The sequence below is a fragment of the Lissotriton vulgaris genome, chromosome 12, assembly GCF_964263255.1.
Source record: "Lissotriton vulgaris chromosome 12, aLisVul1.2, whole genome shotgun sequence".
NCBI classification, from domain to species: Eukaryota; Metazoa; Chordata; class Amphibia; order Caudata; family Salamandridae; genus Lissotriton; species Lissotriton vulgaris.
In genome coordinates, this window is record NC_141700.1 from 786,269,093 (window position 1) to 786,413,271 (window position 144,179).

The window sequence follows — 144,179 nt, forward strand, 5'->3', positions numbered from 1 at the left end:
TAGCTGAACATCTTTAACCGTTAGGTGACTACATATAAAATAACGGGCAGCTTCAATGAATAATAAATACATTTCTAAAAGTTGTTACTCAGTGAGAAATGCACTATAATACATTTGGAAACCTCTATTAGTTCAGATTCAGAAAGATTCAGAAATCTTTATTCGATTTTCAACAAATTCATAAAAGCAATCTCATATACATAATCACGAAAATTCCAATTAAAACTTCCAAATACATTTATAAAATAAGTTCAGGTAACAAATTATTATAGCAGCTACAATACAATACATCGCTTTAAGTGCATAAGAAATAAGTCTCAAAAAGTGCTAGTGCGGAAGACCAATTTATCAGTGTCCAGAGAAAGCAGCATCAGGTAGGACTGCCCCAAAGACAGGGGTCTTCGTTTCCTAAAATATGGTGCTAAAAACCATTTAATATATTTTAGATAAAATTTACACGAGAAGAAAAAATGCAGATCACTTTGTGTGCTCACTCCATCACAGGGACAAAACTTATCATGAGATTTTGAAAAGTAGCCCAGTGGGAAAGATAATAGAAATCATACAGTTCCTACCCTTAAACGGAACAGGAGTGATCTTTCCCAGTTGGTCATTGGAAGAGTAAGATAAAGTGGAATCGGTTGCCTACACAAATCGTTATTCACGTATGCCCCAACTGATGATTTAGTACGTTCCTTTTCCAGCCTATCTATGCTATAAAGTGCATACAGTGCATGTTTTAACTCATTCTATCTTTAGGCTCAATTCTGGAGGGGTCCGTGAAAAGGTAACCTTTATCCACTCTACATAAATTGTTATAAACTCCTGAGAGCCAGGGGATGGTCATTCCTTTTTCACAGTTAAGACAAGCTCCTATAATTTCATGTGTCAGAGTAGCCAATTGACTCCTCCAGATTGCTAGCCAGAATAGCGCTGGTCTGGTTGCAATAAAATCACATATAAAGTGCAAGTTTAATTCCCTGTGGCAAATGTACTCTGAAGTAGAGATTGGTGCACCCAATATTTTCCTGCAGAAGCGATTTTCTTCTGTTTGGATACTAAGCGTTTTACCCAGGCCCCATATCTCTGCCCCATATGTTGCTACTGGGGCACACTGTAATTAAAACAAGCACTGGCGTTGCCAATAGGTCTCGCAGTAGGAAAGTTTGAGCTATTGGTTGTGTAAATGACAAAGCCCTTTATGTATTCTAAATGATAACAACAGTGAAAGGCATTGTTATTTGCCATTGTAATAGTTCCACCTGTCGTACTGCGCGATCTATTGGCAACGTGAGTGTTGTTCGTGTGTGAGTGGCGTTGTGTGTGTGAGTGGCGTTGCGTGTGTGAGTGGCGTTGCGTGTGTGGCGTTGCGTGTGTGAGTGGCGTTGCGTGTGTGAGTGGCGTTGCGTGTGTAAGTGGCATTGCGTGTGTGAGTGGCGTTGCGTGTGTGAGAGGTGTTGCCTGTGTGTGAGACGTTGGCTGTGTGATTTGTGTTGCCTGTGTGAGTGGCGTTGCCTGTGTGAGTGGCGTTGGCAGTGTGAGTGGCGTTGCATGTGTGAGTGGCGTTGCATGTGTGAGTGGCGTTGCATGTGTGAGTGGCGTTGCATGTGGCAGTGGCGTTGCATGTGTGCGTAGTTGAGTGGCGTTGCGTAGTTGAGTGGTGTTGCGTTGTTTAGTGGCGTTGCATGTGTGAGTGGTGTTGCATGTGTGAGTGGCGTTGCATGTGTGAGTGTCGTTGCGTAGTTGAGTGTCGTTGCGTAGTTGAGTGGTGTTGCGTTGTTTAGTGGCGTTGCATGTGTGAGTGGTGTTGCATGTGTGAGTGGCGTTGCATGTGTGAGTGTCGTTGCGTAGTTGAGTGTCGTTGCGTAGTTGAGTGGCGTTGCATAGTTGAGTGGCATTGCGTAGTTGAGTGGCGTTGCGTAGTTGAGTGTCTTTTAGTAGATGAGTGGCGTTGCGTAGATGAGGGTGAGGTGTTGAGGGTGAGTAAGGATGAGTGAGAGTGAGGGTGAGTGAGGTGTTGAGGGTGAGTGAGGAGTTGAGGGTGAGTGAGGTGTTGAGGGTGAGTTATGGTGAGGTGTTGAGGGTGAGGTGTTGAGGGTGATTGAGGTGTTGAGGGTGAGTGCGGGTGAGGAGTTGAGGTGGAGGCGTTGAGGGTGAGTGAGGGTGAGTGTGAGGTATTGTCATTGAGTGTGAGTGAGTGTGAGTGAGGGGGTGTGAGGGTGATGGGGTGTGATGGTGAGGGTGTGTGAGCGTGAGGGTGTGTGAGTCTGAGTGTGAGTTATTGTCATTGAGTGTGTGTGAGTGTGAGTGAGGGGGTGTGAGTGTGTGAGTGTGAGGGTGAGGAGTTGAGGGTGAGTGCGTGTGAGGGTGACTGTGGAGTTGAGGGTGAGTGAGGTGTTTGAGGGTGAGTGAGGTGTTGAGGGTGAGTGAGGTGTTGAGGGTGATTGAGGGGTTGAGGGTGAGTGAGAGTGAGTGAGCGTGTGGGTGAGTGAGGGTGAGTGTGAGTTTGGGTGAGGTGTTGAGGGTGGGTGAGGGTGAGGCGTTGAGGGTGAGTGAGGATGAGTGAGGGTGAGTGAGGAGTGAGTGTGAGTTAGGGTGAGGGGTTGAGGGTGGGTGAGGGGTTGAGGGTGAGTGAGGATGAGTGAGGATGAGTGAGGGTGAGTGAGGGTGAGTGAGGGTGAGTGAGGGTGAGTGAGGGTGAGTGAGGGTGAGTGAGGGGTTGAGGGTGAGTGAGGGTGAGTGAGGGTGAGTGAGTGAAATGTTCTTAATTGCTTGTTTCTTTGCTCATTTTTTGAGAGCAGAACTAGAGCACAGCTTGTGGCTACTCCTTTCAGTCTTTCGTCATATTTCAGTTACTGGGGCGGGTCCTGCATCACTGAGACACACGGCCCTGATGCTGGGTGTGCAGCGGCGATTTTTACATTGACACAATCATTGGAAATAACTGATGTAAATTGAAGTTATACTGCTTTTGTGCATGCTATTTAGAAAACAAAAATATGCTATTCCCTCAAAGTTATTACTAGCAAAATACTGGTAGTACGTGTGAGTGAAAACCGCAAGTGTAGTTTGCACAAAGCAATAAAATAGCACTGGAAACAAAGAAAACAAGTGAAAGCAAGTTACGGTACCATAAAGTGGGTTTGAACTTTCATTTAATGTTCTTCCCGAAATGTGCTCCAGGCAACACGTTAATCTCTTTGTACGCCGTGTTTGTGCTGCACATTTGGAGGCTTAACAAAAACATGCTAGTTGGGGCAGAGCAACTCCATCGCTGCCGTACCAAAATGGTTAAAGGAACTGTAAGAAGGGGCGGTGCAAGGAAAACAAACTGCGACGGGCTGAAGGAAGGAGACTGTAAATAAAAAAAATTCTAATGAAAAGAAGCGGGACAGGTATAAATTACAACAAACTGTTGTCCAGCACCACAGCATTTATATTGGAAATACTGTGCTTCTGTCAGACGGTGGTCAGAGGGCGGAAACAGCAGGGGTCCCGGACAAAAAAACAAGCGTTAAGAGCGGCCGGGAAACTGAAAGCACGGCCGGCCAGCCATGATTAATTAGGGGAGGAGAAGCCGCTGAGCGCACGCTGGGCGAAGCCCTTTGATGTGCTGGTGGCAAGAAAGTGCATCATTTTCGAAGAACTGCCGCTTTAAATATGTGACTACATAAAGGATGAAGGCGGAAAAGAAAGTTCTCTCTTTCTGACTTCGGCTCCAGGTGGCGTTAGAGTCTTACACTTGTATATGCAACTGTTAAACTAAATGGCAGAAATAAAACAATTATCTCGCATCTATACAGAGCTGAACTTTCTAATTTGCGAAAAGTCTCCTAGAAGCCAGACGTGCCGTGTAGTACAGATACTTGGAGAGGTCGCTGCCATTGGGAGATAAGAAAAGCTGACTGTATTTATAGACTACAGTGCAGATGATAGCTAGTGCTTAGCTCAAAATAAATGTTTTATTTTTCAAAAAGATCTTTTAAAACTTAGAATGTCGGGATTTACATGGTAATTACGCATGCTTGAAGTTCAAAATGTATTACGGAAAAGTCACGATTTTTATTGTTTATTGAATCAAAAGTTCCACTTTATGCGCCGTGGCCTGAATGATAAAAGGCACGAGACGAGTCGACCTCGCAAGCGTTTTACGCTCTGTGAACTCCAGGTTATATAAAAGTTACCAGCATACACTGCGGTTTCTCAGGATAAACAAACACCAAAACTGTTGTCTGAACATCCAGACACTGTAGAACTCATGAATAAACCTCCCCTCGAAAGCCGCATATCTCAGACATACAACTATTCCAGACCTTTCCGTTAAAATGGAGGGGATTTGTTGAGACAAATATATCAGTAAACAACCTGGGAAGCCAAAACGAGCACTCGGACAGGAGAAACGCGACGTGCACCAGAAACAAACAAAAAAAAAATGAAACGCCGGATGAGGGCGGGAAAGCCTGGTGGGAGGCGTGAATGCGCGAGGGGAGGCAGGCGGATTGGGAGAGAAGCCTGATGGGGGCGGGAGAGCCTGGTGGGTGGGCGTGAATGAGGGGAGGACTGGGCTGGGCTTGCATGCGGATTGGGAGAGAAGCCTGATGGGGGCGGGAGAGCCTGGTGGGTGGGCGTGAATGAGGGGAGGACTGGGCTGGGCTTGCATGCGGATTGGGAGAGAAGCCTGATGGGGGCGGGAGAGCCTGGTGGGTGGGCGTGAATGAGGGGAGGACTGGGCTGGGCTTGCATGCGATGCGCGTGCATGTTGACGGGCACTGCATGAAAACCGCGGGCTGAAAGCCCTTTGGTTTGAAGAGAAAATAGCCGACTTGAATTCTCCCCATTTCCCATTCCTGCGGAATGGTAAAGGCTCGACCTAAAAAAAAATTTATTGCTTTAGTTGCGCCTATTTTCTTAGGGCGCGGAAGGCTAAGGATGGAATTGATGGCCTTTGAGAACTTGCTCGTGGAGTGGACCAAATGTCCTCTCCATGAGCCGTTCGCTGCAAAGACCATCCCTAAATATGGGAATGAATTTGTGGAGTATAATTTATCAGTACCTACCGAAATAGTATTAGGTTATCTTTTCCCTGGCCCGCAAGATATAATAATTAATTTTTTTACATTCACTCGCAGATCTAAATCTCTTGTAGTTAATACACTGCAAAAGTCTGTGAAACCAGAGAGCCACAAAATTAAATTGTGGTTGGTGCAGTGGAGAATAGTGACTTGTGTATTTTTAGTGCTATGAGGTCACAGCCTGTGACAGCAAGCACTGTGAATATGTAAGTCTTTATTTTTTACTTGTATTACACACAGTATAAGATAGACCACTTCAAAATGCGCAAAACGTTTTACGATAAAATGGTGCCAAAATATAGGTGATGCTTCCAAAATATAGGAGCTTATTTATAAGCCCCTTGCGCTGCCGATGCATCATTTTTTGTGCCACTCTGGTTGCACATAGAGCAGACCCATTTCTACGAGGCCACGCAAAGTCACTTTGTGTGGGTTTTCATGGCCTCCTAGATATGATGAAAGGCAACGCAGTGCAAGTCGGTGCGTTGCCTCACACTGTGTCAGGGGAGCATTCCATGGGCGTTGCGGTGGGTTTTCCAATGGGTTTTGACACATTCCTAGATTTACAAGGATCTGAAATCCTGAGGATGCATCAAAACTAAACACTGCCCCAAGGGATGCGTAATGAGGAGAAATATCTTTATTTCTCCTCAATTGTTTCCTCTTTCTATGTGTAGCAAACATAGAAAGAGGCAAAAGCATACGTGGGTTTTTTTTGTGCAGGAAGGTGTGCCTTCTTGCACAAAAACAATCCTGCCAACAATGCAGACACCCGTGCACCATGGTGCAAGGGTGCCTGCGTTGGCACTTGGCACCAAATGGTGTGCTGGCAGAAAGGACATACGTGTACCGTATATTATAAATACAGTCGATTCCTGCCCTTTTGAATTGGCATGGGACAGTGCAGAAACAATGTCCTTGTAAATGTGACCCATAGATTTTAGTAATATTCAGACCCTATGTAATGGAATTCACACATTCTCAGTGATAGTACGTGCTTTGTAAATACAATTTCAATTAAAAGCCAGCGCTTAACAGCTCAGTAAACTCTGTGCACGCCCACTCAAAAAGCTTCAAGTGATTTGATCAATTAACTGCAACAGCTAAACACACTTTCTGCCAGTGTGCTGCTGGCCTGAAAGAAATACAAATGTGCACAACAAGTTAATCTGCAAATCCTTTACATTTAGAGATAAACTCATTGTGCACATTTGTATTTCTTTCAGGACAGCAACACACTGGTAGAAAGGTGTGTTTTCAGATGTCAGTCTGGCTTCGATTTCCCAGCACAGGAGGGTCCCTGAATAACACTCCAGGGAAAGCCTTTTGACAACCGGAATCAACCGTCTGGGATGTTTTCTTTTAGCAAATGAAGAGGGCGACCCCTTCCCATGCCTCCAGGGCCCCCTGGGGGCGCGCCCCACAGATTGAAGACCTCTGGCCTCAAATATAACAACCACTGGCAGAGCCAATAGGTCTCTCTTTTGGGGCCTCTTGGTTTTGCCAATGGTTTTAGTCATGCTATGCTGCTCAGCGTCAAAAATGCTGTGCAGCAAAGCTTTTACAAAAGGAAAAAAAGCCATATGCGGTCAGCCGCGCTATATAGTAGGCGAGCACACCACATATGCACACGCTTACAAAACTACGCAACCGCTTTTATTTTGCTTTGCCAATTGAGTTGGATTGGTAAACAAAAAGAGAGTGGAAGATAGCACCATGGGGGAGGGGAAGCAACCTGCTGGAGGGCAAAACATCAGGTGGGATGGGGAAGCAACATGAGGAGCCAACAAGGAATGGTGAGGAGTGAGAGAGAGAGATAGGTTGAGAGAGCAAATGGACAAGAGAGAGCAAACCGTCAAGGTGGGGCAGAAGCACACTGGGTAAAAGCAGAGCCGGGGTTGGATTAACACGAGGGAAGGAGGAACCACATGGGCAGCGAAAGCAGAAGGGAGATCCACATGAGGGAGACAGCTGGAAAACACATTCTCTCTCTTAAAGTTCCTGGGGATAGATCAACAGAGATGAAAGGCCTGGTTATCCCTTCACACCACATCTACAAATACACAGGAGGGTACTTTACCACACTTTAAACTCAACAAAAGGTGAGAATGCAAGATTCCAACAGAATGGATTTTGGAAAAAAAACGTATTTTTGTTCCATGCCACTTCACACTTGTGTTAATATCACTACCATCATCATCATTTGTAGCGTGAACTGTGCCAGTGCTCGCAATATCGGTTTTCCTGAGACAGCTATTTACAGTCTTCAAGATGTTCAGATTATGACAGTATGACTTGTGGTGAATTTACAGGAAATTTGATAGGTTCTCCGAAGCTCACTTTTGGCTGCACTGGTTGACAGTTTCTAGAAAGATCCATTATATGACACTTTGCTTTGCCTACAGAGTCTATTAAGAAACAGGCACCATACTACTTATGTCTTTGCGTTCAAGTTTAGGCCATTGGCACTTCCCTCCTACTACCGGTCCCCCATTTTAGAAAGCATTGATGGGTCGGTAGAGGTGGACGTTCTCTCTCCTTTAACTCTTCCTGTGTTTGAAATGCACACAGTCTTTTGCCGGAGCAGAAGAGGACCCGTCTATGTTTAGGAAAGCTCCTAAAAACCATTGGTTTTATTGGTTACCTCCATATCATCTCTGATATTGTTAGTCAGTTCACCACCGAGATGCCATAGGGCATGTGTTGCATTTTATGAGTAACAACTCAACTCACATCACAGCACATCTGAAATGAAGAGGTTTTAACTGTAGTTTGTGGGTGCAGACATCAAGCACAGGGCTATTGGAAGAAGAAATTGAAACATCACAATATAAAATGATGGACAAAGTATTAAAACTTTTCAAACACTCATCCTAGTCACAGATCTGGATTTAATCCATAATTATTTTGCTCTCCCTGTCACCCCAATTTGCAAATCATGTTTGACATTGTTCAGCATTCTGTCCATCAATAGTTCTTTTTGCATTTGTCAACCCGTGCTCTCCATACCACTGGAGTCAAGCTATCCTGGCTGATGAGGGGTGATACCCCAGAACCGGTTCCAGGCAGCTTGTTTCTGGTTCAGGAGGAACTGATCTGACAGTTCGGGCTGGACTGTTCCCATGGGGAGCAGGGTAAAGACTGATTTGCACATGGCTGGGTTTAAACTAGAGTGCCACGAGGAGCAAAAAAAATATGTATTTAGGCCCAGATCTTTGCATTAGTGTGAATGTTTGACATTGTTCTGCTTTCTGTCAATCAATAGTTCTTTTTGCATTTGTCACCCCGATACGTGACGGGTATTTTCAGACTTGGGTTCCATGATCTCCATGCCACTGGAGTCAAGCTAGCTTGGCTGATGAGGGGTGTTACCCCAGAACCGGTTCCAGGTCGCTTGGTTCTGGTTCAGGAGGAACTGGCCTGGCAGTTCGGGCTGAACTGTTCCCATGAGGCACAGGTCAAGACTGATTTGCAAATGGCTGAGTCTGGACTGGAATGGCATGGTGAGTAAAAAACGATGGATTTAGGCCCAGATCCCTGTACTGGGGTGAATGTGTGACATTGTTCTGCATTCTGTGCATCAAGTTGTTCTTTTTTGCATTTGTCACCCAGAGTGGGATGGGTATGCCCAAATGTGGGTCCCATGCTCTCCTTGCCACTGGAGTCAAGCTAGCCTGGCTGATGAAGGGTGAAATCGGTCCTAGGACCCTTGTTTCTAGTCTAGGGAGGACCTGGCCTGGCAGTTCGGGCTGGACTGTTCCAATGGGCAACAGGGTGAAGACTGATTTGCTTGCGGCTGGGTCCAAACTGGGGTGGCATGGTGAGCAAAAGAACAATGGATTTAGGCCCAGATCTCTGTACTGGGGTGAATGTTTGATATTGTTCAGCATTATTCCCATCAACCTTTCTTTTTGAAGAACACATTGAGCAGAACTCGTGTTTTTTTTTTCTTTGGAGTTGGAGCATTGCCATTTGAGGGATAGCTCAGGTGCCTGAAGCCTAACCAATGTGTGGTCTAATAGACAGCTCAAATACATGAAGCCTGAACAAATAATTGATATCTAACCATAGGCATATCTCTGACACCTAGAGCAAATGTCTCTATGGTCAGGTTCTCATTGTCTGCATTGTAAGACAAGTGTAGAATGTGCTTCAACTTATGCCTTGTGTTGTTTCTCCGGTATGTTGTAAACGCAGAGGCAGAAACCAAGCACTCCCATTGTGTAGGCTTTGCATCACCTCCTTCCTCATCAAGCTTGTGCAGATTGGCAACAAAGGGCGTGTCAAACATCATTCTGCTGCCAAACTAAGCCGACATCTGTTGAAAGCAAAGTTCTGATGTTGGGTATATTAGGTTACCTACACAAAAAGATTGTACATTAAAAACACTACTTTGTGCACAGCTTGTTCCAGTGTTATAATAACAAACTGGTCACCATGTTGTCTGTGTTGTGACTCGTTTGTGGTTTATTTAAGGTTGTCCCTTCCCTTACCCAGGCCAGGCTAATTAATATACCAATATCAGACATTTAGGTACAACAAGTGTTCCAAAAGCAATAGGAGTTTATGAGCAAGCGGTGATGTCATCATTGACACAACTAGAAAAACGGTCGAAATACCTTAAAAGGAATCTAACAACAGGACAACAAAAAGCACTTGTCGCTTTGAAAAATGACAGCTCTGTCGTGATAAAACAATTCAGAAAAGGGGGTGGTGATGAACAGAGTGTCTGAATTAAGCAGACCACACTTACCCAGTCCAAAGATCAGGGCTTGATCCATCACCGTTATTTATCACACTGCCCCATCCCAGCTCAGAACCTGGCTATATGCAAATCAGTCTGTCCCTGGCCCAGTGCATCATGGGAACAGGGCAGATTAAACTACCAAGCCAATTCTTCACCAGAAAGGAGACAAGCTACCGGGGACCGGTTTCTGGCATTTCAGCCTTCTTCGGCCCGGCTTGCTTGAATCCTGATGGAGCAGTGAGAAAGGGACTCATGTCTGAGTATACCCTGCCACACCTATAGTGGCCAAAAACGATTCAGAAAAGGGGGTGGTGACAGCTCTGTCGTGATAAAACAGGCAGATAAAGGGGGAGCCCTAGTTTTATGGCCCAAAGAGATGAACATAAAGTAAGGGATGTCACATGTGGACAACAAAGAATGTTACCGTCAAATAGCAAATGACCCAGCTCGAGGTCTACAAGAACAAATCTCGTTGATTGTTAAACAGGGTTTAGAAGAGAAGAGGGTGGGCCCTAAAGAAGCTGATTTCTTGCAAAAAAAGTTTCCTAGGGTACCAATAATGTATTTCCTCCCGAAGATATATAAGAGACTAGATGACCCACCAGGTCGCCCGATTGTCTCGGGGGTAGAATCAGTACTAGAACCACTCTCCAAGTATGTGGACGTTTTTTTTTAAACCCTTCCTTACAGGTGTCCGTTCCTACCTAAGGGACACAACTGAGTTCATACAGAAGGTGGAAACTATGGAGTTCAATGACCAGGAACAGTGGATGGTGTCTTTTGACGTCACCTCTTTATATACTCAAATACCTCAGGAAGGTTATAGAATTGTACCTTGAACGAAGAGAACGACTTAACCGCGTTCCAACTGAGTTCATCTTCAGTTTGGCAACTCTTGCCCTTAAAAAGAATGATTTCAAATTCAATGGTTCATTTTACGTGCAAGTGAAGGGAACCGCAATGGGTTGTCCTTTTGCCCCGGAGATGGCGGTCCTTTACATGGCAGAATTTGAAGAGAGATTTATTTTTGCCAACGATCCTTTTTCACAAAATATCACACAATGGCTTCGGTTTATTGACGACGTCTGGTGTCTATGGAGGGGAACAAGTGTTGAATTGGATCAGTTTTTTGTATGGCTAAATAATAGACACAGTGACATTAAGGTGTGCTGTGTCAAAAGCCAAACAAGATTAACCTTTTTAGATGTTGATGTGGCCCCAAAAGAATGGCACCTAACAGTTTCTCTACACCACAAGCCCACAGACAAGAATACTATCCTCCACTTCGGGAGTTCACACCCCAGAAGTTTGAAGGAGAACCTTCCTTACGGCCAGCAACTGCGGATTTGCAGGAATTGTTCCTCGAGAGACGATTTTGATTATCATGCAGAGGTTTTTAATGAACAGATGCGAATGAGGGGCTACCCCAAAAAAATGCTTAAGCATGCCAAAAAACGTGCATGGAGTACTCCACGAGAGACATTACTGGAGAAAAAGGAGAAGCCAATACTAGACAAATTACTTTGTGTGACCACATTCGGGCCGCAAACCAACAAATTCAAACAAATTATATCTCGGAATTGGCACCTTCTAGAAAATCTGGGGTTCGAATTACCGCACCCTCTGTTCGCCATGCACAAAAACAAAAGCATTGGTCAAGAACTAGTCAGGGCTGACATTAGCCCCAGAGAGGCTAAAAGGTATCTGCTAGCACAATGGGGCATGAAACCGGCAGAGGGGCATCATAAATGTGGAACATGTGTGGCTTGCGCTAGCACAATAGAAGGAACTGAATTTATCCATGAAAACAAGAAGTGGAAGCATTTGACATTTTCTAACTGCCAGACAAAAAATGTCATATATGCTGTGGTTTGCCCGTGCCAAAAAATATACATTGGCAAAACCAATCAACAAGTAAATCATAGGATCACCCAACACCGCTCACGAATTAAGAAGAAAGTCCACACGGCTCCCATGGTTGAGCATTTTGTGGCGGAAAATCATTCTGAACATGATTTTAAATGGACTGTATTGATGGTTGTGAGCACATCCAGACTTAATACTGACATCGACTCAACACTATTGCCTAAAGAGGCGTACCTTATCGTGAAGTTTGATAGCACTCTAACGGGCCTTAACAAAATGTCTGAGCTGTCTACAGTTGATTAATACAAGTGGATTTTGCATAATCCAGCAGCATTTCATTGGATCAGATCATACTACCCCGTGTGGGTCTTATCAATAATCGGACTTTTATGCCTTCTTAAAGCCTCATGCTGTTGCAATAAACAATTGGGAAATTTTTTGGAAGTTGTGCCAGAGACTTTCAGGACAATACGGGCAAAAGCGAGTGAAGTACGACCAAGCACGGGACTACATGTCCCAGCATGCTTAGCGGCATAGAGACCTACGTAGTTAGTGATTACTTCCGGGTTCTTCACAAACTGGTGGAGGACCGCGGAGAGGAAGGCTGGAAGCGCTCAGGTATGGGGAGATTCTAAACGGACACACAAAAGCCTGCTTTGCGTGCGTGAGCCGCTTATTAATTATGGCGCTGATGTATTTCAGAACGGCAATTATGGATCGCGGAGAAGCGCTGCATTAAGTGCACACAGCGGATTAGAAGTACGGGGAGGGGCGCCAGGAGCGTCTTACACTATTCAAAGGTAAGGGTACACCAGGTATACGAATGGAAGGATGGCGGCAAGTGAAGGGAGATTTAATACTAATATGAATACCCCACATCTCCATTTGTATTAGGACCGATCGCATGAGGATGGCAGTCGGGTCCACGAACTTTGATTAAACAAGTGAAGGTAGGACATTGTCTTCATCATTGTGTAAATGAGAAATGAAGCCCATTGGGAGTAGATCCACAACGATTTGGTTTGGCTTGTGTTTTTACAGTGCCCCCCCATTGGTCATAGAAGTTTTTGGGAATTCTACCGCTGGTTGCAACAAGCTGCCGTTCAAGGTAGGCTCTACCACCTAGTCCACAGATAGCGGATTTACTCGCCGTACAGTGGATATGATAAGTCATTTTAGGATTTGTCATTTTTCAGATTGTCGCTGACATGGTCAACCGTCCAGAATGTCCCATAGATTAAGACGCTCCAAGAAGGTATGAGCTTTTACATACTTGTTGGTGGCTGAGAAGGGTAATAAAGTGTGTGCAGAATAGTTATTTTAAATTTCATTTGCTTCATAGATCACCAAGTTTGCCATTAGTAAGAAGCCCTGAGGAAAGCCCGTGAAGAGGTTATACGGTGCTGGAAACGCGTCGGCTGGTTCTGACATGTTGAAGTGTAGGAATAAATTAAATCATGTATATTGACTCAAATAGTTGTATACTCACAACAAATCGGGTTGTTTTAGTACCTTACAAATAGGCAGATTGTAGGTATACTTTTCATTGAGAGACAATATGTTGAGTAGCGCTCGTGTCTTGCACATTGAAATTTGGAGCAATTGAACAATTGACGTACACTGTATATGTTTGATGTCTAATTTATTTTGGCTTGAATGTATGTATTTGTTTTGAATTTATATTGAGTTTGTATAAATTGTATGTGGTTCTGAGAATTGATGAGTTTTTTCCTATTCAAAAAACATTGAAAAAATAAAAAGTAAAAGGCTGATAAATATAGCCTAACCAACAAAAGAATATAGTGTGGTTATCGTTATATTGAAAAGAGGGATTCCGGGTCTTCTTGTATATATTTTGTAAACGCAGAGGCAGCACACAAGCACTCCCATTGTGTAGGCTTTGTATCACCTCCTGCCTCTTCAAGCTTGTGCAGATTGGCAACAAAGGGCGCGTCAAACATTATTCTGTTGCCAAACTAAGCCGACGTCTGTTGAAGCAAAGTTCTGATGTTGGGTATATTAGGTTACCAACACAGAAGGATTGTACGTTGAAAACACTACTTTGTGCACAGCTTGTTCCAGTGTTATAATAACAAACTGGTCACCATGTTGTCTGTGTTGTGTCTCGTTTGTGGTTTATTTAAGGTTGTCCCTTCCCTTACCCAGGCGAGGCTAATTAGCATACTAGTTTCAGACATTTAGGTACAACAAGTATAGAGAATATTTTGCAATTTTTCTCAAAGAAAGTTTGTAAAAAATTGTAAAAATATTTGCATTTCATAATGCACGTTGCCCTGCAGGATGTGAAAATAAACATTTATATTTCAGTGGATTTCAAGTTCAAGTTCAAGTTCAGGAATTTGTATAGCGCACTACTCACCCAGAGGGTCTCAAGGCGCTTGATGGGCTAGAGTTGTTATAAAAACATATGCCATTAATTGCCTCTATTTCTGTTTCTGTTGGAGTGGCCGCTTGCAGGATACTGTACATCAGCCACACATTGACAGGCCACAGCGTAACAACCAGTAAAGTTTTAAGTGCAAACAGAACTTCATTTTACTAAAAGTGCACAATGAGCGCAACTCGTCTGAGTTGTAGACATACATTACAAACCAGTTGTGGCTTTAATCAAAGCCCTGTTGCCAAAATATTTGAGAAAAGCTCAAGTGTATCCGTACAATACAAAATTTACCTGTGGATTTCTGTGCACATGCTGACATTAAAGAGGTATCTTGTTGTGTTAACAAAAAGTTCCCCAAAAACTGGAGATTTATAAGGTGCATATACCTATTTCCAGAAGTTCAGTAAAAATTTGGAGCCATTATACATTGCTGAAACATATATAATGTATGGGTGACTAACTTACCAAGGGTTCAAATTGCAATATAGTTGTAGGCGTTGTTCTAATAGTGTACGCTGGTCTATTCATTAAAAAAATATGTGTTTGGTATTTCAGAGGCTATGGAGGGGTGTGAAATGGAGCTGGTGGTGCATGCCTTATCAGTGATTAATCCTTAGACGTGAAGCATTGGTGTCAATTCTAAGCAGAGGACGTACTTAACAGGTGCATCACATGAAGGTAAATAATGACCACACACTTTTTGAATGGTATTTAACCCCTTCGCTGCGGAGGGTATTTTCCCGCTGTGCTGGGGGGGAGGAAGGCGCGCACGGCGCCCGCATGCTCTGAGCTCGTCATGAGGCACAACGCTCCTGTGCTCATGACGAGCTCAGCTCGTCATGACCACACCCGTTCCATTGGAACGCTCAGCACAGCAGGGGAATTATCCCCGCATGCGAGCGTTCCACGGCACCGGAGCGCCGTGGCTAGCATGGAAAGAGTTAAGGTTCAATAAATTGCTGATTGCATTAATGTCTACAGAGACAGTATGTTTCTTACCCAACTAAATACAATTTAAAAAAGAGCATAATGTCTGCTAAATGTGTCTGTTTTCACAGATATGCCGTTTGTCCTGCATGTCACAAAAACCTACACCCATTAGCACAAAAGAGATGGTACAAAATTGGGTGCACAGGTAGCTCTCTGCTGCCCTCCATTATGGAAAACGTATAGCACACTGTCCCATTCATTGGATGATGCCAATAGTAAAGTCAACAGTGGTGTCATCAATTATATCATTTGAGATTCCATCAATGACGTAATTTGAGATTTTATCAGTGATGTTATTTGAGATGTCATGAGTGATGTCATTTAACACGTCATGGGTGATGTAACATAGGAATACATAAGCATTGCATGTCAGGGTGGCACTACATAGCTCACTTTACTACGATTGACAAGTTTTAGTGTTTTTTTTGTTTTTTAAACAAAACCAAACTATAACATTACTTTAACCATTGCTGCTTTCATTGAATATCCAGGGATTTTTGTCATAAGCTAAGATTTTAATACTATACCTAACTATAGCGTCACTTTAACCTTTGTTTTTGTCAGTGAAGTTCTCTTTTGTAATGTAAGGATGTCTTTTTAAAATGTGTGTTTCAGTGAATTTCTGGGATTTTTTGATCATATTCAGCCAACACCCCCACTACGTATGGCCTTACCCCCACTACGTATGGCCTTCGGCTATGCGCAGCAGGAGCTTGGCCCAGACACATCTCTGTGGGTAGCCAACCAACCACAGTCTGCCCTCCACAGTCAGTTGGCTGCCCTTGCACCTGTTCCTCCCGCCCTCCATTCTCTATCTGTCTGTGCCCTTGTCCCCTTCCTACTGCTGTACGTGGCGAGGTTACTACCCTGGCCCTGCCCACCTACACCTGACTGTGAGAAGTTGGCCCGATATGCAGCGTTCGCTATTCTAGCGACCACTATGCATCGGTCCAAACGACCCTTATGGTGATTGGTTGTAAGTCAACCTTAGACCAGCTATCCTAGTAGCGTGGATACGAGCAGTCTTCGGGCTAAACTCTAGAGGCCGTGTTAAGCCAGCTGTAATACCATCACATACCCCTTGAACACCAAGTGAAAGGACACCACACAAGTGTTATGAAAATAAACAGTGTATTTATTAGAATCACAACAGCCCTGGACTCTTTATGAGGACAGGGTACTAAGCACAGAACAAAACTCTTAGGAAAACACTTCAAGTGCACAATTAAAACAAGTGCCCGAGGGCACGGAAAGTTCTAGTTGTCTCGGGCGGACCCGATAAGGCAAGTCGGAAGCGAGGGACTCAGGACCCTTAAGTAAGGAGGCTATGCAGACACCGTAGTGTCGAAGTTACCTAGCCACAAGGGCTGCGGCTGCACAAGTCTTACAGGCGTCGGGGGTCTTCGCTGACGAGCCAGGAGCCGGAAGGAAGGAGTTGCTGGCCGGCGACCAGTGATGAATAGTTCGTAGAGATCCAAGCCTGGATCAGTGATCGATGATACCTGAAAGCAGAGGGGACCAAGTTCGTACTACTAGCCAGTAGTCAGAGGGTACCAGGAAGGCACCGGATGGCCGTCACCTCGACTAGGTGAGTGGGCGACGCTAGGCTCTGCAGTCTCACGGACCAGGAGGCGTTGTCGGCGACCAGGATGGAGGTGTGAGTTGTCCCACGAAGATTGATGCTGTCGGCGTCGCTGGGCCCAGGATTGGGGCAACAAGCCTCGGCAGATTTCAGGGCCACGTGGTGGGCCTAAAATGGCGTCTTGAGTGGACCAGGAGGGTCCGCGGTGCTCCTCTCGTAAAAAGGAGCAGAAGGCTAGTCTGGAGCAACCAGACCAGCAGCGTTGGTTGTCGTTCGTCGTCAAAGGGTCACAAGCCAGCGGCTAGTGATCGGACAACGTGCTGAGCAGCGGCAGAAGGGCCCCACGCAGATCGTGGAGATGCTGGGAGACTGCACTTCGGTGCTGGAGCTGCTCAGGGTCGGGGCTTCTCGGACCCCAGAGCACTCACCAGAGAATTCCTTCGGTGGTCGTGCTGGTTAAGAAAGCGTGCAGGTTTTGATGATGGCCGGTCCCTCGAGGTCTCGTCGCACCCACAGATCTCAGCTGAGCTGGCGATGTGGGTAGAGGTCAGAGGTGCCAGGGAGTTGGTTCTCGTTGAGCTGGGTCGTCGGATTCTTGAGGAAGGACTTGCAGCAAACCGCAGAATTCTTAGATGGTGCCTGCTGGTGCAGGGTGACTACTCCTTAGCCACAAGGGAGAAATCTTGAGAAGAGTCTCGAAGTCCTTTCGTAGAAAGTATTCTTGATTCAAAGATGATCTAATTTGGAAGGGTCCCGCTCCGGCCTTTATCCTAAAGAAAGGGGTGGGTACATGACTAGGTCCTGCCCTAGGGGTGGGACCAGGAAGGGGGGTAGTTACACCCCTCTCCCCTGCCGGACTTTCCCCAGGTCAGGGGCTGCGCGCCCCTGGAACTGGTTCTAACCGGCAGATGCGTAGTGAGCACCGGGGTGCCACTCCGCAGTCACCTTCCTGTAAAGCCCTACCTACCCAGAATACACAAACCCTGTCTGGGACGGTGCGAACACCGCCCCTGACAGGAAACCCTTTGTCCAAGCTCTCCTCGCTGGAAGGACTCCCAGCAGCAGGAGGTCAGACTCGTGTCTGTGGTGGCAGCATCCATTTTGTGGAGCTGAGGCTTCAGTTAACTTTAACCGGGGTTCACAGTTACGTACATGTCGTGTCCCTCTAGAAGGGTGGAATGCTAACCTCGTCGCCAGAATTGGTGAGGGGGCAGCATCCCGATTCGTATGACACCTTACTCGACATGTCTTGATAACGCTATACCGAAGTTACCAATATGATACGCGTTATCATGGAACAGCCATTGGGTCTTGGTTCCGCAAGCTGCAACCGGGCTCGGCTCGTGCCAGAGCCCAGCTCACACGATTCCACGCACTCTGCCTTCAGGATTGTTAAGGCCTGCCATAGGAGTGACTGATAGGAACTCAGGTGTCCATTTTGAGTTTAGATATAGGGATACTATACCTACAGCAACGGGCGAGTACGCCACGTTGCCCCAGCTGTCGTGCAGCCAGTTGTGTCAGATTTAGATGGCCAGCCAGGGGTGGCATAATACATGCTTCAGCCCCTGGTAGGCCCTGGGTACACCGATGCCCTGAGTTACAGGGTCTGACAGGGTGGCCCAGTTCCAATTGGGTAATGCACCTAAGGTACACGCATCAATTTAGTGAGAGAACAGCTAGGCTGTGGGTCTGATTGGCAGGCCCACAGCCCGAGAAAGTCGTAAACCAGTGAAACAAAAGCAAAAAGTCCGGGTGATCATAGGATTGCAGACCCTACTCTCCTACACTGACCACCTACCCCTGCCTCCAATCCAATCCAACTTGTTCCTTCTCGCTCCCTGGTCCATTGTGCTGCTACTGCCCTTGTGCTTTCAGTGCCCTCTGTTGCTGCCCCACCCCTCCTGCCCCTGTTCTTCATGTGCATGCCCCTGCCCCCTCCCTCTCTCCCTCCCTCCCTCCCTAGTCTGTTGTTCTGCCCATGTGCTGCCACTGGCCTCTGTTGCTATCCCTGGTGTCTATTGCCCCCTGTTCTCCATGTGTGTGCCCCTGCCCCTTCTCTCCCTGGTCTGTTGTGTTGCCAAAGCGCCTGTGCTGCAGCTGGCCTCTGCGTTTGCTCCTCCCCTTCTCTTCTGCCCCCTGTTCTCCGTGCGCATGCTCCTACACCCTCCCTCTCTGATCCGCTGTGATGCCACTACCCCAGTGCTGGTACTGTCCTCTATTGCTACCCCTGCCCCCTCATTCTCTGTGTACAAGCGTCTACCTTTCCCTCCTTGCTCTGTTGTGCCTACACTGTCCCTGCCCTCCGTTCCTGCACTTCCCCCGTTGCCCTGTTCTCTCTGTTCACACCCCTGCCCCCTCTTTCCTTGGTCCATTGTGTTGTTGCCACTGCCATCTGTTTTTGCACCTACCTCTCCTTCCAACTCCCTGCCCCCTTGGTCTCTGTGCGCATACAGAAAGTCTTAGGAGAATCCCTGGAAAAGGTAATTCACTCACTCGCACTAAATTTTCTGAGCATTATTTGTAATCACTGCTGGTCACAAACTAATTTATACCGTTCACAGACTTTTTATTAAAAGAACACACATATAGATAAAACGGAATTCATTACATAATAAACTTCGAAATTCATGAAAAAGACAAATGCTTAATACAATAAATAAAAACAATGTTAAAAATAATTCATCAGTGTATACAGATAAAACAGAGAAGGAAAATACACATTTTAAAGTGTCAACAGATCCTATCAAGGTTCATCACAACTTAATCTAAGGCAAAACACACAACATCTATAATCAGAAGCAAGACCCCAAAGAATAAAGAACATCTATTGATGATACTGATTTCAAGATTCAAAAGCCCTTACAGTATTTCTGAAACAAATCCCATTTCACAATAAACCTAATTACAGAGATTTCCTGGGCTTGAATTCTAAAAAACAAAAAAAAGCGTCGACGCGTTTCAGTGTAACTGCCCTTGGATATTGGCACACCTTCCTCAGGACAATTTCAAAGTCGTTTGGGGTTAACCTCATGTATCCTTCCTGTGAGTTATAAAAGGATTGGTTCAATACATGTTTGCCTTAGATTAAGTTGTGATGAACCTTGATAGGATCTGTTGACACTTTTGCTGCTCCTGCCCCTTCACTCACAACCCCAATTCTCTGTGTGCGTGACTCTACCATGTCCCTTCCTGGTCTGTGATGCTGCCACTGACCCTGTGCTGCCACTGCCTCTGTGATGGCACTGCCCTCCATTGCTGCTCTTGACCCTCACCCATGACCCCCATTCTCTATGTGCGTGACCCTGTCCTGTCCCTCCCTGGTCCATCGTGCTGGCACTGCCCCTGTGAAGTCATCGCCCTCCGTTACTGCCCTTGTGCTGTCACTGCCCTCTGTTGCTACCCCTGTGCCACCACCTCCCTCTGTTGCTGCTCCTGTCTCTCACCATGACCCTCATACTCTATGTCCAGATCCTGCCTCCCTGGTCTGTCGTGCTTAGGCTTGGGCGGTGTTCGCGCTGCTGCATTATGCTGAGTTTCACATGCGGTGGAGTGTGTTAAATCGCATTGTTCACACTGATTTTTAGCACTGGGTGTTTGTTCCGTGTTGGAAAATCAGCACAAACAGAATTATGCCCAGCGCAAAAGGGCACTGCTTCTTTCTGCCGCTGGAGTAGATTTTCTACTTGAGCGGCAGCTTCCTCATTGAGAAGGGATGGTTTCTCCACGCGAGCAGTCGCGACCATACGAGACCGCCAGCGTTGAGAAATATTGCTGTGAGGTGGTCTAGCATTGGAATTTCCTCACTCTTGCTCGCCAACTTAATACTGGCAAGCGCAAATGAGGAAAAAACTCTGTGCTCCTTGGCACGAAGAGTGGGGAAAACCCTGCAAACTCTGCAAACTGAGTCAAGCTCACCACCGAGGCCTAATCGTGCTTCCACTGCCCCTGTGCTGTCATTGCCCTCCGTTGCTGGCCCTGTGCTGTCACTACCCTCCGTAGCTTCCCCTGTTTTGCCTTCATCAAGTACAAGAATGTATGGTTGTTGTCGCATTTTCAGAAGTCGAGCTTCAGCTGGTGCTCCTGCTGAGTTCATCAGTGCCTCCCGTTTAAGTTTCATTTCTGTGAACTGAGCATCCCTGCCACCGTACCTTGGCTGTTCATCTATCAAAGAAGAGTCCACAGCATTGTTCTTTTGTCCACCCAACTGGACTTCTTTCTATTCTGTTTTTTTATCTTTTAGGTGTTGTGGTACCTCAGTGCCGCAAGGGTCGCTCTCCCAGGTACCTGGAGGATTTTTGGACAGTGTGTGGCAAATAATTAAAGAGCTAGCACAGGTCTTGATATTGGTGCCGGAGGCCAACGGTCATTCCTACCTTTGCAGAGAACACTATCTGCTAGACCGAATATGTGGCCTTACCCATGGGCTTCAAGGTGCTAAATTCATTAAACACTAACATGAACGAGGACCCCGTCCGAGGGCATCAACCTCTCCTTCTCAAGGAAAGCATATGTCTGGAAAGAAACGTCATGTTTGAACCTTTTGGCGAGTGTAGCTGTCTCATGTTCATATTACTCTTTCTTATGGAGGCCCACAGCCATTTCCTGTCCTTCCCCTGCCTGGATCTACGCACATACAATTCAATAAAACATTATAATTAAAGCTCTCAGTTTTCTGTTTTTACTGATTTTTACAGATAATGAAATGATGTGTGTAGACAGCTTCAGTAAAAGTGATGTAGGGTCAACATGTTTCATGCCTCAATGCCCAGCAGAGTTTATGTCATTTCTACAGTGCCAGGTATATATACCTACCCTGCAACTGATTGGGAACAGAGATATCTTTGTGAAAGTGTCCAATCACGCCAGGTCTACTGCACCTGCTGCGGTACAGGACAATCAAGTTCCGACCCTATAAGTAAGGTAACAATGCCCATTATGTAGGGCCGAGGGCTGTGCCTAGCTGAAGGGGAAAAAGTGGACCACGCGATTATTGACCCATGACTTTCCCTCCACTGCCGACCTACAGGTTCTGGGTCAAAAAACCACGTAGAACTATCTCTGCTTCCAATCAGTTGTAGCTGAAGCTATCTAGGCACAACATTTCCTATGACAGTTCCCTTGTTTTCACTTTGTCAGGAGGACCATTTTATTAAATATTCTCTTTGGTACCCTTTAGGCTATTTTAAATCACCTACACGCCACCCTACACTCACATCCTCACTTGTCCTCCTAGTTATTGCTAAGATCAGGCTATCTCCAATAAAGAGTCATCAATGAGGGGCCCGTCGGGCATTGCAGTGCCGGCCTGACAAGTAGCATGCCCTATGATGAAGCATGACACTCTTCTCAGTGTATGAGGGAACTCCCTTCCCATCACTTGGACCCCTCTAATCTACGCTAAGGTCCTGACTGACAGGTCTATCCTCTTCCCCCTGAGGAACAGCACCCTTCTTTCGTGTTAAATTTGAATAAACTTATTGGGGTCGGGATCAATCTTTTCTTGTCTGAATTTCCAAAGCATTATTCTCTTCGATGCTATTTGCTTCTTCCAAACTTCTCTACCACTCCTAGACCAAAACCACCCATGCTAGGCTGGACAGAGGCCTGCAGCGCCCTCTAGCGGTGCTCCAGTTATTTTGGCGACTAGTACCCTTCCAAAGAGTTCCACTCAGACTTCCGCTCCCATGCAGCCACAGCCAATGAGAGAGCCATAGTCGAGCCAAAGAACGTTTACAGCACCACTTCCTGCATCCCCCTTCCTGGAAGACATACAATGTAGCTTCCAGAGACTGGGGCTTTCAGCATGACCTGTGTGCAGCCAACACTCTCTGCACACAATCACCTGATTTCCATAAACAGTCATCGCTACACTGTACCGCTTGCACCATATTCCCCTGCCCTGTTGCACTTGAGCAGTCAGAAGATGCTTTAATAATTCTCGTGACGTATTACAACATAGTGGAGTGTGCTCCTATTACACGTAGTGCACACCACGGGGATCACATAGTGTCCTGGAATGCTCAAATGTTTCCCTGTCAGCGCATAACTAGATGTAATCTTTGTTACATCCCCTGCCAGACCTGATTTCTCTTTCGATACCCATGGCCTGGAGCTAAGATTCCTTTCAAATACCAGGAAATAGAAGAGGTGCCATTGAAGTGCCGTGCGGCACTTATGTCTTCTTCAACCAGTACTATGTAATAGGACAGAGCCACCCAATAATCCCACAAGGACTGGGTATAATCAATAACACAATTACAAGTTGTCCCCGTAGGAATTATTTTCACAATATTCTTCACCTAATATCAGTCACAATAGTGATCATGTATTTATAAAGCAGCAAGGAAATTACAGTTTAAGAACTGTTATTTTATTTTGTCTTTATCAAAAAGTTTTTTATGGCAACAAAAAATACTACACAATATATACACTTTTTCTTGTAGTATTGGACACCTTATGTTTTTTTTACATGGGGGGACACACTACCATGTGAAAAGAGAGTAGTTATAACATAATTCATTCATTGTAACATATATTCAAACAATGAAACAAATAAGATGGTGCCGTGCGTCGACGTTTCGGTCCCTCGTTGGTTAAAGCAAATCCATGGGACCATCATCAGGACTAGTTGCACATATATATCAACAACCTCCAGCCGGAGGTGAAGAAGACTAGGATGAATCGAGTTGTTTAACCAATATTGACAACTCTCAGATATGTCTTCACTCCGCGTTTCAAATGCGATAATTAAACCAACAGCGACTAGATCACTGGTAGCAGTATGGACGACTTCCCAATAAATTGCAAGTTGGCATCTCAATAATGATCGAACAGCAGCGGCTTAGTCACTGGTCGGGGGAAGGTGGCGTTCCTATCTCTCTCTCAATCTATTGAGATGCCAACTTGCAATTTATTGGGAAGTCGTCCATACTTCTAACTGGAATCGGAGATACTCACTCCTCTTTCTGCTACCAGTGATCTAGTCGCTGTTGGTTTAATTATCACATTTGAAACGCGGTAGTGTGTCCCCCATGCAAAAAAACATAAGGTGTCCAATACTACAAGAAAAAGTGTATATATTGTGTAGTATTTTTTGTTGCCATAAAAAACTTTTTGATAAAGACAAAATAAAATAACAGTTTTTAAACTGTAATTTCCTTGCTGCTTTATAAATACATGATCACTATTGTGACTGATATTAAGTGAAAAATATTGTGAAAATAATTCCTACGGGGACAACTTGTAATTGTGTTATTCTTCAACCAGTGGCAGGTGCACTGATGCGTCAGCTTCGCACAGGTTACGCACGAGCAGACACACAATTCCCAAAGGGCTAAAGGAGCTTCATCCCCACCCCCCAGCACCACCTAGCCCCCGTTGTGTGTCTCAGCCCGGGCTGCTGTGGGCTCAGCTAGGCAGTGCCTGGAGTCTTATCTTTCACAGATCTTTAAAGACCATTTGCATATTTACATACCTTTGTAAACTGGTTACCAAGGCTTATTTTTTTCTGGTTCCAGTACCCCCTGGGCCCCCACTCTGCCTATTCCTTACATTTGTATTTTACATTTACTGCCGTAGAGTGAGAATGCATTTCATGAAAATGAATGTAAAGCAGGGTTGCCAAAAGAAAAATGCCAGCCAAGTGTTCTTTAAAGAGCCTGCAAAGACCTCCTCTTAACACTAAATAGGACTATAAATAAAAAAAGTATCTATTCATTTGTAATGTGACTTTTCTGTCTTTAATTATCAGTCATGGATCATCCAGGCAGCCCTGGACAATTAAAAGTGCTTTCTATTTATATTTGCTGTTCAAAATATGCACAGATAAGTGCTGAAAATACGGCTTTAGGTGACTGCCTATTTTTGTACCATCTAGGACATCAATATAATGAATTGGCAACTCTAATCACAAGACTGGAAGCTTGTTGCAGGATCAGCACATTATTTATTTCCTCCATCCTCAATGCCTGCACCCTGAATAATGTCATAAAAGCAGGGCACAAGTCGGGGGTACACGCGGGTACATGGCATCGACCAACTCTTTTCACAGGGTGGACAAGAAGTTGAGCCCCACAGAAACATGCTGAACGTGTCCCGGTGTATTTTTCAGACACTGGGACACGTTCACTTTCGATTCCCAGCAGCCACGTGCAGGCGGGGAGGGGACTTTTTTCACCTCCAACTGGGCGGAAGTTAAGGGGCCATCAAGCCTCCTTTTGTTTGAATATCATGACTGGAGGCCGCCTGAAATCGCACACAGTAATGTAAATGCCACAGAGGGGAAACAAAGGCACACAGCTTGTTATCTCTTCACATGTATTTTAGAGAGGCAGCTTTTGTTTGTTCAGTCACTATATATAAGAGAGGCATGCACTGTAAGAATGTCAGGTGTGTTGGTCTCTCCCACAATTTACACAAATAACATTTTCAATACCACTATTTTTTGTTTCTTTTATAGCGCTACGCACCGCAATGCAGGGTGTCAGAGCTCTTTACGTAACATACACATTTAGCATTGACAACAAATATACATGTTTAAATCAATGTATAAGGTTAATTACATGAGACAGTGAGGTTTACAAGCTGTAGGAGTCACATGTCCTTCATACCTCACTGTGGTCTTTTAGAAAGATTACAATTTATGAACTGCAGGTAACAAAAGGATCTTCCTGTTAAATGCAGTAACCCACTTTACTTCCTGCATAAAATAAAAATCTGTCATCTGCGTGTTAGATGATGTGCTTTGCACAGGACACATTTACCTTTTCTACTATTTTGACTCAAATATGGAACTTTACAAAACACATCTCTCCAGCAAATGTATTAACCACCAGAGTTATCTCACCATTATCCAGAGTTATCCCACCATGATTACTATTCCTTGAGATTTACTGGGCATCTTCACCTTCACATCAGATACTTTAGCCCAATCAAAAAAAATTAAATGTAGACTTTGTAACCAATTAAGCATAACAGGTCTACTACCATGTTTCTCCGTGTTGCCAATTTCTTTGTGGCAGGGTTTAAAAAAAAGAAATGTATTAGTTGAGGCCCAGATTTTGCGTCAGGATTGCACCACTTTATTGGCCCAACCCCAGCGTCAAATCTCATTTGTTAAATCTCATAATGTACCTACATGTACTCATGATATACTTGACAAACATGTGTGAGGTCTTAATATCGGATGTCACTTCTTGTGATGTCACTTCCAGTGAGACCACTTCCTGTGATGTCACGTGCAATGTCACGCATCGTGACATCATGGACTTGTGCCCTGCATAAAAGCATTAGTTTAACTTATATCTGAAAACCGATGCCAGCCCTCAATAACATGCTGAGTTACTTCGAATATCTGGGAATGCACCTTGCATTCAGACAACTCACTTCTCATTCTAGCCCTTCACTTTAACACTCACCCTGTACTCACAGCGATCACAATGTACTCACACTGATCACCCGCTCACCCGGCACTGACAGTGACCACACTGCACTTATTCCACTTGCTGCGAGCTCACACCGTTCTCCCTCCACTTACCTTGCGGTCACATGAGCACACCTCTCACTCTGCACTCACAGTGATCAGTCTGCACTCACATTACACTTGCGCTGTTCACTCTGTACCTCACAGTGCAGTCACACTTGCACACTACTCACCCTTCAATAATGTGACACTTCACTCACCGCTCCCCGTCACTACTAATTCTGCATATCACTCAAACAACCCCATCGCTAACCATACATTCATTCGTCCACTCTGCACTTACATCCGCACCCAAATTCATATGGTCACCTCACTCACCCGGCAGTCACGCCTCTCACCCTACTCTCACACTGTTGCAACGCCCACCGTACACTCACATGGGCACTCCTGCCACCCACACAGCACGGAGGGTTAATGTGCCTGCTATAAAGAACGTTTCCCATGCAGATCACAGGACTGAGTGTGAGTAAACTACGAGTAGCCTTATAAAAAAAAGAAATGTTTGTTAGAAAGGTGCTATAGAGGGATGCATTGTTGGTGAGTGGTAGTGAGTGACTTCATAAGAAGGAGGAATCGGGGGGGGGGGGGGGGGGGTGACTCCAAAAAAGACAGTTGCACCATGCGCGACCAGTGTTAGGGCCAGCCCTGCCTGGGACTCTTATCCCCCCTGAATTCGGTTCTGGTTGCATCCCTGTGCACGAGCCCACGTGAACAAACTCTGCGATCCGGATGGACTGGGCCTGAATCCAAGTCTTACAGAAAGCCATCTTTGCTACCAGCTACTGGGTTCGAGCTACAGCCCAAAAAACAATTATAGCGCCTACATGGTGAAGTGCCATGGTGCAAATGGAAAGGTCCCCTATAGCTCATGTTATCCTTGGGGATAGTTTGAGTGTTCTGTTCTCAGCAGTCTGTGCAAACTCTCAGATGTCTACAGATATTCAGGGGGGCAGGTCAGTGACGGGCGCTACTGTGCGGAGCTTCAGGTGACCTGGCAGGTTTTTCATCCCGGTTTCTCGATAGCTTTTGGTTGAAGACTGGTCAGCTCAGTGGGTTTGATCCCAGCTGGTCATGAACCTGACACAAATAGTCCAAACACCCAAATAATCTCTTAACTGATCACTGCATGGAGGTGTTTCACCCACGTCCAATGTGAGAATTCAGGGCACCAAACAGCCAGCTCCCAGAGTCTCTGTGCCCAGATATTGGCGCTAAGAGGGACCTAATATTCAGTTTCTAGTAATGGGACACAGTAGGAAGAGACCTTTGGGGGGCCCGACCTGGGCTCAGAGTCTTAGTTTATAGGAGGCTACAGGTGCTGGAGGTGGCCTAGCGCTCAAAATATGTCACCCATAGGCACCTGGACCTCTAGGGGTTATATCTAAAAATAAACAATTGCTGAGAGAGGTTTGTTTGGCAGAGCTCCCCACTGTACCTACTGGTTCACCAGCTGGGAAGAGGTAACCTGGATTTAGTGTTGGGGACAAAACACAACTTCAAACTAGACAACTACTGCAATGTGCATAGTAGGAAAGTCGTATGATTTTCGATTTACTGATTGGGGGCCATATTATCAAGCAAGGGCGATACATTATCGCCGCTTTTATCGGCAGGAATCTGCAGCTAAAGCAGCGATAATGGGCTTGATAATATGTCTTTGAGAATTCTAATAGAAGCCCAGGTTCTGGTGTTAACCTGGGCTGCTATGGGAATTTACAAGGGCATATTATCAAGCCCATTATCGCCGCTTTATCGGCAGTTTCCTGCCGATAAATGTGACGATAATGAGTCGCCCTTGCATGATAACATGGCCCAACGTGACCAGAATTTTAAAACTCAAAAACTTGGATAGACATAGTAGTAGGACTATAACATGGCAGTAGTAGCCTAGGACTACCCTGGCCACACTCATGGTAGCAGGGCATTACTTCCCAGACTACACTCTTAATGCTAACAAAAAACTCGCCCTGCTTATAGATAATAAATATTTGTATTGTCTGGGAAACTATGTTTAAGGGGGCTGAAATTGTTATGGTATAAGTACAGTGGTCAAAGTTGGGATAAAAAAAGTCGCTGTGGGCAGAGAATCAGAGGGCGGTATTAACCGGAGGATTGGGTCAGTGGGCAGAGTCAGGTGTGGCCAATAAGAGCAAAACATCCTATTTTTTAGCATTTGTATGGCATTTCACTGACCAGTTACATCTTATTAGGTCATTTAATTCAACCAACGGATGCACATGTTTATTTAAGGTTTAATATGAGTTATTGGCATTAAAATACATTCACAAAGTGGAATATGTTTCCAATCACAAAATGTCCCAAATACGTATAAAAGTGGAATCACAAGCTATTTTTCAAAATATCCTAGTTTGCAAATACTTTATACATAATTATGGCTCTGCCATATGTGCTGCATAATACATCATCAGCTACATAATTTGACGATTTTAACTAGAAAATTGTTTGTAGCTTTGTGGTGGACAAGCCTTCAAGGTTAATACACACTTGCCACCACTAGGGTCCACCTGCTGGTGCAAAGACACCAGGGCTTCTGAGGTCTTGCATGGGAATGTACTCCCTTGAGAGAGTGGTCTGGTGGCCAGGGCATGAAGGCTGAACCTGGTTCTCCAGTTCCAAATTCAGCAGCTCTGGCTATAATGGCACACCCTCTTCCCCACTGAACACCATGATGACCCACTGAGAGAAACTGACACTAACTTCAGCTACAACCCAACTGTGCCCCGCTATAAACACCTGGATGAGGTTCGATTCAAATTATGCACTAGACAAGAGTAATATGCTACCTAAGAAAAAAAGTAAGAACATCCTAGAAAAAGCAAACACTCATAAGAAATGCAAGATTAGGTAAAGCATGTGAAATATAAGCATGAACAACATGGTTACCGAAACGCTTTCACACTCCTTATTCAGAAATCAATGAGTGTTTTTTGCCTGGGAAGTTAAGGACATGACTACAGGGCCCGGAAACAAAATGTAGGCAGTATGGTTCATAAAGACCACACCCCTGAACACAAAGCTGCTGCACACATTTCGTAAACTAAAACAAGGAAAGCAACGGATACGGATCACATTGTTTTCCACTCCACGCATCAGCCACGTATTGCAGTACCTCCAGGAATGGTGCACGTCCCCACACAGCGAAAACAATGATGCTCAAAGAAAGACGAGAAAACAAAAGTAGCTCTTCACTGGCAAACTCTGTAAAGTGGTGCTAATGAGTTTGGGTCTGAACAAAAACAATCTGGCCACTTTGTGACCACTCTGTATTGCTTTATTTAGTTATTTTGTCATACTTTTAAGCAGGGGCGGCTCCTCAGCTATGGCGGAGGAGCGTCGCCACACTGCTTTTAAGCAGTGCATTGTAAAGGAAACATAAAATGATAACAACTTTGAGTTATCGTCATTTTTTGTTTCCTGCTGCTTTGCGGGTGGGCAAGTGTGCAGGGCTGCTGTTTTCTCGGGGCAGGGCAGAGGAGGAGTGGTTTGCCCACTCCTAAGTGAGGAATGACTGTTTGGTCAACCCTCTAGGGCCGTCCAAACCCGTCATGCGCACTTTACCCATTCTCCATGCAGGCTGCATTACAACCTGTGTGGAAAACAAGCCCAGGCGCTATTCCCTGGTTGAGCTTCGAACCAGGACGCCCAAAACCAATCGCAACGCTGCATCTTTTTATTTTTTTATTGTTTATTGTTCCTCTCATTAGTGCCCCCTGCACGCCTGCACCTGCCCGTCACCCTCGACCCATGTGGGCCCCCACTGCTTTGAACCTTTTCTTCTCTCCGTCCCGGGGCTGCACTTTGAAATAGAAAAATTTCAGAAAAAGTAGACATTTCCAGCAAAGTGTTTCTTTCTCTTTTGGATTCATTTCACAGGTGAATGAATGAAGGTAAGAAAAGGAAAGAGACGGTAAGAGCCATTTTCCTTCAGCAAGTGAGGGGAGCAAGAAAGAGAAGGTAGAAGAGGAAGAGGAAGAAGGAGATGGGGGCAGCTGGCAGAGCAGGAGAAGTGGAAACCGTCCTAGTCTTCCCTGGGCAAGAAGGAAGAGATGGAGTCCTTTTGCTTCTCTGACCGACCCGCCCGCCCCCAAACAGCAGAAGCTTATCTATAGGCCTTGGCTACTTCAGCCATCCTGGGACGCATTTCGAAAACAAAAAAGTAGTGGAGTGGATTCCAAAAAACTTTGAAAAGTAGGGGCATGCCGATCTCGCCCGCTTCGACCACTGTATAAGGACTATGAGCAAGATTTGATGGGGCAAATCTGGGACATCTGGTCACCCTCTCTGTGGAGCACACCTATTAGGGTCACCAGATTTTGAGAAGCAAAATAAGGGACAGGCCAGACATAAAAGCATACATACATGTACAGATCCTCTCTTGCTCCCCTGTGCTGCAGCATGCATGCAGCTGACGTGAACCCGTGCTGCCATGCCTTTTAATCCTCCTTTGCAGGATGGCTTGACCTGTGTCCCAAAACCACATCGGGATAGTCCTCTGAAAAACGGGACTGTCCTGGAAAATCCAGGGCATCTGGTCACCCTAAAAGCTGTTGCTTCTCTTCCTCCATTGACATTAATATTCTCCACAGAATCTGTTAAATATGAGGAGCCTCCTGGAAGCTGAGACTCCATGGACGAAGAGGGAGGCAGCAGAGGTCTCCTACCTTCCAAGTCAGACATTAGTTATGTGTGCTTCTTGCATGCTGTGTACCGACTGCTGATGTAAATTCTTGCAGCTCGCAGAACATGCCACGTGCTCTGTTACATCGACTTTCGTGCTTGACACCTTGTTATCCCCATTTGCCCGCCTGCGGGAAAAGCATCCTTGCGGTATGTGCCCCTCGGGTGTTGGTTTGAGTCCCACCGTGTGTGTGTTGGTGGCGCGTGGGTCATAGGCAGTCGTTGGATTGCGCAGGCATCTGCGGGTATGAGGGCTTCGGGAGGGTGGAGTGTAGGAGGAGGGCCGGCGAGACTCATTGTCATTGAGTTAGCCTTTGGTTGCGGGGTGGCTGCAGCTCACGCAGGACGGGTTCAAGGGCTTGCAGACCTGACCTCCGTTGACACACAGGATGCGCATGAGCAGTGCTTAATTTGTAAATAAATAACTGCTAGGGCACTTGTGAGTAGACCACAGCAACATGCACCGCCCATTTCGCTACTACTGATAATTCATACTTTTTATACATTATAAATGAGTAATACCTGCCGCCCAAGCTATCGTTGAGTGGCAGATATTAATCCATTTAATCTATTTAGAATTATTTAAAAAAAACGTTCTTGTGTTAATCACAAAACTGAAAAACAGCACCACCATGTGGCTGGCTGGCCTGCGTGAGTCCTGGTGTTGACAATTAAGTGCCGGTGCCGAGCACCAGAAACCACTAGCTCAAATTAAGCACTGCGGACGAGGCGTTGGGTAGGGGCAGAGAGAAGGTGGGGCGGCGTGTGAGTGAAGACTTGAGAGTGACGAGTTACTACACATTGGCCTTGGACACACAGGCGTTTGCGGCACCAAGTAATGTCCAAGTGCTTTGCTTGGGTGGTCTTGTTTGACGTAGAATACCTGTTTATTGTGCATGCACACACACTGCACGCACGCACTCACACACACACTTCCCGAACACGCACACAGGATGACTCACACACTCAGTTCGCTCGCAACACACACTGGGCGAAACCAACACACACAGACAAACACACCTCGCTCTGTGGCCTCTGCACAGGCTTGACTCAGTTCTCAGAACACCAACGGCAGCAATCGCTGGTAAAGGGTTCATTCACGTCTATTGGTGACAGAGAAGTGAAAACTTATCTTGGCTTGAAACGCCCTCACCCTAAATTGTATGAGAGGAGATCCATAGTCCGATTAACAGCGCCTTGAGGGAAGGAGTACCGCGTGGAGCACTTCTTTGAAAAGATGAGTTAGCATAGTTTAGAAATTATGGCCCAATCAGGGTGTGAAGCAAACTTGAACATGATAGGCCGACCTGAAGCCATAATTCATAAATCGTTCAAAAGTCCTTGAAAACCTGACTCTTCCATAAAGCAGATTAAGTTGTTGGTCCCCTTAAAGGCCAAGAAACCCTGATGAACAAACCATTTTAGCATAAAATAACCTGTATCAACTTAATTGTATGTACATGTATTTGATGTTGGTAGTCTGAAGCCTGGAATGGACCTGGCCCTTCTACACATACCTCAGTTGGCCGACCCTGCCATGGTTAAGTCTCCTCCCCAACATAGGTCCTTAAGCAGGGCCGGCTTTAGCGCTGGTGGCGCCCAGTCCGACAATCACTTTTGGTGCCCCCCCGTCCTGTGACCACCTCCTTGGATTCTCTCACTACCACCTGCAAAAGTGCCCCTCATCTCTCCTATCATAATATATTGCTAAGCACAGCACCCCTCTGCGGTCACAGTGCCCCCTCCACAGGTCTGCGCCCAGTGCGGCCCCACCAGTCGCACTGCCCTAAAGCCGGCCCCTGTCTTTAAGCCTCGCCCTCCTCTGTCTAGGGAGACGTACCTCAAGATCCTTTTCTCCATCTCCTTATCTATATACCTGAAAAGTCCGTCCTGACCCTGAATAATCATTTCCAAGGACCTCGTCCCCCATAGACTTGTACTTGTTCTTCCTAAGACAAAAAAGACATAATCTCTATCCCCAGCATGAAAGTTTAACTCAAGTGTCCGTGTCTAACTTCAAATACGAAAGCTTCGTTTAACTCCAAAAGCCTAGCTCCAATTCCCCTGCCTAATCAGAATCTTAATCCCGATTGCTGAGGCTAAACCCCAATGTCTGAACCAAAACTTAAGAATTTTAGACATGTCTCTAAACATCAAAATTGGTCTATCATCCCACACCTCTTCTGGAGTGCTTATATTGCAATCCATTGGGGACTCGTTACATTGATTGTCATTGATGCACTAAATACAGAGAGCAACTAACAGTGTGCTGTGTGTTTTTTGGTTGTGGTTTTAAACGATGCAGCAGGCTTTGTTAAATGATTTACTCTGAAATATAGCACAAATTGGTCCAGCACACTAATTTAGTCACAATTATTCAACAGTAACCATAGTTTTTAAGTACAAATATAAATCATTCATAGCAGAATCAGTGGTGTTGTTTGTAGTTCATTCTTTATTTATTCTTCAGTAAAAAGACTGTAGCCAACGCGTTTCGTCCTTCATGGACTTATTCAGGGCTACTAATAACATATATACATATGGTAATTATTGTACATGAATATACACTATTTACAATTAAAATGACTTTACATTTAACACATTACCACACACTTAATTACATTTTATATGTTTTAAGTGTGTGGTAATGTGTTAAATGCATGACTACAGTCTTTTTACTGAAGAATAAATAAAGAATGAACTACAAACAACACCACTGATTCTGCTATGAATGATTTATATTTGTACTTAAAAATTATGGTTACTGTTGAATAATTGTGACTAAATTAGTGTGCTGGACCAATTTGTGCAATATTTGAGAGTACAACAGTTTCTGTTTTAGGATATTTAGGGGATTTTTGAATCTCCGGTCCGTGGCACCTAAAGGATTATATAAAGCAGCACTCAGAATAGGTGCAATTGTGCTTAACCCCATTTCCCGGTCTCTTTTTTCAAATGATTTACTCTCGGCTCAAAATGCAAGCCAGACAGACCTGTTGGCTTTGACAGTGTTTGTTAGGTACAGCTTTACCCCACCAGATAGAGATAGTGCGATTAAAGGGACCCTGGCATTCCGGCCTTTGCAACTGGAAGTATGAGAGTGGCATGCTTCCACGTGGAAGGCAGTCAGTGCACATTCTGATGTTCAGCTGATGCAGCCTTCATTGGTGGTGCTGAGGGAAAGCACTAGATTGTGTCTCACACGCGTATTTCAGGTACACTGTCCGTGCACTGCTTGATGTTCAGGCACCGACACCACCTAGGCATTGCCCATTACCCAGATGTATTACAAGCGACCCTCAAAATCGCTGCTGAAATAGATGCCTGAAGTTTCAAAGGCCAGAAGAGTAAAACAAAAGTAAAACATTGTTTTTCGTTGTAAGATGCTGAAAAATGTCACGCCGAAATGAATCCCTTCTTGAAAAGGAAAACTAAATTAATTTAAATGGTAAACACTAAGGGCCTCATTTATGAGGCCGTGCGTCACTTTTACGCTGTCGGTGCGTCACTTTTGTGACGCACCAGCAGCGTAAAAAATGTGCCTTGTTGCACCAAATTTACAAAGTGACGCATCTAGGTAGATGCGTCACTTTGTAAACCCCTGCGCTACATTATACCTGCGTCAGGTATAATGTATGCAGGGGGGCGTATTTACGCAAGGAAGGGTCGTAGAAGTGACGCAGTGAAATCTATGAGATTTCACTGCGCCACATCTAGGACGCAAATTCTTCAATTTCTTACGCCTGCCTCACAGCAGGCGTCAGACTGACGCAGGCCCTTTCACATGGGGCTTGCCCCATGTGAAAGGACACAATGCTGGAGTCGCGTCACTTTTCTGACACACTCCAGCAATGAGTCACTTTTGCGCCATACAGATACGTCAGAAACACTGACGTATCTGTAACTCCTTGCGCAATGATGATTCATACTGTAAATATGACGCATCATTGGTGTCGCAAGGATGGCGCAATGAAAAGTGACGCATCGCTGTGTTCACGCAGAGATGCGTCACTTTTCATAAATAAGGCCTAATTATTTTGATCTACAAAATACCGTTTGGCCCAGTTAATGAATTCAAGCTGCACTGTGCAATTAAGTTTGCAAGGTCGCTGCTCGTAGGCTAAGAACCCTCGCTGTTTCTTGGCTACCATATTTAGAAGCAGCGCATTGCTGGAGTTGCAGCTTGTTTACGCCATTGGGTTTAGTTGGACCCTCACACAAAGACAATGCTTTGAAAGCGAAAGCCCAGGTTTTGTATAATCTCATGTATCCAAAGGGGCCATAGTGTACATAGCAGTGCAGCTTCCGTAAAGGAAGCGGAGATACAGAGTATTAATGTTAATACTTTGGTGTATATCAATGCATTACTACTCTCAAGTGATCAGACCATGATGTGTGCATTAAAGTTCTACCTCTGTAAGCAGGGAGTGCCAATACCTCTCGCTAAACACTTATAACATCCCAAAGGCGAGACCTATTGGCTATGCCAATGCTTGTTAACAGTTTTCCTTGATGTGCCACCTTGCTTATTTACTAGAAATCTTCATTACTCCAGGTCCTGTTCTATTCTGACAGGGACCCTGCTCCTGCTCCCTCCCGGAGGTTGCATTGATTATATTTTGCTCTCTGTTGTGTTTTTACTATGCTTGGTGTTTCGACAGGAAGTGATGTTACGATTTCCCATCTATGGGATGGCTGGGTAAATGGCGGCCATCTTAGGGGAATTCTTTTCTTTGTTGAGGAATATGTTCTGCCGTTTGGAGTTAACATATCAGGTGTAAGGACTGTGTCAGGGAAAACCAGGACACGGAGTAATGAAGATTACTTGAAGGTAAACGGGGAATTCCTCTTCAACTATTATTGGACCCTTAGTGCATAAAAAAACACAGAACCTTTAAAAACATCATCAAGGGCAGCAATCGGTATCTTCTGTGAACTTTGAGAGCAAACAAATATATTTACACCCCCTGGATTTCTGGTGGGTTACTCCAGTTGGTTACATTTAAGAGAGCCAAGAATATATATCCCAGAATGCATTACATTCTCAGATCTGAGTGCCATCAGTCTGCCATAATTGTCAATGAATGGGATGTCTCCTCTCTGAGAGGCCCTGACAGGGCTCTCAGTGGGAATGCTCGAGCTCTGGGAATCTCTGGCAGTGGAAAGATTTGGGATGTTTGAGTCTTGAACAGAGGAGCCTGAACACAGAGAAACTCAAGTACTGCAGAGAAGTGGAACGTCTGATCTCTGATGGACCCTGAGTGGGGTGCTTTTGCAGAGAGTGCAGAGTACAGCAGCTATGTTAGATGAGTGAAGCAGGTGCTGATAGGGGTCTCTGTTCTGTGACAAAGGAGGAACTGAAACCCAGCTCTGTCTATTGGTGAGTTTAATCTGCACACGTAGAACCAGGCTGGCCATCCGTTCATCTTGAAGACACATCGCGAGTTTCTTTTAGAAGTGGGTACGGTGCTTGCACACATGTTATAGGTGAAACTCTCAGAAAAGAAGTATAGTTGGGAAGAACCTCTGAAAGCAGTATTTATTTATTTATTTAGTTAGAAAGTTTTGTATAGCGCGAACGTGACCCTCGAGGTATCAGAGCGCTTTACATGGAGATAACATGATTAGCACTTGGTCTGATCAACTTGCAAACATATGCGTGAAAGACAAACAAATCAACAATTAAGAATAGGCTAACTGTGATTGGAATATATTGCAGCCAGTGCCTGGCAGGATAGTCTACGTAAATTGCGTTCTGAATCTATTCAATGACATTGATAAGTTGATTTAGGGTAAGAACTTAGACAGTAGATATGATTTGGCTTCTCTTTTGAAGGCGTCGGTGGAGGACAGTAGTCGAAGGTCCGGCGGTAAAGAGTTCCAAATCTTGGGAGCAACAGTCAAGCATGCTCCAGCCCCAGTTTTCTTTTTGATGGTTCGTTGGGGTTTCAGCTACAAGGTGAGGGCACTACGTGAGGATCTGCTGCCCCCTGATTTTTCTAGTTTTTGGGCCAGGTAACTGGGCGTATTGAACTGTAACGATTTGTGCGTCATGCAGGCAATTTTCAGTTGGATTCTTTCTTCATATGCTAGCCAAATTAAAGTTTTTAGGGCTGGTGAGATGTTTGCATTTCTTTTAGTTCTGATGACAAGTCTTGCTGCTGCATTGAAAGAGTTTCTAAGTGGTGCTAGTTTGTATCTAGGTAGGCCACATAGTGTGGCACAACCGTAATCCAATCTGGGTAAGAATAGGGCTTGGATCGCTAGCTTTAGATCTTCATGTGGCAAGTATGGTTTCAGTTTCTGCAGAATGTTCATTGGTTATTTGCTCCTTTAGTAGCAGCATTAATGTGACCCTGCATATTTAGGTGTTTGTCTTACGTAATACCTAAGATTCTGGCAGAGTCTATGATGTGGGGCGAGCATTTGAGGGCTGTAAGAGGATTCAGCCACAGGTCCATCATGATGCTGGCATTTGGTGGAGAGATGAGAAGAAATTCTGGGGCATATTATCAAGGGGGTTTATCTCCGCTTTTTTGGCTTTAAAAGCCAAGAAAGCAGAGATAAAATTATCTCCCTATTACCTAGCTGTCGCTAACACCAGTTAGCGACAGTTAGTAGGAGATAGCGACCATCTTGGGCCCCACTTTGCATGTCAGTGATATTTATCACTAATGACATGCAAAGTGGGCGTGCAAAGATGTTAGCGACTGGAAACAGTCGCTAACATCGCTATCTCCTATTACCAACTTTTGGAGATATTCGTGCTAAGCGCGAATATCTCCAAAACCTAACACCTGCCCTAAGCAGTTCTTAGCCATGTTATCCAATGGGAGGTGGATAACATGGCTAAGAGCATTAGCTCGGTAATGCATGAATATCGCTGACTTTTCAGCGATATTCATGCATTGCGGCAGATTTTTATCGCATTTGCGATACACCTTGGTAATACCAAGGTTTATCTGCGATAAAAATTGCCGCAGCTCGGCGGTAAATTTTTGTCTCTAACCAAGCAATAGCGATAATTATCGTTATTGCTTGGTAATATGCCCCCTCATTTTTATCAACGTTGAGTTGGAGGCGGTTAACCGTGAGCCAGAGGTGTGTATTTTGTAGGATGGAATTGAGTGATTTAATGTCCTCTAGAGAGGCGATTCTGAGATATAGCTGGGTGTCATCCGTATACATATGGTAGTGGATGTTAGCTGATTTTAGGCGGCTTGCTAGTGGTTCCAGGATTAAGTTAAAGAGAATGGGGGAGAGAGATCCTTGAGGAACACCAAGAGTTATCGCTTGTGACTTAGATAGAGGTTGATTCATTCTGACCCTTAAGTTCGAAATCAAACATTCATGAAGACAAAAGGCCTTACCATGTCTTTGGATTATGAATATGCTTGTTGTGGTTAGTACACCACAGAGGATTGGCTTACAGAAGCTTCCTGATGTGGAGAGAGTAGGGGGGTTAAGAAGAGGTAGCTCTATCTCATGAAAACAAATATGAGTGTGTTCAATGTTTGATGCTAATTGTAATTCTTGTTGGCTATGCACAACCTTAACGGTCCCTTTGTTCACAGGGATGTGGTTAATTCCGGGAACAGTGTCCAAGATACCATGTCCTGTAAGTCTGAATATACCATTAAACCCATGTATGGCATCAAGAATCTCAAGTAATACCATGAAGAAGGCCTCTAAATTCATATTAAGAAGGAAACATGTTAAAACTTTTTATTAGACATTGTGGAAACATCGCTGCTTCTACATATGAGAACTTACAAGCCACATTAGATGAGTGTGCAGACTCTATTCCGATACGTATAAAAAGGTTGGCCATCTTGAACATGGGCTTTTGTCCTGCTCACATGGTTTACTGTCATTGTTGATGTGCTTTCCATCACTCTTTACTAACAGAAAGTGGGATTAGTACATTTTGATTCATCATCTGTGTAGGTCCCCTCTGGACCTTTCAGTGGTCTTAACACACTTTCACTCTTCCTTGTTATTTTCTTTTTCTAGGCCCCTCCTGGATCTGCACTGGGACCATCTTCTTCATTTCAAGGATGTAGACCTGCGGAAATCACTGCTGTCCCTGAAAACGTACACGAGCAGGGAATCTTTGCTCACAGTCTGGTTCCATGGTGACTGCATGCACCCCATATTGTCACCAGAGTGTGTAGGTCTTCAAAACAGTGGGTGCTTCGTTTGAGATGGGCCCATTTTTCTCATCAGATATTTACCAAGAGTTAAAGAGATTTTTAAAAAACACACAAAGCGGAAAGATGGTGGAAGAGAAAGATGGAAACACTGTCACAAATGGAGAAAGCAGGAACCTGCTGGAGTGAGATAAAGAGGCAGGGGGTGTCTGGTAGTGGATTGAAGAGGCATACATTGGATTTAAGACTCTTCAGCCTTGCTATTCAGTGCACCGTCATTTAAGTGCTTTGGGCACCAGCACTCAAACATTTTACAAGTTTAGCACTTCAAATAGTCTTTCAACTTACCAACACATTCTTAAAAGTGTCAATGTTCTTGCTAGTGGTGGACAGAGTACACAGTGATGGGCAAGCAGCACTTTTCTATGCTCGCCTGAGAGCAGTGGTCTTGTAATTGGCAGAGATGCAGCATTCTGCAGGCCACAATCAGTCCTGTTCATACTGACTTTGTCAAGTCAGGGTGAACACAGCCAGCCCCCTCTCTGCTCTCTGAAGAGCTTGTTGATATGAAACAGAATTATAGCATTATTGGCAACAAAGGCAGGTGCAGGGAGGGGGCTGAAGGGTGGTGGGTCAGCTTATGGATTGCAGGAGGACATGGGTGAGATAGATTTTAAGGTTATTTTAGACTGCACACAGGCATCACACCTGCAGTCAGTGTGATCAGGGTGCAAACATATTTCAGCAATGCCCTGCACTCACCCTGTTGTACAGGTGCATCTAGACAGATTAAGTCTAATTTTAATTCATGGATTTTGCAAATTTCACATTACGTAAAGTTTGCCAAATTTTCTGAAATTTCTCATTATGCGATTTAGTGTCATTTACAGTAATTTACGATTATTTCAAAAAGAAAATGTTTTTCTTGAGAGATGATTTCAGCTCTGACCTTTGTCATGGCACTATCTTGCATGCCTTTTTTAGATGAGACATGCCCTCATGTGAAATGTCCAGGGCAGATATAGGCAAACAACATTTTCCAATATTACAATTAACCCCCTTCACTGAGGCAATTCCTGGGGTTCCCCGTGCCAAGTCAGGGATGAGCAGAGTGTCCTCATCTTTATCTCAGCCCACAAGAACCGCAGCCATCTCCACCCTGGCACAAGAATCGTAACCATTTTCATCCTCCAGTACAAGAACCATAGCCATCTGTATCCTGCCACGAGAACAGGAGCCATCTTCTTCCTCCTACAAGAACTGTAGCCGTATCCATACTACCACGAGAACCACCAACATCTCCTTCTTCCCATATGAACTATAGCTGTATCCATACTACCACGAGAACCACCAACATCTCCTTCTTCCCATATGAACTATAGCTGTATCCATACTACCACGAGAACCACCAACATCTCCTTCCTCCCACATGAACTGTAGCTGTATCCATACTACCAAGAGAACCACCGACATCTCCTTCTTCCCACATGAACTGTAGCTGTATCCATACTACCACAAGAACCACCGACATCTCCTTCTTCCCGTATGAACAGTAACCGTATCCATACTACCAAGAGAACCACCGACATCTCCTTTTTCCCACATGAACTCTAGCTGTATCCATACTACCATGAGAACCACCGCCATCTCCTTCTTCCCACATGAACAGTAGCCGTATCCATACTACCCCGAGAACCACCGACATCTCCTTCTTCCCAAATGAACTGTAGCTGTATCCATACTACCACGAGAACCACCGACATCTCCTTCTTCCCACATAAACAGTAGCCGTGTCCATACTACGACGAGAACCACCGACATCTCCTTCTTCCCATATGAACTATAGCTGTATCCATACTACCACGAGAACCACCGACATCTCCTTCTTCCCACATGAACAGTAGCTGTATCCATACTACCACGAGAACCACCAACATCTCCTTCTTCCCACATGAACAGTAGCCGTATCCATACTACCAAGAGAACCACCGACATCTCCTTTTTCCCACATGAACAGTAGCCGTATCCATACTACCACGAGAACCACCGACATCTCCTTCTTCCCACATGAACAGTAGCTGTATCCATACTACCACGAGAACCACCGACATCTCCTTCTTCCCATATGAACAGTAGCCGTATCCATACTACCAAGAGAACCACCGACATCTCCTTTTTCCCACATGAACTCTAGCTGTATCCATACTACCATGAGAACCACCGACATCTCCTTCTTCCCACATGAACAGTAGCCGTATCCATACTACGACGAGAACCACCGACATCTCCTTCTTCCCAAATGAACTGTAGCTGTATCCATACTACCACGAGAACCACCGACATCTCCTTCTTCCCACATGAACAGTAGCCGTATCCATACTACCAAGAGAACCACCGACATCTCCTTTTTCCCTCATGAACTGTAGCTGTATCCATACTACCACGAGAACCACCGACATCTCCTTCTTCCCACATGAACAGTAGCCGTATCCATACTACCACGAGAACCACCGACATCTCCTTCTTCCCACATGAACAGCCATATCAACCCTGCCATTTCCATCCTACTAAGAGAACCGTAGTAATATCTATCCTGGCATGAAAATCATAGCCGTCTCCACCCTCTCACAAGAACAATAGCTATCTGCATCAAGCCACGATAACATTAGCCATCTGCACTCTGGCATGAGAACCGTAGCCATCTGCATCCTGCCATGAGTTCGTTTGCTGTCTCCATCCTCCCACAAGAACCGTGGCCATCTTCATCCTGCTCCTGCCACAAGAAGAGTAGACATCTCCATCCTACCAAGAGAACCACAGAGTTCTCCATCCTGAATCGAGAACTGTAACCATCTGTATTCTCCCACAAGAACCTTAACCGGATCTATCCTACCAGGGGAACCGTAGCCAACTCCAACCTCTCACAAGAACGATGGCCATCTTCATCGTGCCACGAGGTCCGTAGCCATCTCCATCCTACCATGAGAACTTTAGCCATCTCCATCCCATCCTGCCACAAGAACTGTAGCCATTTCCATCCTCCCACAAGAACCATGACCATCTCCATCCTCCCACAAGAACTATGACCATCTCCATCCTGCCACGAGGTATGTAGCCATCTGCACCCTGCCACGAAAAGCGTAGCCCTTTCCACCCTACCACTAGAAAGACAGCCATCTCCATCCTGCAACAAGAACTGTATCCATCTGTATTCTCCCACAAGAAACTTAACCGTATCTATCCCATCACAAGAACCATATGCAACTCCACCATGCAGCAAGAACTGTAGCTGTGTCCATCCTACCACGAAAACCATGGCCATCTCCATCCAGCCATGAAGTCCGTAGCCATCTCCATCCTCCCACATGAACCTTGGCCATCTCTATCCAGCCACGAAGTCCGTAGCCATCACCCTCCTCCCACATGGACCGTGGCCATCTCTATCCGGCCACGAAGTCCGTAGCCATCTCCATCCTCTCACATGAACCGTGGCCATCTACATCCAGCCATGAAGTCCGTAGCCATCTCCATCCTCCCACATGAACCGTGGCCATCTCTATCCAGCCACGAAGTCCGTATCCATCTCCATCCTCCCACATGAACCGTGGCCATCTCTATCCAGCCACGAAGTCCGTAGCCATCTCCATCCTCCCACATGAACCTTGGCCATCTCTATCCAGCCACGAAGTCCGTAGCCATCTCCATCTTCCCACATGAACCGTGGCCATCTCTATCCAGCCACGAAGTCCGTAGCCATCTCCATCCTCCCACATGAACTGTGGTCATCTCTATCCAGCCACAAAGTCCGTAGCTATCTCCATCCTCCCACATGAACCGTGGCCATCTCTATCCAGCCACGAAGTCTGTAGCCATCTCCATCCTCCCACATGAACCATGGCCATCTCCATCCTCCGACTTGAACCGTGGCCATCTCCATCCTCCCATATGAACCGTGACCATCTACTTCCTGCTATGGGAATCATAGCCGTCTCCATCCTACCACAAGAACCACAGCCATCTCCACCCTGCCCGAGAACAGTAGCCATCTCCATCGTGCCACGACAACCATCTCCATCTCCCCCCTGCCCTTAGAACTGTAGCCATCTCCCCCCTGCCACAGCAAACCGGGTGCTGTTCATGGTCAGAGCCACAATCAGCAAAACATTTGACCTCGCTGAACTTTTCCGAGCAATGAAGAGCCCAGTACCCTTATCCTCCAGAGCTGGAGACTTACCGGCTTCATGAGGCTTGATCTTCCTGGTAACAGACAGTGTTGCGTACCATTCCATTCCATCATAACTACTTCTGGACCACATGGAGATACTTTTTAGCCTATTGCACTGCCTGGGATATATTTTTCCTCAGGTTAGAAAAATATCAACCATGTTGTGTAGATTTTTTTTTCTTCAAATTTCCCATTATAAATTTGCGAGGGCCCCAACTTCTACATGCAGCATAAATAAAATATGCAATGCATAATAAAAAAAGTATGCAATAAACAACCAACATTACACTAAAGGAAAATATTTAAAGAACAGAAAATAGTGTTCAATAGTAATCTATACAGTAATTATAACCTAGATTTACTAAATTTCGAATTTAAGGGAAATATTTATAAAGCATGTAAGTAATTCCTCACTGGGGAGGGACCGGGTGAGGGGCCAGGTTATGTTGATTGCGGTGGAGATCTAAGACAGGGCTTTAGTTTCGACTGATTCTCTCTGAGGGGCATATTATCAAGAGATATAGCTCTGCTTTTTTGGCACCTACGCCACAAAATGCAGTGATTTTTTTTATCTCAATATCATCAAGGACACGCTAATAAGCGTTAATGCGTGCTTCCTTGCAACTTTGCATGTCAGCAATCAATATCGCTAATAACATGCAAAGTTGGCGTTCCTGAGCTAAACGACATGGGAATGCTCGCTGACATGGCTTCGCAATATTAGCAAGCCATGTAGCAGACCCGCCAAGCGATATTAAAAGTTGCGCTAACTGCGATTATCGCTGGTATTTAACAGCTGATTAAAACCTGACTTAGCTATCTTGACAATGGGAGGTGGATTGTCAGGCTGAGTCCACACCTGCCTATTAGCAAGCTGTACATTAGTGCTGTGAAATCATCCCTGGATTTCACGTGCTATTCCTGGGAATAGCCCTTTATCGCTGGAATTACATCGCCTGTTGGCAAAACGTTGTTAATGCGTCACTGACACGGCGATGTAATCCAGCGATAGAGTAAATCGCGATTTGCGATAATTATCGCATCTCTTTGTTAATATACCCCTGTATTTCTCTGTGAAAGAGATCTGATCATTTTCAATTCTGATGTTTTCGCAGTGGTTGTTCAATTGATTTTCAGTGTTCTGTCTCCAGCTTTGGACATGCACCAAAAATACAACTCTCATGATGATAATTTAAAATGCCTGAAATGGAGTGAGTCTAACTGTCAGAGCATCTTAAAAACAAGCAAGGATTTTATCATGTGTGTTCCAGACCAAGCGGCTTCACTGACAGTAATATGGTCGCAGTTATGTGCACATCTGATCAGAACTTATCCAGTGACAAGACAGGGCCCAAATCGCACCCCACCAGTAGGAGCAACAGCCCTCCCCATTATAAAAACACTAAAAAGAACGAGAAACAACGCACTGAGGCTGCTATCAAAATTTCCAGAGAACAGCAGCTTCCTCGTTACATACCGTCATGCCCAAAAGGCACTTAGGAGGGCAGTCACCCAAGAGAAAAAAGCCCAGGAATCTCAATTCTGGGTCAAACTGGTATGGGAAAGCAAGCAAAAGAACTCAGGGAAATTTTGGTCACTTGTCAACTGCACCGATCGAAACATAACATCCTTTGGATCAGCGAACATTCAGGAAGCAGACTGGATCTCATACTTAACAGAGCATTTCCAGGCACAAGATCACCCTGACCGCCCCGGATTAACATGGGTTTTTGACACTGGCACGGGCGTAGCTCCGAATCCCCCACCCGATTCAATGCGGGGGCTCACCTCACCCGATGAATTGTCTGAAGAAAGAGTAGCCAAAGCACTGACGAAAGGGAGACAAGACGGAGCACCGGGCCCGAATAGCCTGCCACAAAGGCTATTCAAGTCCGATGTCTCCTTCTGGTCTACGGTGCTATCAAACTTCTTTAATTACACCCTGAGCTCTCAAACAATCCCGAATTCTTGGAGAGATGCTATCATCCATCTCATTTATAAAGCTGGAGCACGAGGCAACCCGAACAATTATAGATGAATCGCCCTCCTGGATATAGAGGCAAAGCACTTTGCAGGCCTCATTTTAGAGGATCTTAGACAATGGGCAAAGGACAACAATCTGATTCCTTCTGAATCAAACAGGGTTCGTTGCCAAATCAGGTACAATGACAAACTTATTGACAATCTCTACCATCATTGACAAAGCTCTTTCAAACTCCAGGTCGATTTATTGCTGCTTTGTCGACTTCAAAGCAGCATTTGACAGGGTGCCCAGGGCAGCACTCTGGCAAAAACTGAGGCAGTGGGGAATTCCAGACAACATCCTGAATCCAATCATCCTGCTGTACTCCAACACATGGGTCCGAGTGAAGTTAGGGTCTGGCTCGCATCTCTCCCGGAAAATCTCGACCTTTCGTGGTGTCAAACAGGGATGCGTGCTGGCCCCCGTCCTCTTCAACCTATTCATGGCTGACCTATCAAGCTCTCTAGAGAAGGTAATCAGCCATCCACCAAAAGTAGGAGGCACGGCATTATGCAATCTCTTATATGCCGACGACCTGGCACTGTTCAGTCTCACCAGAGTGGGGCTACAAAGACTCCTTGATGCCTTAATGCAATACACGGCTAACAACCAGCTAGAAATCAACATGAAAAAAACCATGGCTGTTCCGTTTGGCAAAAAACGCTACAGCGGTGGAGGTTGGTCAATAGATAAAGAAAGCCTCTCAATCGGCCAATCTTACAAATACTTAGGGGTCCATTTGGACTCCAGGGGCAGTTTCACCAAACAGAACACTGTGATTGCAGCCAAGGCTACAGCTTTACTTGTATCCTTGGCTAAGCTGTCGAGGAGACTCTCAGGCCCCACTGTCTTGCCTCTACTGGAAGTGCTTAGAGCGAAGATCGGGCCCACACTTTCGTATGGCATAGAGATTTTTAAGGGTAAAATGAACAATACCTTAAATAAACTTACAACTAAAGTCTACAAGAAATTGCTTCACCTGCCGAGTTCCTCCTCGCCAGCACAGGTCAGACTAGAGCTGGGCTTAATTAACTATGAAACCTCCAATGCTGGCTCATATCTTAACCTGATCCACAAATTAAGACAGGCAGAAGCAGGTACCCTGGAATTCCTAGTCTGGAACGAAATCAGTGTGAACAACCTGGGGGGGGTCATTTGGCCACCTCCTAAATGACCACATTCAACAAATGTCTGCTGCGGATTTCTGGGCTCTTAATCCAAGCCAGACTGTCTTCAAAAACACAATTAAAAAAGGTATAAGATTGAAATCCCTGATCATGGACAAAGCTCTGCTTGTGAAACGCAGTCATGCCTGGGCAGTAGCCAACTCTTATAAACGATTATCCCCGGCCAATTACCTTTTGACAACATTTTCTTATCCCCTAAAGTGATGCCTGATCACCCTTAGACTGGGAGACTGGCGTTTCCTTCAAAATCTCCAAGCATGGCGTTGAAAAAGGGACGATCTAATGTGCAGAGGGTGTGGGGCAGCAAATGAAACTTTTTTGCACGTGCTTTGCACATGCCCTTTCTTTATTCTTCAACATTGACGCCTACTCAGGCCAGAATGGAACAGGCTGGGAGTTTGAACTTGTAGGCATGCTATTATTGCTGCTCTGTCGTTAGAGAACACTGATTAAAATATAAAATTGGCCAAACCCGTTCAGCAAGTTTACAGTGTTTTAGAAAGATTGGAAACTGCTAAGGCTTTTCTGACAACTGTGTAGAATGATATGTACTTTAACTTCATCTGCATTGTCCGGAAGTGTTACATTTTAAATTGACACATTGCAGTAAGCACTGATAAGAAGGCCAAATTTTATTTTTTATTTTTTTTTCTTTTATTAATTATTTTAATCTGCAAAATTGTACTTAATGTGTTGGAAGAATCTTTTAAAGATATGTTTTTATATATCTAAATAAAGAAATTATTACTACTCATGATGGATTGATTTTTGTTACATGAATGTAGAATTCAGGCCAGGAACACTGTGCAGGATTTGATTTTCTATGATCAGCCAACCCAGTGAGGACCTCATGACGAATGCACAGTTTTTTTTTCGTTACAGAGTTTTATATAGCATGAACTTGACCCAAAGGTATCGGACATCAGAGCGCTTTACATAGCACCAGTTGTGTTACATGAGGACACATTCATTTTTGTTAGGCACGGGGAGATTAAGTCATTTGCCCAGAATCACTTGATGTTCTTGGTCATTGCCAAGACTCGAACCCGGTTCCCCAGATTCGAGGTCGACCGCCCTAGCCATTAGGTCAACTCCTCTCCCCTGTGTTACTATTCTCTGTCTGGAGATGACGTCAATGACTTTGTTATTGTCAGCTGCACTAGGTGGTTCTGTCGTATGTGCTGGTCTATCAACCTCTTCCTCCATTGTCCTAACAACCATGAACCTCATCTCGACTTTCATTAGACAAGTGGGAAAGGAATCAGAGGGTGGTCAGACCAGTCCAGTGGTATTCTACCTACTATCTGCAGAAGGCTTCTTGGAGGAAATTACATCTGGAATGGAACCCTTCTTGTGTGAGTTTTGTGCACTGTTGAGTCAAATCATACTTTCGTAGGAAGGAGGACAAGCGACATGGGACGAATATATGATGACATCTCGCATTCTTTTTCCCCGCAGCGCTGGAAGTTGGAACAGTATAATTTACTATTCCAACTCCAGTCAGTGCGGACACTAGGGAAGGTGTTGGATTTTAAATCCAACACCTTCCCCCCCTCCCTCTGCAAGTCGTTGTTCCAACTTGTGGAGTAATGGTATGCGGAATCACAACACGGTCGTGGTAACGACCGCGCTGTGATTCACTGCAGAGAAAAAGAATTGCGGTAAACGCCGTTTACCCCTAGCTAGGAATGTGATCTACGCATTCCTGAATGATTGTGTGATCCTTTCTTTAGAGATGATTAGTAAGGTTTAATCTGAAGGGGATGATTAATAATGATTAACCAAGAGGCAGTACAGGTAGAAAATGTAAGGTAGGTCATGACTCATTCTTTATATGTTTACATGGAAGGAACTCTGGGCCCGATTCACAGAATGAATTTAAGACTCAATCCTAAACTTACTACTATTTTGGTACTCACAGAATGCACCTACTACTTTTGTTATTCACAGAATGAACTTAGTACTTTTGGTATTCACAGAATTTAGGATTTTGTCTTAAGACAAACTTAAGACAGACTTAAGACAAACTTAAGACAGACTTAAGTTAGGATTTTGTCTTAAGTCTGTTTTTAAGTTTGTCTTAAGTTTGTCTTAAGACAAACTTAAGACAAAATCCTAACTTCTGTGAATACCAAAAGTAGTAAATTCATTCTGTGAATGCCAAAAGTAGTAAGTGCATTCTGTGAGTACCAAAATAGTAGTAAGTTTAGGATTGAGTCTTAAGTTCATTCTGTGAATCGGGCCCAATGTGTATACCTCAAGTCCTCCCCTGGTAGTATATTTGGCCAACACGCGTTGCACGAATTTACAATCAATTATCGCTTCTTCAGAGCAAACACTAGGGTTTCTCTAAAAATGCATAACAACCTTTTTAAGATCCAGTGAACTCATTAGAGAAATTAATTTCAAGGTACTTACATAGTTTCCTTACACGCCAGGAATAAAGCACAAAAAATGAATTAAAAAAAATGTAAGGAGGGAGGCAGGGAAGGTCACCAGCCCTCTGACGTCACCAGGCCCTTACACCCTGTCCCACAGGGGCAGGGACCCATTAGCCTGACCATGAGAGTTTCATTGGTCTGACTCTCACTGATCATTCGTAGAGATGTCTTCTCTCTCTGCACGGTGTGATGTTATTGAGTGCACGTATACGAGTGACGTGTTTCTGGGTCCCGCCCCTTTCTGGGTGTGTCCATGGAAGACATTTCTTCAGATAAAATTATCATCAGATTAAATAAGCAAGCACACACACTAAAGCAAGAGTATATAATTTATTAGAAATACAGGATAATTCATCATATTTAGTCAGGAATCAGATTCACAGTGAAAAGATATAATGCTTTAGACTTTATATAGTGCTTATTTTAAATGGAGTGGGGGTGGGTTCCTCTAGTTCTTCGTGGCTATTGCTGGAGCAAAGGACAGCTTTAAGTCTCCGAGTTTCACACTGAAACCTTGAACTGTTGAGGGCGGTGATGAACTTTTGATCAAATAAAGGCCCTTCAGACTCAACCATCACCCCCTGAGACTTCCGGAATCTCTCTTCTTTGCACTTAACAAGACCCGAGAGCCTCCCTTCATGGGCAGAAGATGGCCTGCTCCCTGCATCTCTCTCTCCACCCTCGGTTCTGAGGGGTCAGTGTTTGACAGCGTTGACAAGTGTGGGGGCAACTGCTTCATGGGGGGAGGAGGGTCAGCATTCTTTGACCTTGAACCATGGGTTTCCCTGAGACAGCAACGCCAGTAGTCGAAAATAAAGACAAGCATTGAGGGATTTCTGACAAAACCAATCACGAGGTGGGGCAGGAGGGAAAGATTCAAGCTGTGAGATGTTACAGATGAGCAGTGAGGGCAACAGAAACACAGGCACAAAGTAGAATAGGTGGATTCAGGTGTTAAATTGAGTATTCTCCATAAATCTCAGACACCCCTCATACAGCGCCCCTCCCAGCTCTCGCACATCCACAGCTGGACAGCTGTCTCAGTCCCCCAGCCCAGACAGGCACACCTCAAATGCATTGCTGCATGGCTGATCCCATTGTATCAATTCTTCTGTGTCACTCTCACTGATTGGTCTCCTCTCCTCGTGATGCAGAATGGCTGACCCTCATCTACAAAGGGAGTGGGTGTGTCCACAATCATCAGTAGGAAACATGGACTAGGTGGTATGTGACCACAATAGGATCTATGACAATGGGGAAGAAGTGACCCGAAGCTTGCTACACTGGGACAAAGGCACCCGTCACCACCACCAGCAAGACTAAGCGGTGCAATGTGAGCTCAGCAATTTAATCCAAGTGGGATCACTGGTGAGCTCTGGCTAACAGCTGGACATCAACAAAGAAGCGCCTCTGAGGGCAACACGTGGGTGTGGCACCAACAAGATTTATCAGTCCAGACTGGTGCCAGTTTGTCAGCATGGTGCTTTGTGAGCTAAGAAGTGACATCACTGTAGCAATGGGGCAGTCTGTGTGTTGACAGATTTTGTGGATCCAGGAAACAGGAAGTGACATCACTGTAGACCTGGGTCAGCCTGTCTGTTGACAGGTCCTGTCACCTAGAAGACAGGAAGTGATATCACTGTAGCCCTGGGACAGTCTGTTGTTTGACAAATTTTGTGATCCAGGAGACAGGAAGTGACATCACTGTATACCTGGAGCAGGCTGTCTGTTGACAGATTTTGTGATTCAGGAGACAGGAAGTGATATCACTGTAGCGCTCGGGCAGTCTGTCTGTTGAGAGATCCTGTGATCCAGGATACAGGAAGTGATATCACTGTAGCGCTCGGGCAGTCTGTCTGTTGAGAGAGCCTGTGAACCAGGATACAGGAAGTGATATCACTGTAGCCCTGGGGTAGCCTGTCTGTTGACAAATTTTGTGACCCAAGAGACAGGAAATTATATCACTGTAGACCTGGGGTAGTCTGACTGTCGCCCTCTGGTGGTGTGCCTGTTAAATGCTTTTCTGATCCAGAGACAGGAAGTGATATCCCTGGAACTTCATCTCCCAGATGTGGACACCAGTCAGAAGTTCTACCAATTTCATCTGGCTCTAAATAGGAAATTGTTTAACCCTTGGCAAGAAAAATATTGGCAAGGCAACTATCCAGCCCCAAGACTGCTTACATACAAATAATTGCCAGGGACAGCATCTTCCAATCCTCTTTGCAGACCCTGACTTAGCACAGCAACATTTTAACATAGAAAAGACATTTGTCGCTGCTTAAGAACATGCACAACTATTGTATCCAGGCTGCAGTCACCCCTGATGTTCAGAATGGAATGTTCCTGCCTGTGCTTGGTCATGACTAAAGAATGGTCAGATGACCATTGTGTTTTGATTGCATGTTTGCCAGAAAAGGTTCAAAGTTGGCCTATTGGCAAGAGACCCTTTCCACCCCATTGGAGTATTGTATTCCTCTGCCCTGCCCAGCAGCGCCCACGTTATTGGCCACATAAAAATCAGTTGTAAGTGAAATGATACTAACAAGTTTCTACTAAACATGCTTTTCAGTTGTGAATGCAATCATTTCAAACAAATCCCCTTTGGAATTGGGCGGTGTCCTTTTGCTTGAATAGAGTTGAAGGGGACTTGAAAAACAGAAATCTGAGAGGCAATTAGGGCCGGGTCACAGTCAATAGCATATCAGAGCCAGAAATTATTCGAGGCAATTCTTCATCCTGCTTTCCTGGACTTTACACCATGTATTTAACTACATTGCTTAATATTCTGTGTTCTGTTTAGTTCATTAAATTAAAATATTATAAATATAATTCTTCTTTATCATCTAAATATAAATATATATATAAAATCATTTCTCTAAAATATTGATAGCGAGATGTAGGTTTATATTGGTAAAATAATCAGTATTAAAAATATTAACAAGAACTCATGAAAACCAGTCATTTCCATTTGTCATTAGTTTTTAAATTCATGGTCCGTCAGTCTGCTCTGGACCCCAGGGCTCAAGTTTGCTAAGATGCTGAAAACCTCAGATGACATCTGTCAGGGTAAAGAGAACAGTTTTTCCTCACTCGTAATCTAAGATCTTTAGCAATTCCTGCTTGCAGGGGTCTCAAGTGTCACTCATCACGAGTGAGCCTCACACATTTTTAGGTCACAGTGAGCCCACCTCATGCCTTGCTGAATCTCACACCTGGTGAGGTTGGCTAGAAGCTAACTTGTAGACAGGGCTCTCTTCAGACCTCTGTGGATTGTAACAAATCCTACGATAGCCTAAGAGGGTGCAGTTGGCCTTCCAACCTGTGGGGGCCCTCTCACAACACCTCTAGCTATCTAGTCTGTAGTAAATTGCAGATGTTCATCAAGCAGGCTAGGAAATCCCAATTTTTCAAGGTAATGCGCATGCTTATTCAAATGGGGGGGGGGGGGTGTAGTTGTTTCATTACATTTTTCTTTTAGCAAGTTTCTTCCATTTAGTTGACACCCCTTCCTATGGCTTCATTGGAGGCAAAGATGATGTGCCAATATTTACTATGATGCCAAGGAGCTCTTCGTTTTGTTGTCTTGAACCCCGCCTCCTTCAGATGTTTGACATGGCGACCGCTGAGAGGTACAGTCCCAGCAGACTAAGGGACTGGTTCAGGGTTTGGCAGACTACAAATGCTATGGGAAAGTGCTTGTACCTCTTGGAGCTGCTGATCTCTGATGACTGCAGGAAATATTCAACCAGCCCATTGGTCACTGTGAGCCTGGGCATTGCTCGAATGCTTGCTATGCCTGCTCGTGAATAGTTGTGAGGCATAGCGCTCGCCAAAATGGATGAATCGTTGAATGACTCTGAAAGACAAACTTCCAAAAGCAACACCACTAGTTAGCATCCTGTAAGCAATGAGGCGATTGAGCCAATGAGAGCGCTTGGAATGCAGGCACTACCTTCAATTGTTTGCGTTTATTCTGCATTGGCTGAGAGTTTGAAACCAGGGCATAGAGCAGAGAATGGGAAAGGGCATAATTGTCCGCCATATTGGGTGAAGTCACAGGCACCATATTGCTCTCATACTGTAAGACCCGCCAGCAGTTCATTTCCCTCTCCCTCACTGAAAGCCTTTGGCTTTGGGAAACAGTCTTTACTCCACAGCCAGAACTACGCAGTACCTTTACAATGCAGGCAATACAACAAATGCGTTGTTACTACGTGTTCCATTACCACGCAAGTCATTACAACGACGTGCATCAGGGGACATGTTGTTGGATTTTAAATCCAACACCTTCCCTACTGTTGCACAGAGTGGAGTTGGAACAGTAATATAAACTGGGATACTGGGGTTTATTTATGAGCCCCTGCGTCACTTTGCGCTGCTGTGCGTCACTTTTTGTGAAGCACCAGCGGCGTAAAAAATGTGCAATGTTGCATCATATTTGCAAAGTGACGTATCTAGGTAAAGGCGTCACTTTGTAAACCCCTGCGCCACATTATACCTGTGACAGGTAAAATGTATGCAGGGTGGGCGTTCCGAGGTAAGTAATCCTCATAGAACTGACGCAGTGAAATCTATGAGATTTCACTGCGCCACTTCTAGGACGCAAATGTGTCAATATCTTACGCCTGCCTTATAGCAGGTGTAAGACTGAAGCAGGCACATTTGAAATGGGACTTGCCAATGTGAAATGACCCATTGCTGGAGTTGGGTCACTTTTTTTGACACACTCCAGCAATGCGTCATTGTTGCGCCTACAGATACATCAGAAATACTGACGTATCTGTAACTCCTTGCGACATGATGCGTCATACTGTAAATATGACACATCCAGCATGTCGCAAGGAGGGCGCAATGAAAAGTGACGCATCGCTGTTTTCATGCAGCGATGCGTCACTTTTCATAAATGAGGGACACTATTCCAAAGTCCAGCGCTTCCCTAAGGTAAGTTGTAACAACTTGCGCGATGATGGAACGCATGGTAACAATGCGTTCGTTGTATTGCCTGCATTGTACTTGCTAGGGTTGTAAAAGCATGCATGATTTAGCTTCAGCTCAGGCCCCTAGGGTGGGCAATTAACAGTAATTAACAATCACTGCAGGGGGTGATATGTCCAGACGCAGACTGGACCACACAGGATTCCTGCGGTTCCACAGTCTCTCCTTTCTTATGAACTGCGGGTAAGGCTAGCACAGTACGTTGTGCAAGCCTCATGCCTTGATACAAAAATAAACTTTAGCCTTTAATTTGCCCCACAATAATTTATTTATATTCATAGATGCAGCACTGCATTATGGAGCTATAATGCTATATAGCGCTTCTGAGGATGTAATACATTTAGCTGCAACCTCAAATCGCCATAATTGATCTGTAATACACAGGTAAACTAATAATCATTTTATAATACAGGGGAGCTTGTAATCAATCCCTGTATAAACGCTTGTATCCGATTTCTTTATTATAGGTGACTGCTGACAAAAGAATGACGTTGCTACTCAACTGTGACCAGTTATTCCAGTTGAGCTCTGATATCACAATGCCTGCTGCCAGAGGCAGCAGCTAAGAGAAAGGCACTCTATGGAGTCTAGTTACAGGTGCAGTTTTTACAAGGGAAATGAAACTCTGTTTTTCTTCTTGTTTTCTAAATGAACAGTTATCATCAGATATTTATGGCAATAGGATTATTTTTGCATGCTACAGGGACAACAGAAAAGAGAGGATCTCGATGACCCTTTATACAAATTCTGAGCTAGAGCATATTTTAAATTTATATTAAACTGATTCTAATATATTTTTGCAACAAATATCGAACTGCTTTTTGGTCTGTTACATTTTGCAGATTCTTCATATCTGCAAACAGACTACATGTTTCATATGAAAGAGGAAAGCAATGAGGATTTACGCAGTTTGTGTGAAAATTGATGGTGTGACCATGTATTATAAGGAATAAAGTCCCCCATCATCCATTATTAGGATATTGCAAGTCAGCTCGGGTCTCCATGACCATATAGAGGAGCCCTGCCTTCTGTCTCTTTCCTCTAGATGGCCATGCAATGCCTCAGTGACTTGCAGAATTCCTACAATGTACATTAAGGGGTACTTCAACCCTTATATATAGCATACATACAAATTATGTAACTTGTTTTGAGGATTCCCACAGCCTCAGATCCATTCTTCATGGGAATGATGTAATTCATGTAAATTATGTAACTAGGCAATGGGTATGACATGCTTTCCGTGAACTATAGGTTTAAAAAAAACTGTGCTTGCAGTGCATAAAAAACCGATAATAATGCAACATCCTATATATTTTCTTTTCTCATTAATTCTCAAATCTGTTCTTAAAAACATGAATATGTTGCTATATATATTAAAATAAAATTTAAATATTTGGTAAGCATGATGTGCTCTCACCTTTAACTACATTCACTCATTAAACAAATTTCTAGTCCCCCTGCCCTGATGCCACCTTTGAGGAAAGGGGTCCACAGGCGTACAGTGGCGGGTGTGTGTGTTGGAGTGAATAGCGGTGCTCACCCTGCAGCAAGCGGTTCCCGCCTTAACGCCCACATTACATAGGCTGCGGAACTGCGCCATAGGAATAGGGCTGGGGCATAGGATGAGGCATTTGGTGGATTACTTGCTGGGGCTGGGGCATTTGAAAGGTGGTGGTCTGGGCGGTGACGATGTTGAAGGGCTGCTTCCTCTTCTTGATCTCTCGCGCCATCTGGCACCAGGAGCAGGAGTAGCACCAGTACAGCATGCAGCAGTCATCGCAGATGGAGCCCTGAAGGGGGCGGTGTGGGATAGAAGATAGAGAAACAAGTTACTTTTATATAAATGATTGCATTAATGCTGCCCCTGGGGCCCTTGAACAGAGAAAAATCCCTATTCCATCCATCAATCGAATATAAAAATCCATAAAACCAAATTAAAACATTATACATATGCCAAAGGCCTAAAACAGTCTAAACATTTAAAAAAATACATTACATAGAGCATAAGTACACTAAAGTGCCATCAATCATAATGCAAAGTGCAGATGTCAGTGCACACAAAGAGAAAGACACACTCAGGATTGCGAGAACATTCCCAGAACAATCTATAAAAGGCATCAGAAACACTGGAAATGTGGGCACTTATGTATTATCGTAAACATTCTTTAAAAGGGGTATCTTCATTATAATGACATCAATCAAATAAGTGCAGTGCAAGTGCTCATCTGAAATAAGGGCTTGAGTCGGTGTTTCGGCGATTATCAGACGCAAGTCTGTGAGGTGGATCAAGAGGGGTATACCAGCCAAGAGAAACTTCTAAGGGGTGGCTGCCTAGACCCACTAAAACACCCGCCAACTGCCCGCCATTACGATAAGTCACATACAAATGCAAAGTGAACAGGGCTGTAAGTGGGCCGGGTCTCACCGGGTCTGAGCACTGACAGTTTTTTATAGGGGGCCACAAACCAGGTCCCTATCGGGCTCTGTTTTGTACCCTGGCACCAGCGCCCCATTTTTTTCCGGACAGCAGGCACATTGATGTGCGCTGCTCACACTGCACCCTTCTCACTAGTGGAGAAGTTACGGCATGACGTCATACCAGGTGAACGTTGTAGGGGACGGGAAATTCTTTAAAGAGTCATTTTCCTCTGGATTTCCCTTCTCTTTTTGAAAAGCAGTAGCAGCAACATGGTCGTGGTGTCACCAGGGCTTTAAGTGGAAGCTTTTTCAATATTATATATAACAAGCCATAGTTGCTGCTTATTTATCTTATGAAACTTACAACCATTGACAAAGCCAATAGTCCTGACTTGTATGTATGATGTTACTTATCATATATCTGTATGCAATGACAGAAACACCAAAATACAAGTCGGGCGGCACGCTACGCTAAACACAGATTTTGAGCTTAGGTGTTTTTAAGCAACACCCCAATTACATCTGCCACGCCCCTTTAAGAGGCCCCCAATTTTCCTCATCCGACTTAAAGCCCTGAAGTGCAGTGTGGAAGGAAGTCATAGTGGTTAACGAGTGCCAACAGGGTTGTATCGCTCTTTCAGCAAAGGACAATGCGATTGCGAATGAGCCAAGCTACATGCAAATATTTTGCCACCTCAATAACAACCACTTCTCTAGGGTCAGAGCGTAGAACCCGTAATGCAACTGTGTAGTGACTAAAACACAGGAACTTCCATACAGGCGTGAGCCATTTTTCACGTGGTCGAGCATGGGCAGAACAAAAAAAATGGCAAAATTATGTATAGTTTCATCTATTGAGTTGCAAGCGGGGCACTTGCTAGAACTACAATCATTTTCCCCCCATTTGACACAGGCGCGGTTTATAGGCAAGACCCCGTACCTCCATTTTAAATAGACGCGTAATGCTAAGCACCCCGGGACAACATCAAGGAACAACTCATAGGCAGGAAGCATCTTAAGGTCTAGGAAAGGACCTGTCAGAGTCCCTGCCTTCACATCCTTCATTCAGTTCACGCAACCATAGATACGATTAAAACGATATTTAACCAGGGAGCGAGGAACTGACTTTGCTGTGTCCAGAGAGTCCCACAGGTAGGGCAAACCAATCTCATCAAACATCAATTTTCTGAAAGCAAACCAAGGAATCCTCGCTAAACCAGAGGAACCTAGAAGTGCCTTTATGGACGATCTGTAGGATTCCAACTCGTCGGTGGACCAAAGCCTATACCAGTACAAGACAGGTCAGACCATCATGCTGAAATTGATCTGGCGGATCAATTTCGGGAACGCTCTTGTGAAGATTGAGTAGGCCCCTGACAAACCGGTTTTCTGCCTTAACGAGTTTGTCATCCCCTCACATATTGCCAAAGCTCTGACACATGTATGACTGAACTTTTTGCTTTTAAGTAGGGCTCCCACTTTTATGGTATTTATTTTTTTGACATTCCCGTCTGTATTTATCCATATTTATTTTTTGTCAACTTTATCTGTATTTATCTATATTTATTATAGGTGTTGTGAAAAAAATAAAGCTGAAAGTGGTATATTTCCACATTTATTTAACCAATAAATATGCAGTCATGCTTGAATGCCTGCCAGGTTTCAGTAATATGAACACCGACAGAAATAAATCAATGCACTTATATGAAAATATGCCCATTTCACTATCAGCCTTGTGCGTATCTACTACTGTTTAAGCCGCTTTGCTAAAATGTCTTTCTTTTTTAACCCTCATACCTATCAATCCACACAGTTAGTGGTGTGGCAGTCATGACAAAGTGTATTTAGAATCACTCAAAAGGACCCAATTTCCGTTTTTATCCACATTTAAAAATAAATACAAACAAGAAAAGAAATGGTTTTCTGTCTGTATTTATCTGTAAAAATCAGTAAAAACGGAAAACAGGAAGCCTTACTTTTGAGTTACAAATCTCCACTGCAAAAGCAAGAGAACAGGCCTGTGCTTTATTATGCATTTTAGTCTCCGTGCTAGCTTCCTGCTTGCGCGTCAGACATACCCCCAAGAACACAAACTCCTGTACCTGCTCCAGAACAGTCGTCTGCACCAGCATGTTCACCCTTCCTGTTTTATAGGAGTTGAATACCATGAACCTAGTTTTGTTGATATTAAATTCGAGACTCCTATCACTGCAGAAACTTAAAAAACGATCTACTATCGCCTGCAGATTAAACGGGATTGTGGATATTAAAAATGTGTCATCTGCAAAAAGCAGAGTGGAGATTTTGTGAGGGCACAGTTTTGGAGCATCATTGCCAGGGAAATCAAGAGCCTTCACTAGGTCATTAATGTATGTGTAAACAGTGTTGGTGCCAAAACACACCCCTGACGATCTTCAAAAGGTCAGTAAACTAGCCTTTACTCCCATATCTGACTCGAGCAGTGTTTGAGGCATGCAGCTTGATTAAAACTGACAGAAGATTAGCAGGGACACCCATCTGCTTCATGACATCCCATAGTTTTGCCCTAGGAATTGAATCAAATGCTGATCTGAAATCAACAAATGCCACATAGAGGTGGCCCATGTCTAGCGTTACTGTTTAACAGTAAATACTTAAAAAACATAAGATTTGATCGGATGTACTAATCTTTTTCCTAAAGCCCGTCTTAGTTTCTCAAAAGATAGAGCTCTCCTGAACTCACTCCATCAATTTCCCTAAGACAAGATAGGAAAATGGTTTATGAGCAGTGTCGATAAGGCTGATTGGTCTATAGTTCATAGTTCCCTGGGTCGTCTTTGCTGCCCTTTTTGTGTATCCGTACAATCTCGGCGGTCTGCAAAGATCTAGGGATCAGGCCACCTTCCAAGATGGAACGAAAAAGCAGGTATAAGTCGGGGATGGATAAGGGGATAGAGTCGCACCGGGGGCTTTATGGAGTGGAATCACCTTTATTGCCTCCTTTATGTTGAAATGCCAACAGAGTAAATTCCTTTACATGAAGAGGGAGGGGGCGTCTCCCGTGGCTCTCAGTGTAGAAGTCATCTTAGCTGCATATACCTTCTGAAAGTGATCCACCCATATCTCAGGTAACAGCATGACAGCCACCATGGGTCTCTATGCCCCGGAATAATTGGTTGTCTCCTGCCCTAGTTGCTCCTACCAGGTCTTCCCACATCCTTCATTCCCAGGAGCATTTGGCCCAAGTCAATGTGTCTTTATACGCACACAAGGCACTCCACAAGACCGGCCCAGCCTACCTCAACAGACGGCTCCGCTTCCTACATCCCCAACCGACAGCTACGCTCCGCCGACCTCTCACTCGCCACCGTCCTGCGCATCCAAAGAACAACCACCGGCGGGAGATTCTTCTCCGACCTTGCCGCCAAGACATGGGACACCCTCCCACTGAGCTTACGACAGACCCAAGACCTGCTGACCTTCAGGAGGATGCTCAAGACCTGGCTCTTCGATCAGTAGCAGCCCCGCCACCCCGCCCCAGCGCCTTGAGACCCTTGCGGGTATGTAGTGCACTTTACAAATGATTGATTGATATAGTTTTTCCTGGCCCAAGACATTTCAGTTTTATTCCCTGCTTTTATTGACTAGATAAGTTTGCTGCTGCCATTCTACAATAGCCGTTGAACCATAAGCAACATGAGTATGGTTTGCTGGCCTAACTACCATCCTTGTTCCCCTAGTACCCCTGTTAATTTTACTCTTGCACTTCATTGTAAAATTACCATCAAGCACTTTTAGCATCTACTTTTGATGCCAGAAGTATAAAATCCAGCTGCAAAGGTGATATATATTGTATTATTTGCAGTAAACCAGGTGTTGCAATAAAGGTTTTTCAGTAAAGTCTTGAGAGACAGTAAACCACCCCTGGGAGCGAAGCAGAACGTATAGTGTTTACACGTTTCAGATTTGCTGTACTGTGACTGACCACTAGATGTCACTGGATATCAGTACTGCATCTATGTAGATTTATAGGGCCTTAGGTATAAAACTTCCATTTGCAAAAAGTGGTCATAAATTGCACTCCAAACTTTTTCAAATGAAAAGGAAACTTGCGAGCCGACCTATGTACTAATTCCGAACTGTAGTGGGTCACAATCCAACATACCTCATAAATATTCATAAGATATGTCATTAGTTGCAACTCACTATGATTGGATGTCATCACAGGGATGGTGGCCTTCTGGGGTTAGCAGAACACCTGTCCGTGGTCACATTTTAAATAAAGTCAACTTTTTTCTTTTTGAATGTGGTCCATTTTCCTTGAATGATCAGGGCCGCATTTCAAAAGAAAAGCTTTTTTTGTTTTCTTGTTTCAGAGTTTTTAGTGATCCCGTGGACCACTGCCTACTCCCCAATAAACTTTGTATCTTTCAGAAAGAGGAAGTGGCCTCAAGGATCCCATTTGCAAATAGGTTAATACCTTCTTTGAGGTGCCGGTAAAAGTTCAATGTTTTGTGACAGGATTTCTCTAACAAAACATTGATACAAACTTTAATGACTCGCGTATTGGAGGGTGCGCCCTAAAATCCCCCTTCAAAATAACGATATGTTATTCAGTAACATGTTACTGAATTAGAAAATGAGTTCAGTGCAGAACAAAATGTCATTTTGTGAGTGCAAACCCAGTCATTTTGTGAATCGCAGGCTTAGAGACTTGCAAAATGGTTCTGTAAATCATGCCCAAGTTAGGCATCCGTCTAAACATGCTGTACTGACATATCACACTATACCAACAGTACACTTCAGACACAACTTGGTGCACCATAATGAACACAACTTTGTTCCAAGCCATTTAGTTGACTCACTATTGGCCAGTTCAACCATCGTAAACAATTTACGCTTATCACATACACATGTAATGGTGTAAAAGCAGAGATGTAATGGAACAAGACACCTGAAGCTGAGCAAGGAAAAACCTTACACCCCAGCAGAGCAAAACAAAAAGTAATATCTTAGCAGTTACCCAATACATTCCGTCACTGAACAATACACCAGTCTATTCCAACCGTGCCGCCACTAACCTGAATAAATCACCTCTGAACAATATGAAACACAACCAAATGCAACACCAACAGCTCACTCTGACTCCAGTCAACAAGTCTCCCAGAGCCATGAATTGCGACTAGGTTCCAAAAGCTGTACGAGACCATGCAAAGGCTAGAAATACATTATATAAATACACTTAACATAGTTCTCCTACAATGAAAATTACTATAGTGACTCCTAGTGGCTACCAAGGAGACTGCAGGCTCGTTCTGGTTCCAGGATCTTACTGGTAGCAAAGGCCCTCTGTCATTAAAATACTGGTCAGACCTAAGCCTTCCTTCGAAATGCGTAGGCTTGGACGGAAAATGTAGCGACACCCTGGCATAAAATGGTACTTTTTTTAAATTAAATGTGAATCTAAATATGTGATTGTAAATGCCACAGGAATCGCATTTGAAAGCAATGGATACTCTGAAGGACCACCAGGTGGCACTGCTGCGTCTCTGTCTGTACCCACTCCCCAAAGGTTTCAACAATCTGTAACAGCTCATCTAACAACACAACAGCACCCTAAGGTGTATCCCCCTGGCTAACAACTGAGGGGCCTGGATTTTAACTCAGCAAATCAAGTTCCTCATCAAGGCAGCACCCTCCTCAGATCCAATGGGACTCCAACCCCCGATTAGTAATGTTGAAGATGACGTCCCTCAAAGTATGTTTCTGTCCCAAGTGCCTAGTGGCAACAGGTCCTCAGGGACATCATCTAACTGAGTAGTTCTTTCCTGAGTGATTAGTCGCTGGTTTTATCCCTAACCCTTTTTTGGTCTTGACCCTTTCCTATCCATTGTGGGTTCTCCCCGTTCCCCACACTGCTCTATGTCAATGCCCAGCTGCTAACAAACCTTGGCTGATCCCACTGTTTCAGATTATTTTACAATGCACGCAGCCTGCAGAGCATTATCCAACTTGATCAACATCTGAGCCATGCCCTTCACAGATTTTCAGAATCTCTGTCTGCCTTCGGGCAGGGATGGGTCAGAAGGAGCTCACGCTGAACTCTGGCATGGCCAGGATTTTGCCTGTGAAGAATCAGAAGGTCGGTAGCCATTGATGGCTTTGGCCAACATCACTCAGACCTGCTCCAACCCCAGTCAACAAACTGGAGAACATACTCTTCTTCCTGGGTAAAGATCTCTCAATCACTAATCAGACAAATGCACTGGCTTCCATCAGCTCTGTCTGCTGAGGACAATAAACCAAATCAATCAATCAAGGTTCTTATAATGCACGGCTAATCATCCGATAGAGTCTCAATGGGCTGGTGGGGGGAGGGTTCTGAAGCTTCAGTCGAAGAGCCAGGTCGTGAAGTCCTTCCTGAGTTCAGGTAGTGAGGGTGATTGCTGGAATGCAGAGGTAGAGAGTTCCAGGCCGGCATAGCGAGGTAGGAGAAGGATCTTCCTCCAGCCGCGGTCTTGTGGATCTTTGGGATTGTGTACAGCACCAGTTGGGCAGAGCAGAGATGTCTTGCGGGTGTGTAAAAGGACAGGCGGTGGTTAAGGTATGTAGGTCTAGTGGTGTGGAGAGCTTTGTAGGCTTGCGTGGTGATTCTTTTGCTTATCGAGAGCCAGTGAAGGTCTCTCAGCTGACTGGAGATGTGGCTGCGGTGTGGGATGTCCAGGATAAGTCTAGCGGACTTGCAGTTTTTTGGATGGTACCTTGGCGTAGAGTGTGTTGGCATAGTAGAGCTTGTTGCTAGTGAGTGCCTGGGTGACCATTCTCCTGTACTCGGTGGGGATCAAATTGAAGATCTTCTGAAGCAGGCAGAGTGAGTGGAAGCAGGAAGATCATTGAGAGCGAGGAGTTGAGGATTATGGTCAGGTTGTGTGCGTGGTCTGTGGGTGTAGGGGGGTTCAGAGCGCTGCGGGCCTCCAGGACTCATCCCAGGCAGAGGGAGTGGAACCAAGTATGAGGACTTCCGTTTTGTTGGATTTGAGTTTGTAGCAGCTGGTCTTCATCCAGGAAGTGACTGCCTTCATCCTGTCGTAGAAGTTGCTCTTGGCTGCTGTAGGGTCATTGGTGAAGGAGAGAATCAGCTGGGTGCCATCGTCGTAGGAGACGATGTGGAGTCCATGGTTTCTGGTGACGGCTGCAAGCGGGGCCATGCAGATGTTGAAGAGGGACTCCACAGCTGATCTCTATGGGTTTTGAGGAGAACTGCGGGATCCTCACTCTCTGGGTTCAGCCAGTGAGGAAGAAGAGGATCCACTCTAAGGCTTTGCCATGGATGTCGACATCATGGAGTCTTGTGCAGGGGGTGTGGTGGGAGACGGTGTCGAAGGCGGCAGGGAGGTCCAGGAGGATGACGGATGCGGTTTCGCCTTTGTAGAGGAGAGTGCGGATGTCGTCGGTCGCGGCGAGGAGTGCAGTCTCGCTGCTATGGCTGCTTTTAAAGCCTGAATGGGAGGGGTCCAGGGTGTGGTTTGCTTTGATGAATTTGTTGAGTTGGGTGTTAAAGGCCTTCTCACTAATTGTGCATGACTTAGAAGGGATAATAGTCAATGCATTTATGTTCTCATGACTGGATTATGGTTCTACATTTTATCTGGGCCACCTTTGTGGAACTCTGGTGTATCCAGAACCTTGCAGTGAGCCTCCTCCATGGCAATTGAGTATCTGAACATGTCACATAGGCCTGGTAAAGGCTACGCTGCCTTCTCCTGCCACAGCACATTCAGTTTAATGCTTTCCTCCATGTATATGCATATATCCCTTTGTTCAATGCACACAAAAAACTCTATCTGTCCACGTGTAAGATTTACTCAAAGTCCCTGGCCCTAAAGATGCTTCCGAAGTGTAAGTGCACGTGCATTGGCAGCTACACTCTTGCTATGGTTTGCCTTTTACTTATGAGCACCTTCTTTCATGAATGTCTTAGGATCCTTACTCGTTTGCTGAACTCTCCTCCAGCTGATTTCTTCAAGTCACGCTGCCATTGAGGCAATCTTCAGGCATAGGTGGCCCTATACGTTCTGCACAAACACTCAGTCAATCAAGTCAAGGGGGTAATGCTCCATTTGAGTTTTGAACTAGTAATATATGAGGTGTATTCACTGTGGCAAAGCTGAAGCTGGCTTAGCAGTGCTTGCTGTCTTGGATTAATCTTCAAAGATGTCAATATCTGTAAACTGAGGAATAGATATGCCACAAAAGATGGCGACTTGATCTAGAGCATTCTGAAACTATCACTGAGGGTCTGGTGTAGATCTTGGCAGATGGCTCACTCCATCACAATGGGGACAGATAATCCCGTCTGCTGGAATATACATCCCATTATATCCTATAGTATTTACATTTCAGAGGACAGGATGTCCGTCATCGTTGTGACAGAGTAACCTGTCTGCCGAGATTAAGAACAGGCCCTAAGTCTGGTACCCCCAGCTGTCCCTGTTGCAATCAGCAAGGGATGTCCTTCCTCCACCTCCCCTCTAAGTCCTCAGTGCTACTGGTTTGCCTAGGAGGTTGAGTTACCAGGTGCTGCCCTGAATCACTCAGATGAGGACCTAAATGGCCAGTGAAACCCAGCTGCGGCTCGTGCAGGTAAGAGCGGTGAGGCCAGATGGGGAGGGGGGGTGGGGGATTTCGACAGACGATGGCAAGGAAAAATTAATTATTCATTTAACTTTCCCTTGTCGCCGCCTGTCACAATCCCTCCCCTCCACCCGGCTGTACCCCTTTTACCTACACGAGCCGCGGCTGGTGGAACCATTAGACTGGCACAGTGGACGTTCCTTCAGTTTATGGTGGAGCAGCTCACTCTGCCAAAGTATTAATGCCCCCGCCCCCCCCGTCTTCACTTTTTGCATATCTCTTACAAACACCCCCCCAACAAACCCTTTTTTAGAGGTGCATTTATTCAATTGTTGACGAGGGGCACATTCAGTCAGTCGCTAAACTCCAATTATGGAAATAAAATTCATAATTATTCTTTTTCTAATGAAAAATAAACAGAACTAGTATCCATGTGTGCTGGTGCAGAGCATGTTGACCCTACACAGTTGGGCGTTTTGTCTGTTAGCCTGTTACTGAAACTCCTGCTGATGCCCCTTGGATGCGGGCGAGAGAGGGGAAACATGTCTACAGAGTAGGTGGCTACTATGAGGGTATAGTTATAGCAGGGGGCCCCACCTCGCTATTCCTAGCTCGGGCCCCATAGGTTTTGTTACGTTCCTGACAAGATTCCGTCCAGGTCTGCTCCACACTGCTCCATGCAGACAAGGCGTGACTCATTCAAGGGCCCCCCCTGTGCTTACCTGGATTTGGTATCTCTCGCGGACCCCGCTACGCATTGCCATGGAGATGGGTGGGCAGGTTCCGCTGCAGCCAATGTAGCCCATGCATGAGGGGTCCATGATGGGCAGACACAGGCACTCTCCAAACTCGCTGACAGTCTGGCACTGGAAACACGGGAAGCACCAGAAGGCGCAGCAGCCTGTAGGAGAAAGAGGGAATAACATGACGTCATCAGAGCTGAGGTCTTCAGTCTAGGGGAGGGGTGTGGCTGGATAGCCCATGTGGAGGAGGGCCGCGGAGGGATATCAGGGGGCAAGGGAATTCACAGAGGGGTATCCCTGGTGGAGGAGGGCCACTCTTCAAGAGGGTGGTAATGGGGTCGCAAAAGGGGAGGGGTCTCCAAGGGACCCCTTCCTCTTTGCAAACGCAGGGAAAATTATTTTCTAAGGGCAGGTAGCCTGCCCTTAGAAAAGAAATTAAATGTTTGATTTTTTTCTTTTGTAAATGCATCCCGTTTTCTTTTAAAGAAAACGGGATGCATTTGAAAAAAAATGCTGCTTTATTTAAAAGCAGTCCCAGGTATGGTGGCCTGCTGGGCTGCCATTCCCAATGGGGTCGCAAATTGCGAGAGGCTCATTAATATGCATGACCCTCTCTATTTGCGACCCCATTGGGAATTGCTAACAGTGTGTTACATACTGTTGTACTTCCTATATAGCGCCTCGCAAATTGCGAGTCGCAAAAGACTCTATTTTGGCTGTTGTACATCTGGCCCCGAGTGTCTTATTTCATTGCAGCTGGCCAGCCCAAGGGGCCACCCTTTGAGGTGAACAATGTGGGGGTCACCCCCTCCCCTGCACTGCAGCGGCTGTAGGGGACTCCGTTATGCCTCTGAGCAAATTATTCTACCACTGATTCAAGACTCACCCTAAGCTCAGTCTTTTCAGTAGGAGATTGGGGGGAGACTTGAAATGCAGAACTGTGAGGTTTCCTATCACTCTGAAGACCCGCCTTAATCACCACTTCCTGTCGGATTACTGCCATGGGCACCAGCAGCAGAGATCCAGCAGTGAGGGCCATTGCAGAGATAGAGGCACAACCCTGCTACCAATGATGCCACTCTAAAACCAGGACTGAAGGGAGATCTAAGTGATTGGGGTAGCACAATCTTTCCACGAGTAGCAAGGGAAGGATCTCGCACAGCCACTGTCAGTGAATGAGGGATTCACACGAATGCCACCATTAATAAAAGAAAATTCCCTCTACATCCCCTATTTCATGAGTAAAATAACCCTAATGCTTATTGAACAAGAATCTGTCTGTTACCATAAGATGATCTAGAAATTGCAAGTTTACTAACATGAATGAGTGAAGGGTCCCACCGCTGTCACCATTTGCGTGAAGGGGATTCACAATAGCGGGACTGTTATGAAATTCACCATATATCTATTGTTATCATTAGTGCGTAGGAGCAATCAAAATCCTGCTATCATTAATTAGTGAACTATCACAACACTGCCACCATTAGTGAATAGGGCAGTCACCATTGAAACACTGTATCTAGTAAAGGATGCTGCCACTATTAGTGAGTAGGAGAATCACATTAATGCCACTGTAAGACTCCTAGTGATCCCATTGTGGCCACTACTGAGTGGAGGAATCACAATCCTGACACTGCTCTTTAGTGAAGGATCCCAGGGTCTGTGCTTAATTTGAGCCGGTGGTTGCAGGTGGCGCCCACTGGCACTTATCTTTGGGGCGACACTTATTTTTCCTCAACAGACTTTCACCCAGATCAAGAGACAGAAAAACCACAAACGTGAGAAAGAGAAAGATGGGAAAATGAGAAAAGAAGAATGTAGGAGCAAAAAAGAATGTGCAGGAGTGAGTTTGAGGGGGAGAGAGTGCTCGGGATGGATTAATGATTCATGAGGGAGGATCAAGACATTATAGCGTTGGTAATTGGCATAACGACCTTCATCAGTGCTGGCGGCAGCTTTTGAAGGAAGTTTGGGCCCGGCACTTATTATTCTACAAATGAACCTACGCCCATAGTTGCTAATGTTTGTCTGTGAATCATGATGATGCTGTTTAATAGTGGGTACCATAGTGTAAACAATGTTGGTGGGCAGCAGATGCCACTGTTTCTTGATTTAACAAGTAACAGAGGCCGCTTGTGCTACCCAGATGAAGGGACTCTCCAGTGGCGTTTACTACAGCTTGACAGCATCCCTCTCCTGTCACTGGTGCTAGTATGTCTCGTGACTACACTCCAGGCTCCTGAGCTCTACGGCAGAATCCAGACTTCAAGGGTAGAAGGAGAGTGATCCTGCCTGTCCTGTGCACCACTGACCCACATTTCATTTCTTGTCACCGGCTCATAACAACTCTGGTATCTCCAGGCGTCAAGGAACATAGGGCCAGATTTATATCTTGGCAGACGGGTTACTCCGTCACAACGGTGATGGATATCTGGTCCGCCGAAACATACATCCCATAGGATATAATTGGATTCATATTTTCGTGGATGGGATATCCCTCCGCCGAGATCTGAATCAGGTCAATAGGCACGGAAGACTTCCAAGAATTTGAGGCTGATTTGGTGCCAGGGAACAAGGTAAGGCCTGGGGGAGAGGACCCCAGGCTGGTGAAAGAGAGGCCATCATTCCGCAGCCACAGAGTGGTGTAACTTACAGACACTGCAGTCCTCGCAGCAGTCACAGACGCCGCTGCTCCAACTGTTGCCACGCATCACCGTGACCTGCGTGGATGTCATGGCGACAGGCTGGTTGACGTGGACCACATTCATGTTGACCTGCAGGAGGTAAGAGGGTAAACATGGAATGAGGACAAAGACTGAATGTGTTAAGGGTGCAGCTCCTGGTAAAAGCACAGCTATCCCTATTACCCTCTGGAACAAGACTCCATATTTAAAACAAAAAAGGGGTCGGCTGAGGGAATGAATTGTGCTGAGGACTGATCATAAACTGCCTCAGGTGGAGATAACTTACCAGGATCCATCAGTCATTCTATATCTGCACTTAAACATTAAATTTACATGGTGGCCGAACCAACACCGATCCACCATGAATTACTTTTTACAACCTCATCAAAACGATCAAAGAATAACTTTTTAATCAGAAGAAAAAAGATTTATAAACATTTTGGTGAAGAATGATCCTGTCCATCCCAGCCTGGAACCTCTAGAGTAAGAGTGAGACAGACCAAGCACTCCTTCCCTTGGCCAACCTCCCCACCCCTACAGCTACCTCTAGTAACTTCCCGTTCCTCGCCCCCCTGCAGCCTGTTCCGTTCCATGCTTCCTACCCTCTCGCCACACCTTATGCTCTCTTTCTAAGACTTAAATCAGAGGTGTGAAAAATTGTGAAGATCTCCCAAACACATGCCACAAAGCCTTTTTACTGCGACAATCTATGTGAAAAATCCATCCCCGGGTTTTTAGGTCTACCTACTCTGCAAGAAAGCTCCAAGCTGCAAATCTTCGACAATGGCTTGCACATACGTTTTATACAAACCAAGATGTTTTTAACATCTGGTTACTGTGTGCTGTGTGCCACACAAGGTCTTTCTGTGCCTTTGTTTTCTTTCCTGTGCTCAAAGGACACCAGATATGGACCAGCAGATATGGCAGACCATGGCCCTGAGTCTGCAGCACGTTCCAGACCTTCGAAGATTCCCCTTCCCTGTTACAACTGTGGATTCACTTTAAATACATTTCCAGACACTATCTTTAAACGTCCTACATTTGCATGAATATGTTCACCATGAGTTATTTTCTCAGAAGCCTTAAGAACATTCATGTGAAATGCATCAGAAATACGGAATTGGTGAAAATTCAAAATGGATCCCACTGGCTTCAATACTCCAACACATACACACAGACTCTTACTCCCACACATACTACATGCCCTCAACTTTAGCACACGATCCATGCAAGGAACGGGATCAAGGGAGATGCACTTAAATGGATTACATCATTCCTCACGGGACGAACACAGACAATCTGCCTAGCTCCCTTCACCTCAGAACCCATGAGCAGCTTATGTGGCGTCCCTCAAGGTTCATCCACCAGTCCCACTCTTTTCAACACCTACATGACGCCTCTAGCCGACATCGTCAGAACCCAAGATTTCAACATTATATCCTACGCCGACGATGCACAGCTCATCCTCCCATGCTCAGTAGACCCCACCACCTGTAAGACCAATGACCACAAAGACATGAAGAACGACGCAGAGTGGATGAAGGACGGCACAGACTAGACCGAAGTGCTGATCTATAGCCCCTGCGGCTCCCTCTGGAACGACACCTGGTGGCCCGCTGAACTCGGACCCACCCCCATTCCAGAAGACCATGCCAGCAACCTGGGCATCATCCTGGACATCAAACTCACCATGAAAAGACAGATCAATGCAGTCTCCTCTGCCTGCTTCCACACTCTGCATGTTCTAAAGAATCTTCAAATGGCTCCCCATCAGCATGCGAAAAATAGTCACACAAGCCCAAATCACCAGCTGTCAGTGACTACGGCAAAGCACTGTAAGCAGGCATTACCACCAAACTCCTGGGAAGGCTCCAGACAATACAAGACTCAGCGGCCAGACAGATCCTAAAGCTGCCCAAACTGACCCACATCACCCAAACCTGAGCAACATCTACTGGTTCTTGGCCAAAAAAGATGCTAATTCAAGTTGCTGACACACGCCTATAAAGCCCTCCACGACCAAAGACCAGCATACATTAACCACCGCCTGAATTTCCACCAACAATCCAGACACCTTTGCTCCGCCTCCCTCGCCATCGCACTGACCACATGCATCCGCCAGAGCAGAAAGGACGCTTCTTCTCCCACTTCGCCACCAATTCCTTGAATGCCCTCCCCCTCCACTTGAGAATATCACCCTTGCTAACAGACTTCAGGAAGAGGGTCTAGACCTGGCTTTTCGACTAAGCCCAGCGGCGCATCGCCTGGATGTCCTCACGGGTGATAAGATGCGCTCTACAAGTACTGATTCATTGATTGGTGTTTATTTAACACTGAGACTTAACACACAAGGGGTCAGTAGGCCACACTCTCGTTGACACACAAAACAAGGTCTAGTCAACCATAGGACCACAAAACATGGCGTGCCGCCACCACTGCATCAAGTGCTAAACTCAGGACAGGGACAGTAGTCTTTTGCCCGTCAGGAGGGACAATAGATTCACCTCCTCCGGGTCACAGGACAGAGGCCGTGACCGCGCATAGTCAGGGACAGGCCTAGGCCTCCACACGCATGCTCCTAAGCGGGACACCAAACCCAAAATAAAAGTGAAGGCACCAGAGTCACATGGAGTCGGGCACGCAGAGTAGGGGATGTCAGTTCCTGTCCCATCAGATTTCACTCCCCTGGTCATTCATATCCCAGTTGAGGCGCGAATAACTGACTATGACTGAACCCGAATCATACTCAGTGTAGTATTTGGTACCCCAAGGGTGATTGCCTGCAAGATTCGCGGCAGGTAAAATCCTGCACAAATCATACAGGTAAAGTACATTGGGCCTCATTTATGAAAGGTGACGCATCGCTGCCTCCTTGCGACATGCTGAATGCGTCATATTTACAGTATGAGGCATCATGTCGCATGGAGTTACAAATACGTCAGTATTTCGGACATATCTGTAGGCGCAAAAATTATGCATTGCTGGAGTATGACACCAAAGTGACGCAACTCCAGCAATGGGTCATTACACATGGGCAAGTCCCATTTCAAATGTGCCCGCGTCCGTCTTACGCCTGCTGTGAGGCAGGCGTAAGAAATTGATGCATTTGCCTCCTAGAAGTGGCGCAGTGAATATAGATTTCACTGCGTCACTTCCATGAGGCTTACTTGCGTGAAAACGCCCACCCTGCATACATTATACCTGGCACAGGTATAATGTGGCGCAGGGATTTACAAAAGTGACGCATCTACCAAGATGCTTCACTTTGTAAATATGATGCAACATGGTGCATTTTTTACGGTGGTGCAAAAGTGACGCATGGACTCATAAATAGGCCCCTTACTTTTTAAGTTTATGGACTTCTGGAGGGGGGAAGCGCCGGCCATCACTGGCTTATCTCAGAATGGCGCGGTGATTGCACTACTGGTGCTCCAGTATTCACAAGGAGCACCGTTGCTGTCCAGGGCTGTGCAACTGTGAGGACAAGCCCCTGTTTTCTGCGAGGTTACCTTATGTAAGGTCATTTTCACATTTTGTCACTGGCAAACGATAATAAACGCCGCTTAAGTCGTTTTAAAATACCCCATTTTCACGCAAAAAAAATGAAAAATGTCACAGCTTTCTCGAAGGTACAAGTATTCCATTGACCTTTGTGCAGGTTGCGTCATCGCTCACACGGTCACCTCTGACTGTGCCCTCGAGCACGCAGACTGTGAACACCCTTAATCTGGAGCACACACACCCCAGTGCCCTCGAGGCCCGCTTAACCTGTGTGAACCGGTGTGTAGACTTTGGTTGTAGTGAGCCGAGGAGCACAAGGTGCATCAGACATGAACCCGCGCCGGTCTCTGCATTTGTAGTGACGGCAAACGGCAGGCAGCGCCGGGATTTACGTCAGTTCCAGAGCAGTAAAGGTGAAAAGCAGGCCTGTTCTCTGCCCAGCTGCCCCCCACGGGGTAGCACACAGCACAGCAGCACCAGGCGTGCATTCAGGCTCGTCCACATTGTGATTGGCAAACAGCATCACACTTATTTTAAGGGCTGTGGAAGAGTGCACATGGCACACACATTTACACAGCACCACTCATTCAACTCTCAAGGCTCATTGCTCGAGCCCTCTCAGGCCCAGCGCCTTGAGGCAGACTTTATAAAGTCCTAGAAAAGACTGAGGGGCATATTACCAAGCAATAGCGATAATTATCGCTATTGCTTGGTTAGCGTGAAAAAATTATCGCCGAGCTGCGGCGATTTTTATCGCAGATAAACCTTGGTATTACCAAGGTTTATCGCAAATGTGATAAAAATCGGCCGCAATTCATGAATATCGCTGAAAACTCTGCGATATTCATGCATTACCGAGCTAATGCTCTTAGCCATGTTATCCACCTCCCATTGGATAACTTGGCTAAGAACTGCTCAGGGCAAGTGTTAGCTTTTGGAGATATTCACGCTTAGCGCAAATATCTCCAAAAGTTGGTAATAGGAGATAGCGATGTTAGCGACTGTTTCCAGTCGCTAACATCTTGGCACGCCCACTTTACATGTCATTAGAGATACATTTTTCTGACATGCAAAGCGGGGCCCAAGATGGTCGCTATCTCCTACTAGCTGTCGCTAACTGGTGTTAGCGACAGCTAGGTAATAGGGAGATCATTTTATCTCCGCTTTCTTGGCTTTTAAAGCCAAAAAAGCGGAGATAAACCCCCTTGATAATATGCCCCTGAATTCTCGTCTCTTCTGCTGAGGTAATGGACTCATCCTCCCTTAACTGCCGACACATTTTTTATGTTATACTTTTCCTCTCTCAATCAATCAACCAATCAAGGGTTTATAAATCACAGCGAACCACCCGTGAGGGTCTCAAGGCGCTGGAGTTGCTCACTGCTTCCTGGTGATCTGTTCACTCGAACAGCAGGTCTGAGCCCTTTCCTGAATTCCCAGAGCAATAAGGGGGTCCTGAGATGTAGGGGAGGGTCGTTCCAAGCTTTGGCCGCCAGGTGGGACAAGGAGCGTCCTCCGCTGTTGCATCGGTGGATCCGGGTGTGTCTGTGAGGAAGAGGGAGGTGGACCGCAGGTGTCTAGTCTATTGGTGGAAGGTCATGCATTTGTTGGTGTATGCTGGTACTTCGTCATGCGTAGCTTTGTATGCGTGGGTCAGCATCTTGAACTGGCATCTCTTCTGGATCTGGAGCCAGTGTAGCTTCTTGAGGTGGGGAGTGATGTGGGTCCGTCTGGGTAGCTCAAGGATGAGTCTTGCCGCTGAGTTTTGTATTGTCTGTAGTTTCTTCAGGAGGCGTGCAGTGATTCCAACATAAAGAGTGTTTAACGTAGTCCAGCCTTTTGGTGATGAGGGCGTGCGCGAAGGTCCTTCTGGTGTTGACTGGAAGCCCCCTGAAGATCGTGCAAAGCATGCGTAGGGTGTGGAAACAGGCGGGTGAGACTTGCTCTCCAAGATGATGCAGAGGTTATGGGCGTGATCTGTCGGGGCTGGGGATGGGCTGAGTTCCGCAGGCCACCATGCATTGTTCCATGGCGAGGTGTTGTTCCCAAAGATGCAGACTTCCATTTTATCTGAGTTCAGCTTGAGACAGTTGTCCTTCATCCAGTCGACAACGTTGATCATATATCTGTGGAAGTCGGTTTTGGTAGTGGAGGGATCTTCTGACAGCGAGAGGATGAGCTGGGTGTCGTCAGCGTAGATGATATTGAGTCTGTGCAATCTGGCGGTGTTCATCAGGGGGTCGTGTAGGTGTTGAAGATGGTGGGGCTAAGGGACGATCCTTGGGGAACGCCGCAGATGATTTTCTTGGGTTGAGAGGTGAACTGTGGGAGACGGATTCTCAGGGTTCTTCCGTGAGGATTGAGGCGATCCATTTGAGGACATTGCTCTGGATTCCGATATGGTGGACTCTTGATCAAGGTGTGACTGGAGACAGTGACAAAGGCAGCTGACAGGCCCTGGAGGATGGGGGCTGCCATTTCATTGCAGTCCAGGTGCGCCCTGATGTAATTGGTGGCTGCGATCAGGGTTGTGTCAGTGCTGTGATTGGCTCGCAATCCAGATTGAGAGGGGTCCAGGAGGTTGTTGTGTTACAGGTGTTCGGTGAGTTGCCGGTTCATTGCCTTCTCGCGAACCTTCACTGGAGAGGGGAGCAGGGTGATGGGCTGGTAGTTCTTTGGTTCTACTGGGTCGGCTGATGGTTTCTTTAGGAGTGGCTTCTTTTCAGCATGTTTACTGTCCTCAGTGAAGGAGGCTGAGGTGCTAGAAGTGTTCAGGTATTTATTGAGCTCATTGCCAATCGTCTTTCTCCCGAGGTTGAAGATGTGAGGACAGGGGTCTGTGGGTGCTCCCGAGTGCACTGAGTTTATGATGGAGATTGTGTCTTAAGTTGTGAGAGGGTCCCAATGGGTGAGCAGGTGTATGGGGATTGTGTTCGTGAGTTCAAGCAGGCTGATGCTCTCGGCAGCAGTGGGTTGGGGTTTGAAGTTTTGTAGATGCCTGAGATCTTGTAGTGGAAAAAGTCTGTCAGGGTGTCACATAATTCTTGGGAGAGGATGATGTTGTTCTCAGCAGCTGCAGGGTTGAAGAAATCCTTCCCTTGCTGCAGTTTGTGCTGGCTTCTATGCAGTCTCCGAGGGCATTCTTATTTGTTTCTTTCAGGAGGCAGTGGCACTGATTGATTGCTGTGTCAAAGGTGGTATGGTCTCCTGTCTCTTTGCTGGTGGGCACTTTTTTTTCTAGTTGCCGGCAGTTGCACTTGGTGGATTTTTACTCTGCGGTGAACACGTTGGCTCTTCTGGTAGGCTCTTTGGATTTGACTGGCTTGGTGGGGGTGATTGTCTTGGTGCATTCTGTGACCCACTGGGTGATGTTCTTCACAACCTGTTCTGGGTTGGATGTTGGGTCTAGGAGGTGGGTGTTGAGAGAGTTGCTCCACTCGTCTTCTGATACCTTTTTCTACACATGCAACTGGTGGGCATAGTGTCAGTGTTGATAGGTCCTGAGATAGTGAAGTGGATGCTGTAGTGGACAGTCCAGGTGAGCTGTGAGACGTGGTTGTTCTTGACTCCGTCACTGGACATGAAAATTGGGTTAAGCTTGTGTCCTGCTATGTGGTTAGGGTCTATGACAAGTTGCTTGAGGACAATGTTGTTTATACTTTCCAGGAGGTCGGTTGTGTGGGTTGTCGAGGTTGTAGTTGAGATTCCTTCAGAAGATGCAATGCTCGGACTCGATGGTGGTTGAGGCAATGAGGTCAAGGATGGCATTGCAGCAGCTGGGGTGTGGTCCTGGTGGTCTTTAGGCGAGGGTGCTTCTGATGGTGCTTTTTTCATCTGTGTGGAGTTGGAAGTTGGGATGCTCCATTATAGGGGTCAAGTCATCTGAGGAGGTTGTGCAGTGAATGGTGTCCTTGTGGATGATGTCAATTCCACCTCCGTATTTGTTGGTTATGGTCCCAGTGTGTTATTTTGTAGCCTTCGGGGTGGTGGTGGCGATGTCCAGCATGGAGGCGGGGTTAAGCCAGGTCTCTGAGGAAGATGACAAACCTGGGGTCAGGGGTGAGACCATGTCCCAGATCTACATGGCATGTTTTCCGTTCGATCGTGGATTGACTAGAATGAATTGGAGTTGTTCCATGGTGTCTTGGCTGGCAATGTGAACACTGTTGTGTTTATGGTGTCTTTGGGGTTATTGTTTGCTTCGGTGTTGCCAGTGTTGCAGGTGAAGCAGCATTGCTGGGAGGAGAACAGTCCTTTGGTGGTGCCTGGAGATGTGTGGCGGCATTTGTTGTTAATGATGCACCCAGGATCCAGGGCTCGGAGGTCTGCATCTGGTGGAAGACCCAGGGTTTCAGACACTGGGCGCGGTCCAGGCACAGATGGCCTTTCCTTTGGCACGCCGGCGGGGTGGTCACACTGCGGCTTCCATTAAGTGGGACCTGGGAGGGGAGAAGGGCGCTGGGAAACAAAAGGTGAAAGTGGCAGAATGTGCCTGCCCGAGGCCACACGGTGGTCACAAGGAGGGCGGGCCCCTTAGTCGCAGAGGGCTGCCCCCGCCCACCCCTGACTGTGGCCAGCCACTCCTCCCCAGGGCAGGCGTTGCCTGGTAGGAGGTAGGCGGGTTGCTGACGCACGTCTGGGGCGGCTAGGAGGAGCTTGGGGGGTATATCTCTCCTCAGCGCCATTGCGCAGGCCTCTCTGCCGCTCCGGACCTCGCGCTGCAGCTTCGGGACACTCTTGCTTCGGGACACTCTTTGTTCGATGAGTTTGGATATGGGCTGAGGCCTACGGGCTTTACCCCCCCTCCGCCTACTCCCTCCCTGCGGAGGTCGAGCTATGGCTAGGCGGCCCTCTTAGCGACGGGCCCCTGTGGAGGCGAGGGTTACGGGTTCGATATCAGGAGTTTTCCCAGCTGCGGGCCGAGGCCTACAGACGGTACCTCCACAGCCCCTTCCGCCTACTCCCTTTCCTTGGGGTGCGGGCAAGCCTAGGTGGCCCACTTCATTCTGGGCTGCTTTGGAGGTGGGTGTTATCGGCCCCCGGACCCCCCTCCAATTCGCGGTTCCTAACACCGATGTCCGGGCGGTTTCGAGCGGCTCTATGCCTCGGGATGTCTCGGCCTGGGCCCTGGGTTAGACGTGTGTATGCGCTCTCCATCTACTCAGGCCAGGCGGGGACAGACTGGAAGTGTCGCATGGTTCCTCGCCCCCCCTCCCCGGGGGTTTCTCCCGTGGGTGTATAGCGGGGGCGGGTGTGTGCTTGGCGGTTGTTCCATACGGGCCGTATGTCACCATGCCCCATTTCATGATCGCGGGATATGAGTTAGTTCCCGATGCATGTAATGTTAGTGTCCGCTTAACTTCTCCAGGCCGGCGGCCCTGCTCTCCCTGTACCGCTGCTACTAAATCCTTCAGACGATAGTCGCAATGCCTTGCTATTAGTCAGGATATCCTTCACGCTGTGGGGTTTCACCGAGCACACGGTGTTGTAGGGGCAAAAGTTTTTTCCGTCAATATGATTGTGCTCCGCTGTCGCCCTGCCTTTGTGTTTGCTTACAGGTATAATGTTGTGAGGCTGCCATGTACTAGAATAGGTTCAAGCTGACCAGCGGCGCATATTTTCGATTACTTGTACAATGTTGTAAGGCTCCCATGTACTAGAACAGGTTCAGGCTGACCAGCGGCGCATATTTTCGATTACTTGACAATGTTGTGAGGCTGCGATGCACTAGACTAAGGTTCAGTCTGCCAGCGGCGCTCACTGGGGTTTGTATGTGCAAACAATGGTTTTGTGAGTCGTCGGACGTGGGTAAGGTATAACTTACCGAGGTACGTGGCACAGTGTCAGCATGGGGGCCTCGAGGGGCTCTCCCCGGGTCACGGCGCTGCTCAGGGATCCGGTTATGGTTTGCAATATGTTCGGCGGGCTTCCGGTGGTTCGACCTCGGGCCGCGCTAGAGCGCTGGAACATGCGGATCCTTGGCTCGCTAGACCGTTACCGGCCAAACCGGCCGCCCCTCTCGTCCCTGGGGCCGGAAGCGGCAGAAAAATCAGGTTTCCCTTTTCCCGTCACAAGCCTACAGCTTTTGGGATGTGTTCTCTAGGAGCGATTGAATGCGGGTGCCATGTGTTAAATCTCATGATGGTGTGGCCTGGTCTTTCATCAGCTTCACGTATACTACCAAGCGGCTGGGGTATCTTTATGTCTGGTTTCTATTTTGCCGTGTGGGTCTGTCGATATTATGCACATGACGCTGCTCCAGCTACTACGTTAGCAGTACACAGCTTGGGGGCCTCTATCCTAATAGATCATTTCCTTCCACATTGCAGGCCCATTTGCGCACTTCCTCTGGTGTTGCACAACATTTTTGCAGCACCAGCAAGTTACTGTGAGGTATGTATATGCACTAAGCGGGAGTTGCAGGTTTAGTGTGGACGCCTGCTACGGGGTCCCGTGCTCGGGACTAGGCCTCACATACGTGGGTGCAGGGTCTAGTGTAAGCCCATACGGGTGTCTTGTGTCAATGCGCATAATGCTTTTCCTCCACAGCGCCCCCTCCACAGGGCATGTTGTGGTGCGTGTGCGTGTCACCGGCTACGTCCGGCAGCTCGGGGGACGCCACAGACCCGTCTTATTCTTTCTTTTTCTCACACAGTGCTTGCCCTCGTCTCTGGCATCTGGCCTGGGGAGCTGTTCTTCTCTCCCCCCACCCCCCGCCCCTTTCGCACACGGCGCCAGGATCATTGCGTGTGAGGTATGTATTTGGGCATTGCGTCGCCACGGGGTGGCAGCATGTTTAGTGGGGGCTGGACATATAAACAGTCCAAGTGTTTCCATTCATGACCATTTGGTTTAAAGCGTAATTCGAGGAGCATGTTCACTACCCCCCCATTCTTTATGGTGCCGTGTCTCGATGTTTTCTTTCAGGGTTTTACGTGAAGACAGTCATCTCTGGTTATGTTCATATGTGATCATGTTGTTAAACCTTTATGCATTCCTAGATAGCATCGTGCCAGGACTAGTACCGCTAGGTACCCACGTGAAGGCAGTCAGTTCTGTTTCTCTAACATTTCTTTTAGCATATGGTCCAGTTGGCTCACAGTCCTTTTTCTTTCAGGGGAAGAGCCAAAGATAAGCATGGAAAGTCAGGGGTCCCCTCCGCTTTTTACGCAGACGTCACAGGTCGACGACTCAGGGATAGGACCCTCTCAGGATGCCCAGATGAAAGCACTTGCTGGACATGATCAAGGCAAATGGGGTTGCGTGGGCTAGTGAACTTTTGTCGGCCAACCCTCCCAGATCCCCCGGGGCCGGCCCCGCTCCCCCCGCCCCTGAACAAGACATTGTGGAGGATGCTGGTACTTCCAGGTCCAAGCGTGTAAGGAAGCAGACAGTGAAAGACTTCCCAGCGGAACCTCCCCCCAAAACCAGGGCGGCCGAACCCGTCAGAAATGTGATTGTGCACGCCCCCACCTCACCCCTGGCGGTGATCCTGGCTAGCGCCCCCCCCCCACTCCCTCGCCCGGTGGTTTCTACTGCCGACTTTGCCATCCGGTTGGACCTGGGTAAGCTCACAGATACCCTCTCTGTTTTTATGTCTGAGGTCAGAGCGGGTTTACTTGCTGCTCCCTTGCTGGCTTCGCCACCTGCGGGGCCCCAGGCGGTGGAGCCAGTAGTCATGGTTCCCGCCTATGGCATCTGGGGACGCAGTGGTAGCTCGAGTGTGGGGCGGGCTTCCCGTTCAAGGTGGGGACAGCAGCGCAGCGCCTTATTGCCCCCTTGTCGATGCGGCTTCATCGGTGGCCGTCGCACTGCCTACCTCCGTTATACCTCTGATCCCTGCCCCAGTGCCTCTTCCCGCCCCCTCTGTGCCCATAGCCTTACCCACGCTCCCAGCTGCACCTGTGTCTGCGCCCAATACGGCCTCCCCTGCGCCAGCGGTTATGATGACTATGGCTCCCTTGTTGTCAGGCAAATGTTCCCTTGCTTGGCAGGTACCGCAGGCAGCAAAAGAAGGCATTTGGCGTAGGGAATTTATTGATATTTTTTCCCTCCTTATGTTGGGTGCCGAGGGTGTTGACATTAGGAAGATGGGTGCCAAGGATGATGAAAAAAAACTCGTTTTCAGTCTTGGCCTGGGAAAACAATCAAGAACTGGAGACAGGCTTTCTCCATTTTGGCGGCAGTAATCACTGAGCGCTTCCCAGAGCAGGCGCAGGGGCTATTTCAATACGCGAGTGTTATAACTGAGGAGGCGGAATCTTCTACAGGCATGGGGTGGTACAGGTACGACTGTGAATTTCGCAAGAAAATGTTGGTCTGCCCCGAATTAGACTGGGATCAGATGGAGGTGAGACTCTGGATGCAGCATATGGGGAAGGGGAAATCAGAAGGTGTGGGCAAAGTCAGCGCGCAGGAAAAGAAAGCTGAAACAAGTAAGGGCCTGTACTCAGAGAAGAAAGGTAATTTCAAGCAGTCCTTTCGTGGGGGGCGAGGCGGGGGGGGTTCAATAGACAGGCAAACAGGAAGGGCTTCTCAGCAACTTGCAGGTTGTTTAATGCAGGTAATTGTACTTGGGGAAAGGCGTGCAGGTTTGCGCACTCTTGCAGTAAATGCAGTGGGGCCCATCCTGGGTCAACATGCGACAAGCGCGATGCCGCTTCTAGCGCAACCAGCAAAGACAAAGAAGAACCTTTCCCAAGCCTTGCCCCCCTGTGCGCGTCCTGCTACTCTCGCACCCCTCTCCCCCCTGCCTGGCCATGTGGATCAAATTGCTTGTGTTGTTTCCAGCGGGGACCCATCCTCCCTCCACTCCAAGGGCCCGTCTCCAGTCATCATCCCTAACCTGCTGCCCTTGCTACGGTCCTATCACAATGAGAAAGACAGGAATGTCCTGGCTGAAGGTTTCCTGGAGGGCTTCAAGATCTCTTACCAGGGTCCCAGGGTCAGCAGGGACGCTGAGAATCAGAAGTCTGTTAGGGACCTCCCTGAGATTGTAGGTAAGAAAATCTGCAAGGAAGTGTCGTTGGGGAGGGTGGCGGGCCCGTTCAGCTCTCCTCCCCGGTCTCCTCCCCTCCCTGATTTTGTGGTGTCCTCACTGGGTGTGGTCCCTAAAAAGGAGCTGGGGGCCTTCAGGTTAATTCACAACCTTTCTTTCCCGGAGGGCAACTCTGTGAACTCTTGGCTAGCAGAGTGGGCTTGCTCCGTTTCCTACTGTTCCCTGGACATGGCAGTTGACCTGGTTAGGAGAGCGGGGGAAGGGGCCTGGCTTGCAAAGGCAGATATTGAGGCGGCATTCCGACTTTTGCCCGGGCACCCAGACAGTCAGCATCTTTTGGGCTTTAAATGGAAAGAGGAGTACTATTTTGACAAATACATGCCTATGGGTTGCGCCGTTTCGTGCGCCTTCTTTGAAGCTTTTAGCACTTTCATTCAATGGGCCCTCTCCTCGAAGTATGGTGTCACAGCTGTGTCCCATTACCTTGATGACTTCCTTTTCATTGGGAGGGAGGGCACGCAGGAATGTCAGGAGGGTCTGAATAGTTTCATTGACTTGGCGAGTCACCTGGGTGTGCCTTTGGCGCCTGGCAAGACTGAGGGTCCAGTACAGGTTCTTACTTTCCTGGGCATTGAGTTGGATACGGTAATGGGCGTGTCTAGACTTCCGGCCGAGAAAGTACAGGGCCTGAAACGGGACATTCAGGATTTGTTGGGAAGGGACAAAGCACCTCTGGGGGTCATCCAGAGTCTCCTGTGCAAGCTTAACTTTGCGGCTAGAGTCATACCTGTGGGACGAGTGTTTGCTAGAAGGTTAGCCAGGGCCACTGCTAAGGTCTTTAAACGCCATCATTTTGTAAAATTGATGGCAGGCCTGAAGAAAGACCTGTTAATGTGGGCTGAATTTCTGTCAGATTTCAATGGTACTGTCATCTGGAGGTCCCCGTGGGTGGACAGCCCCGAAATCAGCATGTTCACCGATGCCTCTGGGAGGGAGGGTTTCGGGGCTATCCTGGGTGATTTGTGGTCCGCGCAGGAGTGGCCAAATGCTTGGCGCAAGCGTGGGATCACTTCCAACATAACTGTCCTGGAACTCTTCCCTATCGTGGTGTCGCTACATCTCTGGCCGGGCCCTTTGTCTAATAGGAAGGTCCTTTTATGGTCAGACAATATGGCGGTCGTGCAAGCCATCAACGGTCAAACAGCTAGTTGCCCCTTGGTTCTTTGCTTACTAAGAGAATTGGCCAGCAGGAGCCTGCGCTGCAATTTGGAATTTAGGGCTAGGCACATTGCGGGGGTCACAAATGTCACGGCTGACGCTCTTTCTCGTTTTCAGTGGACCGTTTCCGGGCGGCGTGCCCACAGGCGAGAAAGGAGGTGACCCCCTTCACACCAGGACTGTGGCGCATCTTGGAGTGGAGCAGGAGCTGAGAGAGTTAGGGGAGAGCCCCAGGTACGAGGAGGCGCTATGGTAGTCACCTGGCCAACTTCCACAAAGCTATTGTTGAGTTGGGTTTGGTAGCCCTACCACTGGAGGACAAAGTACAGGCCTTCGTTGTCTGGGCCAAGAAACAGGGCAAATCCCACTCCTGGGTTTGCGGACACCTGGCTGCCATCAGTCATGACGCAAGGTTGTGAGGGGCAGGAGATCCGACCAAGTCTTTTGTAATCAGGGCAGAATTGAAAGGGTGGGCTCGGGAAGAACCAAAGGACACTGACAAAAGGTCCCCCATCGAGTTCCACACGCTGCAGGCCATGTTGGCGGTCCTGCAGTCGGTGGTGCACTCGCATTATGAGGCTTCTCTCTTTTCTGCGGCTTTCAGTTTGGCATTTTTCGGGGCATTTCGGAGCAGTGAGTTAGTTGCACGCTCCAAGGCAGATATGTCTGGGGACGCTTTAGGGGTGGCGGACATAAGTATTCAGGAGAGTCTGTCTATCACGCTCAGACGGTCCAAGACCGACCAGGCTGGCAAAGGGTCAGTTATCCTGTTGGCCCCCCTGGGGGACCCTCGCTTCTGCCCAGTGTCTGCCTTACAGTCCTACCTTGCGCTCCGTCCTGCGGCCAAGGCTACCTTCTTATCCACTCTGATCTCAGCCCCTTGACCAAATTCCAGATGGATAAAATAATGTTAGCATGCCTGGATAGAGCTGGTTTGTTGAAGCAGGGGAAAAGGTACTCCAGCCATTCATTCCGTATCGGGCGGCCACTTCCGCTTTTAAAGCAGGCATGCAGCCAGACAAGGTTCAAAAAGTGGGGCGCTGGGAGTCTCCCTGTTATAAACGTTACATTCGCCCATGAATAGGGCATCCCTGCCTGTCCATATTATTGTATATATGTTTGCTGTGTTCCTTTTTTAACTTTTATGCTCCTTTGCAATTTATTTGTGCACTCTTGATCTATAAACATTTCAGAATGTATTGCGTCTTTTCTTTGGCAGGGTCAAGAGTGTGGGTCTTGGGGCATTCCACAGTTGCCAGGTTGGGCCGGTGGGCAGCTATCAGGAACTGGACGCAGGGCTTCAGGAACATTGACTGTGTTTGGCTGGGTTTTCCTGGCATGCGCTGGAACAGCTTGTTGCACAGGTTACAGGAAGCCCTTGCTACGACAGGGCCTCCTCCTCAACACTTGGTAATTCACTGGGTGGTAATGACCTGATGAATTTGGGTAGATCTACCTTACTGCAGAAAATGAAAGGGGACCTTGAGGTCATCTGCGGGCTCATGCGTGAGTGTGAGATTTGGTGGTCTGAAATCGTGCCACGAAGAATTTGGTGGGGCGCAAAGTCGTGTCAAGCAATTGAAAGGTCCAGGAAGAGAATCAAAGGCGCCATGAAAAAATTCACCCAACGGAGGGGCCTGGGTTTCATCAAGCATGAAATGATTCAAGACAAGATCAAGGGTTATTATGAGGCGGATGGTGTTGATCTCACGCCTGTTGGCTTAGACCTGTTCCTCCTTGAAAGAAGCACTTTTGAGCAAAGGTTGCAGGTAATAGTGGTAGCATTGGTGGGGGGCCCGTGCGGCGGCGGGGACCACCGCACGGGCTGTGGCGGAGTTACTGGGCGATCCAGAAGCAGAGAGGTGCAACACTGTACTTCAGCGGGCACATAGGGGTGCCAGAGCCTAACCTCGAACCTCATTGGAGGTCCAGGAACGGCGCCCCAGTATTCCTTCGGGCGGTTGTGGGCCTGTGCAACCGGGGGTTTGCCTAGACACGCCCCGCAAGGGGTGTGAGTAGTGTGATTATCATAATTGTGCAGCAGTTGGGTGGTTCGCCACTGTGCTGATTGGCTCAACAGGCGGGCAGGTGGCGAGAATGTGGCCTGCCCTTGGATCGCCCGTAAGATAAACCACCATCATTATGTTGTATGTAATAAACCTGCAGCAACTTTTCCCAATCTCAACACTTGTGTCTGTGTGTTATTTGCAGGTTTGGGTTTATTGGGGCAGGGGGTTCCTGTTGCCCTGATGTGACTAAAGCTAGTGGAGAGGCTGGCCAGCTCACAAAGGCAAAATGAAATCAAAGTTACAAAAGATATGACAAGGCAAAGACAGCAACAGTAGCAGAAGGCTGAGAAAAGAAAGGAAATCACAGTTTGACAAAATAACAAGGCTCAGATTAAAGGTTAATAAGGCAAGATAAAAATAGTGGCAGAAGGCAAAGAAAGAACATAGCCGATTTAACAAAGTAACATGGCTCAGAATAATGATACCGTAACAGGGCTGGGACAACAACAGTAGTGGAAGGCTGGTGCAACCACGGAGGGCAGAACCAGGAGGTGCAAGCTAAGCAGCCAGGGGGGAGCTGGCACAGGAGCTGCTCATTGGGGTGGCGCTGCGGCCTCCATTAAGAAGGTCCTGGTAGGAGAGTGGCGCTGCGAGGCAGGAAGCGGGAGACGGGAGCAGCAGGGAAGTGACCGGTGAGGCAGGCCGGCTCGCTAATTTTTCTCTAATCCTCCCCCGTGCCGGGGCTGTGAAGCGAAAGGCAGAGTGGGTGCTATACAGACGTCTGAGTCCTGGTTACACTCCTTAAATCAATGGAGTCTTGCGTGAAAAACGGCAGTGTAGCATTGCGCGGAGGGCAGAAAATAATGGAGCCGCAGATGTGTTAAGAGTCGCCTGCTGATGACGTCATTGGCGGTGCTCTTGCTAAATCTGGCTGCTCTTCATGACGCTCAGCTTTGAGCTCTTGCACAAAAGTGAGCCAGCAGCGCCTAGCCTAGGATGAGCACTCAAGTTACTTGTGCAGACGCTCCTACTTGTAGCACACCACACAGGAGCCATTCATGTAAGATGTGTTACAGGGTAAAAGGACACGTTACTCATAGGTATATCAGGCACTATACAGCTTGACCCCTTGTTCGACCCCTTGCTTGAGCCTGCTTTTACTTGGTGTTTGGATTTGAGGCAAAGCCAGATCAGGTTAACTTAGTAAATTTTACTATGGCTTTTGGGATGGCCGCCACAGACACGTCCCCCTTAAAAAGTGCATGGCACAAAGAGGTTTAGGCACGTACAAGGGCCAACTTATGGCACAAAATAGCACTTGTGCACAGAAGTGCTTTCCATTGCAAGTGCTAGCACAAACCTTTATTAAATCTGGGAAAAAATCAGTGGTTGGAGTGGGCGGGATCTGAGGGGAACGATGTAGCCATACTTCTTTAACCCCTTGCATGCTCATGACGAGCTCAGCTCGTCATGAGCTACAGTGCTCCGGTGCTCATGACGAGCTGAGCTCGTCATGGCATTTAGAACGCTCGCACGCTGGGCTAATTCCCCTGCTGTGCTGAGCGTTCTAAAGAAACGGGTGCGGCCGTGACGAGCTCAGCTCGTTATGAGCACAGGAGCACTGTAGCTCATGACGAGCTGAGCTCGTCATGAGCATGGGAGTGCCTCGCGCGCCCTCCCTCCCCCCAGCACAGCAGGGGAATGTGCCGAGCAGGGAAGGGGTTAATTTAATAAAAAACAGTTCCCCTACTTTTTTTGAAAAGACAACTGTCCCTGGATGGTTAATTAAGGCACCCGAAATGCCTCAGCTGAAGTGTAATGTGAGGGAGGCTCCTGTGCTGTGAAACGAAGGGAGGAGCAGACAACTAAACAAACCTTCCTGCCAGGGTGCCTGCTTCCCTGAAAGAAATATAAATGTGCACAACAGGTTAATCTGCAATTGTAAAGGGTGCTTGGAAGCTGGTGTTGGCTTTAATTGATGGAATCACTCTTAGCTTCCTGATGCCATGGATTTATTCTTTTTGAGTGGTATTGCAAGAGAGTTACCAGCTGAGCTGGGAATTGCGTGATTTTAAAAGACAATTAAAATATATTGCACTACACACAATCTGGATATTTCTAAAATCTATATATTGGAAGCACATTTTTATCTTAAACGTTTTTGCACTTTGTGAAGCAACCTATCTTATACTGTGTGTAATGCAAACGTAAAATAATGACTTATATTCACAATACTTTTTGTCACAGGATGGAACCTCATATCACTAAACATGCCCAAGTCTCTATTCTCCACTGCACCAACCATGATTCACTTCAGTGGCTCTCTGGTTACACACAGACCTCTGCAGTGCATTAGCTAATGGAGGCGTCATAATTCTGGCTCCCGGTTTTATGGTATTTATTTTTCTGACATTTCTGTCTGTAATTTTCCATATTTATTTTTTGTTGATTTTATCTGTATTTATTCATATTTATTTTGGGTTTTGTGGAAAAATTAAGATAAATTAGTATATTTCCACATTTATTTAACCGATAAATATGCACTAATATTTGAATCCCTGACAGATGTCAATGCTGGGAACACCCGCAGAAAATAATTCAATGCACTTATGTGAAAATATGCACATTTCAATATCAACCTTGAGCATATCTACTGGTATTAAAGCCTCTTTACTAAACCTCCTTTCTTTTTAATCCCCTTACCTATCAATTCTCACAACTAATCACCTGGCAGTCATGGCAGACAGTATTTAGAAATACTCAAAAAAGAAATCAAATACCATTTTTATCCACATTTAAAAATAAATACAGACAAGAAAAGAAATGTTTTCTGTATGTATTTATCTGTAAAAATCAGTGAAAACGGAAAACAGGGCGCCTTAGTCATAATGTACGATAGTGCATTTCCCACTGATTAGCATAACTTGCATTTACTTTTCATTTAAGCTGCACCCTTTTTTATATGTAGTTACCTGAAGGTGGAAGATTGAAAAAAGTTGCAGAATATTTTGTTTTTTTAGCCACACTTTTGACCGCACACTGACTCACCCCACCCCCATTGCACACAGCATCACAATTCCCGTACTTTTTTTTATGCGCTTTGATCTCTGGCAAAAATACACAAAGTAGAATTTGCTTTCCAAAGTGAGAAGTAACCAACATTTAAATTGGTGATAACCAGTCCTGGTGACCACACACAGCACAGAAGCACCCCATGCTGTGTGGTAGCTGAAAAAACACAGATTGTAGAAAAGCCTGCCTTTGCTTAGTTCTGAATGCCGATGGGGAAGCTGTGTAAATACCTGAGAGTTGTGACGGCTCCCTACTGTGTATTATACACAAAGCAAAATAAAGAAACCCAACAGGTTTATGTAAACCACACAACACACCCTGTGTTTGCTGTGGCCTTCTCTGGCTGCTCAAAAGGACAGCAAATAAAGGCACGGAGAGAAGACGGAAATAATATACGCACTGGTACAGTAGACTGGCTAATATTATACCAAACTAGCCCAAAACTGACAATTAATAACACAAAAACACCAGTTGGTTCAAATATCCAAGAAAGTCAGACATAAAACGAAGAAATGATCAAAATTACATTATGACAAAATATCCCATACAGGTTCCCTACCCCAGGGAGGATGGATAGATAGATAGATAGATAGATAGATAGATAGATAGATAGATAGATAGATAGATAGATAGATAGATAGATAGATAGATAGATAGATAGATAGATAGAATGATAGATAGATAGATAGATAGATAGATAGATAGATAGATAGATAGATAGATAGATAGATAGATAGATAGATAGATAGATAGATAGATAGATAGATAGATTTTTTTTACATAATATAATTTCGATCAACTCTTATATATATATATATATATATATATATATATATATATATATATATATATATATATATATATATATATATATATATATATATATATATATATATATATATATATATATATAAATATATATATCTTTATATGAGATACATAATGGGTAACTGGTAAATAGGGTCCAATACTGCCAATGAGGAGTTCTGGTGAGCCATAGTCCCAAGTGATCTGATTGGCCGCCACAAGATACATTTTTCTCACTGCGCTCAATTCAGGATGATGGTCAAAGACGCCATATCATAGAAAAAACAAAAAAGGCTACCTAAGGGGGCATTGCGGGCACATAGCAACACCCCCCCCCGCCAATCTGGCCTAAGAGGGGCAAAAAAGGGTTTCCCCTTCATAAAAAAATATACAATGATATTAAAAGAGTTGTGGGAACTGTGAGTCTAGCTTCTGGAGCTGAGGATCCACTTCCCTTAAAATGGCAGCCGCGGACCATGGAAGCAGCAAAGGAGCCATTTCAGGTGCTTTGGATCTGCAGCGTCAAGCCAAGCACAGCTACAATTGCACCTTAGTTCCGGCACCGCGTGGCATGCACCACATGGTGCAGGGCACAGGGTGCAGGAATGTGAGCCGTGAGACCGCCGTGAGACAGCCGTGAGCCCTCCGCCTCACCGCCCAGCTGCCCCGGAATTGAATAGGACTCCGGTGGACGGGTGCAACATGGTCTTGGTGGTCTCCAGTGGTCGCTGCGGTGGCGGTCCTACAGGAGAACAGCCAAAGTCGTAATAAAGTCCTAAGTCAGATTTTTGAAGTCACATTTTTTAACCCTTTCGATGCTGATGACGAGCTGAGCTCGTCATCACCCACGGGTGTCGTGTGCTGATGACGAGCTCAGCTCGTCATAGTGCCACTAAAATGGCATTTTCCAGCACAGGGGGGGGGGAAACGCCCAGCAGCCATGTGGTTAAGCCACTTTGCATGGCTATGAGAGGTTCCAAAAATCTGTGGTAATGCATCGCAGTGCAAATCGCTGTGTTGTGGTGCTGTGCCCTGGGTAGGCATTCCATGGGCATTGCCTGGGTATTCCCACGCGACTCCCATGCTGTTTGACGCATGCCCAAACTTACAAGACCTTGTAATCCTGGGAATGCGTCAAAAAGATACGTCTTCCCCGGTGAGGCGTATCAAGGATCATTACCTTTATTCCTCCTTGTTTCTTTCTCTTTCCACGTGGGCTGCATTCTGCAAACACATAGAAAAAGGAAAACGCCTCTCAGGATTGTTACGTTATCATTCTACAAGGTTCTGCTGCACTCTGTTTCTTTTTGTTATAGTTTATTTGGGGGCCTGTGGTGCCTGCTTTCTTTTTTCAACTGCAGTGAAATTTAAAATAATTCTACAAGAGCTATTACCACCCCAGGTCTCTCTAGTCCTCGCCCCATTCATTACTTATGGAGATATGCACTATGGGAAAAAAAACAAGAGGCATGTTGACATCCCACCGCACCACCTCCCACCAGGAGCACTTAATGCGCACTTACCCAGCATTCGTTCTGTGTCTTTTTTCCGTCTCCCAACAGAATGGGATGAGGAGTGTGGTGCGCTTCTCCTGCTGGGATGGAGTGGAGGTGTTGGCGAGTCTTGCCAGCTGGCTGACAGTGGCACGTCTCCCTGCCTGCCAGGCTTGCAGGGAGTCACGTGCATGGTGGATCAGCTCTGAACGGCTGGTGTGCGGAGTTTTGTGGTTCCTGGGTGGTGGTGTGCTGCGCGTCTCCCTTGACTGCCAGGCGGGAAGGGGGACGCGTGCAGGGCTGGACTGGGAACCACAAACGGCCCTGGCAAAGTGCTCAGCGCCCCCCTCCTCCCACTCGGGGGGGATTGGAAGTGCCGCCGAGCGCTAATGATTTTGGTACAGGGCCGTTTTTGCAGCTATGCTGCAAAAACGGCTCTGTAACTAAAACGGCCCCCAGGGGCCCAAAACCGGCCCGCACACGTGCAGCGCACTGGGGGATTGTCCGGTGCCCTCTATGGCCAGTCCTGCCCTGGACGCGCGTCTCACAGGTCTCTCAATAGAGCTCTAGGAAGCACATAATTGGGGTGTGTTTCCAGGTTTGTTCCCCTGGCTTCTGTTTTTGTGGCAAGAATCAGCTGCTCTGGTGCGCCAGACGCTGAGAGTGCACCTGGGCAGTCAATGCAGCGATCCTTTGACCTGATGTTGATTCGGACACCCGTTTATGCCGACCCTAGGAGTAAGTACCGCATAGCAGTTTTTTTCTGTGACTGTGCTTTGTGGCTGTGCTGTGTCATTTCCTTGCCGGCTAGGAGTCCCTGTGCTGGGCTTCTGTTGAAAGCATGGGGGAAGCACTCACGGAAGAGGGAGCAAGTTACTGAGTCTACCTCTACGTGTTTTTAGTCATCTTCCCATTCTCCTCCTCGCTATAACCGGCCCAGGGAGAGTGAGGACTCCAAATTGAAGAGATTGATAAGAGAGATTTTTCTGGAGATAGGGGACCCCTCTAGACCTAAGGGTTCTGCTTCTGTGCAGTCTCCGCTGTCCTCAGGGTTGGGGAAGGAGGCGCCTGGTCCTGATAAGCAGAAGATCAAGTATATTGCCAAGGACATGCAAGCATGGGTTTTCCAGATGATGATGTGCCTGAAACGTCTTCGGGGTCCCTCTTGCACCAATTTCAAAGTTCGGCACCTATTGATGTTCCTGTGGGCCCCCTACATTCATGAAGTTCTCAAGCGCGAATGGAAAAATCCTGACAAAACTATGCTACTGCACTTTATGGCCAAATTGTACCCCTTGCAGGATATGCAGAAGGATTTACCTGATTCTATCCCCATTGACTCTTTTGTGGCCTGTTTAGTGGGAAACACATCCTTGTTGGAGGATGTTGTGATTAAGGATGCTGTGGATAAAAAAGTAAATCCCTACCTCCGGAAGAAGTATTCTTGTTAACATTAGGCCCTTTGAGCGGTTTTGAATAGACCTCAACAGGGTTTTCCTTCCTTTTCCCAGAGCTTGAGTTTTGAAGTTCATGGTCCAGGAAGTGATGTACAGTGCCTCCCTTCCAGCACGCCGGTGGCTATGCCTGTTGGGTTACATGGTGGGAGCTGTGTTCATGGTCCATTGGGCATGTTTTCACATGCAACCTTTGCTGATATATGTGCTCTCCTTGTGGGATCCGTGCTCCAACAACTTCGTTCAGCTGGTGCTGGTGTCTGGAGTCGTAGAATGTGGCAGACAATCCGTCTCAGGGGATGCCTCTGCAGCCGGATCCATCGCTGTTGCTGACGACAGATGCCAGTTCTTTTCGTTGGGGTGCAACTCTGGGGGACAGGTCCCTGCAAGAGGGTCAGTCTCCTTAGGAGGAGAGACGCTCTTCCAATTGGAGGGAACTGATGGCAGTCTACAGGCCAGTCATGGGTTTTCATCATCTTCTGGTGGGTCACAACTTGGTGACTGTGGCATAGCTGAACACCCAGAGAGGGATCTGTTCAAGGTCTCTCAATGCAGTGGTTCTGCCTTTCTTCCAATGGGGGAGAGGCATCTTCAGTCTCTGGTTGCTGTTCACGTCAGAGGGGTGGACGATAGGGTGACGGATGCCCTCAGTCGTTTTTTCAATCCCTCTCCTGATCTGTTTTCACAAGGGAGGTCTTATTTCAGGTATTTCAGAGATTTGGTGCGATTTCCTGTGAGATTTGGTGTGATTTCCTGGACCTATTTACTTCCCTGCTCAACGCATAGGTTTCCAGTTTGGGTCTCGCTCCCGGCAGGACGAGGCCTGGGGGTTGGATTCTCTGGCCGTTCATTGGCTGGACCTCCTGCTGTGTGCCTTCCCACCACTGCTTTCATTCCCACATTTCCGGCTCATCTGAGGGGGGAATCCAAAGTAGTGGTGATGGTGGCCTCGTCAATCGTTGTTTCCCAGTCTCAAGATTACGTGGGTTAGGGTCCTTGGGTGATACCTTTCATCCCCTCTCCTCTGTGGTCTGCTCTATCTCCTGCTCTTCCTAGGCTTCGTCTGTCAGTCTGGAAGTTGAAAAGAGGGGATTTCAGCAGAGAGGGATTCGTAGGCATTTAGCTGTGGCTATCCCGCATCCCATCAACCTTCCACTTTGAGGTCTTATGAGAGGCATTGGGGATAATTTCCAGCACTGGTGTGGGTCTCTTTAGTTGTCTCCCCTGGATTGTTCCTTGATGGATGTGCTGCAGTTTTTATGGGATGGCTTTGAGAACACCTAGGTGGTGTCTACCTTGAGGACCCAGTGGGCGGCCATCAAAGCGTTCCACTCCCCTAGGAGTAACCTGGATGATGTGGAGGCCCGGTTGCTGCGTGGCTTCTCTCTTTTATGCCTTTTAGTGAAGCCTCTGTTTCTGTTTTGGGATTTGCCCCTGGAGTTGAAAGGTCTAGCGTTGGCTACTTTCAAGCCGTTGGGATTGGTGGACATTAAATTTGTCACCTTCAAGGTGGTTTGTTGGAGGCCATCACTTCCATCAGGCAGATTGGCAAGTTAGGGGCTCTGATGGCTAGGGAACTCTTTTTATCTCTTTCTGACGATGGGGTCGTGCTGCGGTTGGATTCCTCCTTTGTGCCCCAGGTGACTTCTCAGTTTCATGAGTCTCAGGAAATAGTTTTGCCTGCCTGGAGGCTGAATCTGGGTCTGCGGAGTACATGGCTTCATCTTTGTTGGATGAGAAAGGAGCTTTGCAGGTCTATTTAGAGAGAACTAGGTCTTTTTGGGAGCCTGACTCCTGGTTTGTTTCTTTTGGTTCTTCCTCTCGAGGAGATAAGACTTTCTCATTGTCCTTTAGTATGTTAATCAAGGAGATAATTGAGTTGTTTTTTAGCTTGGCTGGGTCTCCTCCTCCTGCAGGGGTGCAAGGGTGCTCTGTTAAGGGGAAGGCTGCTTCCTGGGCTGAGTTGAGGGGGATGTCCACTTCTGACATTTGTCGTCTGTGACCAGGGCATCCTCCGATGCCTTTGTCCACCATTATCATCAACTCTGGAATGTTTTGGGGGATGATGCAAAATTTGGGTTGGGAGTTTTGCAGGCATTGAGCTCCTGAATGATTTTTTTTCTATTCTCTGCAAATAAGTTACTTTTGAGTGGTGTTACATGGTGTTGTTTCATTTGATGATGCTCTTTTTTATATGAATGCCAAATTCTTGGCTTGGGTATTCTCAATTAGTAATAAATGGGACCAGGACAGTAGGGAACTCTGAGTAATGCCCTGTTGTCCTCATCCCATTCATTAAGCCCACCCTCCCTCCCAGACGGCCGGCCATCATATGTGGGATCTTGGTAGTTCAGAAGGAATGCTGGGTAAATATGCACTTAGTAGTCCCGGTGGGAGTGGGTGGGGCTGGGCTCAGTATTCCTTTTGTTCTTTTTTCTGTCTGGGAGATAGTTATATCTCCTCTGCTCATGAATGGGACGAGGACAACCGGACCAGGAGTAATGAAGATTGCCGGTAAGTAATCGGACATGATTTGCCCACCGTCACTTTATAGCCCTGCACAGATAGCTACTGATTCCCTGAATACTTGTGTAGCCACAATTGTGATACTTTTTGAATCCGTATCAAGTTTTATACTTCTCATGTCTGTACCCATGCATGTATTGATCCGCCCATCTATGCCTTTATTTACCTCACCAATCTATACCTCCACCCAATGACATTCACACATGTGCATGCCTACAGATGACAGACCAGCAGCCGCCTCATTCTGCTTACGTTTTTTTAATTGCTTTTATTATCTTTGCAGCGTCTGCGTTCATGCTGTACAGCGTGAAGACACCGGCAGACTCGATAGGTCTTGCAGGCGAGATATTTTGTCTTTGCCCATGCTTGTTACAAAGGTTAACACAGTTCAACATCCAAGTAAAGCAATAAATAACTGAAAGGTGACCCGTTAACCTTTGCGGAGGACCTTCCACTTTGGAGAAACATATGTTGCTGTGGTTTAGTAACTTTTGATAATTTTTTTTAAACCTGCAGATTATGCGGCAGGTGGAGAATTATGTGGCAAATGCAGTAAATCCAAAATTATACAGAAAACGCTATGACCCAGAATCAAATAATTCCAGTGGCCCTAGCAATAATGTTTTTTCTATCCATGCACATGACAAATTGACACCCCCTGGTCCAATGAGGAAGTGTTGTCAGGACACAGGAGGCGGGAAAAGTGCCTGATTGAAAGTTATTACTTTTTACATTTGTCAATGCAGTGACGTAGAATAAGGTGCTGAAGTGAAATACGTGCTGCAAGAAATAATGTTTTTAATCAGAAGCGGTCTTTGTCAGGTGTTTACAGGACGTTTATTGGACCATTCGCATGGCAATCTTTCCCAAGCCGGGCTCTGGCTTCGTCTCTTTAAACAAAGTCAGGCCCTGGCTCAGCATCCTCTTAGGATTTTTTGTTTTTTAAGCATGTGTATATAGCACGAACTGGACCCGAAGGTATCAGAGCTCTTTACATGAGGATAGGATGTTATTTGTAGAGCGCACTTATACCTGAAGGTGTCAAGGCGCTGAAACAGACAAAACAAGAAGTCGGAGATTAAGCGCACCTGCAGCCACCTAAGATGAGAAAAGCCAGGTTTTCAGATGTTTTGAAAAACTATATAAGGGTCGGTGTTGGAGATGAAGGTGGGCAGGGAATTCCATAGCTTGCAGCTGCTACCGAAAAGGAGCGACCACCCCATCTGGTCCTGCAAATTCTGGGTCACAAGTTTTTTCTGTGTGGAGGATCTCAGGTGCCTCATTGGAAGAGAGATTTCAGGTGTGGCGTACCCTTACTAAGCACGGCCTTGAATGCCATGCTCAGAGCCTTAAAGCAGATATGTTTCCTGATGGGGAGTCAATGCAGGGAACGAATCCCAATCCTGGCTGATAGACACCTGGGAATTTAAGGAATCAGCCGCACAGCTGTGTTCTGTACCACCTGGAGCTTTTTGAGGGAGACCAAATTGATGCTCAGGTACAGAGCGTAGTCCAGCCGAGAGGTGACTAGAGCGATGATGATTGACTGGTGAAATTTGGACGAAATGAAAGGCAAAACCTTCCTGTACCAGTCGCGTTACACGAGGACACATTAATTTTGTTAGGCACGGGGAGATAAAGTGATTTGTCCAGAATCACAGGATGATGAGTGAGTGACCGAACAAGTGAGTGACTTAGTGAGTGACTCAGTAAATTCATGGAAAAGCAAAAAAGGAAGTGAACAAATGAGAGAGTGAACAAGTGAGTAAGCAAGTACCTGAGTGAGTGAGTAAGAGCTTGAGAGTGAGCACCATGTGCCTGTGGGGAATACTATTGAAAGTGATAGAATAACTAGAGTGCCTGCTGCTGACTCCAGGTGAGACCTCTCGACCTGCTCCAGGTGTGGCCTCAGAACAGTGCATAACATCCCAGTTGAGGTCTCTAGAACTGGACACAATAATCCAGGTGAGGACTCTTGAACTGGACACAGTACTTGAGAGTCCTCTAGAACTAGAGTCTAAACTCCAGAGTAGACCTATAGACCTGAACACAATAATCCAGATGAGACCTAGTCTCGAACTCCTCCAGATGTGGCCTCAGAAATGAGCATAACATTCCAGATGAGGTCACTAGAACTGGACACAATACTCCAGATGAGGCCTCTAGAAACGGACACAATACTTGAGATGAATCCTCTAGAACTAGACTCTAAACTCCAGATAAGACCTATAGACCTGGACACAATACTTCAGATTAGCCCTCTCAACCTGCTCCAGGTGTGGCCTCAGAGTGGCGCATAACATTCCAGAGGCCTCCAGAACTGAACACAATATTCGGATGACTCCAGATGAGGCCTCTGGAACTGGACATCATACTGCAGATGAGGCCTCTAGAGCTGGAAATGGTACTTGAGACGAGTCCTCTAGAACTAGACTCTAAACTCCAGATGAGGGGCCTATAGACTTGGATACAATACTCCACGTAAGACCTCTCGGCCTGCTCCAGGTGTGACCTCAGAATAGTGCATAACATTCCAGATGAGGTCTTCAGAACGGGACACAATACCCCAAATGAGGCCTCTAGAGCTGGAAACAATAGTTGACGAGTCCTCTAAAACTAGACTCTAGACTCCAGATAAGCCCTCTCAACATGCTCCAGGTGTGGCCTCAGAGTGGCGCATAACATTCCAGAGGCCTCCAGAACTGAACACAATATTCGGATGACTCCAGATGAGGCCTCTAGAGCTGGAAATGGTACTTGAGACAAGTCCTCTAGAGCTGGAAATGGTACTTGTGACAAGTCCTCTAGAACTAGAATCTAAACTCCAGATGAGAACTATAGACCTGGACACAATATTCCAGGTGAAGACTCTAGAGCTGGACACAGTACTTGAGACGAGTCCTCTAGAACTAGACTCAAAACTCCAGATGAGGGGCCTATAGACCTGGATACAATGCTCCAGGTAAGACCTCTAGGCCTGCTCCAGGAGCGACCTCAGAATAGTGCATAACATTCCAGATGAGGTCTCCAGAACTGGACACAATACTCCAAATGAGGCCTCTAGAGCTGGAAACCATAGTTGACGAGTCCTCTAAAACTAGACTCTAGACTCCAGATAAGACCTATAGACCTGGACACAATACTTCAGATTAGCCTTCTCGACATGCTCCAGGTGTGGACTCAGAACAGTGCAAAACATTCCAGGGGCCTATAGAACTGAACACAATACTCAGGATGACTTCAGATGACGCCTCTAGAACTGGACGTCATACTGCAGAGGAGACCTCTAGAGCTGCAGACAGTACTCCAGCTGAGAACTCTCTGCCTGCTCCAGGTGTGACATCAGAATTGTGCATAATATTCCAGATGAGGCCTCTAGAACTTAACACAATACTCCAGAGGAGGCCTCTAGAACTGGACACAATACTCAGGATGAGGCCTCTAAAACGGCACAAGATGTGGCCTCAGAATGAATTGTGCATAGCATTCCAGATAAGGCTTCAGGAACTGGACACAATATCCTGGTTTAGTCCTCTAGAACTGATTACAATACTCCAGATAAGGCCTCTAGAATTTGATACAATACTCAAGTTGAGTCCTCCAGAACTGGACACAACACTCCAGGTGAGGCCTCTAGAACACGCCACACTACTCCAGCTGAGGTTTCTAGACACATCCAGATGTGCATAACATTTCAGGTGAGGCCACAGGACATAAACTCTAGAAGAAGCCCTTAGATGAGGTCTCTAGAAAAGCTCCAGGTGTGACCTCAGAAATGTGCATAACATTCTAGGTTAAGCCTCAGGAACTGGATTTAAAACTCCAGGTGAGGCCTCTAGAACTGGACACCAAACTCCAGGTGAAGCCTCTAGAACACAGCACTGTACTCGAGCTGAGGCTTATAGGCAGATCAAGATGTGCATAACATTTCTGGCGAGGCCACGGGATACAAAGTCAAGATGAGGTCTCTAGAACATCCTCAAGTGTGACCTTGGAAATGTGCTTAACATTCCAGGTGACCCCTCAGAAACTGGACTTGAAGCTTTAGATGAGCCTCTAGAACCGGGCACAATACTCCAGATGAGGCTTCTAGAACAGCGTCAAATGTTCATAATATTTCAGATGAAGCCATAGAAAGTGGGCATAAGCTCTGGATGAATCCTCTAGAACTAGACACAAAACTCTAGTTAAGGATGCCAGAACTGGATAGAAAACTCCGGACAAGGCCTTTAGAACTGGACTCGATATTCTAGAGGATGCCTCTGCAACTGGACACAATTATCCAGATCAGGGCTCCAGAACAGGACACAACACTCCAGGTTAGGCCTCTAGAAAATGCTACACTACTCCAGATGAGGCTACTAGACAGATCCAAATATGCATAACGTTTCAGGTGAGGCCACAGGACATAAACTCTAGAAGAAGCCTCTAGATTAGGCCTTTAGAACAGCCTCAGGTGTGACCTCAGAAATGTGCATAACATTCCAGGTGACCTCTCAGGAACTGGACTTGAAACTCCAGATGAGGCCTCTGGACCGCTCCAGATGTGCATATTATTTCAGATGAGGCCATAGAAACTGGGCACAATCTCAAGATGAAGCCTCTGGAAACTGGACACAAAACTCTAGAAAAGGACCCCAGAACTCTATAGAAACTTCAGATAAGGCTTTTAGAACTGGACACGATACTCCAGATGAGGCTTCTAGAACAGCTTCAGATGTGCATAATATTTCAGATGAGGCCATAGAAACTTGGCACAATCTCTGGATGAAGAATCTAGAACTGGACACAAAGCTCTAGACGAGGACCCTGGAACTGAATAGATAACTCCAGATGAGGCTTTTAGAACTGGACACATTATTTTAGATGCGGTCTCTAAAACTGCTTTTGATGTGGCCTCAGAACTGGGCATAACACGCCAGATCAGACCTCCAGAACAGGACCTAAAATGCCAGATGAGGCCTCTAGAACTAGACACAAAACTCCAGATGAGGCGTCTATGACTGCTCCGGCTGTGCACAATATTTCAGATGAGGTCATAGAAACAGGGCACAAACTGGATGAAGAATCTAGAAATGAACACAAAACTCTAGAAAGGACCCCAGAACTGGATAGAAACCTCCAGACAAGGCCTCAAGAACTGGACACAAAACTGCAGAGGGGGCTTCTAAAACTGGATACACATTTCCAGACGAGGCACATTACCCAGGTGAGGCCTCGAGAGCCGCTCCTCTGTGGCCTCCAAGACGGGCACAAAGTCCCAGCGGCTCCACCAGAACAGGGCTCCGTGATTCCGGCGATATATTTATCCACTGCCGTATCACGAGTTTTTTTTTTTTTTTACTTGCATCTTTGTTTAGGTTTTGACTGAGCCCAGATCGAACACGTCGACGGAAAGGGGTTGTGTCTTGCTCTAGGGGTGCACCTTTGCTTTTGTAATCCGGTGACTAGTGTGCAGGTGTGCTCTAAGAACCCTCCCCTCGGAGGCCTCGGTTCTTAGAAGTGAGCGCCTCTCCCGTGCGAGCGCCTCACCCCTGGGACAGGCATGCGCCTCAGGGCGCTAAGCCGACCTTGTCGCTAGTCACTGCTCGGTGACAAGCCAGCAACAAGCATCACGAGGCGCTGCCTAGAGATGAGGGGCACCAGGCGGGGAGGCGTGGCCTCCAGTGACGGCTCCCCACTGACGCGCTGTGTGATGTGTGGCGGATGCCTGTTACCATATCATCAAAACACCTCCATAACATAACGTGTATTTATAAAGCGCACGTTCACTCACCCAAGGGTGCCTTAATGCTGATAAACAGCCGCACACGTCAACATCTTCACCCCCGGCAGGCACAAAACAGGGCAGGACCTGTCCGTGATTCATGCGTGTCCTCGAGAGCCGCAGTCTCTGGCAAAGTCATCACCAAAGTAGCACGTCTACAGATTTTGCTCTTCGGACAGTTCGACGGGTCTGTGGATGACTGCAGACTGTGCAGAGATCTATTATATTCATATCAGCGCCTAAAGGGGATTCAGTGCGCTATATAACTGAAAAGGGAATTTGCGCTCTCGGCTTAATGGGAGTTTCTTATTTTTAAACATTTCTGTCTGTATCTGCCTACATTAAGTTTAATGCCCGTCTTTTTTGTTTTAATCAATATTTATTTTGTATTCGGTGAAAAAAATAAGTTTCACCGAGAATATTTCCATTCCTATTTACTGAGAAATGCGCAGACACTTATGACTCCTGGCAGCTCTCAGCACAATAAGAAGCCGTTTTCCGCACAGACTGCACTGGTGTGCAAAACAAATGTTCACTTCTAGGGGCATATTACCAAGCAATAGCGATAATTATCGCTATTGTTTGGTTAGAGATAAAAAGTTACCGCTGAGCTGCGGCGATTTTTATCGCAGATAAACCCATTACCAAGGTTTATCGCAAATGTGATAAAAATCGTCCGCAATGCATGAATATCGCTGAAAAGTCCCATTAGACAACATGGCTAAGAACTGCTCAGGGGCAGGTGTTAGCTTTTGGAGATATTCGCGCTTAGCGCGAATATCTCCAAAAGTTGGTAATAGGAGATAGCGATGTTAGCGACTGTTTCCAGTCGCTAACATCTTGGCACGCCCACTTTGCATGTCATTAGTGATAAGTATCACTGACATGCGAAGCGGGGCCCAAGATGGTCGCCATCTCCTACTAGCTGTCGCTAACTGCTGTTAGCGACAGCTAGGTAATAGGGAGATAATTTTATCTTCGCTTTCTTGGCTTTTAAAGCCAAAAAAGCAGAGATAAACCCCCTTGATAATATGCCCCTTCCTTAAGGAGCACCCCTGTATGTGACCCTTCACCCCAGATCTGCCCTGGCTGCAGGACAGAGGCCTGGGGAGACGCCCGGAAAATTAACTGTACCTTCCATAAAAAACCAGTCCGGTGCAAACAGAGTTTAACATTTGCAGTTATGTGTAATATTAAGTAAAACTGAAAAGTATGAGTCTTAATTAACAATAATTGTTATGGATTTTTCTTTAGATTCAGTGAACCCCCTTTGCAGGGACACTTCCAGAAGGTACAGGACGCATCAAAACTATACCCCTTGCTTAATTTTAGTCAGATTTCTTTTGAATTGCACAACTGCTCTCACATATTTATAAAAGATGATTACTGTATCCTAGTAATCTTGGGATTGTGTACATCAGCCCTCTTCCTGGTACCATGAAGGCACTTGAATTGAATCTAGGTGCACAGGTCAGTTAATCAATCAGGGTTTATAGAGCGCCTAATCACCCCTGAGGGCCTCCAGGCGCTGGGTGCAGGCTGCTCGGGGGCTGCAGTTCAAGAGCCAGGTCTTGCTTCTCCAAATGTATATAGGGTATGCAGTCCCTAAAGAGGTATGAGCATCTGTAGGTCAACAACTGTTTTGCAGGGTGCCCATGGTGCGTGTCCCTGCAAGATGCAAATGACCTCACACACCTCGACAGGTGTCATGCTTCATCATAGGGCGTTTGCGCCTCATCGAGTCGGTGCTGCAATTCCTGCCGGCACCCTCAATGGGGGCTCTTTGCCCGAGATCTACTTGCCTGATGTTTGGTGCTGTGTGGGTGTTAAAGAGGTAGATTGGTGGTTAGGTGTGAACGTATGAAGATACAAATAGGAAAAGAGGTACTGCTCAGGAAAAACTTTAATGAACAAGTTAAGTTCTCTTACCTATATTAAAAATGTGTGGTGCTATCTATTAGACTTTAGTTATCTTGGATAGCTATATGTTAACATGCTTCTGGCTTCTGTGTAGTCATAACAAAGATCTAGTACCTATTCGTCAGGACTGATGTCAACCTAATCTACTTTGTGATTGGAGTTTTAATGTATAGAATCATTGATTTGTTCCCAATCATACATTTCTTAGTTTTGCTATTGATTTTTGATTTATTTAGCAAAATTGGTAAAAGTTTCTGCTGGTCTTCGAGTCAGGGTGGTTGTTTGATGGGTGGGTGGTCAATTCGGTTAAATCATCAGTACTGAGGTGTTCAAATGAACGGCCTCTATGGGTTTTTTATTTAAGGTCTCTATCTTGAGTACGCTTGGTCATCCTCTATATAAAAAGGGTTTTGCAAACAATAGAAGTTGGTTTTATATGTTCGATGGGCGGATTGTTCCGTCCAGCTGTGTAGGATAGAAGCAGTTTATACTGCTATTAGGACAATGTCTATGGGGGAAAATCCTTTACGACGTGGATGTTACCCCGCGCTACCATTACGACGCGTCTCTTACAACGCAAGTCGTAACCACGACTTGCGCTGGAGGGCGCTCAAGGACAAGGAATAGTTAATTTACTATTCCAACACCTTCCCTACTATCCACGGGGACTGGTGTTGGAATAGTAAATTAAACTATTCCTAAGTCCGCACCCTACAGCGCAAGTCGTGGTAACGACTTGCGTTGTAAAACACGCGTTGTAACGGTACGCGTGGTAATAGCCCGCGTCGTACCGTCATTCATCCATGTCTATGTGGACTGCCCAATACAATGTGTTACTCGCTTCGTAAGCTTTTTATTTTATTTTACGGAGTTTTATATAGCGCAAACTTGACCTGGTATCGGGTATCAGAGCGCTTTACATAGCACCAGTTGCGTTACATGAGGACACAATCATTTTTTTTTGTTAGGCACGGGGAGATTAAATGATTTACCCAGAATCACAGGATGTTCAGCATCAATGCCGAGACTCAAACCCGGTTCGGGGTTGACCGCCCTACCCGTTGGGCCAACTCCTCTCCCCAAGATATATTTACAGTCACATCCACTGATGGTTTATTGTGAGGTAGACAGAGTGAGAATGTTGGTGAGTGCATCCCTTAATCACCACAAGTTGCATCACAGTGTTTGGTGACCTCCCAGGTCCCTGCCTGGTCTGATCTAGTCTAACCTATGATAGGAGTACCTATCTCTCATGCCACGGAATGCCATAATTCAGATCTATGGTATTAGAGGAAAGGGGGAAGATCCATTCATGTTTTTTTCTAAACAACATTTGTTTATTCATATTAGGATGTGATTTTAGTATAATACATTGTAGCTCATCTGGTGTGTGACCCCTCCCCCCGCCAGTCAGGAAATGCATACTCATTTTTGTGTTGGACGTTTTGCAGCGGATTGTGCTGCAGTGTTTGTTGATTCTTAATTTAATAGTACGGGTAGTCATTCACACATACTGGGCCAGATGTACGACTCACCAATTTGCGACTTGCAAAATGAGATGTACAACAGTTTCTCAGACACTGTTTGCAATTCTTAATGGTGCTTCAAATATCATGCCTCATTAATATTAATGAGCCAGACGCAATTTGCGACCCCATTAGGAATGATTAACACTCACAGGGATGGTGGCCTGCTGGGGTCAGCAGACCACCATGTCTGTGACTGCTTTTATATAAAGAAAAACGGGATGCATTTTTAAAAAAAACAAGAATCTTCTCAGTTTAATTTTTTAAGGGTAGACAGTGATACCTGAGACCACTACCTCCCTTAAAAAATATTTTTGACCCGTTCACAAACGGGAAGGGGTCCCCTGGGGACCCCTTCCTGTTTGCGAATGGTTTACCACCATTCTTGAAGTAGGTGGTAAATTGTGAGTGTTTTACAACCACAATTTAGGGTCGTAAATCTGGCCTACTATTTTCTACATCGACAGGTGATTAGATAGACACAATTAAAAAATATACATTTTAAGTTGGCCAACGTTCATTGATAATCTTTCATATCTGGTTGGATTGTGATGTAAAGGTAGTGACACAAGTGAGGATATCTTCTTGCTGTCTTATCCTTGGTTCTAGTAGTACCTCCCTATTGCAATTTCATACATGCTTGCGTGCTGTTTTTACACAGTAATTAGGGTTTTGTCTGATCTCCAGATTTTCTACTAGCGTTTGTGATTGTATGTCAAAATCCTTAACTGTGCTGCAGTTGCGTCGTATACATAAGAATTGTCCGTAAGGTAAATTATCACGTAGAGCTTTCGAATGGTGGCTGCTGTAAAGTAGCAGACTGTTTCGATCTGTTGGCTTCTTGCATGTACGGGTTATTATCTCGTTGTCCCTTTTCTTGATCATCAGATCAAGAAATGGTAGTTCCTTATCTGTGAAGGTCTTTGAGAATTTTAAATACGGGTCAAGAGGTTTGACCCACGTACAGAAGGTTTCGCAAGTTGTTACATCTCCGGTCCAGAAAACAAGGGGCCCGATTCACAGAACTAACTTAAGACAAAATCCTAACTTACTACCATTTACTCATTTTGGTATTCACAGAAGGCACCTACTCATTTTGGGATTCACCGAAGGCACTTACTCATTGATGGGTAAGTGCCTTCTGTGAATACCAAAATGGTAGTAAGTTTAGGATTTTGTCTTAAGTTAGTTCTGTGAATCGGGCTCAAGGATACCAACTATATACCTAGGCCATGGAGGATGTTGGAGTCATATGGGTTGGTTGTGTTATAGATGTGTTGTTCCTCAAAGTGTGACATGTACAGGCAAGCTACACTGGGAGCGATGGTACTTCCCATGGAAGTACCCTGGGTTTGTTGGTATCACTGTGTTCCATATTGGAACAAATTCTCTGTGAAAAGTGGCGCACTCCATGATGAAACTGATGGGCGTGTTCGGGGTCCACTTCTCTGCTAATCAAGTATTTTCTATGACTTCTAGCGTCGCTTGTTGTGGTACATTTGTGTAAAGTGCCTCTACATCCAGGGTCACCAATAGGTCTATCTGATGTGTGGTGTTGGATTTTATTATGTTCAGTATATCCTGTGTGACTTGGATATAGGAAGGAGTCTTTTTCATATAAGGTTGTAAAAAGTGATTGCAGAACTTAGAAAGTGGTTCCGAAAGTGATTGGATCCCTGAAACTATGGGTCTATCCCATGGTGGGTGGATCCCTTTATGAATTTTTGGCAGGGTATAGAAGTAAGGAATTCTCGGGTCTTTGTTTATTAGGAAGTCAGCCTCAGGCTTTGTAATGCACCCTTTGTTCCAGCTGTAGGAACAATTAACACTATCTGTGTTCTCAACCTTGCTGTGGGATCGTGTCTGTTGGGGGTGTAATATTTGCGGGGTGATTTTCTTACTTAATATGAACTGGCAGGCTGTTCTGCCCCCTGCTTCCATTAATCCTCTCCCTCGTGCGCAGGGGCTGTAAGAGGCGTCCCCGCCCCCAGGGGACGCCTCGGCTCTTAGAAGTGAGTCAGACCCGGTCATCAGGGCGCTATACCGGCCTTGTCGCTAGCTGTTCCTGGATGGCAAGCCAGTCACTCGCACCAAATAGGCGCTGCTTAGAGATGGGGGAAACGGCGGAGAGGCGTGGCCTCTGGTGACAGCTCCCCACTTATGTGCTGTGTGATCTGTGGCAGAGAGCGCCATTTCAACTAGAATATCTCCATTCTTGTTTGCCGATACATGTGCGCCCACCTAGGACTCCTGGCAGCTTTTAGCACAAGCAGCCGTTTTCACACAGGACTGCCCTTGTGTGAAAACATTAGATTATTGTGCAAACACAAGTGTTCACTTCTAGTTACTTAAGGAGTACCCCTTTATGTGAAAACAAGGGGCCCGATTCACAGAACTAACTTAAGACAAAATCCTAACTTACTACCATTTACTCATTTTGGTATTCACAGAAGGCACCTACTCATTTTGGGATTCACCGAAGGCACTTACTCATTGATGGGTAAGTGCCTTCTGTGAATACCAAAATGGTAGTAAGTTTAGGATTTTGTCTGAGGTTATTTCTGTGAATCGGGCTCAAGGGTATCATCTATATACCTAGGCCATGGAGGATGTTGGAGTCATATGGGTTGGTTGTGCTATAGATGTGTTGTTCCTCAAAGTGTGACATGTACAGGCAAGCTACACTGGGAGCGATGGTACTTCCCATGGAAGTACCCTGGGTTTGTTGGTATCACTGTGTTCCATATTGGAACAAATTCTCTGTGAAAAGTGGCACACTCCAAGATGAAACTGATGGGCGTGTTTGGGGTCCACTTCTCTGCTAATCAAGTATTTTCTATGACTTCTAGCGTCGCTTGTTGTGGTACATTTGTGTAAATTGCCTCTACATCCAGGGTCACCAATAGGTCTATCTGATGTGTGGTGTTGGATTTTATTATGTTCAGTATATCCTGTGTGCCTTGGATATAGGAAGGAGTCCTTTTCATATAAGGTTGAAAAAAGTGATCGCAGAACTTAGAAAATGGTTCTAAAAGTGAATGGATCCCTGAAACTATGGGTCTATCCCGTGGTAGGGAGATTCCTTTATGAGTTTTTGGCAGGGCATAGAAGTAAGGGATTCTCGGGTCTTTGTTTATTAGGAAGTCAGCCTCAAGCTTTGTAATGCACCCTTTGTTCCAGCTGTAGGAACAATTAAAACTATCTGTGTTCTCAACCTTGCTGTGGGATCGTGTCTGATGGGGGTGTAATATTTGCGGGGGGGGGGTATTTTCTTACTTACTATGAACTGGCAGGCTGTTCTGACCCCTGCTTCCATCAATCCTCTCCCTCGTGCGCAGAGGCTCTAAGAAGCGTCCCCAGGGGACGCCTCGGCTCTTAGATGTGAGTCAGACCCGGTCGTCAGGGCGCTATACCGGCCCTGTCGCTAGCTGTTCCTGGATGGCAAGCCAGTCACTCGCACCAAGTAGGCGCTGCTTAGAGATGGGGGAAATGGCGGAGAGGCGTGGCCTCTGGTGACAGCTCCCCGCTTATGTGCTGTGTGATCTGTGGCAGAGAGCGCCATTTCAACTAGAATATTTCCATTCTTGTTTGCCGATACATGTGCGCCCACCTAGGACTCCTGGCAGCTTTTAGCACAAGCAGCCGTGTTCACACAGGACTGCCCTTGTGTGAAAACATTAGATTATTGTGCAAACACAAGTGTTCACTTCTAGTTACTTAAGGAGCACCCCTTTATGTGACCCCCCCCCCCCCTCCCCGGTGCTGCCAGTGTGCCCAGATCTGCCCTGGCTGCAGGACAGAGGCCTGGGGAGGCACTCGGAAAAAGAACTGTATATTCCATAAAAAAAACAGACCGGTGTAAACAAAGTTTCATCTGCTTTCATGTGTAATAATATGTCTAATTGAAAAGTATGAGTCTAATCAACATTCATTGTTATAGACACCTCCAGAGGGCGCAGGGCGCATCACAACTGTGTCCCTTTCCTTCATTTCGATCAGATTTCTTTCGAATCGCACAACTACTCTTACATATTTGTAAAAGTACATTAATACATTAATATATCCTAATTAACCTGGGATTATGTACATTAGGCCTCTTCCTGGTACCGTAAACGCACTTAAATTGAATCCAGGTGAACAGCTGCTCTTCATACAAGTATAACATGCGTTTTGTTATTTACAAGATGTGACTTTACACAGACAAATGGGTTTACTCACTAGCGCACTTGTGAGAGCATGCTGTCATTTGAAATGTGTGAATAATATCTGCACAGAGTGGAAAGGAGTAGGTGTTGTGATGCCTTGAAAGTAGGCAAACGCCCATAAGTTGCTGGTTTCTGGTGTGTTCCTCTACAAATGTTTGTAAAGTTCATTCCAGCCCTGGGTAACGTCAAAGATTTCCTCCTGTGTAGGTAAGAGTGGGGAGAGAACAGAAAGGGCTTCCCACATGAAAAGAAAAAAAACACTACACCCGTGTAAACACCGATACAAGAGGAAACCGCGACTATCTGCGGCTGTCTTCACAAGAGTTTCCTTTAAACTACTTGTGAATTCTAAGAAAGTTGGATATTGACACCAAATGTGTACATAATCCAACAAGAGTGAACGTGCAGGTCACCTTGACAACGAGACAATAGTGTGTAAGGGTGTGCGTGAGGTGTGAGCTTGTCCACACAAATGTATCCAGGTAATGCCTGAACTTACACAAACCTACTGTTTTTGAGAAGTTCGAGTGATGACAAAGAAGTTCCAAAGATGCTCAAATAAAAAGTAGTACATTTATTGATTTATTTATATTTTATTTATAAAGTTTTATATAGCGTGAACATGATCCCGAAGGATATCAGAGCGCTTTACAATAGGAGGGAAGGAAGGTAATAAGTTGCAGTATCGGCATCAAATATGAATAATACACCAAACATTTACAACACCGAAGGGTCAATAAAAAGTGAAACAACAATTGGTACAAGGCGTGCTGAGCAAATGATAGGTTTAAAGAAGAGTAACACTCAGTGCAGGTCGTAAGTTTGTAAGACAAAAGCCTTAGAACAGACGATCCAGAGCTAATTAAGGTAAGAATTTATTCATAAAGAATCTTTCAGCTTCCAATTTGAAAGCAGACGTGGAGGGGATTCTGCATACTTCCAGTGGAAGAGAGATCCTGGTCTTTGGGGCAGCGCCGGAGAATGCTCGGTGGCAAGTTCTCTTTTTGCGAAAGATCTGTGGTTTCAGGAAGCCCTTCTTGAGGGTCTACCACCTCCAGATAGTTCTAGCTTTTGTGCTAGATAACTGGGGGTTTTGAAATGGAGGGCTTTGTGAGACAGGCAGGCTATCTTTAGCTGTATTCGTGCTTCATAGGGCAACAACTTAAGGGATTTTAGGACGGGGATATTTGCGCATTTCATTTGGTACCCGTAACCCGTCTGGCAGCAGCATTCAATGATGTCCTTAGTGGGGCCAGGGTATATTTGTGGAGGCCACAGAGCGTAGCACTGCCATAATCTAGTCTCAGCAAAATAAGCGCTTGGACTACCTGCTTGAAATCAGCTTGAGGGAGGAAAGGGTTGATGTTCCTGAGTGTCCTCATCAGGTGGTTAGCTCCCTTGCACACATTTCTGATGTGATTCTTCATATTTAAATGCTTATCCACGGTGATTCCGAGAGATTTGGCTGAGTCAATGATGAGGGGGGAGCAGTTGAAGGCAATGAGATGGTTCATCCAAAGGTCTAACTTTGGGATGTCGATTCGGAGGCAAAAGAGGAAGGAATTCTGTTTTGGAGGTGTGAAGCAGGAGGTGGTTCTCGGTTAAGCAGTTTTGAGTAGACGTTAGAGTAGTGTTGAGTGATATGAGGTAATCTGGAGAGGATATTTTCAGATAGAGTTGCGTATCATCCGCATACATGTGGAAAATAATGTTCATGGAATTTAGTGTATTAGCTAAGGTTCCAAGAACAAGTTGAAGAGTATAGGAGATAGGACGGACCCTTGGAGGACCCCCATGGATACTGGAGAGGGCTGGGAGAGAGAGTGGCTCACCTTGATTCTTTGTGTTCTAAGGTAGAGGAGGGAAGAGAACCATTGCAACACCCGACCAGATAAGCCCATCCCGTTCTTTAAAATACATAGGAGGTTGTCATGATTGACAGTGTCAAACGCAGAGGAAAGGTCAAGGAGGATTAGTAGGCAAGATTCATTTTGGTCAGGCATTTTTAAAATGTCATCCATAACGTGAGTCAGAGCTGTGCTGTGATATTTGGAAAAGGGTTTTTAGAATAAGGGCAAATTGCTGGGCGCTCTGCTTAGTTGTCAATGCAAAGAATGTTAGAGGATAAAGGGTTATGGTTTGGTGCGAATGGGTGAGGGGATGAGCCCTATAACCCCCCCAGAATGTGTGATTCTGATTCAGTGCTGTGCCCACTCCGAAAGCCAGATTGATGCTGGTCTAAGAGTTGGAAGTTCTCGATATGAGTACAGAGTGGTGATTGGATGCATTTTTCTAGGAGTTTGGTTAAGGTGGGGATGTTAGAGATAGGGCAGAAGTTGTTATGGTGAGCACTATCTGAATTCGTTTTTTTTAGTTTGGGTGATACCTGAGCTGCTTTCATGACTTGTGACAATGAAGCGTTGATGATTTTTGTCCAGATGGGGATGATGGCGTCCTTTATTTCTTTGAAAATGGAAGGTGGCAAAGGGTCGCTAAAGTGATAGATGGGTTGATACTCTGAAGAATCTTGTTGATGTCTCTTTTTGAGTGAAAAAAGTAAAGGTGCCCCATGCGGCATTGTTCTTGGTGCTCAGGCTTATTGGTTTGAGCTTCTCTAGGATGGCAGGAGGTGATGCGGACCCATAGGACGGCAATTGAGCATTCTTAGAAGCGAGTTCAGTATTGACGAGTCTTGATTTCTCAGTAAATAAGGCAGCCAGTTCATCGCATGCGGGTGGGCTGACTCCAGAGTCATGGCAGTTTGGAGCTTCCACTGATTGCTGTTTAACAAGTTCAAAATGTTTCTTGGGGCGATTAGCGGCTTGTTCAAGTTGGGATCTAAAGTCGTCTGCCTTAGCGCTCTTGAGTAGTTTGTTGGAGGAACTTCTAACCTCTCTAAGGAGTTTTAGCTGTTCCGAGGAGGGGTTGGATCTCCAAGATCGTTCCGTTGCCCTAAGGTTGCGTCGTTCTGAGTTTAAGTTGTCGTTGAACCATGGTTTGGATATCTTAGATGAGGCATTTTTTTGTTGGAGTGGTGCAATGGAATCCATGATGCTAGATATAATAGAGCTGTAGAAGTAGGTGAGTACCTGAACCTCAGACATGTTGGCTATGGAGGAGAGGGCATCTTTACAGTGGGTTGCTAGTTTTTCTGTATCGATAGATCAGAGGTCCCTTTTCCAGATCTTTGATTTCGTTGGTTGAGCCTCCTTCAGATACACCTCCCTGTTAATATAAAAGAAGATGCTGTGATGGTCGGACCAATCACAAGGAGTAATGGTATCCAGCATGATGGTGTGTCCTTTGGTGATGATAAGGTCTAGAGTTTCTCCTTTAATATGGATTGGCCGGTCACAGTGTTGTATAAACTCATGATCACTTAAGAATGATTTAAGGCGTGTTACAGCTTGGTCATTGGGGTTAGACTAGTGAAGGTTGAAATCACTGAGGAAGATTTGGGACATTACGGAGTCGACATTGCCAGAGATGATTTCCATTAATTGTTCGATGAAGGGGAGATTGTCCCCCAGGTTGGGGGTGATAAAAAGTGTGAAGTTTGCACACCGGCAGGTTGTCACTTGAAATGTTGAGACAGAGGTATTCGCGGGAGGAGGGCGTAGAAGACTCAGAGTGAGAAACAGAGAGTGAGCTCCGATGTATACAAGCAAGGCCACCTCCCAGCTTCAAAGCTCTATCTAGACAAATTATGTAGTGGGTAGGAGGCACTAGGAGGTCTAGGATAGGAGTGGAGGAGGGATTGAGCCAAGTTTCGGTGAGGATGATGATGTCTTAATCATTGTGTTGGATGAGGTCGAAGATATCAGAGGCATGTTTACTGGCTGATCTGCAGTTGAGCAGCATGCATTTGTGTCGCACCGGAGTAAGGGGGGACGAAGTTTGGATGATATTTACTCTCATGAGGTTGTCATTATTAATGACTTTAAGATTGTGAGGGGGTTCTCTGTTCGGATTCAGGAGGATGGCTTGAATTTGCCCCAGAGGGATTGTGTTGAGGTGAGTTAGAGTTGAGTAGGTCATCGATTTCATTCGGCGCAAGATAGGTCTTCAGTCTTCTGGGGCATGAGGGGTTACATTACTCAGGCATAAGCGCCTCCTGTGTTCTGGGCACCGCGGTGGGGTCCTAGAAATGAGAAGATGGACAAAGACTACAGATCCCAGAAGTATTAGCTGCAAAACTTGGAAATGGGCGGTTCTATATAGGCACCCACTTCCTGGAACCTGTGTCGGAAATTCTGGGTTACAGCAACATGGATGTGTGGGTTTTCTTTCCCTGGTAAGTGCGGTTTGAGCTATAGATCAATCACCGGCATTTCGACCATCGTTGGCGAGTCAGTCCTTCTGACTCATGCGGAGGACAGTATTATTTGCCTGCTTTGTTTCCTGGCCATAGCATTTTTACACAGTTGCCCTCCGTTGGAGAACCTGTGTCTTGCGGTTCATGCGGAGGACGAATTGTTTTTTCCCTCCTGATTTAAAGCCCTGTCACCGTTTGCCCTCCATTGGGGAGCCCGAAGCATTCCGGCTCATGCAGAGGATGAGATCATTGAAAGCATCATCGTGGGCACATTTAGTGTATTGTGATACACGGACCTCTGTTGGCGAACCAGCGTCTTGCGGTTCTTGCAGAGGACGATAGTTCAACTCCGGTCCACAGAACGTTAGCTGGGATTTCTCGCTCAGCCAGTGTGGACAACCTTGAGATAAGACCTTTTGGACATCAGACATTCACTGGTGCAGGTACTGTGTTTATCATTACAAATTTAGGGTGACGTAACCCTTTTCAAGATATCATTTATCAGCAGTCAGCTGTTAGGTGTTCTAGAGCTGCAAGGATACAGTTAGGACTCCATCCCCATTCTGTCAGAGAGGTCCTGGGTTGGATTCTCTATGGGGTATGTATGGACCTTGTAGGTATGTACTATATCCGAATGTGTAGAGGAAAGTGGGGATATCAGTTGTTGTCCTTTGTGTGTTGCAGTGGGGAATCGTGCAGTCCACCTCCTTCCAGTGCTCGTGACTTTCGTGAAGAGTATTATCGTCTACCTTACAGTGGCATTCTTTTATTTTACAGGTATAGTGGGTGAGGGCTTAGTGTTTCATACCTTATGTAATGTGAAAGATAGAATAGGAAGTTATTTGAACAAAGGAATCCAACTTTCTCTGTTTGTCGTTTCAGGACTCCCTCCCTGCTGTTCCCTTCCTTTCCTTCCCTCGCTTGATTCTTCCTTAACCCACGGCTATTACAGCATTCGGGGTTTGGATAGATCAGGAGGTGGACCCCATTGAGCATCACGCTGATCCTGAGGACCTTGAGGATAACATGAGGGGGCTTTTGGTAAGGGTATGGTTTTCAAGATAAAGGGGGGGAAACAGTCTAGGGCAAACTCTACCCCTAGGGGGCGGTCTGGGCAAGTTTGCTGAGGATAGGAGGGAGCTGATCATCGGGAAATGTTCAAGTGAGAGGGTTTTCAAGTCATGAAGTTCGATGGAAAGAAGGTGCAATTGGAGAGATATATCGTCCTGGCGTGCCACCACGTCTGGGTGCTGGGTGGGGGGTAGAGGTTGTATTGGGAGATCTGTCGGACAGGGGGGCCACGATGTATGCCCTGGGGGTCTAAGGCAGTGATATTGATTTCCGAGGGGGGGAGTTGGTCATTACGGACTAGCGGTGTTCCAGGATACTTGGATGGAGAGGTTGGCAAAGGAGAGAAGGTGGTAGGGCCATTAACCTGTTAGTCAGAGATGGTCCGGGTTGAGAGGGTTTGACCAATCAGGGTCTGTGGCGGGCAATTGCCATGTCTCCGGTCTAGCGGGTGGCGTGGGGAGAGGGATGAAGGAAGAAGGATTGTTTGTTGAGAGAGAAGGCGGTTGGGTGTGAAGGAACCTCTCAGCAGGAGAGCGAACCCATGGGCCCGCCTGCCCTCGGCTTCGGGGGTCCAGACGGTTGGGCCAATCGATATGTTCCTTTTTTTGTTAAAATTATTCTATACATCGCTGTCTCCTTTTCAAGTCCCCCCTCCACTTCTCTCTTCTATTTCCCACCCTCTACTCCTCTCCTCTGCCTCCCTTCTGTGTCTCTCCCTCCTCTCATCTAAGTCTCAGTCCTTTCATCTCCTCCTTCGTTCCTCTCCCTATTTCTCAGCCGGTATTTTTTCCTCATCTTTTGACCTTGCTGATCTACGACTTGTCTCCCTACACAAACCCCGCACTTTTCCTACTCCTTATCTTCCCTTCTTATGCTTCGCCTTCTAACTTTCTGCTCCCCTTTACCATCCTCTACTTCTCTCTCCCTCTGCTCCTAACTTTTCCGTCTCCTTCTTCTCTTTCCACCCGTCTCTTCCATTATTTTTCCCCATTTCCTTAATTGCAGGTTAGGATTGAGGTGCATAAATGTAACCGTAACCATGCGCAGGAATCTTAGTACATGAGTGGCAGCGAGTGCGATAGGTTCGCGTTCGGATACCTTGTTAGAGCTCTGTAGGGTCACCCTAATGTCTGTTTGGTGTTCATGTAGGGCACGCCTAGCAGGGAGCAACGGACAATTACACGACCCTCTTTAACGTATACATGATCTCTCGAGTCACCATCATCCGATCTCATGGCATAACGTCCCCCCTATGCTGCCCACACGCACTCACTCAGTCTCTCCCCCATGGACAAAAGGTTTAGTACTCGGATCAAGTTCAATGCCTGCTTGACTGAAATCGGCCACTGCATGAAGACCAGCGGTCTAAAGCTGAACACCGGCAAGCAGAGGCGCAACTAGAGCCAAATTTCGGGGGGGGGGGGCAAAGAAAAAATTTCGGGGGGTGCTGAACCTTTAATCAGTAGACAGAGTGGAGCTGCAGGGGTTCTTAGAAGGGGTGAAACAACTGCAAGGCCTAATTAACATTCAAATGGTCTTTTAAAGACCTGTGAAACGTTCGGGTGCGGCTCTGTGTGTGCCCGGGATCTGTCTCATCCCGGGCTGCCACACACGAGGGGGGGGCTGAAGCCCGGTGAGTCCAATGGGTGTTGCGCGCCTGCTGGCAAGACTCAAATCGTGATCTTCGGGAAGAGCACCTCACCTTGGCACAACAGAGCTGGTGTTTCCTTCCTCGCTCCTAAACCATGGCACGAGCTGTCAGTCAACACAAGAGCCCTCCTCTCACTTGAACTCCGCAAGAAGCCGAGGACCTGTCTTTTCGGGTGGTCCCGCTAGGCCCCAGGTTGTGCTCGGCGCAGGTGCTCTGCGCCAGGACACCCTCCCGGGGGCAGCGCGCTCTACAAACCTTCATAACACAATTGAAGTGTACAGATCGACCCACAGGGAGAACGTGTGAGATGCCCAGAATCACAGACTGGAGCCCTGTGTGGGGGTTCTCACTTGACTGCCGGCCCCGCTACCCCAGGCGCCCTCTTAGCACTAAAGACCACCTCTTCAGGTGAGAATTGAGGTGCATTGACGGAGCCGTGTGGAGCTCTTAATACTGGAATGGCCAGGAGAACTGAAGGTCAGGGTTGAGGTGTACTGGCAGAGCAACCAATGACTCCTAGTACTGAGACTGCAGAGGGCTCGACGAGACAGGACAAGGGACATTGGTGGAGCTGTGGGAGGGTCGAGGAGTCCCCAGTACTGGAGAAGCATGCCCAGTGCTCAGGTGCTGTAGCAAAGCTGTATGCCCGCGCTGTGCTGGGACTAGAATAACGGGAGGAGCTGTAACTCAGGGTAGAGGTGCACTGGCGGAGCTGTGGGAGGGTCGAGTCCCCAGCATTGGAGAAGCAAGCCCAGCGCTCAGGTGCTGTAGCAGAGCTGTATGACTGCGCTGTGCTACTATTAAAATAGCAGGGGAGCTGTAACTCCAGGTAGAGATGCACTGGCGGAGCTGTGCGAGGGTCGTGGAGTCCCCAGTACTGGAGAAGCATTTCCAGGGCCCCGGCGCTGTAACAGCTGTATGCCTGCTTGTGCTGAGGGTAGAATAACAGGAGTCTGTAACTCCGGTTGAGGTGCACCGGCGGAGCTGTGGGAGCTGCAGTGCTGGTGCTCCTGGCGAGGTGTAATCTGCATTGTCTCTGACGTGATTTTAGTACTTCCAGGAGGAAGAGTTCTGTGCCCCAGGACTCCGGGGCACAGCTGGACTCGCCCGGGGTTCCTGCTCTGAAGTAGCCTTCTTGTCAGCCCGGACTGAGGTGATGGCAAAGAGCTGCTCGCGCCAGCACGACCTCCTCAGAGGTCGCGCCATCTCCTCCCGTTATCTTTAATATTCACAATGAAACACAGTTGTTACTGTACCAACCTCTCTCTCGTCTCCTTCCCTGCCGCAGTCCTCTCTCTTCCGACCCGGCGCTCGCCTCCACCTGCCGGTAGCCGGGGCCCTTGTTAGTCCCGCCTGGAGGTGCCCACGGGGAGCTCTGCGAGCGAATGAGCGCCTCCAGGAAGTGTTGGCGCTTTACCTGCTTCAAAGGAAGCCAGCAAACCGGTTCTGCACGCATGAGGCGGGATGCCTGTCCCACACCCACCCCGTGACCTCATGAACTCCCCCTAACTGCAGCGACTCTGACCGCACAGCGCCTAGAGGGCGGCGGTGCGTGCCAGTACCATGGAGACGCTTAACCATGAACTTCCTCGCAACGGGTGACAGCGCCTCAGGGCTCAACCAGGGGCATCCCGTAGCCATGGCGAACCCGTGTCGGAGCGGGATGCCAGCTTGGGGAGGGGGGCGGGGTTTACAGAGGCACAGAGAGGACGCGGAGCAGTAGCTCCCTGTGGAACCTCTCATGCTCGAGGCGCTATAGACGGCACCCATCCCTGGCCTGGAATGGGGCAGTGGCCATGCTTTACTTGCCTCCTGGACGTCAGCTGTGAGAAGTTGTATTTTGCCAACATATTTATCTAAAGCTAAGGTTATTCGGGTGCCCAATAATCTCCCTACCTGCCCTCTTTGCTCCACGCAATCAGGCAAATCCATTTAAAAGATAAAAATATATATAAATATCTCTTGACCAGAGTTTTAAAATAAAAAACTGCATTTCACAAAAATAGGACCCCAGTTTTATATCGCTCATTCACACAAATAACACAGGCAATGAGGTGCTAAGGAAATAAAATGCAAATTTTAAGCCCAACTCATTTAGGGCTAGATATACGACCATGTTGTTTTGCGACTTGCAAAATGACATGTGCGTGTTTGCGATTCTCAATGGGGTCGCAAATTGCATGCCTCAACAATATTCATGAAGCACGAGCAATTTGCCACCCCATTGAGAATGGCTCGCCCTCCCAGGTATGGTGGCCTGCGGGGCTCCATGTTTAGGACTGCTTTAAAAAAAAAAAAAGTGAAACGTTTTTGCGTCATTTTTTAAGGGCAGGGAGTGGGCCCTGGGACCACTGCATGCCCCTAAAAAAATATTTTCCCCTGCATTTGCAGAGGGGAAGGGGTCCCCAGGGACCCTTTCTCTTCTGGGATTGCATTACCACCCTCTTGAATAGGGCGGTAGATTATGTGTGTTTTGCAACTGCAATTGTGGTCGCAAAAAATTCATACATGGCTTGTGGGGTCGCTATTAGGGATGGAATGCCTCTTCTTAATAGCGAGTTGCTAAACACTATTTTGCGAGTCGCAATTTATTCACGACTAGCAAAATAGTGTTAGTACATGGCCTACAGCATTTTTGCACGCACAAACGGGTTGCAATCCCATTTGCACATGCAAAATCTCATCGCACATCTGGCCCTTAATTGCTTTCTGATAACAGTTGCTAACCAGTGTTGTTGGAACACATAAAAACAGCCTCCCACTGTTTTGAGTCGAACCCCTCTGAAACCCGGGACACGAGTCAAATTTACTGAAATCTGCCCGGACAACAGGTGTAAAATCCAAGACTGTCCTGGCAAATCCGGCACCACTGGTCACCTAATAAATAAATAATAAAGAACGCTGGGGTGAGGGACAGTAAAAACTCCCATTATGTGAAGGTTTTTAATTTTTGTTTTAAAAAAAAAAAATCCCGCTTTGAGATTTTTTCTTTGAAAAAACGTGTTAAAAGTTTGAAGGACAGTGCTGTCATTTTGATGGCACCACCCGTCAAACTTTTAATAAGTTGACAGGTGCCACCGTGATGGTGTTCACTGCCATTGTTGAGTTATGTCCGCGGGGCCGGCGGACAATTCTAAATTCAGAATACTGTTACTCCATCAGGGCGACGTAGTATTTTACTCCGTCATCCTGACCGATCAGTTACACTACTCCAAAGTCTACTCTGGCCCCTAATTAGTGAAGTGACAACATTCACCAACATAGGAACACAGAGGATGAGTGTAGGAAGCTTGCTCTTTTTGTCATATTTCAATAACGTGAAATACTGTGTAAAGAGTCCAGGGGTTCCCTTAGAAGTGGGAAGGAGCTTGCTATGCAATCCCAGAGCACTCAATGAGGGGTAGTGTGGTCGAGAAGCCTTAGGCTGGACAGAGGAGTGCAAGACATCTGCAAATACACACAATGGTCAATAAATGACAACACGACTCAAGAAAGAGATCCACACCAACTTATAACAAGCATTTGCAATGCAATAGGTCTCGCATTAGGAAAGTTTGAGGTATTGGTCTTGTAAATGACACATTTTTTATTTATGTGTTGGTTTTGAAAATAGCGAAATTAATAGCTTTGTCATTTTCAATGCCAATAGTTTTAAGTTTCGCAAACGTGACACCTATAGCATTTATAATGCAATATGGGTTATATTTATGTGACTTAGATGTATTGATATTACAAATAACAATGGCTTTTAATTTTTTTAAATAATTAATACTTAAATAAAAGTTATTGTAATTTATAATGGCAATCGCTTAAACTTGTGTAAATAACTTGGGAAGATTATGTTCGTGTATTTTATTGTGATGAAAATCCAAGAGCAGAAGTGAAATATTAACATCTTTTTGTGACATTTGTAATAAAGCTTGAAACACTGGGAGAACATATTAGAAACAGTTGTTGTTGAATGGTTGCACAGAGTGATGTTGTGGGGTTCAGTGGTGCTGAGTGATGCTGTGGCGTTCAGTGGTGCTGAGTGATGCTGTGGCCTTCAGGGGTGCTGAGTGATGCTTTGGCATTCAGTGGTGCTGAGTGATGCTGTGGGATTCAGTGGTGCTGAGTGATGCTGTGGCGTTGAGTGATGCTGTGGCGTTGAGTGATGCTGTGGCATTGAGTGATGCTGTGGCGTTGTGGGATGCTGTGGCGTTGAGTGATGCTGTGGCGTTGAGTGATGCTGTGGCATTGAGGGATGTTGTGGTGTTGAGGGATGCTGTGGCGTTGAGGGATGCTGTGCATGGAGTGGTGCTGTGGAGTGGTGCTGTGGCGTGGAGAGGTGCTGTGGCATGGAGTGGTGCTGTAGCGTTGTGGGGTGCTGTGGCATTCAGAGCTGCTGAGTGATTCTGTGGCGCTGAGTGATGCTGTGGCGCAGAGTGATGTTGTGGCGCGGAGTGATGTTGTGGCGCGGAGTGGTGCTGTGGCATTGAGTGGTGCTGTGGTGTTGAGTGGTGCTGTTGCGTTGAGTGGTGCTGTGACGTTGACTGGTTCTGTGGGGTTGAGTGGTGCTGAGTGATGCTGTTACGTTGAGTGATGCTGTTGCGTTGAGTGATGCTGTGGCGTTGAGTGATGCTGTGGCATTGAGTAATGCTGTGGCATTGAGTAATGCTGTGGCATTGAGTAGTGCTGTAGCGCTGAGTGGTGCTGTGGCATTGAGTGGTGCTGTGGCATTCGGTTGTGCTGAGTGATTCTGTGGCGCTGAGTGATTCTGTGGCGCTGAGTGATGCTGTTGCGGTGAGTGATGCTGTGGCATTGAGTGATGCTGTGGCATTGAGTGATGCTGTGGCATTGAGTAATGCTTTGGCGTTGCAGGATGCTGTGGTGTTGAGGGATGCTGTTCGCTGAGTGGTGCTGTGGCATTGAGTGGTGCTGTGGCATTGAGTGGTGCTGTGGTGTTGAGGGGTTGTGTTGGAGGGTGGAGTTGGAGGGTGGAGTTAGAGGGATGATTTGGAGGGTGGAGTTTGAGTTGGAGGGTGGAGTTGGAGGGTGGAGTTGGAGGGTGTAGTTGGATGGGTGGAGATGTAGGGTGGAGGGTGGATTTGGAGGGTGGATATGGATATAGGATTTTGATTTGGATGGTGTAGTTTGATGGTGTAGTTTGATGGTGTAGTTTGATGGTGGAGTTGGAGGGTGGAGTTGGAGGGTGGAGCTGGAGGGTGGAGCTGGAGGGTGGAGTTGGAGGGTGGAGCTGGAGGGTGGAGTTGGATGGTGGAGTTGGATGGGGGAGTTGGATGGGGGAGTTGGAGGGTGGGGTTGGATTTTGAGGGTGGAGTTGGAGTCCGTAGTTGTAGTTTGCAGGTGGATTTGGAGGCTGGAGTTGTAGTTGGAGCGTGGATTTGTAGGGTGTATTTGGATGTTGGAGTTGGAGGGTGGAGTTGGATGGTGTTTTTGGAGGGTGGATTTGTAGTTGGAGGAAGGAGTTGGAGTGTGGATTTGGAGTGTTGAGTTGGAGGGTGTAGTTGGATGGTGGAGTTAGAAGGTGTAGTCGGAGGGTGTGTTTGGAGGGTGTAGTAGTGCTTGGATGGTGGATTTGGATGGTAATTTTGAGCGTGGAGTTGGAGGGTAGAGTGGTGGGCGGGTAGAGTGGTGGTGCTATAGTGTGGGCCCTAGAGTGGTGGATAGGGTGGTGGTGGCGCATAGAGTGGTGGCGCATAGATATAAATATGCATATGGTCTTTCGAACACCTGTGAAAAAGGCAGGAGTGCCGGCGACTCCAGACACTGCCCTGCCAAGCTCACAGCAGCTCGAGTTGCAGCAGCCCGGGCTGAAACACACAACGGAAAGGGCTGAAGCCCTGTCAGCCCTATGGGCATTGTGCAACCTGGTTGCTTCGTATTGTAGTAATACAATGCATTCTTTCACGTTTCTAATAACGCAACGCAGCGCGGTGCGACAAGTTGGCTTGCAGCGCCGTGCTGCATCACTTTTTTGTAAATATGCCCCTCAGTTCTGTTTACTCCTTGGACCGCTTGAGAGACTGGAACTGTTCCAAATGTTGTGATAAATTATCTGCCAGGTAAACGTTAGTAAAAATAAAGAATAACATTCAGAAATTCTGCTCGAAACAGCAAGGTACTGGAAACTGCAGGTTCAACTCCAGGAATAGAAAGATCTGTACCATTTTCGTTTCTAAGAAGTTGCCAGAAACAGATTCATCCTAGGTAACATGTGTTAAGTAAGGGCCCTGCCTGTGTACGTGTTATGAATCTGAAGGAGCAGGATGTGTGCAAGTGAGCTGTGTATGCTCCGGTGTTACACATAAAGGTGGAGCTTACAATGGTGCAGCAGGTGCAGGGAAGGCGGTGTCCCCAGTTATGGCTGTGCTTTTTTACTACCAACCCAATGGAGGGGCACCAGTTTTCCTTGTTTGCACGAGGACCCATGGCACACAGATGTATTTATATACAGGTGTAACGTATTGTATGTATGTGTAATGTATGGTCAGGGTTATGCGTGCATAAAGGACATTTCTGTAAATATGTAGGTCATGTGCATGTGTTGGGCAAGTTCTTTGCCTATGTATAGAAGTGATGTGTATACTGTTTTTGATTAAGTACTGGTTCCATATACTTAGAATGACGTGCATGTTCAGCAGCATGGGTGAGATAGAAGTATGTTTGACATTTTGCAAAGATGATATGCATGGTCCACTTGCTTATAAAAATGGCACGTGTCTGTGCAAAGTTAGTTTCCCCGGCACCCTTCAGATGTTTCTCTGTATAAATCTGCAACCACTTTTAGCGACCTTCTACTGCAATGTCCTCTGCAGAGAATACATCCCCGCCACTCTGGGTGGTCATAGTGCAGTCTTGGTGAATGTCGCCAGGTAGTGCCGCAGAGGGCCAGAGCATGCACAACACACACGTGCACGCACGCGCACACTTGCTATGGTCAGACTCAAAGATTTTTGTCGTTAGGTCCAAAATTCGAGATGCACCATAGTTTTAATGTGGACTGTCCAGTAGGGCAACGGAAGACGTTAAGTGAAGCATCAGAGAAGGGGGTCCAGAGCGCCCTGCTTTGCCCTCGGGCTGTCGCCGCCCCCACCTCGTCACGCACAGCCGGCTGGCTCTCGAGAATGTAATACACGCACCACCCGACACCTGCGTGGAGCGTACCCACGCCCCGCCCCCACTCACCATCGACTCCAGGCCGGGAATCTTCAGAGGTGGGCGGAGCGCACGAGCTCAGTGCCCGGGCACCGGTGAGCAAGGCACTGAATGAACTCAGTGAGGCCCGCCTGCAGCACGGCGTTTGGGCACTCCAATGGGCGAGGAGGCGCCTCTTTCACTCCTTCTGTACATAGGAGCGCAGATGCGCTGGAGAGAGGTGAATGCCCGGTGAACCTAAAAGGGGGCAGTTTATGTTAACTTGGCACTCCCCTTGGGTATGCGGAACCGCTGACGGTGTGATGAGCCAACTGTTCCGGTGTAGGTGGCAGCCAGAATCGGTCAATAATGCGAGGTTTAGGCCAAGTTGGCGAGTAACAGGGCTATAGTAGACAATCATGCTGACGGGCTCATGATGCAGACATGTCCTTACATTTCTAGACCTGCGAACTGCTTGGTGGGTTGAAGTGACGTGGGACCAGTCATCAGGGAGCGCTCATTCCCCGCACCGCCATCTGCCCAGACGGCATCCGTGGTTGTCATAGTTATAGAATCCGGGGACAAACCACGCCAGCGTGTGTTAACGATGTCTCTGCCCTGTCCCCTCACTCACTCGTCCACGAAGTTTAAGGCTTCCAAACAAACGGCCGCCATCTCCCCAAATCTGACGGGTGAAGGGACGTCCCCTTCTCCCGCAGTGACCAGTCACCCCTGGAAATGCGTCCGCGCCGGGTGCAGACACCAAGCGCCGCATACTTGGGGGTTTACTGTCACCATCCAGGCAACCTTACATGGGGAGACAGTTAAAAGAAAAGACGAGCGCGAGCGGCCGGCTCCGATCTGATTTCTGAGCGTGCGCGTGCCAGTCTCCTGTCTCCTGGGAAGCAGCCGATTCCTGAGCGTGCGCGTGCCAGCTGCTGTCTCCTGGGAAGCAGACTCGGCAACTATAGTATCGCGCCTCCGCGATTGCATATGGCTTTGCCATATGCATCGCAGGCGCGAGACCTAAAAAACAGCACATATTTTTATATATATTTTAGGCATCAAAATCTGTAAAATTAGGCCAGTTTCGAATGTACAGTTGTAAACAATCGCAGAAGAAAGTACTTTAAGCTCAGTCAAGTATTACCATGATGGTCGATGCAGCATCCACTGCGGTAACCTGCGTTAATGTAAAACAATTTTAGTATTGCAGGCAATGGAAGACGGGCAGGACCATCAAGAATAGAATAGAATAGAATAGCAGTAATATCGAATTCAAAATATAAAATGGACAAAATATCAAATGGACAGAATATAGACAACAAAAATATAGAATGGACAGAATATAGACAACAAAAATATCGAATTTGAGGTAAGTAAGTTAATATAATTTTTTTAATAATATCCAATTTTTTAAAGTGTTTTTTATGTTAGTATATGTGTGAAAAGTGTATATTCATTTTAAAATATATTTTAATTATTTAATTTTATGGTTTTTATTTTTTGCGTATTATAATTCTGTAGCGGGTTGTGGGTTTATAGGGGAATAGGGTGGGAAGTAATTTAATTAAACTTATTAAATATGTAAAAAAAATATTTGTCTTTATTTTGAATTAATTGTTAATTAATTATTAATTGGTAAGTTATTAAAATATAAGTGGTAATTAATTTTAATTAATTGATTCATTGATAATTATGTTAATTTTATTAATGTATTTTCTGTAGCGGGTTGTGGGTTTATAGGGGAATAGGGTGGGAAGTAATTTAATTATAAATAATTATTTTTTGACATTTATTTATTGTTATTTATTTTGAATTAATTGATATTTAAATTTTTAATTTGTAATGAAATTGAATATAATTGGTAATTCATTTTAATTAATTGATTAATTGATAATTATGTTAATTGTATTAATTTATTTTCTGTTGTGGGTTGTGATTTGTAGGGGAATAGGGTGGGAAGTAATTTAATTGCAATTAATTAAAACATTTAATTTATTTATTGGATTTTTTTGTTGTAATTTTTAATTATTATTTAATTGTTTATTAATTAATTGTTAATTGGTAAATAATTTGTATTAATAGGTCATTATTTTAAAAAAATACTTTGTATTTGTATTCTTAATTGATTAATTATTATATTATATAAATGTGTTAATTACTTTTAATTAATTTATAATTGGTAATAATATTTAATTTATTTTTGTTCATATATGAAGTATTTACTTTCCCTACTATTGCACTCTCTGGAGTGTGAGTAGTATGTTTACCCCTACGCTATCCAACGCTTTCCCTACTGTTGCACTCACTGGAGTTGGAATAGCAATTTTTACTCCTACACTATCCAACACTTTCCCTACTGTTGCACTCTGTGGAGTGGGAATAGTAATTTTTACCCCTACGCTATGCAACGCTTTCCCTACAGTTGCATTCATTGGAGTGGAAATAGTAATTTTACCCTCCCGCTATCCAACACTTTCCCTACTGTTGCACTCTCTGGAGTGGGAATAGTAATTTTTACCCCTACGCTATCCAATGATTTCCCTACTGTTGCACTCTCTGGAGTGGGAATAGTAATTTTAACCCTCCCGCTATCCAACGCTTTCCATACTGTTACACTATCTGGAGTGGGAATAGTAATTTTTACCCCTACGCTATCCAATGATTTCCCTAGTGTTGCACTCACTGGAGTGGGAATAGTCAATGTTATGCCTACGCTATCCAACGCTTTCCCTACTGTTGCACACTCTGGAGTTGGAATAGTAATTTTTACCCCTACGCTATCCAACGCTTTCCCTATTGGTGCCCTCACTGGAGTGGGAATAGTAATTTTTACCCCTACGCTTTCCAACTCTTTCACTACTGTTGCACTCATTGGATTGGGAATAGTAATTTTCACTCCTACACTATCCAATACGTTCCCTACTGTTGTACTCTGTGGAGTGGGAATAGTAATTTTTACCCTCCCGCTATCCAACGCTTTCCCTACTGTTGCACTCATTGGAGTGGGAATAGAAATTTTTACCCCTACGCTATCCAACGCTTTCCCTACTGTTGCACTCTCTGGAGTGGGAATAGTAATTGTTACCCCTACGCTATCCAACGCTTTCCCTACTGTTGTACTCTCTGGAGTGGGAATAGTAATTTTTACCCTCCCGCTATCCAACGCTTTCCCTACTGTTGCACTCATTGGAGTGGGAATAGAAATTTTTACCCCTACACTATCCAACGCTTTCCCTACTGTTGTAGTCTCTGGAGTGGGAATAGTAATTGTTACCCCTACTCTATCCTACGTTTTCCCTACTGTTGTAGTCTCTGGAGTGGGAATAGTAATCTTTACCCCTACGCTATCCAACGCTTTCTCTACTGTTGCACTCACTGGAGTGGGAATAGTAATTTTTACCCCTACGCTATCCAACGCTTTCCCTACTGTTGTAGTCTCTGGAGTGGGAATAGTAATTGTTACCCCTACTCTATCCTACGTTTTCCCATCTGTTGTAGTCTCTGGAGTGGGAATAGTAATCTTTACCCCTACGCTATCCAACACTTTCCCTACTGTTGCACTCTCTGGAGTGGGAATAGTAATTTTTACCCCTACGCTATCCAACGCTTTCCCTACTGTTGCACTCTCTGGAGTGGGAATAGTAATTTTTACCCTCCCGCAATCCAACGCTTTCTCTACTGTTGCACTCACTGGAGTGGGAATAGTAAGTTTTTACTCTCCCGCTACCCAACGCTTTCTCTACTGTTAACTCTCAGGAGTGGTAATAGTAAATATTACCCTCCTGCTATCCTATGGTAAAAATATTGTATATTTTTTATTAATATTATGTTTATATATATATATATATATATATATATATATGTGTGTTATAAAAATTAATTGTATGTTTATTTATTTTTAACTTACATTAATTATTTATTATTTTTAAGGTTATTTAAGTATTGTAAGTATGTTTAAGTTAATTATATTTATTATTTCATTACTTTTACATTACTTTTAAGATATTTTAAAAATTCGATATTTTGACTGACTATAATTGTTACATCGATTTTTTTGATTCGATATTTTTGTACTTACCTGTTTGGAGATAGGAAGTCGATATTGTGGTATTCTATATTTTTTACTAGATATTTTGCTACATTCATATTTAAGTCATCGACATTATGTCCGTGATCCGGTCTGTGTATATACAGCTCAAATAACACAGAATAGTGGGGCTTAGAAAGTGTACAGAGACTAAGGGATCTATAATTAGGAGGTGCAAACTCAGGGATCCAGGCACTTACAAGGCTCAAGGGAGCATCCAATAAACACAACACCCTCTATGGAAGGAAAATGGCATATCAACTTCACAGTACAACAGGGCCGACAGCACCCACAGAACACTTTGCTTAGGGCAACAATTATCCGGGACCAGGAAATAATGTGGAGAGGCTTTTGAAGTTAAATTGTGGTAAAGTACCCCTGCTCTGTATTTATACAAGTTCTGGTGTCTGATAACTAGTCCTTTCATCCCTGTTGATCTATCCCCAGGTACTTTAAGTAGTCCCCATAGCCCTGGTTACAAGTTGCACTGTACTGGCAACGGTGCAAACTTCACATTATTAACTACCACTAATTTCTGGTAACAAAACAACAGTACTGTGCAATTAGGAGCTAAACCCTAACTAATAGGGAATGTGTGGGCCTGGATTTAACAGGTCATGGTTTTAACAGGTCCTTTTCAATGGTGTTTAATGCACACATTTACCACCTGCCCTGAGCAAGTGGTGAAAGAGTGCAGGGGGCTGTGGTAATAGCGTGTTGTAAAGCAGGGTTGGAGGAAGGTGGTGGTGAGGGTGAAGTAAGGAGTGGAGAATGTTGGCTGGCAGGGGTGAAGCCCTTTCAACCCAATGGGCGTTGTACACCTGATCGGCATTGAATTCCTGTCAGTGCCTCGAAGTGCTTTAAGAGGGGTGAAATTGTATGGGTCACCAAAATGGATGTAGCGGAAGAAGCAAACGCTGATATCTTCTACAAAAGAAGTGGCCTACGTAACTAAAAGGGCCGGGTAATACATATGAATCCTGTGCTTGATTACTTCATAAAGCCTTAATCAACAAGGGAGAGAGTAGTTCATCGTAAAATGGTGGGAATTTCACGAAGACGCGAAAAGCCCTTCACAGACACACTACAGACGGAGAGACGAACAAGTAGAGATGGGGAAAATAAGAAACAGGGCAGAATTGTGCATTTTTAAACTATGTAACTATTTTGTACTAAGGAATAAACTATTCCATCAGGTAAGACTCGAAAACCTATCCCAAATGAGGTGCCAGAAAGGGCAAAGACCAAGGACCCAAAGAAGATGCTTGCTCATAAACAGGGGGGACATATTTGCTAAATTGTTACACAATTCAGTGCAATAAGAAAAGTTGCTGTGCTGCGTTGCATGGTCAGGAGAAATGGCTCTCTTTAGGCCTCTACCTGTGCTGGTGCATTTGGGGCTGCATTGTTCAAACGCATTCACAATTGTGCTATTGTACTAGGGTGTGTGCATTACAGGAAGGATTTTTTATAGGCAGGAAAGGAAACCTACCAGAAAAAAAACAATCCTAAAAGACAATTTCTTCTTCATATGTGTAATACTGAATGCATTGCAAACACAAGGAGATGATGGATGGAGCGCTGAAACTTTTCGGACACTCAACCTCAGTCACAGATCTGAGTTGAATCCATCATCATTCTTTAGCTCTTTTCGCCACCTCAGTTCGGACCCATCTATATGCAAATGGACCGGTTTCTGGGCAACACCCTTTATCAGCCAGGCTAGCTTGAATCCAAGGCATAGTGAGCAAGGGATCCACGTCTAGACATACCCGGCCAACTTATGGCGATCAAAGTAAACGCAAGGATTTGATGGACAGAGCGTTGAATCTTTTCAGACACTCAACCCCAGTCACAGATCTAGGTTGAATCCATCTTCATTCTTTAACTAACTTTGCCACCTCAGTTCAGACCCAACCATATGCAAATCAGCCTTGACCCTGTGCCTCAAGAGAACACTCCAGCCCGAATAGGCAAGTCAGGTCTTCGCTGAACCGGAAACAAGCATCCTGGGACTTGTTTCTGGGTAACCCCCTTTATCAGCCAGGCTAGCTTGAATCCAGATGCAAAGTGAGCCAGGCTCCCATGTCTGGGCATACCCTGCCAACTTAGGGCGAACAAAGCAAACACAAGGAGATGATGGAGGGAGCACTGAAACTTTTCAGACACTCACACCGTCACAGATCTGGGTTGAATCGATCATCATTCTTTATCTCATTTCCCCACCTCAGTTCAGACCACGTGTTTTGCAAATCAGCCTTGACCCTGTGCCTCATGGGAACAGTCCAGCCTGAACTGCCAAGCCAGGTCTTCCCTGAACCAGCAACAAGCATCCAAGAACCGGTTTCTGGGTAACACCCTTCATCAGGTAGGCTAGCTTGAATCCAGTGGCAAAGTGAACAAGGGACCCACATCTGGGCATACCCTGGCAACTTAGGGTGAACAAAGCGATACCAAAGGGGATGGTGGACGGAGCACTGACATTTTTCAGACACTCACCCCCACGCTCAGATCTGGGTTGAATCCTTCATCATTCTTTAGCTTACCCCACCTCAGTTCAGACCCAGCCATATGCAAATCAGCCTTGACCCTGTGCTTCAAGGGAACAGTCCAGACCGAACTGCCTGAAACCATTCCCAGGATTCTTTTTTCCGGTTCAGGGAAGACATGGCTTGGCAGTTTGGGCTGGACTCTGCAAACCCCGCCCACACCTATCGAATATCTCAGTTACAGGTTAGCCTGCAACATACAGAACACATAAATACACCAGGTAGTTGTATTTATAGTTGCCTCCTTTTCTCTTTACTCTCCACTGTTCTTCTTTTCAAGCTATTGTTTCTTTCTCCTTTACAGTCTTTCCTTTCAGTGCATTTCATTCTTTTTGATTTTCATGTATTTCTCTTTCCCCTGTTTTCCTCTGACTCTACTCTTTTCTGTTATTCTTGTCTAAATCTGTCCCTTGGATTCTGAATCCTGTGTCATTTCACCTCTCATCCTCATGTGTGTTTTGTTCGTTTCTTTCTCTTTTTGCCTTTAAAAATACTCTCATTTTCTGTCACCATTTCCTTGCTGTTCCTGTCCTCTCCTTTCTTTCTCTTTTCTATTGCTTTACTCTTGCTTGCGGTTCTCCTCATCTTTGATCTTGTCACACTCTTCTCCTGTCCCCTTGTACTGCAACTTCACTCCTTTTCTCTTTCCCCTCTGCTTTTCTTTTTCCTGTGTGAGCTGAGATGAAGTCACAAGTGGAGCAGTACTATCACATAGAAGGTGACCTTGACCTTGGAATGACCTCTGTAGAAAGCACACAGGTCACAGCAAAGCAAGGAGGCCAGGGGAGCATGGAGCTTAGAAAAGAGCTGTGCATTGGCATATCTGCCATTGTCCCTGTCCTCCTGCTGCCTGTTCATCTCTATCCACAGGAGCCCCAGCCATGGGACAGGAGTGCCCCCCTGCCTGAAGCGCTGATGCTTTCAGACAGGGGCGGTCGCAGGCAGACAAACACAGTGGAACTTCCCACTCTTGTAAGGCTGTCATTAGACAGGATGGATACACTCCTGTCACCCTGGAGGTGCTGATGGATGCTGTTCTTCTCAAAACACCTGTGAGTTCACTGTTTTGAAGAATCTCAAACATGCTGCTTCTCAGGTTTTAACGGTCTGAGATCTTGAATCCTGAAGTGCGTACTAGTGAGCTACTTATGGTTTTTAGATGGAATATCGCAGCTATTGTGGGACAAAGTTCATGTCCCAAATATCGACAAAATATTGTGAAGGTAAGTTTTTATATCTAAGTAAAGTTTTACTTTATAGAACTCCACATATATGTACCTTGACGATGTTTTTGACACTTTTTATTAAGCATGGGCGAAATTTGCGAATTCGCGTTCCGCGAATTCGCGAATTTCCCCGCAAAATTGCAAAAAAATCCACGAATTCGCAAATTTTCCTGCGAAATCGCTGATTTTTTTGCGATTTGCCCTGGAGTACTTTCTACTGGCTAATCCAGTTAGTGCTCCCTCATTGGGTAAATGTATAGTGCTTTTACTACACTGCAGCTGCGTAAAGGGCCAGAAGATGTGTCTCCAGTGACCATGTGTCCCTGTAACACAGGCACAGGCCCACATGGTCACTGGAGATACATCTTCTGGCCCTTTACACAGCTACAGTGTAGTAAAAGCACTATGGGGCAGATTTAAAAGCCGCTTGCGCCTCTTTTGCGCCGCAGTTGCGTCACTTTTGTGACGCAGCGGCAGCACAAAAGATGCGCCATGGTGCTAGGTATTAACAATGTGACGCATCTGAGAGATGCGTCACGTTGTAAAGCTCTGCGCCATCAGGAGGCGTTCCGGCGCAGGGGAGGGCGGTCCTGCACAGGAACGCCTCCTAAAAGTGGCTGAGTGAAATCTACAAGATTTCACTCAGTCACTTTTAGGCCAATGCTGCGTCAAAACCCTGCGCCTGCTTGAAGCAGGCGCAAGGCTTGACGCAGCATTGGGGAGATAGGGCCCCCCAGAGCATTGCTGGAGCTGCGTCGCGCTTGCGACGCAGCTCCAGCAATGCGCTGCTTTTACGGCACAGATGCGTGACACATCTGTGCCGTTTTTGCCACATGGTGCGCCGCATTGTAAATGCGGCGGACCATGGGTGGCGGAGCTGCGGTGCACAATAACTGGCGCATCCCTGGGGATGCGCTAGTTATTGTAAATCTGCCCCTATACATTTAGCCAACGAGGGAGCACTTACTGATTAGACAGTAGAAAGTACTCCAGTTGAGTAGAGGTAAGCATGGGCGAATTTTGCGAATCTCGCGTTCGCGAATTTTGCGGATTTGCGAACTCGCAATTCGCAAAATCCGCGAATTCTCGCAAATTTGCGGATTTTTTTTTTTGTATTCGCGCGTGTTTCTGCCAGTTCGCGAGGGTTTTGTACAATTTCGCAAAACGCGAACTTACCTGTCGGGTCGCAAGTTTTGCGAACTTGTTGTTTCTACGTGTCCGGCCTGTTTGGGACACTCTTCTTCATCACTGCCACTCTCTGTCACCACTGCCACTCTCTGACTACTCATGCCACCCTCTGGCCCACCCATGCCACCCTCTGTTTCATCACAGCACCCTCTGGTTGTCCAGTCAGTGTACATTATTGTGGCAAAGCAAAGCACACCTTCCCTGCCTCAAGTGACCTGAATTAATTTGGGGCTGATTAATGTGTCACAGAATATTTTTTTAGCTGGCACCTGCTTTCTCAGTGCTTCCTGATTAGTGATCTTTTGCACTTGCTAAGTGCTTTCATTGTTGCGAAATTAGTTACAACACCTGCCCTGCCCCAACTGACAATAATGAATTAGGGGCTGATTAATGGATTTGAACTTCCAGCCTGGCTCCTGCTTGTCTCCCTTAGCTGTAATTCAGGGCCTTTGTGGCATATGTGTAACTATTCTGAGGTTCAGAGCTGGGTCACATAATAGTTGCAAGTAGGCAACTGAACTCTGGAGGGGCCCCTCAGGAAGCACTACAGGAAATGGCTACTAATGATGAGCCTGAACTTTTGAACCTGGTAAGTAGTTTCAGTTTTGCTAAGATCGTATTTCTGCAATTTAGCGCTTATTCGCGGGGCGCGAAGTTGTACTGGGAAGCCGCGAACTCACGCGAACAGTGCGAGCAAGCCATAAAATCCGCTGCTCGCGGATTTGCGGATTTTGCGGGAGATTCGCGAATCTCGCGGATTGCGAATTTACCGAAAATCCGCAAAATCCGCGAGCGAAACGGATTTTCCGCCCATGCTTAAGTAGAGGTATTGCACAAAACCGTGGCATCATCGTGGACAAACACGCAGGGCGAGATTCATTCTGCCCCCTGTTAGACTCGTTTTTTGTGCCCTTCTGCCCTCTGTTAGACTCGTTTTTCCCTTGTTTTTCTGCCCTTCTGCCCTCTGTTAGACTCGTTTTTCCCATGTTTTTCTGCCCTTCTGTCCCCTGTTAGACTCGTTTTTTGTGCCCTTCTGCCCTCTGTTATTCTCTTGTTTTTCTGCCCTTCTGCCCTCTGTTAGACTCGTTTTCCCCTTGTTTTTCTGCCCTTCTGCCACCTGTTAGACTCGTTTTTTGTGCCCTTCTGCCCTCTGTTAGACTCGTTTTCCCCTTGTTTTTCTGCCCTTCGGTTTTCTGTTAGACTCGTTTTTTGTGCCCTTCTGCCCTCTGTTATTCCCTTGTTTTTCTGCCCTTCTGCCCTCTGTTAAACTCGTTTTTTGTGCCCTTCTGCCCTCTGTTAGACTCGTTTTTGTGCCTTTCTGCCCTCTGTTAGAATCGTTTTGTGTGCCCTTCTGCCCTCTCTTAGACTCGTTTTCCCTTGTTTTTCTGCCCTTCTGCCCTTTGTTAGACTGCTTTTTGTGCCTTTCTGCCCTGTGCATCACCACAACATCATCACTCAGCGCTACCCCAGTATCACTCAGCACCACCACATTATCACTCAGTACCACCACATTATCACTCAGCACCACCACAGCACCACTCAGCACCATCACAGCATCACTCAGCACCACCACAGCACCACTCAGCACTACCACAGCATCACTCAGCACCACCACAGCATCACTCAGCACCACCACAGCACCACTCAGCACCACCACAGCACCACTCAGCACCACCAGAGCATCACTCAGCACACCACAGCACCACTCAGCACCACCACAGCACCACTCAGCGCCACCACAGCATCACTCAGCGCCACCACAGCATCACTCAGCGCCACCACATTATCACTCAGCACCACCACAGCATCACTCAGCACCACCACAGCACCACTCAGCACCACCACAGCACCACTCAGCGCCACCACAGCATCACTCAGCACCACCTCAGCACCACTCAGCACCACCAGAGCATCACTCAGCACCACCACAGCACCACTCAGCACCACCACAGCACCACTCAGCGCCACCACAGCATCACTCAGCGCCACCACAGCATCACTCAGCGCCACCACATTATCACTCAGCACCACCACAGCATCACTCAGCACCACCACAGCACCACTCAGCACCACCACAGCACCACTCAGCGCCACCACAGCATCACTCAGCACCACCACAGCACCACTCAACACCACCCCAGCATCACTCAGCACCATACCAGTATCACTCAGCACCACCACAGCACCACTCAGCATCACCACAGCATCACTCAGCACCACCACAGCACCATTCAGCGCCACCCCAGCATCAATCTGCGCAACCATTCAACAACAACTGGTTCAAATATGTTCTCTCAATGTTTCAAGCTTTATTACAAATGTCACAAAAAGATGTTAATATTTCACTTCTGTTCTTGGATTTTCGTCACAATAAAATACACTGAACATAATCTTCACAAAAGTTATTTATAAAGTTTAAGCTATTGCCATTATAAATTAAAATCACTTTTATTTAAGTATTAATTATTTTAAAAAATTAAAAGCCATTGTAAATTGTAATATCAATATATCTAAGTCACGTAAATACAAAACATGTTGCATTACAAATGCTATAGGTGTCACATTTGCGAAAGTTATGACTATTGGCATTGTAAATGACAAAGCTATTAATTAAGCTATTTTCAAAACCAACACATAAATAAAAAAAAAATTCATTTACAAGACCATTAGCTCAAACTTTCCTAATGCGAAACCTATTGCATTTCAAATGCTTGTTTTTATATCTGTCAGTGCTTCCTGTTGAGGTTTAGTTTTCATGACAGGCCCCTCATTGCTTAATTGGAACTATTCTCTGACCCTGCTTCAAGTAGGCAACAGGGCGCCAGGAAGCACTTACAGGCTTACAGCAGCAGGTGCCCAAGTTGAAGTTAATTTCTCTGTAACCCATTTGGAAAAGGTTACAAAAAATTAGCTTCAACTTTTGCACCTGCTGCTGTAACCCTGTAAGTGGTTGGCTGAAAATTCGTCCCGCTGATTTGCGGATTTTACCGCGATTTCGCGAGATTCGCAGATCGCGAAATCGCGGAAAATCCGCAAATTCCACGAGCGGAACGAATTTTCAGTCCATGCTTACTTTTTATATGATTTGGGACAGGACTGGGCGAAGTTCGCGGAGTAACTCTACGAAGTGGCCCAAAAACTCTGATGCGCTACGTGGTGTTCCACAAGCGGCAGAGTGCGTTAGGTCATGCTGATTTTTAGCACTGAGTGTTTGTCCTGCACTGGAAAATAGGCGTGAACAGCACTATGCACTGTGCAAGAGGGCGCTGCTTCTTTCTGCCATTCGAGTAGATGTTCAGCTCGAGCGGCATCTTCGTCAGCGCAAACGGAAAGTATCTCAACATGAGCTGAGAACCGCCCTTATTGAGAAATCTCGCCGGGAGGTGGTCTGAAGTAAGAATTTCCTCACTCGCTCTCGCTGGCATCACATTGGCGAGTCTGAGCGAGGAGAAAACTCAGAACTCCACACGCAACGCGGAGTGGGAAAAACTTTGCAAACTCCGCGAGCAGAGCAGAATTTCACGCCCAGGCCTAATTTTAGGCAAGGACAGTGGCCTCTCCTAGGACCTGATGTGTGTTCTGTAGGTCACTGGTTCCAATCCTTCCGAGACAGCACAGTGGGTTCATATACTGAGTGTAGAGATATTCTTAAGTGTAATGCCACAAGTTATTTTCAACTGGGCATCCAAGCTCCTACAGCGGAGACAGTTGTTTATCCTGCAGCTTACAGACTCTCACTCCATTAAGAAGGCTCAGTTGGTTAAAGCTCCTACCGCAGAAACTTGTGAGTAGACATATGGGTCACAGTCAATTGTAGAGGGATGTGTCAGTAAGTGAATGTAACTCCTGCACGGATCTGGGTGTAACCCACATGGCAGGAAGGGAGCTTTACTAATTGTGTTTAGTGATAATGCTTTCCATACCAAGGCCCCTTTTTCCAAGATTTCTGTGGGATGGGGCTGAGCTCAGCTTCCTTGGTCAGTGGAAGATGTGGCTGGTATTAAAAGTCTTTTAATGGCTCTCTTGCATTGCCACTCCATGGAGAACAGCGCCTGAGGATCAGATGCTGATTTGAGAAGTGTCTGTGATGCAAACCTGGATTTGCAGATCAGTGAAACAAAACATTTTTATGACAAAGGGGTTTTTATGAGGCCTGAACGTTTCGATTCTGTAATAGTGTCCCAGGGACATTCCGGCGCCGAGGAGCTGGCTGTTACCTGTGAGTGCTACTCCTGCAACGTTCCGGGGTTTGCAGCTTAGAATGGGGAATAATCTGGTGAAAACACATATATTCACGTGGTCCAAGCTGTAAAACTCAGGACCTTGTAGTGTTTCCCCGCACACTTTTCACCAGGTTCTATATATCGAAAAATGTGCGGGGGAAGCAATGGAGGGCAATAAAATCCTCTGCGCACCTTAAATTCCTCGTTTGGGCAGAAACTCTTTGGGGCATATTATCAAGCATGGCGTTAACATCCTCGCCGCGTTAGTGGCGGAAAACTGCCGCTAAAGGGGCAATAATGGGCTTGATAATACGCCATAGAGAATTCCCATAGAAGCCCATGTTCACACCAGAACCTGGCCTTCTATGGGAATTCACAAGGACGTATTATCAAGCCCATTATCGCCGTTTTAGCTGCAGTTTTCTGCCGCTAAAGCGGCAATAATGTTAACACTGTTTCTTTATAATTAGCCCCTTGGTTTTTTCCAGAATCAGCAAAAATACTCCTTGGCTCTACTATGACCCAAGAAGGGGTTCCCCGGGTTCTGTCCTCTCCTCCGGCCTCTTCCTGCTCTGCATGGGATCTTTAGCATTGACTCTCAGTCGCTATAACATCTCATATCACATATATGCAGATGACACTCATCTGTATCTGAAAATATCCTCCCCTAAATATGTTTAGTTTGTGGCCGAAGGTCAGAAGGAAACCGACAACTGGATGTCCCACCATCACCTGAAGGTTAACTCACTTCTCAAAGAGGGACTGTTGTGAATGAATCCAGAAGATCGAATAAGGTTCTTAGTTAATTCGTTGCAGCACATCAGTGCATCCACCTGCGAACAGATGCAACTGCCCACGCCAAGCAGAACACGCAACAACACTCTAATTAGAATATAGCCTTATAGCCCGCCGTAGAGGGCTATACCCGCTATTAAAGGCCCTCGCCTTCGACTCGGGGCCTTAAACGTTGGAGAGGGACTTTAATAGCGGTATAGCCCATCTACGAAGGGCTATAAGGCTATTAGAACATTCTGTCACTAGAGGACAGAATGTTCTAACAAAAAAAACAAAGCCTTTTGGAAGCGTGAGGGGATTGGAATCCCCTCAGGCGCCCTGAAGCCTTTGTTCACAGCCAGAGCTGTGAACAAAGAAACATTAGAATGTTGGAGCTCCGGGCTTCTACCGGCCATTATAGGCCCGGAGCACTCCATTGTTTTCAATGAAACTCCCAACATTCCAATGTTCTAATATGGGGTACATCTGAAATCAAGCATGGCGCCTGCATGGAGCAAGGGGCGATGACACAAAGGCTTGTGAGCACCTGCAGCAATGCCAGTGAGAATGTAACAAGTACGCTTCAGAACTTAGACCTGGGAAACCAAGGGGCAGATTTGCAATAACTGGCGCATCCCTGCATATCAGCAGGGATGCGCCACTTACTTTGCTTCATGGCAGAAACCCCCTGCGCCACCATGGATGCGCCGCATTTACAATGCGCGCACCATGGCGCAAGAATAGACAGATGCGTGACACATCTGATGCCGTAAAAGTGACGTAGTGCTGGAGTTGTGTCGCAAGTGCAACGCAACTCCAGCACTGCTCGGGGGCGCCCTATACTTGCTGTGCTGCGGCACTCCTTACGCCTGCTACAAGCAGGCGTAAGGTTTTGACGCAGCGGGGACGTAAAAGTGACTCAGTGAAATCTTGTAGATTTCACTGCGTCACTTTTACGGGCCTCCTTGCGACGGAATGCCCTCCCTGCCTACATTATACCTGACGCAGGTATAATGCAGTGCAGGGCTTTACAACGTAATGCATCTCACTAGATGCGTCACGCTGTAAATATGTCGCATTGTGGCGCATTGTTTACGCCGCCGCTGCGTCACAAAAGTGAAGCAACAACAGAGTAAAAGTGCCGCAGGGGACTTGATAATCTGACCCCTAGTTCGGTCCGGGCTACTTGCTCAACATCTTGTGATTCTGTGCAAATCACTTAAGTCTCCCCGTGTCTAAATAATAATAAAATGAATCGGGCCTAGTGTAACGTAATCTGGTGCTTGTGTGGAGCGTTCAGGTTGTCCAGTTAGCTTTAATTAAATTATAAAACTAGAAAAAATAAAAATAGACAATTCCATACAATGATTTATATAAATAATGAAAAGGTGCTATTTCAACCGCATTTCCCAGTGTGAACGATCTTTCTCTCTTTGCTGTAACTTCCGGAGCAGGTGCTGCTTTTGACAAGGTATCGAGTTTAAAGTTTGATATTCACTGTGCAAATTTATGTCACCCCATTTACCTCCTGCATATTACATTATACATGTCATTGTTATATATTATGGTTTTACATCATGTTTCATTAATTTGTATAAGTATATGTATGGACACGTTTCTCTGTGAAGCACTTTGTCAAACATTGGGGTCAGGGAACAAACTGCTTATAGATAGATAGATAGATAGATAGATAGATAGATAGATAGATAGATAGACAGACAGACAGACAGACAGACAGACAGACAGACAGGAGTTAGAGTGAGAGTGAGAGAGTGATAGATAGATTAGATAGATAGACAGACAGACAGACAGAAGGTAGAGTGAGAGAGCGATAGATAGATAGATAGATAGATAGATAGATAGATAGATAGATAGATAGATAGATAGATAGATAGATAGATAGATAGATAGATAGACAGACAGACAGACAGACAGTAGGTAGAGAGTGAGATAGTGATAGATAGATTAGATAGATAGATAGACAGACAGACAGTAGGTAGAGAGTGAGATAGTGATAGATAGATTAGATGGATAAATAGAAAGATAGATAGATGGATGGATGGATGGATGGATGGATGGATGGATGGATGGATGGATAGATAGATAGATAGATAGATAGATAGATAGATAGATAGATAGATAGATAGATAGATAGATAGATAGATAGATAGACAGACAGACAGACAGACAGACAGACAGACAGACAGACAGACAGACAGATAGATAGATAGATAGATAGATAGATAGATAGATAGATAGATAGATAGATAGATAGATAGATAGATAGATAGATAGATAGATAGATAGATAGATAGATAGATAGATAGATAGATAGATAGAAAAGTAAAGGAGAGCGCCTCAAGGGACACAGTGATGCTGCCCCCTCCCTGTGGCCAGAAGCCAGTCCTCTGGTCTCTGACAGGAGGCAGCAGGGGAGCGGCTGGAAAAACCTGTTCCGGGTACCATCGAGGTGTTTTCATTCAAGCACTGAAAGGGCAGGAGGCAGAAGTGAAACTCTTGCGGTAACAGGAGAGAAATGAAACTTGGGGGTGGGGGAGGGGTAGGAAGGAAACAAGAGAAAGAGGGAGTGAAACAGAGACACAGAATGCAGGGTGTCAGAGCGCTTTACATAAACACGTGCATATTACATGTACAATACATTATATACATTTACAATTGAATATACAGAATGTATTACATAAAACTGGGGGATTACAAGATGTAGGTCATATATCTTCCATAGCTCGCAGTGCTATTATCCTCGCAATGCGCTCAAAGGTACACATGAGAGACCTGCGAAACATGTATGCGAGGGCTGTTGATTTGATGTCAGTTCTTGTGATGCCACTTCCTGGAAAGTCGTGGCTTGTGATGCCACTTGCTATGATGACAATTCCTGTGATGCCATGTGTGATGTTATGCGCCCTGATGTCGCGCGCCATGATGTTGCGCGCAGTGTTGTCTGTCACTTGCACACTTGCATACTGCCTAACTAGGTTAGTCCCCCACAACTTTGTTTTTTAGGACGTGTGCGATAGATAAATACATAGATAGATAGATAGACAGACAGACAGACAGACAGACAGACAGACAGACAGACAGACAGACGGACGGATGGACGGACGGACTGATGGGGCCTCACGGGACACAGTGATGCCGTGGCTGACCCCCCCCCCTGTGGCCAGAAGCCAGTCCTCTGGTCTCCGACCGAAGGGAGCAGGGGAGCGGCTGGAAAAACCTGTTCTGGGTTGAGGTGTTTTTATTCAAGCGACTGAAAGGGCAGGAGGCAGAAGTGAAACTCTTGCGGTAACAGGAGAGAAATGAAACTTGGGGGGGGGGGGGATGATAGGAAGGGAATAAGAGAAAGAGGGAGTGAAACAGAGACACAGGAGGGCAGTTTGCAGGAAGGAGGGTGTTGCAAAATATATATGAATATCCATATATAAATTCATGTGTATGCACTTTTAAAGATATCATGATTAGATATTTCACATTAGCATGAGGCCTGGAGCTCCAAAGGGCTTCCTATCTGATCTTGACTGTACAAGCTTCAACAAGCTATTCTGTAGCCCCTTAGAGGTCCCCTTGCTTGTCCTGACTACATGATATTTCTTAATCTAGTTGTCTAAGTTGCTTACACAGTGCCGAGCCAGCCTTTCTGGTCTGCCCATATCTGTCTGTTTATAATTTGCTTGGTGCAGACATTGCACATCCATGTTAGCCATGTTTGGCTTGGTGCCTTATTCTAGTTCCACTGACATGGCATTTGTAACTGTATATAGCACCTAGAAACCTGTCACTCGGGGACGAAGCAGTCTGAGACCCCCTAAGGCTGGAGACCTGACTTCTTCCTTGCTAATTAGCAATTATGCATGCTTTGGTACCAATAAATACATTTCACTCTGTTTCTGAGCAAACCTGCTATGTCTGGTGAGTTTCATTCATTTGCTCCTGGGAGGGTGCCAGTATTTCCCCATCAGAGGGGCCTGACACAAGGAACCCGCCAACGCCCCCTCCATGGGGGAATTTGCAGATGGTCTCTTCCTTTCTCTTACAATTTTGTTTAGCAAAATCCTGGTTGGTGTGAGGAATAACTTCATTACTAACTCCAACTGCAAGAGAGGGGTTCTCTTCCCTTGTGGCAGACTTTGGAGCAGTAAGTGGATCATTACTTTGACTATTATAAGACTCATTGACTTCACCATCATTCATCCATTCCACATCCTCACCTTCCCTCACATTACCACATTTGGCCACTCTCCTTAAATTCCAAACTTTCCCATTTCTAAGCCTAACAGCATTCTGCAAGACTTCCACAACTTCCCCTTACTTACAAATTTAGGTTTTTTAATGCTTACCCAATCACCAATACCAATCTGGGGTGGTTTCAAACCATGTTTACCTTCAAAATACTTCTTGCTTTTGTCATGCATACTCTCCATTCTATTCCTTACTTCTTCTCTTGACCATTGTTCCACCCCAGACATAAATAACCACTCTGAATGGGACTTAGACCTAGGTCTGTGCCCCCGCATTATCAAGAAAGGGGGTAACCCCGTGGCTTCAAAATTAGTGACACAAAAAGCCCAAACCATCTTTACAATCTGAATGCTCCAGTGTTCACCAGCACTCACAGCAAACTGGATGGTGCTCTTCAACACCCTGTCAAACCGTTCCAACATACCATTTCCGCTGGAATTGTATAGAGATGTTGTCCTATGTCTGATACCCAGCTTTTTCAAAGTAAATCTTGGCCTTTTTGGAGAGAAATTGAACACCATTATCACTCAACAAGCACAAAGGAATGCCTTCAGAAACAAAAATTTCATCAAGAACCTTTAACACCACATCAGTATCAGTACTACCCACCACTTTCACAACAGGCCAGCGAGAAAATAGATCCATCAGAACCATAACATACTTGTGCAAACCTTGGAAGCGATCCAAAACCGGACCCATGATGTCAGTGGCAACAATCTCCCACGGTTCCTTGGGGAGAAGTTTATCACACATAGGTGGGCGTAGGGTTTGCAAGGATTTGTCTGCCTGCAACAAGCAGTGCATTCTCCCACCAGTCTCTCTGCCACTTTGTCCAGACCAGGCCACCAAAATAAACTATTCAAAAGTGACTTGGTTCTACAAATGCCTGAATGACCTTCATGAAATAATTCCACAATTACCATATGTAAACTTTCTGGTGGAACCATTTTTTCATCACGTACACGTAACAAAAATCTTTTGTTAACCCCTTCTGCGCTGATGACGGAACCGCTCCGTCATCAGCCGCGGTGGCGCTGTGCTGATGACGGAGCGGTTCCGTCATGGCCCGCCCGACACTCCTGCGCGGCGCGAATTCCACGCCTGCGCTGAGCGTTCTATTGAGCGGGCGGGGCCATGATGGAACCGCTCCGTCATAAGCACAGCGCAACCGACGCTGGTGATGGAGCAGTTCCATCACCAGCATGTGCCCGCCGCATTTCCTCCCCTCCCCCTTAGCACTGCGGCAGAATAGCCGCCACAGTGAAGGGGTTAAATGAACGTTCAGACCGGACTTCCGAAAAAGATCTTGCTGCTTAACTGAGTGCATCCTCACGAGGCCAACCATTCATTACATAAGATAATATTTCCTGCAAAACAGTGGCTTTTTTAATTCCAGCTCCCATTCATTTTTGGTAAAGGTAGAGTGACCCTGGTCATGAATGAATGCCACCTGAAAATTGTTCCACTTGTCATACTCACACTCTTCCAGCATGACTGGCATTCTGGATAAAAAGTCTGCCATAACATTACTTTTACCTGGATTATAAACAATTTTTTATATGAAGTTTTGCATACACATTGATATCCTTGCAAATCTAGAAGAAATATTGGCAGAGCCTTCTGTGGTCAAAATCTTGATTAGTGGCTTGTGATAGCATCGCAAGGTGCATACTTTCCCCCAAATGACAGACATATAATGGTCCAAAGCCCAAGCGCAGGACAAATCTTCATTTTCAATGATAGGGTACATTTCTTTGCATGGGCACAATGACCTGGATGCATACGCTATAAAATATTCTTTCCCTTTGTCATCAATTTGAGACAACACAGCCCGAACCCCTTATTGCTAGCATCTGTTGTGACAATACTATCAACCATGGGGTCAAAACTGCTCAAGGCAGTGGCTTTAGAAATTGCTGTTTTGATACACTTAGAATATTTTTCACATTTAGAAGACCAGAGGAATTTACAATCTTTTATGAGCAATTGGTGAATATTGTAACATTTGTCTGCAAAATTTGGTACATATTTAGCACACAACTCAGCCATTCCTAAAAAGAATCTTACATCATCGTTAGTGAGCGATTTGGGAGCTTTTTCAATTGCAGATACGAGTGAAGGTTTAGGTCTAGCTCCACTCTCATCAATTACATGACCTAAATAAGTAACACTATCACTCGCAAAATTGCATTTTGAATGTTCAACTGTGAGACCCTTTTCTTGCAAGATCCTCAAAACAGTAGGCAGCCTGGACTCATGTTCCTTCCTATTTGCACCAAACACTAGGATATCATCCTGAAAAAAGGTAACACCCTCTACCTTATTAAATATTTGAAACATGAGGCGTTGAAAAATGGCTGCAGCAGAAGCTAAGCCGAAAGGCATTCGCTTGAATTGATAGCAGCCAAATGGCGTTAAGAAGGATGTATATTTCTTAAACTCCGGCAACAGTGAAATTTGGTGGTATGCTGATGAAAGGTTGATGGTACAGAACCATTTTGCCCCTTTCAAACAAGCGACCATTTCATTAATTTCAGGTAATGGAAATCTATCCTCCACAATGGTATTATTTAAGTAGCACAAGTCTACACAGAGCCTACTTTTTCCATTGCTCCACCTAGCAATAACCACTGGAGAAATCCAGTCAGATGCTTCAATGGTCTCAATTACATCAGAAGTAACCAATTTGTTAAGTTCTTTTTCCACTTCACCTCTTATTAGCAAAGGAACATTCCTACATTTATGGACTTAGGTTATAGCAGTATCCTTGAGGCAGAGTAAATGTTCAAAACCTAAAAGATTCCTTAATTTGTTATGTTGTGTTATGTTATGTTATAACAATTTATTATGCGCACAGCGACTCCAGCGAAGGAGCATCCCGGCGCAGAGACACGGAGCAGTCATAACACAACATGGAGAAATGCTACAGAAAAGTGCTAAAACAGGGGAGCTAAAATAGGAAAGTTTTTATGGCTCTACGAAACAACAGCAAGTCCTCTATCAGCCGAATTTCAACAGGGAGGGTGTTCCAGATTGACGCAGCTCTCACCCTGAAGGAACGGCCCCCCATCCTGCTGAGCCTAAATCTGGGGACAACAGCAAGGGCCTGACCTTGAGATCGAAGGTTGCGGGTAGGGACATAGATAGAAATAGAGTTGGCCAAGATCTCAGGGCCTATGCCTCTAAGGATTTTGAAGGTCAGACACAGGACCTTAAAGAGAATACGCTTCCTAACCGGGAGCCAGTGCAGGGAGCGGATGACATGAGACACCGGGCAGAACTTAGGAAGTCCAACAATGGCTCTCGCCGCGGCGTTCTGCACCCGCTGCAGACGGGTTAACTCAGCCTGGTTAGCCCCCGCCAGCAAAGAGCTGGCGTAGTCCAGACGAGAGATGATGGTTGCCTGGACCACAAGCTGTCTAGTCGGGGCGTCGAAGAACTTAAGCACCGGCCTTAACCCTCTTAGGAGACCGAAGCAACAGGCTGCGATTTTTTTGGTATGCCCTATAAATGTGAGACCAGCGTCTAGCCAGACCCCAAGGTTCTTCACCTCCGACACTGGGGTCGGAGTGGGGCCTAGCTCCGAAGGCCACCACTGATCGCCCCAGAGCTCCACTCCCTTCCCGACAACCATCACCTCTGTTTTTGTGGCATTAAGCTGGAGACAGTTACCTGTCAGCCAGCTGGCCACCGCCTTCAGTCCGGACTGAAACCTGGGGGCATCCTGTTCCGCATCCCCGCTGAGAGTAACCCCCAGCTGTGTGTCGTCGGCATATGAGACCATGGTTAGGCCCCACTGCCTTGCGACATCAGCCAGCGGTCTCACGTAGAGATTGAACAGCGTGGGACTCAGCAAGGATCCCTGCGGAACCCCCATGGCCAGAGGCTGGAACCTGGACTTGAAGGGAGGGATGGCAACACAGAAGGAGCGGTTGTCTAATTTGTCATTCAAGACACTAGGAAACTGTTCTTGCATTCTTTCACCCAAGGTGCTGCTTTCATCCACTATTGGTACCTGTTCCTTACTGTTAGCGTCCAGTCATATGTGTAATTCCTTTTGATCCAGCCAATCTAAAACAGGTGGACCAGTTTTAGCTAAATTTAACTTTCCACGATTCTGCCTGTTATTGAATTCAAAAGTGAACTATATGTAGCAGAGTAAATCTATCTTTTCTCCACTGTATCCCTCTGGGTGTATATCTGGTTCAATCAAATTATGGCCAACCTTTAACACAAACGAGGATTTCCACAAGTCCGCGTTATTAATTGTGTAAGGATATACAGAATCTGTGTAAATTTTAAGTTTTACACCTCGAATTTTCATCTAGCACTCAGGTTTGTCCCCACCGAGAGTATCATTATTGTTAAGCACTAAATTGTTTCTCACATTCATAACCAGGTTATTAACAGGATTGTCCTCCTCATAACTCTCCTGAAAACTGGAACCCTCTTTAGTTTAACGTACAAATTTCACATTAGTATTCCTTTGTTTGCAAACTTTAACATAGTGTCCGATAATGCCACAATTGCTACACTTTTGTTTCGCTGTGGGATAGTTTTTGCTATGAGCAAGGTGGTCTAAACTATTCCACCTATAACACCCTGTTTGCTCCTTAGATCTAGCTCTCCCACAACCAAATCTAGGTGGATCTTGTCTATCAAACCTTGCTGAACTAAGTCTGTCCAACTTTTCATCACTATAGTTAACTTTACTCACTATGGAATCTTGTACATCATCTTTTAGTACATCCGCACACCTACTAGACATCGCTGCCTCGTGAACCAAAGCCTGGATTTCATCTAGAGGTGCATCACTATTGACCCACACCACAGTCTTTCTTGGATAGCTGGAGTACATGCATGCATAACAACTT

General features: G+C 46.1%; 1 protein-coding gene across 1 annotated transcript; it reads right to left on the bottom strand.

The window, feature by feature from the left end:
* Positions 1 to 49,184: 49,184 nt before the first annotated feature.
* LOC147678718 (cornifelin homolog) lies at positions 49,185 to 115,456 on the bottom strand. Its single transcript, XM_086946177.1, has 4 exons — positions 115,116 to 115,456; positions 68,292 to 68,412; positions 65,618 to 65,796; positions 49,185 to 55,654 (listed from the first exon to the last, which is right to left on the bottom strand). Exons 2-4 carry the CDS (start codon positions 68,404 to 68,406, stop codon positions 55,439 to 55,441), a joined length of 510 nt encoding a protein of 169 aa, XP_086802303.1. The 5' UTR covers positions 68,407 to 68,412; positions 115,116 to 115,456; the 3' UTR covers positions 49,185 to 55,438.
* Between the last annotated feature and the right edge of the window lie 28,723 nt (positions 115,457 to 144,179).

Bases quoted from the DNA above. Each gene is read 5' to 3' on its own strand.
- LOC147678718 (XM_086946177.1), bottom strand. From the start codon at position 68,406: ATGAATGTGGTCCACGTCAACCAGCCTGTCGCCATGACATCCACGCAG. The intron at 65,797-68,291 runs GTAAGTTACACC...TTTCTCCTACAG, and splicing joins CTGCGAGGACTGCAGTGTCT to GCTGCTGCGCCTTCTGGTGC. The intron at 55,655-65,617 runs GTAAGCACAGGG...CGCCCCCTTCAG, and splicing joins GCGAGAGATACCAAATCCAG to GGCTCCATCTGCGATGACTG.